The sequence below is a fragment of the Crassostrea angulata genome, chromosome 1, assembly GCF_025612915.1.
Source record: "Crassostrea angulata isolate pt1a10 chromosome 1, ASM2561291v2, whole genome shotgun sequence".
NCBI classification, from domain to species: Eukaryota; Metazoa; Mollusca; class Bivalvia; order Ostreida; family Ostreidae; genus Magallana; species Magallana angulata.
The window spans coordinates 55,022,043-55,166,221 of NC_069111.1; the positions used below are offsets into that span (position 1 = coordinate 55,022,043).

At 35.5% G+C, this 144,179-nt stretch overlaps 8 protein-coding genes across 27 annotated transcripts; 3 read left to right on the plus strand and 5 right to left on the minus strand.

Annotated features, from left to right (window-relative positions):
* Window positions 1–508: 508 nt before the first annotated feature.
* LOC128166766 (protein FAM167A-like) lies at window positions 509–11,513 on the minus strand. 6 transcript variants are annotated; one of them, XM_052832157.1, is made up of 3 exons: window positions 11,365–11,513; window positions 4,678–5,248; window positions 509–1,302 (listed from the first exon to the last, which is right to left on the minus strand). In XM_052832157.1, exons 2-3 carry the CDS (start codon window positions 5,035–5,037, stop codon window positions 1,048–1,050), a joined length of 615 nt encoding a protein of 204 aa, XP_052688117.1. In that variant the 5' UTR covers window positions 5,038–5,248; window positions 11,365–11,513; the 3' UTR covers window positions 509–1,047. The 6 variants fall into 6 exon arrangements, with proteins under 6 accessions (XP_052688117.1, XP_052688109.1, XP_052688126.1 ...); XM_052832149.1 differs by having other exon boundaries at window positions 11,361–11,494; XM_052832166.1 differs by lacking the exon at window positions 11,365–11,513 and adding an exon at window positions 9,512–9,660.
* Window positions 11,514–18,339: 6,826 nt separating this feature from the next.
* On the minus strand, window positions 18,340–20,712 carry LOC128189780 (uncharacterized). The gene is made up of 3 exons (XM_052861541.1): window positions 20,399–20,712; window positions 19,157–19,300; window positions 18,340–18,925 (listed from the first exon to the last, which is right to left on the minus strand). Exons 1-3 carry the CDS (start codon window positions 20,679–20,681, stop codon window positions 18,747–18,749), a joined length of 606 nt encoding a protein of 201 aa, XP_052717501.1. The 5' UTR covers window positions 20,682–20,712; the 3' UTR covers window positions 18,340–18,746.
* Window positions 20,713–22,059: 1,347 nt separating this feature from the next.
* On the minus strand, window positions 22,060–26,467 carry LOC128163799 (glucose-induced degradation protein 8 homolog). Of its 3 annotated transcripts, none has more exons than XM_052827483.1 (5): window positions 26,405–26,467; window positions 25,976–26,118; window positions 24,390–24,586; window positions 23,807–24,004; window positions 22,060–22,575 (listed from the first exon to the last, which is right to left on the minus strand). In XM_052827483.1, exons 2-5 carry the CDS (start codon window positions 26,112–26,114, stop codon window positions 22,411–22,413), a joined length of 699 nt encoding a protein of 232 aa, XP_052683443.1. In that variant the 5' UTR covers window positions 26,115–26,118; window positions 26,405–26,467; the 3' UTR covers window positions 22,060–22,410. The 3 variants fall into 3 exon arrangements, with proteins under 3 accessions (XP_052683443.1, XP_052683428.1, XP_052683437.1); XM_052827468.1 differs by having other exon boundaries at window positions 26,260–26,454; XM_052827477.1 differs by having other exon boundaries at window positions 26,313–26,451.
* Window positions 26,468–26,524: 57 nt separating this feature from the next.
* On the plus strand, window positions 26,525–73,522 carry LOC128163744 (rho GTPase-activating protein 39-like). Of its 9 annotated transcripts, none has more exons than XM_052827427.1 (16): window positions 26,525–26,796; window positions 37,425–37,526; window positions 49,971–50,109; window positions 52,504–52,533; window positions 52,864–52,950; window positions 57,207–57,290; window positions 60,011–61,391; window positions 63,047–63,336; window positions 64,522–64,680; window positions 67,077–67,147; window positions 67,887–68,036; window positions 68,853–68,988; window positions 69,421–69,534; window positions 70,194–70,351; window positions 70,586–70,847; window positions 71,135–73,522. In XM_052827427.1, exons 1-16 carry the CDS (start codon window positions 26,786–26,788, stop codon window positions 71,327–71,329), a joined length of 3,369 nt encoding a protein of 1,122 aa, XP_052683387.1. In that variant the 5' UTR covers window positions 26,525–26,785; the 3' UTR covers window positions 71,330–73,522. The 9 variants fall into 9 exon arrangements, with proteins under 9 accessions (XP_052683387.1, XP_052683360.1, XP_052683372.1 ...); XM_052827400.1 differs by lacking the exon at window positions 26,525–26,796 and adding an exon at window positions 30,467–32,239; XM_052827407.1 differs by lacking the exon at window positions 26,525–26,796 and adding an exon at window positions 30,493–32,239 and having other exon boundaries at window positions 63,047–63,324.
* A 1,963-nt stretch (window positions 73,523–75,485) lies between these two features.
* Window positions 75,486–82,488, plus strand: LOC128189117 (PHD finger protein 23B-like). 2 transcript variants are annotated; one of them, XM_052860588.1, is made up of 5 exons: window positions 75,486–75,639; window positions 76,005–76,045; window positions 78,706–78,810; window positions 80,045–80,180; window positions 80,564–82,488. In XM_052860588.1, exons 1-5 carry the CDS (start codon window positions 75,618–75,620, stop codon window positions 80,782–80,784), a joined length of 525 nt encoding a protein of 174 aa, XP_052716548.1. In that variant the 5' UTR covers window positions 75,486–75,617; the 3' UTR covers window positions 80,785–82,488. The 2 variants fall into 2 exon arrangements, with proteins under 2 accessions (XP_052716548.1, XP_052716558.1); XM_052860598.1 differs by lacking the exons at window positions 75,486–75,639; window positions 76,005–76,045 and adding an exon at window positions 77,804–78,164.
* A 1,359-nt stretch (window positions 82,489–83,847) lies between these two features.
* Window positions 83,848–89,839, minus strand: LOC128183738 (protein AATF-like). 2 transcript variants are annotated; one of them, XM_052852894.1, is made up of 14 exons: window positions 89,588–89,839; window positions 89,058–89,219; window positions 88,499–88,736; window positions 87,980–88,152; window positions 87,789–87,869; window positions 87,459–87,596; window positions 87,207–87,309; window positions 86,818–86,997; window positions 86,567–86,675; window positions 86,311–86,418; window positions 85,854–85,987; window positions 85,426–85,506; window positions 84,200–84,271; window positions 83,848–84,097 (listed from the first exon to the last, which is right to left on the minus strand). In XM_052852894.1, the coding sequence occupies exons 1-14, from the start codon at window positions 89,664–89,666 to the stop codon at window positions 84,016–84,018; spliced, it is 1,740 nt and encodes a 579-aa protein (XP_052708854.1). In that variant the 5' UTR covers window positions 89,667–89,839; the 3' UTR covers window positions 83,848–84,015. The 2 variants fall into 2 exon arrangements, with proteins under 2 accessions (XP_052708854.1, XP_052708848.1); XM_052852888.1 differs by having other exon boundaries at window positions 85,854–85,990.
* A 76-nt stretch (window positions 89,840–89,915) lies between these two features.
* On the plus strand, window positions 89,916–107,756 carry LOC128183726 (N-acetylglucosamine-1-phosphotransferase subunits alpha/beta-like). 3 transcript variants are annotated; one of them, XM_052852866.1, is made up of 27 exons: window positions 89,916–90,055; window positions 91,867–91,952; window positions 92,637–92,756; window positions 93,387–93,404; window positions 93,843–94,042; window positions 94,367–94,434; window positions 94,667–94,798; window positions 94,903–94,977; window positions 95,061–95,132; window positions 95,467–95,646; window positions 95,802–96,096; window positions 96,744–96,815; window positions 97,038–97,093; window positions 97,458–97,572; window positions 97,693–97,904; window positions 97,999–98,129; window positions 98,282–98,409; window positions 98,600–98,859; window positions 99,034–99,230; window positions 99,743–99,895; window positions 100,268–100,334; window positions 100,591–100,698; window positions 100,986–101,071; window positions 102,694–102,792; window positions 104,947–105,001; window positions 105,398–105,601; window positions 105,935–107,756. In XM_052852866.1, exons 1-27 carry the CDS (start codon window positions 89,930–89,932, stop codon window positions 106,031–106,033), a joined length of 3,414 nt encoding a protein of 1,137 aa, XP_052708826.1. In that variant the 5' UTR covers window positions 89,916–89,929; the 3' UTR covers window positions 106,034–107,756. The 3 variants fall into 3 exon arrangements, 2 of the variants coding, with proteins under 2 accessions (XP_052708826.1, XP_052708833.1); XM_052852873.1 differs by lacking the exon at window positions 93,387–93,404; XR_008243650.1 differs by lacking the exons at window positions 105,398–105,601; window positions 105,935–107,756 and having other exon boundaries at window positions 100,931–101,071.
* A 4,722-nt stretch (window positions 107,757–112,478) lies between these two features.
* Window positions 112,479–122,210, minus strand: LOC128191480 (uncharacterized). The gene is made up of 3 exons (XM_052863578.1): window positions 121,889–122,210; window positions 113,859–114,016; window positions 112,479–112,737 (listed from the first exon to the last, which is right to left on the minus strand). Exons 1-3 carry the CDS (start codon window positions 122,005–122,007, stop codon window positions 112,697–112,699), a joined length of 318 nt encoding a protein of 105 aa, XP_052719538.1. The 5' UTR covers window positions 122,008–122,210; the 3' UTR covers window positions 112,479–112,696.
* Between the last annotated feature and the right edge of the window lie 21,969 nt (window positions 122,211–144,179).

A 144,179-nucleotide genomic window follows, 5' to 3' on the forward strand; every position in this document is an offset into this window, starting at 1 on the left:
AAGACCCTTGACATTACAATTTAATGCAAATAACACAATTTTGTATCTCATGTACATGTGTATTTTAATGGTTTGAGAGAATAAACAAATTGAAATTGAGAAGCATTTACTTTTATTATGTAATATGTATTGATCATGCATCATACACCATTAAAATATAAGCACTTTAATCTAGCTTTTTGTGTTTTGTTAATTTCATATTCTGTAGCTTGGAATTAATCAAAATAATCATAGAAACCAAAGAAAATTGGAAAAAAATGAAATATGACCCATATGATGTATAATTAAAATTTCAAACGTGATTCATATAATTACAAAATTTTTACAATGCAAAGTTTAAGTTAAGTCAGCTTATATAATTATCTCAATTTATGATGAAAATATATAGACAAACCATGATATTTGTACCCTAATTAAGGGCATTAATTATAGGGGAATATGTAACAATTCATTTTTAAAAATTAACATTTTCATCTGAATTAATTAAATTAAATAAAGTACGGGACAGAAGCTCAATTTATATGTATTCTTCTGTAGGCTAACAAATAAATATTATTTCTCCTACTTTCATCTGAAAACAGACTATAGCTTACCTGTAATTAAATTCTTTTGTTCTCCACCTGCACCCCATTCCCACTTAGACAACACATATACCTGTATTTTACCTGTATTTCTTCAAAATGTTGGCTAAGTGGGAAGACACCTAGATATTGGGTAAAAAGAACATAACAAAATATAAAAATAATATCGTATAACGTTTTTCAAAGAGATCTGATAGGTTCAAGGTCATACCATGACGGAAATGTCAAGGTCAACTTTTCGTCTCCGATGTCTGAAAGGACTCAGTATAGACTACGGACTGCAAAACGAGAGGTTCTACCAAAAAGGTTGACGCAGAGTAAAAGACCTAACGGGATCCATTCGTAATGAGAATGGGACCAATTGAAAAGGACGTTTATGTTTACTCGACATATGTTCATTTCCAACCGTGATTCGATGAAGACGGAAAACACAGCACTATTGAAAGATAAATTATAAAAGGACCGGTTATAGAATAGAGAATCTCCTTGTGTTGAGGTTCATTTTGGTGACCCCTATTTGTTTGAGTTGGTGGGGCTGAACACTGTCTAGAGGCGTGTCACAGATGTCCTGTAGCTCGTGCATTTCCTCAAGGTCACATTGAGCCTCCTCCAGCATCTCCTTGTGTTCGTCACAGCTCCACTGGAGCCTCAGCGCGTTCATCTCCTGACGTAATGAAAGCAGCTTCCTGGCTATATCCTGGTCCTGCGTGCGCATCGCTAGCTGAAAAGACAAGGACAAGCCGTTAAAACGAAATAGATTGTCGAAAATAAAAGAATTTAATGTAGAGGCACGTAGCATCGTTTTTGAAAGTGGAGGGGGGGGGGGGGGGCAGGCTCATCCAAAAAAAAAATCTTGAAAATCTTGACAAGCAAAAAAAAAAAAAGGAAAAAGGGGAGGGGGGGGGGGGTACTTTACAAAATACTGAAAATTCTAATCTGTGGGGGGAGGGTTATTTCCTTATTTTCAATTTTTTTACATGGTCCCGTAAAAGTGGGGGGGGGGGGGGGTGTAACCAGCTGCATGTTAATTCAGTTTTTTGTATGTAAATAAAAAAAAAAACCTTTGCTGCGTAAAAAAGGCCCCTCTGCGCCCCCCCCCCCCCCCCCCCCCCCCCGTGCTTCAATGTATACGATACAATATCTATCAAAATCTGTGAAATACAAACACACTTGCGGAGTAATTAATTATTCTGGTCACAGCACCAAATACGTACCAAACAGCTCTAGAAAAATGTTGTTTAACACCCAAATAGGTGGAAAGATCAGCCAATCATAAAAAACAAACCCTCATCGGATCAGTGAATAAAATGATGCTATTTGATTAACCAAACATAACCAGTCTTTGGAATCATGAATTATTAAATGCTTGTTTGTTACATATACTTTGTACTGATGATAAGAGTTGTTATCATCCTAGTTATAAAGCAGTTATCTTCTTTCCCTTATAGTATCAGTGATATGACTAGTGATCTAGTTTCTTTTACTTTTTTTGGACAATATAAAAAATAATTGAAAGGACATTCTGCAAATTTAAATTGAGCGTAAAAAAGATTGGGATTAAATGACAAATAAGAATTCCAAGGCTAAAACTCTATCGACCCTTCCTGAATGGAATTCCTTCTCTACGTACAGATAACCATTTATCAAAATTCTGTTCATGCCAAAACTCTTGAATTTTGGAGACGACTTCTTGGGACAAAAAACTTCGAAAGTTTACAAAAAGGACACTAATGCATCATCCCTGTCGTGGAATTTGATATTATGCCATCTGAATGCTGCAAATAGTAACCGGGTTTTCTTTTATTCCTGACGGTAAACAAATTCCTGCGATCCCTCGCGAGTCGGTGAATGTATTCACTGGGAATCAGGACGCAGAGAGAAGATAGCAGTCACCGCGCACTCTTAAGTGTTTATTTTATTGAATATAAAAATATAGCGAAAAATAACCTGTTTATTCGTGTTTTCAAATACCATATACATAATTTTACACATCGTTTAAACGGAATGGGACGTATAAATCGCCGGGGGAGATGCGAATACACAAGTCTCGGAGCGCATAGGTCGCCGCCCTTGGTATTGACAAAGGTAAATCTATAATTTACATTTCACACAAAGAAATAAATGTAATGTACAGTGAACACTTATAAATACGGAATAAACCTGAGGTCAAAATTGACGGGCGCACTTAAATCAGCAGCCTTGATCAGTCAGCTGTCGGAGGGATGACATTGGACCGGGGACAACGCCCATCGCCTGAATGCTTACCACCACATGTCCATATACTGTAGTACTGGTAGATCAACTAATACAACGGACAGCGGCATGACTTGATTGTATTTGGAGATGTTAATTTGTAATTTAAATGTGTAAACTGTTAATTGCAAACGAACACTGTTTAAATTGAATTAATCAAGAATGTGCATACACCTTAGGGAGGGGGTGAATTGAATGATTCTAGACGGGGCGCACGGCAGAACAGGGATATGTAAAGTAAAGGGGCGGACAGTCTAAATTTCCATAAGTTGAGTGTCACTACCGTTTACGATATAAAGATACAGTCAGGTTAAAAGCTTGAAACATAACAGAAATAAGTTTCTGTTGGCCTAGCCAAATAGGAAAGATTCCAACAGGAGGAACTCTTACAGACTCTTTGAATGATTGATAGCGCTTTTATCTGTCGATACAAAGTATTCAATCAACTTCCAGGTGAGAAAATGGGCGAGGTAATTCGAAGTCAAGGAAAACGATAGCAGTAAGGATAAACAGTCAAAAAAAGAGGGGGGGGGTGTGATTGAAGCCGGGAACCAGGACATGTCTGGTGCAAAATGGAGAAAGTGAGACAAGAACTTTTCCTCAGAATTATGCAATATCCATAAATTCCGATAATGCCTGTTTTATGAGTTGTTATTATTATAGGGATAAAATAATAGCCATTATCTGTTTTTGTCTGACAAATTCAGCGATCACTTATCGATGTGCTAAGAAATAAATGTACAAGAAAGCAAGAAAGATAAAAATATACTGGATGAAGTGGCAACAAATTTGAAATTATTGGAGTCTCTTCAGACGTTAACAAACCTCGTCTGCATCGTTGCAGCATCAAGAATTTAAAGCTCCCCGAGGTAGGAAAAAATTGATTTTCTTGATGCTGTTGGTTTGGAATTTGTATTGAGAGACATCTGCATCTTTTGATCGTAATCAGCAAAATTACAGATATAAATTAAAAAATAACACTATGGTCACTCATAAAAGACTCAAATTAAAAATATATACATATATGAATGGTGAATTGTTTTTTTCCCCTCGTAATTTCATAAAAAAGAGTACAAACTTTGCAGGAATAAACTGTATACTGACACTCTGTTCATAATGTAATGGAATTATTACATTGTTCATATAAAAAAATAGATGTCAAATAAAGGAAAACTGGGTACAAACTATATACTGATAACTTTTCTTAAAAGTTTTTTTTTAATATAACGGTACACAGAATAGGAAGTGCATGGCATATATAAATTGTAAAAAATAAAGTTAGCTGGAAAATGCTCACAACGAGTTGATGAATAAGTTTTAAACTTCCGTAACTTTAGAAATTGTGAATAATTTTGGTTTTTTATTTTAGCTTTTATATGCCCTATCATTTTGACCTGAACATGATTTCCCCTTAATTTGCTTTCTTCTTTGTTCAATATACGACAACAGGTAACTATATTGATGGTTATAAATGACACTCTTCACACCCAGTTCTGGGTTCCCCACACTCACACCGACCAAAAGTCCGATTCCAACACGAAACCAAATATTAACATGTCGACATTCCTCAAAACTCAAATACAACATATAAGATTAAAATTCTCAAAACTCCATGCACTAAATATCAAGGGAACAGAGGAACTCGCGATCTGATAAACTAAACTCAAAAATTGAATCAAGGGGTGGGTAAGGTCTGTGTTGGGGTGAGGGGGTCAGTTCGGGGCGGTTTGGGGACCTACTGTAGTAATTAGAATTACAATACATGTAAGAAACAAACTTTTGTCCACTTCGATCTGAATTCATTTGCATTCAAAAAGCAGGGACGAGATTGCCTTGTACTTACAAGTTCCTGCTTAATCCAAGCCAGAGCACCATCAATATTGTCTATTCGCTTATCGAGAGTTAGTTCGTTCCCATTAACAGAGTCTTCTCCCCTTACACTCGGCAGTCTTGCCTTAATTCCTCTCCCTGAGTCCACTATGCACTCGTTTCTCCACGTGACGTAACTTGGCCGTCGCGTGCTAAGATTTAATTTGGCAGTCTTTTCTTTAAGGAGATTTAGATGAGAATACACATTATCATTTTCATCTAAAAGTTTTCGTGGGGTCTCCGTTTCCTTTTCTGGAGTCACATATATTTCCGGAAGTGCGTTTTCCTCTATAACAGCCAAAGTGGGCCGTCGAGCCTCCTTAATTTTTGACATCGTTGTGAGCGCTTATAGTCAACGCATTTCACTTTAATTTCAAAACTAGAAAAACAATGATATCTCATACAGGAAAATCTCTCCAAAGCACACTGCTATGCCGAATGGTTATTTCACTCGCTGGTGAACATAGCGTCTGAAGAGAGCGATACCAACAGATACTGGCGGGCGTTACGTGCTCCACGTCAGAGTCGCATCACCAAATTGGCACCTGTAAAAACAAGTACAAAAAACTACAGATAAACGATGAAAATACTCAACAAAATATGGCTAAATTAGCATTTAGATTTCAAATCAGATGTTTATCGCAAGCATCGGACATAATGGAAATATATCCTAATATTACCATATCCGGTCACTCACTCGACGGACTTTTTATCAAACGGAACGCACCGGAACTCCCCAAGCCTTTCACTGCGATCCAAGATTCAATTATCTGCCTTAAAATCTAATCTACCAGAATACCAAAGTAATATACAGCTGTCTACAAAGGTTTGTTTAATGTTCGGTTGTTGGGTATAATTTAGTTCGGTGACAAGGTGTTTCCTTTTTTTTTTTCTCTGGTGACTTTTTAAATGAAATAATGAAACAACTTTGCATAAAAAACGGTATTAGTTCAATAGAAAAATTCTATGAAGTTATGCGATGCCAGGGGATTTTCCTTGCAATTTATTTTCAATCCATGCAACGTTTAAAGATATTAATGTATGGCGGAGTTAATTTAAAATGCTTAAAGTCTAATTGATTGCTTCATTCGACCCCACAACACAAAGAGAACGAAGTAGACCAATGCCTGACTCGCCAGATCGGACACACACCACCGTTCTCTACTCTGTTTGATGAAATCAATTCCAAGGGATTGTCATTTATAACTCATTTTTGAGAAGAATAATGTTCAACATTTATAGAGAAGATTAGAAGGTATGGGCATAGATCATTTATTCTAATCCGGCTATGTATAGATGATGTCACATTTTTTGCTCCTTTTAAAGAAGATACATTGTGGTGTAAGTACACAAAGCGGGCATAATAAGTACATGTACCCCAGGGACGAGAAGTTCTGATATTTTATACGTGTTTCATTAGAGAGAGAGAGAGAGAGAGAGAGAGAGAGAGAGAGAGAGATATTCAGCGAACGCATCCACCACAGTGTCTTGTTACTGTCCTTTTTTTAATTGTCAATCGAATGTTCACAATCTTTATGAAATTGAAAAATGTAAAAGGATTTTTTCATCACGTTATCGAGTGGACATGCACAGTACTTGCGTAGAAAGGTCTATAAATAGCTCAAGTAGAAGTAGACACCCGGTGTCGGGAACTTTGCCGCACCACATATCCTGTCCTTGTTTGTCAACATCTCTTCACTACTCTACTTGGTACATATTTTATTATTTATAAAAAAGACCAACATTTTCATAATTCCATTTATTTTGTTTTACATTAAAAGCCTCGGGAGTTTGAAGGTTTGATAAAAAAAAGTTTAAACTTGTTCTCGATGTTAAATCACGATACAAATTAAAATAGAGATTGGAAATGTATAGACAGTTCTTGTTTACCCGTGACTGTCATCAATATAAATTTAACTTACCCATACAGTCCGCAAAATCATCCAACGATATGAACATAAAATAAATATGTTACTGAAAACCTGACAAATCCACACATTTTCATAAACATGTCAGCAATGTTTACGGAAAATCATATTGAGCTAAATAGAACAGACACACGGACAAACTCCCTCCAACGCCATCCTTGTATGGTAGATATGCGACGGTGACAGACACTGGCCCGATACCTGATGACGTCACAATCGATCTGTGTGTCAAGCATTTAGTGCGAGCCCACGACCTAGAGTAGAGCGTTTACTCAGATAGGCCCCGGAGATCAAGTAGCTCTTCTGTCTGATGCAAGCGGTTTACGACGCTACTCAGACAGCGTTTGATTTTAACATGCTGGTGCATTCGGAGAATAAAAAATACTAATGTCAGTTTATAGATGTATTAGTTTCTCGCAAGGTGTCGGCTTTTTGTGATAATAGAGCGACGAGGAAGAATAAAAGCATGGAAATCACGACGAGGCGTTGCTACGTAACACCATTAAAAAGCTGTGCAATAAAACATACATTGTGGTTAAAGGATTTTTTTCTTCTAAACTCTGACTTTGCGATTTTTCTGTCTCCCACAAATTACTTGTAATGATCACAAATAAAAATTGATGCACAATATGAATTGTAAACTATTGAATGAAAGGCTTTTTTAAAGTTAATTTAGGAATACCTGTAATATATTAGACCAAGAAGTAATATAAATACGTCGAAAATTACATGCATTTATAAACTTTTATGCGTCATACAATGTAAACACTTTGTCTTATATACAGTTTATATGCAGATACAGTAAGAGATAAATATATACTTTACCGACAGAATAAATTCTCCAGTCACCCGTATTGATCTAACCTACCAGAAAATAGTTCTTAATATGAATGTCAAGTCCTGGACAAATTAGTAGAGCCCAAAAATTAAGTGGTTTTAACACCTGCTCCACAAATACCAGGTACTTCAGGGGTATTAGCCATATCTGTATCCATTGTGGCCATGTTTAATATTAAAAATATTAAATTCGTTCAAGAGGTTCCGACTTGGGTGGATTACATAACACGAGAGTATTCCTGGCCGGGTCACAAGTAGATGCTAAGCGTATTAATACAGATTTAAACAACGTATTTCGCATAAAACCCATTTAATCATAAAGTAACCCCACACATGACTTTTATAATCAGATTAAGAAGGAATAAAATAAGAAGGACCAAAATAAGATATAAGACCTTCTCCATGATATTATATCAGTATCTGTAGAACTGTAGCTCATCACTTGAGAATTAGACAATTAAATCAATATGCATGTGAAGTACAGTTTCTCGAATTAACACAGTCAGTTTGTCGTGTTGACCAAGTCATGATACAAGATAACAAAAATAGCCGCTCGCCAAACTGAACACAATTACTAAACGGATATTAACTAGTATACTCTTCAAATCAGAGAAGCTCGTCGTTTCTTGATGTTTTTAGCAGTTCTTTGATTTCTAGCTTTTTGATGGTTTTATTTTATTTAACCAATGTGCTTTAACTGGATGTATATTTGCAGGATCTGTAGTGTATCATATTTCTACGGTAATTGTGTAATCATACATGTAAACGAGCGATCGTGTTTGAAGTGATATTCTTGCTGACGACGGAAGAATTTTGTTTAGTACCTTAAATTTTACCTTGTTGTTCTGTTTTGTCAAAAAACAATAAAAGGTATTGAGACCAAACAATCAAACACATCAGTCAACCAGGAAAAACATGGACTGATCAAACCAATTTTATCAACATCTATCACCTGAACACACGCGAGGCCCCCTATCAGACCAGGTGTGCACGGCAAATCTAAAACCCTTAAACAATGACAACCTTCCACAAACAGGGTAGATTTATGACAGCATATTGATTATAAATTGTCTTCTATTACGTAAGGATCTACACCACGAACAGAATACTCTCCTGTTGAAGGAGGTACTTTTATTCTCGAGCCTCTCCTGGGCTATTGTAACGGGGGAGACAAGTGGCTGTATCCTGGATATGACTACACAACAACCCCTTTAACATCCGATTTACTGCGAGTAAAACAAAATTACTTACATATTATTTAAAATCTCACGAAATAGCTGTCAACGATCTAACGAGGAGGATTAAATCAAGGGAGACAACTCCCCATCAATCTTTTTAATAACTGAGATTAATATTTACACAATCTTTTTATCATTGCTGAGAATAAGATATATTGACTTATCTTTTCAGATTTTGCGTAACCTGTCTATTTGTTCTGTCCTTAAGAAGGATGTGAGAAAAAAGTCAGTTGAACGGAGGATAAAATGATGCCATCAAAGCAGGGTTTGAATTGTTTCTAGTTTCTAAATGTTGCGACAGGAATGAACGAATTGAAGAATGAGAATGAATGAATTGTAGCTTGAAACTACCGGTACTTTATTTTTACGAAACAGCTGATAGTTTACGTTTTAAAATCCATTTATTGGCCGACTTCTTTTATTTTGAGATAATGGCTAGACAAAAGATTCGAGCCTTCGACCTTTGACTCGCGAAGAAAACGCTCGTTCACACAAAAATGGATTTCTACGACACAGGCACCAAATCGACATTGCTTCAATCTAAATACCCCATGTTTCTTTATTCATGAATATTCGCAACTTTTAATCAACAGTCAGATCAGGCCCCCTGTTTGTACATGTATGTACATACATATTCACTTGTACGTATTAACAAGTATACCAGTGTACTTCCTCGACAGTTAAAATATAGAAATAGTTCAAACTTTATTAATAAGATGTAAAAAGGGTTACATATTTTGGTAAAACCTTGTAAAATCCCTTTTTAATGATGATTTTTGACGCAAATCGATAGAATTAAGGTTACCTTCAGAGGACGGAGTTGAGATGATGACTAGGGTTACAGTAATAATAATGAGCCTTGTCCACACCTTTACATCCCAGTGTAACGCAATCCTACCCACCAACAGACTTCTTTATATCCGACATATCCGTTGTCTTTTTGTTTTTGGTGAGTGGGGGTTAAATAAAGTTCAAACTAAAATTGTGTAGATAGTTATAAACAATAAAGTGTCGTGTTGCCTTTATGTTGTTTGTATAAACTTGTTAAGTCTGAAAATCAATCCAGTGAAATCTTTGCGGTTTTTGTTTTGAAATGTGTCGAAATAAAAGAATCACAGAGACATTGTATTAATCTAATCTGTCACCTTGTTTATTACATTTGTCTGAGAGGAAAACAGGAAATAAAATATGATATCCATATCGGACTTAGTCTTTGATGAGTATCAATGTTTAAATCCCTAGAGGCATTGAGTCTTATACACGGTTCAATTAATTATAAACATTCAATATACATGCATGTCTAGAGGCATATCGGTGAAGATACTATGGACTAAAACATACCATTAAGTGGTTTATAATTGTCGATCTAAACGATAAATAGTAATCACATTTCAATTTGAAATTTCTATTTTAACAGCATGCATTAAGCACAACAATTTTTAATCTCTCTCTCTCTCTCTCTCTCTCTCTCTCTCTCTCTCTCTCTCTCTCTCTCTCTCTCTCTCTCTCTCTTCAGCAGAGGTTTCTGGGTCAAGTGACCAAGAGAGGACAAATATTTTCCTCAGACGGATAACAATACACCTCTATTGTCGCTCGAGATCTTCACTTGGTCCAACGCCAGTTTATTAGCCTTAATTACAATTTGATCAGACGTAAAACTTCGGTGTAGGACATAAAAAAGAATAAATATTTTGCATTTTATCCCTGAAATAACGAAAAAAGTAGATCTGAGTTATGCTCATAAATCACGGGATCGAATGAATCAACAAATGTATTCGAAATCATTTAATGTAGTTTCAATGAGAACTTCTTTTAAAACTGAAAATATATATATGCCCTCTATGCTACCAATTTTGTAGCAAATATGAAATAATTTTTTCTTCTTATTACAAATGATGAGGAGTGCCAATGAAAATTACAATAATAACTTTTGCATATCAATCATTATTTTCCAAGTACCCAGAGATTTAATAATGGTAAATTAAGTGGGTTACGACGTCTTTTACGTGTAAACTTCAATATATATCATGATAAGAACTCCCATCAGTTCACAAGAATCCTTAATTGATGACAAGTACGAAGTTTGTAATACCGGGGGAACAGAATAAGCATGACTAATCAGGGGATTATATTCAGTTCCTCGAATAAAGCCGCCAATCTGAGAGCCATGACACGTGTACTTCTCTCGTGTGAGACAATTTAATCTGGTGCACGACACAGGATTACTGTCTGACCGATGAGCGGTCTCCTCTTGGACCTCTTCACTCCAACAGATCACGACAAATGAATCGTAAACGTGCAATGAATACAGTCTTCTACGCTGACTGACACGACAAATGTAGGGACCGTACCCCCCCCCCCCCCCCTGCATCCCTCTACGGACTTGGCAATGCATGGCTACTTGCTAGGGTCATGCGTCACCTGATGAACAGTTTGTGTAAATTATCTCATTAACAAAACTAAGTGTCAATTGTTTGAAATAAAGAATCAATGTCTTATGAATATAAAATGGATAATAAAACTTTGATTCAAGAAAGGACTATTCGGATGAAAAAAAAAGGGGGGGGTATAAAATACATTTGTTGTTTACTTTAAAAGGTAGGTTGAATTTTTTATAAACATTTTAATAACTTATTTTATAAAGAATAGTTTACCCACTGTACAGAGGTCCTTTCTTGCTCTGCAGCAGCCCTACATATTCCCTCCTCAGTGTCCGCTGGATCCTGTTCCCTCCTCAGTGTCCGCGGGATCTTGTTCCCTCCTCAGTGTCCGCGGGATCCTGTTCCCTCCTCAGTGTCCGCGGGATCCTGTTCCCTCCTCAGTGTCCGTGGGCCCGGTTCCCTCCTCAGTGTCCGCGGGATTCGGCGGTACGCGCACCTGCCCCGTGTCCTCAGTACAATGGCGGGTCGTACAGGTGAGTCGGCCTCGTTAAGTTGTTGATCCTGTGACTGACCAGGAGCTTATGTGGAGGGGGTGACATAACCCTCCCCATCTAATCAATATGACATATTCACGGTTCCACCACCTCACAGCTGGACGCATTCAATTCCCTCATAATCACCCTCCGTACAATTTGGTCCGGACAATACAGTCGTTAAGTGCGATAGTCGGAGGGATGTATTAGAGATGGTTTGGTCAGGAGAAAACAAACATCTCCCTCATTACAGCCCAGTCATCTGGACCAGTCTGACACTGGCTTGATAATGGGGACGTCTTTCTATGACACGTTTTCATTTTGAAATACTCCGAGTATTTGAGTACCTTTCCTGTTTTGCTTACATCTATACGACATGATTACTTTCAACTCATTTATGTGTAAATAACATGATTCACAGATAGTTTTTTAAAAAGTGGAATTAAATGTAACCCGACAGAACTAATTAAAACCTTCCGTCGCTGGATAAAATGAATTGTATCTGACCCCGGGGGTCAATACAGAGAGGGTCCCTTTCTTCCATTTCATGGGTAAAAATATGTCATGCATCACATTTTCTGTTCAGGAAGAAAGTAGTGTACATGTATTAAAGTAATGACCCAACAACCCCCTTTCCCCCATTTACGCTTTTAAGAAACTGAGGTCCTCCCTCTCTTATCTCCGATATTTGGATAAGTATGACCCCCCCCCCCATTCCCACACACACACACATATGCTTTGTATTCTGGAATGAAAAGAAGGATAACTCCGATTAAGACACTGTATATCCACGTTCAATCACATATTCTTAAACATTTTTTATGATAATCCTTAAAAATAAATGTTAAACGTGGTCATATCTAAAAACCATATACTTCTTTCTGCGACAAACCCTACGCGTGTATACTGATATATTTACATTTACTAAGTATTTTCTCCTCTACATGTATATTTTAAGAAAACCCATTATGATTCATAACTTTACTCACAGGACTGAAAACTTCATGATCCAGTTCTAACTAGTTTATCGATCGGTTGAAACCTTCAGCCACCTAAGAAAAATCACGAACTCAAACCGCAGGTCAAATTTTCATACATAGAAGAATATCTAACGTACCGATATACCTTACAATAGTTTAGTAACTTTTACTTACTTTTACGATTAAATGGACTTGGACACGATTTGACTTATAATTTTCAAATTTTATTTTTTCCATTTTCAATGTTTATACTGATAAATATAGAAGTTTATAATGCTATGTCAAAATTTGAAAGTAAAAAATCAAGTCATAAGCAAGATACAGAGTTCATAATTCTTTGTTTTGTAAACAAAGCTCGAATATTGTCATTTTTACATATATGTTGTGTTGGTGTATAAGTTTCAATCAAATTTATCTTTCTTTTAATGATAAAAGTATTTATGAAGATATTGAATTAGTTTAAATTGTTTTTACATGTCATTTTGTCTAAGAAATGGTAATTCTATACATTACATTTTTGTAAACAACTATAAGACTCGAGCTTTGTTTACATAACAATCAATTCTTACCTCTGCATGTATCTGGCTTGTAACTTGACTTTAACATTTAATATGTTGGTCAATCATTTAAAATACACCAGTAAACTATTTTATACCGGTGCGTCTTTTTACCCCAATGAACCCCAATGATACCCCAATGAACCCCAATGATACCCAAATGAACCCCAATGATACCCCAATGAACCCCAATGTTACCCCAATGATACCCAAATACACCTAATGATACCCCTATGATACCAAATGATATCCTAATGAAAATTTGCAGAACTTGCGCCGGGTGACTGGTCCAAGGCACATTGAACAGCTAACTAGGGATGATCTAATCATGCCGTAGACAGAAAACTTTTCACATCAATAAACTCTATCCTTATTTAGATTTTTGTGAAATTTCAAGGGCTTATCTTTGTTCCTAAACGAATAAGAGAAAATGTCTCAATAATTACTGAAAAACTCTCGTATATGGGTCCGCACATATATAAAGCACTAAAAATTGCTAGCGACACGAAAAATTGAAATTGTGAAAATTCGCGTTGTTAGCCATTTTCAGTGCTGTATATATTCAATTTACTGGCTTAGTATCTATAGATATCATTAGACCCGACACGTTAAAGGTGCATTGTGTTATTAATATTGGGGATGTTTTGTATAATTTAATAAATGTATACAATGTACTTTGATAATAATAGTCATTTGATAATAACTAGACGTACTGCGAGCAAGCTCACAAATGAAAATATTAAAACTGAAGTCTTTCTCTAATGGAAAAGAATCGATATGTCTCTTTTTCTTAAAGTTATGTTGAACTAGCACCAATGACCAAAGCTCCCATCAGGACATAATTACAGGTCACAAACAATCTTTGAGTCAAATTTTAGCTTAAAAAATTCTAATCATTTCCCATTACAAGATATGGCCCAATCGGTGAAAAAACGGCACGTAGTTGAAATTTCATTTGTGTAACATGTTGTTACATAAAATTTATTAAGTGTATCAATTATGAACATACTTAGTATCATTTGGGTATTTCAAAGTTCATTGGGGTATCATTGGGGTTCATTGGGGTATCATTGGGGTATCATTGGGGTTCATTGGGGTATCATTGGGGTTCATTGGGGTAAAAAGACGCACCCATTTTATACATAAAAAATAAAAATATTTTTTTTTTATCTCAAACCGTGTCCAAGTCCCTTTAATCTATTAATTTGTTGACGATGTAAATCGAATCGAAGAAAAAATCATGCGCAAACCCAGCTTACAATAAGACTGACAAATATATTGAACAATGCTTCAAAATAATTAATTGTACACTAATTTTTATTAGTCCAATTTTACAATAATCATGCAACGTTCTACAAAAATTTAATTATTTTACAAAAACATTCACAATTTAACTTACAACATTCCAAGCAACTTCATCCTTCAATGATTCTTACACTTCATATCAAAATGATTCTGAAAGTTTATTTTTCAATGAATCTTACATTTCATCTTACAATGAATTTAACTTTACATTTTATATTACAATGATCCCTACACTTTATTGCGTGGACCCTGAGGTCCACGCAGAAAATATATAAGCGAGGTTAAACCGGATGCAATGGGGAAAATTCAGCCTGCGCATGAGCTAGCTTGGTTCCTGTGCGTAATGGGTAGCTCAGGGAACCAGGCTAACACGTTTATCTGAATCGGGATCGGAATTACGTGCCATATGCACATATAAGTTCAAAGGCGCTGTAATTGTAAAGTTGTCGGTAAACAGTACAGAAACAAAGTATTCCTTTTAAAGAAATGATTGGCATGTGATATGAACTACCAGTATTATGAAATAAGTTAATGTTATGCCGAAACTACAACATGCATCAAATACAGTGAGGTTGCCTTTAACGAATCGTCTCCGTTAACGAATCACTTTCAGATAAACAATTCTGTATTTTTATATTAAAGGTTCAATACTTAACTTAACATATCCTGTCATGTAGAGTTATTCTTGTTTTAATAATTTATCATGAAATTAGAAAATTTTATCTCGTTTTATGTCGTAATTTCTAAACAAACATGAACAAGCTTTTTGAAGACGCAGACAAAAAGCATGCGTGCAGCTGACTACTTTCACTTTTCGGTTGAGCTCTGATGTGAACGGCTCATTGTATGTAAGCATATTTGGTACAGATGTTTAATAAAATTATCTGTCTACAAGCACTGAAAGCGTCAAACCTTTCCTTAATCAGAGAATAATTATATTAGATATAATGTTTTGGGTAGTCAGGGTTCCAATAACGAATCACCGAGATGCGGGGATCATTGAAGGATTATGTCCAAATTAATTGATACCGCTACGATTATTTGCACATCTGCTGCAATAAAAAAAACCCAGAAACAACAATAAAAGATTTTAAAAACACATCTCATTCCCATTTTCTAGAACATTTTTCCATTCGATTATGATTTCAACCATATTTTGTTTTCCCCAATTCCCTGTATTAATACGGATATTTATTGATTTAAAAACCCATGCCTTACAAATTAAAGCTATTCGTATTCGATGTCACTTAGTAGTTTATTTCCTAAAAATATTATTTTCCTTGAACATGGATCCAGTTTGCAGATTCACTATACTTTTTATTTTTGTTTTAAAAATATTTCATAAGTACAAACGGTCGCTGTTTCCATACATGTACAGGTCATGGAAAATATTTATTTTCCTTGAACACACATCCAGTTAGCACATTCAGTCATTCACTATACAATTCTAGATTTGTTTTAAAATATTTTATAGTACAAATGATCGCCGATTCAAAACGTCTGTCTTCCCGGTATTTGTTCTTCCATTTCTATCGGTGGAGGTTTCTTCGTTTTTTATTGCTGTATGTCAATACTGGGTCCTGTTTTTGTTTTTTTGTTTTTTGGGGTTTTTTTGGTTGCTTAATTATACAATCCCTAAACACATTTCTAGGCAATTTTGTGTATTTTGATTTGTTTACTTTAAAATCGCCCTTGGATATGCTTCTAGATCTTTTAAAACCTTTTTTATAATTAGTTACCGTGTGTATATATTCAAACTTCAACCTTTCTAACGTACGTGCTAAAAAATCTTTAAAAAATTCGGAATGGCTCAATTTTTTTGAATAAATAAAAAAAAAAAAAATGCAGAAATTTAAATTCATTTTTTTCTTCTTCTTTTTTTTTTTTTTTTAATTTTTTATTCGACGAGTTATTTTCCTCACGATATTCTTCAAGTCTCTATATGTTTATTTATTTATTTTTTAAGTGTCGTTGCGCCGCATTAAAAATTTATGATGTAGTACATTTATGTTATAAAACCCCAATCTGATACAATCAATGTCGACACATAATTTCAATGCAAATAACTTAAACCCGTTGCGATACAAACTTCATCATTCTGTGAGTTCTATGAACTGAATAACGTCACTTGTCTATGCCATTTTGTGCAAACCCTCGTACATGTTGTGTTTCGGTTTTTTCTCGATCCATTTACATGCCGTTGTATATTTCTTTGTAATTTCATGAAAAGATGTTCATATACACGTATCTCATAAAATTAACAATATTGATAACTTACAATGACTTAAAACTAAATGATCAAAGTTTACAAATCATGCAGTCATTTTTTTACCATTGAATTCATTGTTATTTTTTCATGAATTGTCGGTTTCAATAGAATGAACACTTAACTCAAAATGAAAAAAATATTAGCCTTTCCATGTTTCTTATCCATGCTTTAAAGCATATTAAAACTTCAAAAAAAAATTTCGACACTGTCCCTAACAAAAAATAATCACGTGATTCGGTAATGGAGAAAATGATCCGCTAAAGGAGAAAACATCGTTCATCAAAATACAGCGATAATTTTTGTTTAATCATTGGTTGTTGGGAAAGAAATATATGATGTTATGAGTCAAGTATGGTACAATAAAACAATGTTGTATTATGAATTTAACTCGGGCTTGGTTACGTACTATCAACGCGAATTTACTTAGTGATTCGTTAAAGGCGACCTCACTGTAGCATAATTTGCAATGTTTTGTTGTTTTCCGAATACACATGTAACTTAACGTAGTCGAGGCTAGAGAACTTCCCGATTAATTTTTTTAAGCATTTAATTATGTCACTATAAAAGTTTGAATCTCAAGAAAAATGCATCAAAATATGAAATTCTTAATTTACACAAAGCTGTCACTGCATAGTTAACAAAGTAGTGCGAATCGTAATGTGTGCGCAAATAGTAGAATTCACCGAATGCCTGATACTATACATGCAAACTTCATTCATAGATAGATCAAAATTTTTTAGAAGTATGAATCCTTTAAATTCTGAGATAAAAAGTCAGGGCTATTCATACATGTATACGTAATACAATGTTAAAAGCAGAGGGCTAGAGTCAGTGGAATCTCTGATAATCTACAGGCTTTCACGTTTTCGTTGGAAACACATGCAAATGGTCCACGTATTGTAGTCCTTTTTTTAAGGACAGCAACTTGTCTTAAAATAATCCTTACAATCAATACACTTTATCATACAACAATTCTTACACTTCAGCGTAAACCAATCTATACTATCACCTTATAAAAATCTCAACACTTTATTTTACAATAATCCTTACACATCATCGTACTACAATTCTTACACTTCATATCATAACAATCCTTACCCTTGATCTTACATTTCATCTTAAAACAATTCTTACACTTCATCTTAAAATAATTTTTACACATTCGCTTACATGCATGTGATCTATGAATTTCATCTTATGATGATACTAACACATCATCCAACAATAATTATGTCATAGTGCCGAATAAGTTCATTTGCTTGAAGCTCAATAGCGCTATGGGGAAAACTACTACGTCTTGTTGTTATTAAACACAACATGAAAGCCGTCAAGCTTACACCGTCGCAATAACACATAGTACAACACACCGTAACGCTAACGCAATTTATAACAGCTCTGTCTCGCGTATCATAATGTACAATACGCCATCGTCCTAATGCAACTTCGCAGGCTTACACAACACTTTTTGTCGCGCTGCTACACAACACGCTATCGCGCTGTAACATCAAAGGCAATCGCGCTAACACGCACATCGAAATAGTGATAGCGCGACGGTACATTGTGTGGAGTTAATCGCAATAGAGCAATAGTGCGACGGCATGTAGTGTAAGCGTGACGGCAAGTTATGTGACGGAACATTTTTCTGAACGCGCTGTTGGGGTTAAATTTTGCAATGCATTTTCTTTAGGAGCATATAAATTCATGGTGAAAGTTTAATTCTCGATCGGTGACTTTTACATTTTTAGGTGTAAATAGTAATATATGAATTTCGTCATACAGGAATCAAAAGGTTCAGATCTTAGGACTACTATAAATCAAATCTAGACTATAGGACGAGTCCAAAGTCGTAAGCGACGTAAGACAAACGACGTCATTCCAAGATCTGCCCCATGCTAATGAATCTTTGTCATACAATGTATTGATTGAGTGACCCTCAACTCCGGAGTTAGTCTTACTGATATCCTCCAGTTGAAACACTTAATCAATTAAACGCCATGCTGGTACACAGATGTAGGTCAATCTACTACTGATGAGGGCGCTGATCTCCTCCTGATTACAGTCCATGTCAAGGTCAGAAACACGCCCACGTATACCACCCCTGCCGCCGCGGAAAGTCCGAACGCCCAGGACAGCCTCCAGTTCTCATCCGGAACCTCCAATCCAAAGACGGTCACTCCAATAATGACGAAAGAAGCTGCCGGGATTGTAACATACTAGTATATACATGTATAACGTGTTGTTCATTTGTGACAAATTTAAGGAACATTTATACTCGTTGTTATATATATTGATTCAATCGTTCCCAACATTAAACTTTCTTAATTTTAAGTTGAAGTAGACCTTTTTCTCTCTATCCATCTTTTCTTTAGTATGTCAGTCTCTCTCTCTCTCTCTCTCTCTCTCTCTCTCTCTCTCTCTCTCTCACCTGTCCCGAGGGCTGACAATATGGACAGTACGGACGTCCTACATTTGTCCTCGACCTTGAGAATGGCGGCCAGCACCAGACAGGGTGTGGCTACGGTTCCCAGCACCCCGAGGACCCCAAGGATCTGGACAGAGATAATCTGGACTGAAAAAAAACCGAGGTAACGACAGTCAAACTGAAAGCCTCTGTAAATTATTAATACAGGTACAAAACGTCGACGATACCAGTTTATATGTGATTCATTATTTGTTAAGCATCGTTTTTCATGGATTTCGCTTTTGGGTTAAGCCACGAAATCAAATGATTAACATATAAAAAAAAAGATGTATTGGTAAAACTATTATCCAAAAATATAAATCTATGCACGAACATTGATACCTGCGAAGGTTGAAGAAACTACAGATTGTTAAATTTAGAAAAATGCTTCTGTTTTTAAATTTTTAGGTGTTGCAATAAATAACTTTACTTTAGAATGCGATAAATAGCGCTCCTTTACAAGTTCGAATGTATTCAATATAGCCTAAGCCCTCTAAATATCCATACAATTAGTTCTAAAAAAAAATAATCACAGTTTTTGCGAATTCCGTGTATATACAGTTAGGTTCAATATTTTTAATTATCACGCAATCCCAAACTTGAATTTTCGGTGTAAAGAAATTATGTTTCACAAGTCTCCATAGCAAATACATGTAATTTTGAATGCTGCAGTCGTTAACTTAATTGTGTGCTTCATGGAATATTTAGATCTTATGTGGTATTTAATTGTACTGAAAATTTAACTGCAGCTGCCTAGCGTTATTCAAAAAGGGGGATCCAATGTGTCCGATCTCCCTATCACTTTTCATTGACCCCCCCCCCCCCACCCCTTCCTCATCGAGTACCAACGCCTCTCTATCTACATGTACCCCACTACGTATGTAATGATACTTATGCCTAGACTCATAAGTACTGTACATGGGCGAGACTGGCTGTGTTTTTGATCCGATGATCAAGGGTCATTTCACTGCTACCCTTTACACGCGTCTGTGAATTTTGACCTCAGTCTAACCCCATGAACAACACACTGAAAAACAAGACCCAAGATAGCTATCCATGCATCGCTCAAGGAAAGATTATATCGCTGTATTCAAAACAATACGGTGAATGTTAAGTCACCTAATCTTACTCTGTTATTAAAAATTGTTTATCACCTTAATTGAAAATAAAAAAAAAGAATGTCTTTAATGTCATTACGTAACTTACCGTTAAGGGAGAACTGACAGATGGGCACGTGCTCCCCTGGTCTGCCGATATCCTCACACGACTTCCAGAGTCCGAAGTTACTCCGCTTCGTCTGAAGCTCCGTGGAATCGCACCAGTGAGGCATCGAGACCCCAATAATCTGTAGCAGGAAGCCCAGGGCCATCCCCCCTATCGACAACCTTGTGCTCCAGGATGCGTTTTTACACATGGTCAGGGATTCATGAACAGGTGCTCGGCGCGGCGCCGCGAAAGGATGAGAAGACCACGCATTTCTGACCGACATATAGTTAGTATGATCGATGAAGACAATGAATAGTCCATTAACCCACTGACGTTATTGAGAGAGAGAGAGAGAGAGAGAGAGAGAGAGAGAGAGAGAGAAAGAGAGAGAGAGAGAGAGAATTTTGATTTTCCGACTTTATTCTATAGTCATTGTCTCAATTTTGACCGAAAAGCAGTGAATTGACAAGAAATCACTAAAGCTGTAAATATGAATAAAACTCTTGTTTTGTTTGCACTTTATAATAATTGATATTAACGAATTGCACGCACGAAATGCATGTCCAATCTACACGTTTTCCAGTGAGAGTTTCGAAAACGCATCAAGTGTGGTTAAAATTTGGTGTTATGTATGGTGTTAATTAAGTTAATTAATGAACCAAAACTTGATAAATACGTTCTTTTGAACAATTATTTTTTTTTTCGGAAAATTTATTATTTAAAAATATCAATATAAATTTTTATGCCGATAAATTGCATTTTACAAATGTTTTTTTTTATCTACAAGATTGATCCGATTATGCTTTTTAGACAAAATTGAAAATTATATATATTTTTACGAAAATAACGTCATGGTCCAACACTTTTATTTCTTGAGATCTTGATGGAAATCGTAAATATATTTCACTTGATTACATGATAATGTGCTTTACAATGTATAATAGTTATATTTTCTGAAAAGATTGATCATAAGTTTGGATGGAATTTTGTTTTTCAAGAATCTAAAACATGTTGGATTTGTTCCACATTTGCTGATCCAGTATGAATTGTCCGACTGCTTTTGGGAGGTAGATATTTATTTTAAGAATTTCAATGATTCGATTCATCGTATTTAAACACGCTTAATTTTATATCAAATGAAATAGTGACCAGGCATAAAATTGACAAGACCACTGGCGTACGTGTATTTAGCTAGCCTACAAAAAGAAGTACCGGTATATCATATTAGAGAGAGAGAGAGAGAGAGAGAGATATTTGGAATGCACTACAAAATGCTGAATAAATTCAAGATTTGACAAATACATAGATTAGGACAGATAAATATAAGGAATTGAGTTTCAGACACCACCTACAAGTAAACATTGTAGCTAGCCTGGTTAATGTTTCACGTATGAAGGGAGTGGGCATTGCAGAGGCAAAAGATACCAGTACACAACCTATGTCAGAGTTTTATTGTTAACATTTACATTTTTTCTGAATCTTATTTTAATAATTCTTATAAAAGAGAGAAGAATTATGTATATCAATATATTTTTCATATGATGTGAGTATGTAAATAGTTACTGTGTATCAGCATGTTACATTGCAGGAACAGCAAAGTCTTCCATATATATGAAGCCTGAACGTCACCCTGTCAGGCCGTTGAGAACTCTCGAGACATGTTTTAATTTGTACTTTTTAATAAGTTAAAGTTAAACAAACAATTTTATGACATCGTAGCAAACTGTACAAGAACAAAATTGCACATATTTACAAAAACTTTTTACAATTTTAAAAAATTATGAATAACATGAGTAACCAAGATGGAAATGAACAATATAGACACATGTTTTACATGTATTGACAGCGTTTTAATTTTCATTATTCACATTATTTAACTAATGGAGATGCAATGTTTATTTAAATATTGGTGTACACACATCCTCATCACCCAGTGACACCCCCACCCCCTGATTTCTGTCTGATCCACCCCTCGCTACTTGGAATCATCCAGTTACACCCCTCCCCCCTCACTACTTGGAATCATCTAGTGACCCCGTGGCTAGGTCAGTCATCCTGGGGTACTTGACTTTCTTTTTGTCCAGCTCTTCCTGTGACCACAGTAACAGCTTCAGGAGATTGGCAAGCTTTGGAGTGGAATCATTTTCCTGGATGGCTGCATTCAGCTCACTAGCCACCTGTCAACAGGAAAATGGAAATGCACTTTTATACATGAATATAGTTGATTCCTAATTAAATACAAGGAGTTAATATCCATGTAAAATCAAGACAAACAACCCTAACAGATATCAAAATCTCACTTTTATATTTCTGGCAGTTGTGACTTGTGAACTAGATAATATTATTGATTTTTTTTTTTGTGCTTACAATTTTAGATTCTCATGATTTAAATATAAATGAATGGAACTGCAGAATTAAGTACTCACATAAAATAATGCATATATAATAGTATAAAATAGTACATTCTCAAAATCTCCCTGTATCATTATATAAGATGAATGAAAGTTTTGAAATCAAATAGGTCTCAGTATGTCTATCAAAATTGTAGCAAGAATCGTTCATCTTATATGTACATGAAAATAATATTCTTCCTCATCATACATCACATTTTATCACACATCACATGTATAAAAGTATATCAAATAACAGTTTTAAAATCAACTTGGTCTCCTGTCAATAAAATTTGGGTACAAAAAATGAATGTGTTGCGTGTGTGTTTGTGATGGAATTTATGAACTACATGTATGAACATAATTGTAGCTTTCAATGTCTTGATGGTAACCCACTGAAAGAGCAGTAACTCCTGTCTATTCAAATAATTAAATTCTGTATACTTTGGTCATTTCAATTTTCATTTTCTTTGGATGTATGGACCCGGTTATTAAAAAGGATATTTAGTTTTTGTGTTTTTAATGATCAAGATCTAAGCATCACTTTGCCGGCTACACAATGCTTGAAAAAAATTGTTTCTTCAATGAAAACTATGGTTTCATTTTCATTCATTATGTTGGAATATTTTAAGAAAAATACTTATCAGTGTTTCTAAATCAAGACGACTTTTATCATTGAATCATATGATGATTTACATCACATCTCATGTGATTCCTCAGTATAGTTGATTTGGTAAAATGGTTCTCAACAAGAATTTTGTAGTTTTGTTCAAGGAAGCATAAATTCATTGATAAAGGCTTTATGGTTACCCTTTAATTTTGCCATCAATTTTTGTGAATTTTTGGATTTTCCCAACAATGAAATCTATAGTCCATAAAAATTGATGTTCAACGAATAAGGAGGAAACAGAAGGGATAAGACAAATAAAGTATAAATGTATTTTACAGTCACAAATAATGCTTAGTATTTAAGGGGCAAATCACACTTTGTGAAAACCTTCAAGTTTTGTCTTAATACCTTTTGTCTTTGTGAAGGATGCAGAAGCTCCCCAAAGGGAGATAATTCTGGACTTTCAAATGCCAACAGTGCCAGTGTACGCTCAAGCTCTGACAAAATCTCAGGGTTCTCTTCTCCTCGCTCAGCCAGCTGAGTCTGAGCAAACTCGAGTGCTGCCTCTACATTTTTCTCTCTTATTAGCTCAATTAGCTGTTGTTGCTGGAAAAAAAATAAATGAACATCTATTTATAGTATTTTCTACTCTTTCACTCTTGATATCCTTTTCATAAATTATGAATTCAGAATATTTATAGAAAATCAATCTAATTTTTCTTTGAGAATGTAAATTCTGGATAATCTTAATGAATCTTCAGATAGTGTAACTTTTATGGTTGTCCATCAAACAATGACTTATTCAACATTCCAAAAAGAATCCATATACATATATCTGTTTGTACAAGAATTGAATAAACCATGTACAGGTATTTTGAATTCTGAGATAAAGAGTGAAATACAAATCATTACTTCAAAATAACACATTAAAAACACACCATCATATTCCTCCTTGCAGCCATAACCCTGCTTAATCTAAGCTCAACATTACCTGTAACCTAAAATACAGGTATCTGTCATTGTCCAGTAGCTCTGGTTGAATGCTGTTGACCAATGAAATAGCATCTTGTATACGTCCCTCCTGTATTGCCTCGCGGATTTTGATTCGCTCGTCCAGCTGTTCTAGGTCTACCATTGGCTGTACCCCTGATTCTTTTTGGAACTTGTCAGCAGCTTCCTTAAAACCCTCTGCAAAATAAAACAAAAATTACAATGGTAGGTACTTTAGCTTTGAAATTTCATCTAACACATATTTTTATGAAAAACCAAACACGGGTTTCTTGAAAAATCTGATTTGATGTAATCATGCAACTGCATATTTAACACCCAAGCTTATTGTTAAACTATAGAAAACGTACTTTACAACTAGTGTAAATAAATACATGTACAGTAAGCAAAATGTTAGTATCTCTTAGCAAAATATGATGGTAGTGATGGGAAATCGGAAAATTTTCATAATCGATTATCGGAAATAATCGAAAGTGTATAATCGATTAAATAATCGAAAGTTTTAAAATTATGTTTAATTGAATAAAACAATTCTCTGAACAAAAAATTACGTCTTGCATTGTATATACAGTAGGCCTAATATACATGTACTTGTTTCAGTTGTTTGAAACTATCAAATATTTATTAAAATAAATCAAATATGTTAATAAAATTTGAATATTATTATGCACATACAATCTTATTTACTGCACCTGGTTACAATAAAAGAAAACTGGGAAATAAAAAAAAAATGTTGTACCATTTATAGTAACTAGGAGGTTGAAACAACTTCAAACAATAAACATAAACAATTAAAAATATTACAAATTAACTTGAAATTCTGAGTTCAAATCCCATTTCAAAAACAATTTTAACTGTTTTTAAGTTCACAACTGACCGAGTCCCATGACATACAACTTCAGTGTTATAAATGAATAAAGGTTTTTATTCAAGAAAATGAGAAGTCAACATTTGCAAAATGTAATCTTCTTTTTTAATTAATTATTTCCCCTGCTATACTAATTGGATCTTGATTTGCGGCATTTGCCTCGTCCGTGAGGCTTGTACATGGCGCTGCCATTTTGTTTAAACCTATTTTCGTTTTGATCTTTGAAAGAAAGTCAAGTCGTACAAAGAATTTTCGTAAATTACGTTTTTTTAATTTTTTTTTAAAATAATCGATTATGAAAATCTTAATCGATCATCGACATCGGGAGACATTTAGCGACCGACTTTCGATTGTCGGCGATAATCGGCCCATCACTGTATGATGGGACTTAATTTTTTCATGTTTGGGAAATCTGATATTATCAGATTGGGCACCAACGCCTATTTGGTGGTTTGACTCCAATTTGGAGGGAAATGCCTAAAGGAACTTTTTTAAATGGTATAACTATTTCACCTACCAAATGGAACTAATTTTTTTGTTAATCTTGGATGCTGTTTCTCTGAAGAAAAAGCTAATTATGTTTACTACCGGCCACTGGGACAAGCACTCTGACAGGTTTGCTTCATAACAAAACAATTCGTTAAAAAAAAATCTTTGTCAATTTTTCCAACCAGGGTGGTGCCCACAACGATTATTTATACCTGTGACCAGATAATTCATGACGAGTTTGTTCATGTCTGCCCGGGTTGGATGAACTTGTTGGAGTCTGTCATTCCATTCCTCCATAGACACCTCCTCCTGTCTCTCCATACTCGACCCAAAATTCATTTTTGGAAACATGGAACTGAAAGATTTTCAAAACATTTTACAATGCTTCAACCCAAGACATCAAATATCATAGTTATATTATGTAAGTGTATGGTTACGATTTTATTTCACATTAGTAATTAGGTAAGTACACTGTATAATAAAAACGTTCTCTTACACAAAATTGATAGTCCACTGACTTAAGAAGAGCCTGATCAAAAGTCTTTTTACCCAGTAACCTCGAATCAGACAATGGCAGGAAGAAAAAGGTCAAAATTCGATCACATTTTCGAAAGAACTCGATAATAAGGAAGCTTAGGTACCGTTATGTTAGAAAATTCAGATATCATGCCGACATTCAACAAAAGAAAAGTTGTAAACAGGAAGTCCTAGAATTGATAAAGGAAGTAGCGACTGCGCTTGCGTACGAAATGGGCATAATCAACCAAAGAATTCATCAATTAAAACCCGATAATGGTGTATGGATTTCTAGAATGAATTTTCCAAGATCTTGTTGAGAGCATGAGTGTAAAATTTGTCGCATGCATAAACAATTTGCTGTGTTAAATTAGCGTAACAACGCCGGGGATGCCAAGATGGCGGCTTCTGAATCATTGAATGCAGGAGAAACGTCCACTTGAGCGAAATGACACTGTTTTATGCGTGTATAACAACTTTATCATTCATCACACATCGTTAGGAAAATGGCAGAAAGGTAAACAACTTGTTATTGTTCTCATATGTGGAAACTTTGTTGTTCTTGTAAATATAATTAGATGCATATTTGCGATAGCTCACGCCACAATGAAATGTCAAAACCTGTTTTTTGATTGCACAATTTAGAATGAAGGTATATAACTTCGTCGCTACATACGTTTGATTGAGGGCAAACAATGCACTTTTCATGGGTGTCCCATCTGTCTCTGACCAGTGTAATTGATTTTTCATGCTTCATTGACCTACGAGTTGTGTATTGAGGGGACCCAGTGATCGGGTTCAGATGCTGATTGATCAGAAGAGGAAAATCATTATTCTGCCGTTTTCATTTTTCAACTCAAAAGTGCCATTAATAGATTTAAAGTTTTTGTTTTGATGGAAAATGACAAATCTTTATTAGGGTAAAGTATTGATTTCAATATTTGCAAGAAAATAATTTTTTAAACTTTTAACGTTATGTATCAAACAAATACAAATACAAATATACAAATATTTTTATTGGCACAAACACAATTACAATAATTGGCAAAGGCCCAATGAATATATAAGAACATCATTGTATGTTTACAATAATTGCATGTATAGTATATATATTTTTACTGATCTATATAGATCAGTTTAACATTTCCTTAGACTAATTGACATCTGTGTTCAAAGCAGTCATTAATGAATTTAACAGTAATTTTTAATATAGTATCTATTTCACTATTTAAACATATTACATGTAAAATGTATCAAACATGTTCAAAAGTTTAGAAATGGAATTGTGTATATATAATGTTGGTAAACTACCAGGTTCCTGTTTGAATATTATAGAATTTTGAAATTTATATTTAGTTTATTACTTTTACACAGTCAAGTCATAAAGGAATTATTTAACTTTCATCATCATAAAAGAATTTGTAATATTGCATTGTACATTAAAATGACTGTTAAATTTATGTAATATACTTTTAAAGTCATAACAAAACATCAGGGCATAAAGATTATCAATTACCGTACATAATACTCCTTGTTTTTCTCTTATCTATTAGATTACCCTTCAAATGTCTTTAAATTCTAAAATTCTAAATAGTTTATAGTGAAAGAAAGATGGTTTAAATATGTTACAGAATCTTTGAAAAAAGAATGTATCTCAATAGAGTTTGTGACATTGAAATGAAGTCATGCTTTGTTTTAAAGTGATGTCCACACAAATCCATCCATATACCAATCATTGTGATTAAGTATATTACATGTATTATGCTGACACTATAAACTGGACCCTTTGACATTTTACTGGAGAGTGGTCACACAGGAGTCCGAATTAGAAAGTCGTCATATTAATGATTTGAGAAAGAAAATTAGTGGATTTGGTATTTTAATGTAAAAGGATATTGCTTACAGCAGAATTGATTTTGGAAATTTTATGAATATTGCTCATTAATACATATAATGTTTGTCCGGCTGTAAGTAGGTCAGGGTGATCCATTACAGAGAAATTGTGCTGCTGGTACACACTAGCCCCTGCCTGGAGGGGGCATGCACTGGGCAGCCAGGACTGACCATCACTCTTAATCCTGCATAAGTCACCTCAGTCCACAAACTGTCAGGGGCAGGGAGTCTCTCTGTCCAGGCTATGTTATGGTTTCATTCCTTTGGTAATGTTTATGTACAATACACAAGTAAACACATCTACATAATTGCTGTAGCTGTCAAATTTTGTAATTGTGTGGTTTTTGGAAGTAATAACTGATGTATTGCACTAAGATTAGATCTAAGTCCTGGTATAGCTGCAGGTGCTTGCTGTATGTTATCACCTTCCTTATCATAAGTAAGATGTACCTGTACAACCATACATCTTGGAGTGTACTAGTTATGCATGGAACAGTTGCTATGCAGCTAAACATTGTTTCTGTCACGACCAGGTGATTGTTACATCTGTAGAAATCAGGGCATCATTAGTTCCAAGAAAAAGCAGTCTGTCTTAATGTTTAGGTACACAATCAGTTACAAAGTCATAGATTCTAAAGTACAGAGCGACCTGACTCTAGTGGCAGTGAGTCTTGTCTGGGTCTAGCACGCTTACAAAGCAGCCGTTCCGCGTGTATGGTAATTTAATGGTTTTCTGTCGTGGTGTGCAGTTTGACAGATGACCAGGATTTGTTTGTTGTGTGACTGCAGACTTTCTCTTTATTATTCCACATACAACACTTACCAGATAGTGCAGCCTTCACCGTGGAGAGAGACCGGTGCGGCCTTCACCACAGAGAGAACCGGTGCAGCCTTTACCACAGAGAGATTCAGCCTTCATCACAGAGAGTGAACCAGTTCAGCCTTCACACAGCCTTTCTGTGTATGATGCAGTAGAGCTGTTAAATTCCTCCCATTCTTGTTCTAATTAGCCTTGATGTGATGTGATGCTAACAGCTTAGGTGAATTGATACAAACTTACTCAGAGCTGTCTACCACAGCAGAATCTGCTCTTCTGTCAAAAGAGAAATAACTCCTTAAAAAAAAGACTCCCACACTGATAGGGATTTTTTATGATTCCCACAAGTCAAGTCTTAATTATCAAATTAACAAGATGACAATAAATTCTTTGCTTTTTGAAGATAAAAATAATGTGACTTGTATCCTTGCATTTTAAATATTAGATATTCAGGTCTGTAAGTGAAATATACATTTTACAGCTAAGGAACAAAAGGGAACAGATATCATAAAGAGCTCAGTTTGTGTTTGTTGTTGCTATAAAGCTGTGATGTATTCTGATACACTTTGGTATGCTGTATTACAAGCTGAGCTAACGTGTGAATTGTTTACACTGACTGTACAACTACACAGAAATGATTACGAAGATTGAATAGGCCAGCATATGGTGGGAGATCCTCCCCATCGATAACCAATACCCTGCCAGAATGTGGACAATAACCAATACCCTGCCAGAATGTGGCCATGCACGGGACACAGTTGGTCCTGGTATTGGTTCCACAGCAGTCAGAAATCAATACCCAATATCAACAACAAGGTGACACGTTTCTGAAGGGGCATATCAACATGCTGTAAATGGGAATTTCCATGTTGTTAAAGGTCCTCATTGGGGTTTGATTACTTTGGATTTTATTACATGGATTATATTCTGCTTCTCCTCCCCCCCACCCCCCCAATCCTATGTATATTGTTTATTGGTATGTCTAATATGAATGGAATGTATTTGGACAAAAAGTATGATTCTTTGCCTGGTTTTAATTTGTGGATGAATCATAGTGACTTTTTTTTTTTCAATCACCACCCCTATCAATTAACATGAACAGACCCTTAGAAGTCCATCAATAGGTTCTGAACAATTAGATCAGTGCATTGCCTTATCTGTCCCTGTGATCAGACATTTCCCTCTGTCTTACAATACATGGGACTAGTCCTGTGATGGGATCAGAGTGCCACTGTCATTCACATCAGTCAGGGATTCAGACCATGGCTCCCTGGGATCAGAATGGGACAACTCTTTCTTTGCCTGAACAAGGAGTGCACCATCATTGGCAGGTTCTAGATAAATATCAGTGTTTGCTCCTAGTGATTTCTGTACAGATACCAGTAATTGGCCCAATTACAGTTTAAAAAAAAACTACCTGCACATCAAAATCAAGAGAGTAAGACAGATTGAGTAACTGGGTGGCATGTTAAAAGGAGCAGGGAATATAATTGAAAAATTTGACAGGCACGCTTGTTTCCGCTTTTATTAGGATTGGAAGCAATGCATCTTTGGTTGGGTGAGCATGGGGAAGATTTCATTATCCACACTACCAGTCTTTGTAGTTTGTTCTGGCTGCATCCAGGAGTCTTGATTTAGGCTTATTAAATATCAGGTTTGCATTATAATCAGATCTAGGGTTCGTTTTGATGTGAAAACGCAACACCTTGTTAAGCGAGATCTTTATAACCAGGAGTTTAAAGCCCAGCATACCTATGTATATCAGATCAGGATAATGAAAATTGATCAGGAATTACAGCCATTTTATTGACGTAAAAAAATATAGGGCTCTGTGTCATAGTGTCCAAGGTGGTCAGATAGCCAGGGTATATATAGGTACAGCTTGTTGTTTACCAGGAGTCAACACTCCCACCCATGATGTGAACGTGGACACTACTGAAGCCAGAATAAATTCATTCATTGTTCACAGCATGAAGATATTGTATCTCCAGGAGTCATGTCTGCCTGATGATCTAGATGCCAGTTCAGAAGATGAGGCGTGACACTGAGTTCTAATCATAAAGTGAGTGTCTATCTGTGAAGTTAAATATTAAGTCAGGCTTACTGATTTACCAAGGAATTTACATGCATTGATTTGAACGAGGATAAAAGTGTAGTTACCATTTGACAATCCAATGTCTGGTACCAAATTATTTGCCAAAGGGAAAGAGATAGCATAAAGTTTGCGGTAAATTTGAGAAATCAAACAGAATTGACACTTTGAAGTGATTGGAGAAGCAACCCCAGTACTTGCAGCTGATTAGCTTTTTGTGGCTTAATGAATAATGAAGGCTGGACAATGCTATGTGGTGTTAATTGGAGGCTGGAATCAGCATGTGGATTTAGTGAAGGAGTGAGAGAGGATGCACCATTGATTATTCGGTGGTCGGCAGATGCAAGGGATCAGCGTTCACCTCCGACTTTATTCTTGACTCGGTCTGATTCAAACTTCACTAAAAGACAGGAAACGGAGAAAAATGAAACCGACAGCTTTATCTGGCTCCTATTCTCCCAGGATTCACTTCATGGAATATTATGAAACACGTACAGAAGTATTTGTACTGTGATTCAAACTGGAAGTGACAGGAATTGTCGTATCTAGGAAATGGGCAGATTTTGTGCAATTTCTCCTGTGAACAATCCGCATCAGTGCTTGTGAACACAGAGGAATATTTATGTTATTCTTGGTTTGATTGGGTTTTATTTTCAAGCAACAAAATCTTAGGATGATTTGAATATTATGTAATTCGGAATAATGGAGTGGACTCTGTTATAGAGAGCCGTCATTGGTTCTGACAAGACAGAAGATGCATTTATAAAAGACTGTCAGAAACTGTTGATTCTGTGTATCTGTCTGGCCTTCGACCAGGAAAAAGCGTTTTGTATCATGCGCAGAAACTCTATATTTCATACTTAAACCTTTTCTAATTTCTGTCGCTAGTCCTCGATTAGGCTCAATTATATCGTGGATAGAATTGTACTGAATTATATCGTGTATAGAATTCCCCAGTGCTGTGGGTCCAGGAAACTGATACAGTGTGATCCTCTTCATTTTTAATTATTTAAAAATGTACAGCTACAATGCACAGAGTGGACCCATGTTTGCACCAAAAATGGATTTACAGGGGAACTATGTTCCTTGTCACTGCCACCGGCGACATCGTCATTATTGTCGTCCCAACGGGATGTTCTCCCGCTACAAGACCGAGGGGTAGGTACCGTTATCATGTCAACAATCCGATCCATAGCAAGTCTGAGAGCCCACAGTAAAAAAATTGTAATCTACCTAATTTTGATGTCATGATCAAACTCTTTGAGGATAAAATGGCATGATCGTAGTCCAATCCTGATGTGTGTTGATTTTACTTAGAATTATTGTGTAATAATGTTAATGTTTAGGATGTAGGAAATTGATTGACTGACTGGTTGTGGAATAAAATTCAAACTATTCAGAGAAAACTGCTGATATTTTTCAGTAGTGGGAGTAGTAGTTTATGATTGAACTAAGAGAAACAAGTGGAATAATCAGGCAGTAGATAAAAAGCTCAGTTCTCCTAATAGTTATATGATTGTCTGACATCATAACATTTCATATTAGTCTGATACGGTGGGTCATATTTCGTAGACTGACTGCCATATAATCAATAGAATTGTCGGCCTTTACCAAGTCTAATCCCAGTCTACTTGCAACCTGATAATCAAATGCCCATCCCTTCTCTTGGACAGTCTTGTATACAAATTTCGATTCTTAGAAAAAAATAAGGAAGGAGTGGAAACAACCAACAGGGAAATTTAGAAAACCTCTTATTTTATTTTTATAACGTAGATCCAATAAACTGAACGTATTTAGCCAATTAAGACATTTGTCTCTAATTCAGACTTCCTGGCTGGCCCAGGTACATACCAGCATTTCATTTCAAATAATTATAAACCCATCATGGGTTTTGTGTACATATACATGTACAGTGTAATTTCTTGCTCTGTATTTTGTTTTTGATATATTACAGTAACTGGAAAAGCAGGAAAATGTCTGAAATGAAAAGTAAACTCATTCACAATTAAGTATTTAAGTTGATTTATGAATGTGTTTGATGTTAAGTGTGTGAATTTATTGATTGCTTTTGATAATTCGGCCGGTCACCTATAGTCACCTGTGTTACTGGACACAAAAATTTCCAGGCATTTTAATTCCTTTGGATTCAAGTCGGGGGAATATTTGGAGGGAAGGATTAAGTATGTGGTTGAATCAACATTTATTTGTGTGTTCGGACTTCGGTGTTTAATAAAGCCCAGTGACAGATCCGACCTGTAAACCAAATAATCTGTTTAACATTGGCCTGTGTTCCATTCAACTAATGCCCATCTTTCCTGTGTGGCTTTAAAAGTCGCCAGCCTTTCTGACTTGTCAAGGGTTTAACAGAATGACTGAGTGAGGTTTGGGGTGGTTTTTGGAGGTTTAGGTGTTTGTCTTGCAGTGTATTGGTAACCATAGAGCTGTAGATGAGGGCGGGGATATTTGTGAGATTTGGGTGTCTATCTATTGGTACCTTTCAGAGCTCTAGATGAGGGCGGGGATATTTGTGAGATTTGGGTGTCTATCTATTGGTACCTTTCAAAGCTGTAGATGAGGGCGGGGATATTTGTGAGGTTTGGGTGTCTATCTATTGGTACCTTTCAGAGCTGTAGATGAGGGCGGGGATATTTGTGAGGTTTGGGTGTCTATCTATTGGTACCTTTCAGAGCTGTAGATGAGGGCGGGGATATTTGTGAGGTTTGGGTGTCTATCTATTCGTACCTTTTAGAGCTGTAGATGAGGGCGGGGATATTTGTGAGGTTTGGGTGTCTATCTATTGGTACCTTTCAGAGCTGTAGATGAGGGTGGGGATATTTGTGAGGTTTGGGTGTCTATCTATTGGTACCTTTTAGAGCTGTAGATGAGGGTGGGGATATTTGTGAGGTTTGGGTGTCTATCTATTGGTACCTTTCAGAGCTGTAGATGAGGGTGGGGATATTTGTGAGGTTTGGGTGTCTATCTATTGGTACCTTTCAGAGCTGTAGATGAGGGCGGGGATATTTGTGAGGTTTGGGTGTCTTTCTATTGGTACCTTTTAGAGCTGTAGATGAGGGCGGGGATATTTGTGAGGTTTGGGTGTCTATCTATTGGTACCTTTTAGGGGCTGGGATATTTGTAAGGTTTGGGTGTTTGTTTATTTCGTACCTTAGGCTTTAGATGAGGGCCAACCATCTGTTGTGTGGTACAGAGATATTAATTACTGACTGATCTGGTCATTGCTTCATTGCTCTCACTATATACATACAAAGGTTTCCTGTTAATGGGATGCATACTAGTCATGAATACAATGTACAGATAATGGATGCTTAATACAAAACTGTGATATTGGGAAATTAATGTAATTGTTCAATTCAGGCGGATGTCTTCTGAAGTTCTGGTTCAAAAGATGAATTGGGGGAGGGGAGATTCTGAAACTCTGCCCCTATTGGAAGCTATCAGATTGAGGCAGAGGTGGGGGTCAGTGGGGGGGGGGGGTATCCTAAAACTTTGTCCCTTCAGATGGATGGTGTACTTGCATATTATTAGACATGGACGTTAGAATTTCCTGAGGTTGTGTTAGAAATAGCTGTAAATCTTCATAGGGAAAGCAATCTGGGTCACATTTAGATTTATGTTATAATGCCTGCCATATCCGATACAGGCTTGGATTAATGAATTCTTAATCACAAACTAAGTTAGTGTTGTTATATAATGTTCCATCAGTTATGTGGCATGTATATAAAGGGTAATTTAGCTCATTTGTTTTCATCTAAAACTGATCAGTTTCCAAAGAGGATTTTGTTTCCTTGTTTAATTGAAATAAACTCTATGCCTATGAAATCATAAATGTTAAAATGTTTTAGATTTCCAAATAGTATTCAATTATAAAAATGAGTAAATTAAAAAATGAGTAATAAAAGCCTGTGTGGTTTAAAAGCTCTGGTATTGATGTACAGATAACAGCCACTGATGTGACAGATCTGGCCACCTGCGCATGTAGTGGAGCATTGGGTCTCTCGGGTAATTCTAAACACCCTCTGAAGAGGGCTCTCAATGGCCACTTGAAATGTAGACATTCTTTGGTGGGCTCAAGTTTGTTCTGGTCCTGAGGAGGCCTGGAGTATTCAGGGGATCACATGACACAACAAGTTGTTGATATCATAGCGGAGGCCACGGCTGGTACTACACTTGATGTGTTTGTTTCTGAATTGTGTTTTGCTTAAAACGTGAACTGTTTATGACTCACAGACAGAAAAGTGGCTTGTGTCAAAGACAGGATATACTTTGTAATTATATAAAAACAAAGTATAAACACTTTAGTCTTGTTCCTTGAAAGGTCAGCAAATTAGAATGAATGGAAAAGTGAAGTGATCTGCATACCGGAAACACTTCAAAGAGAATTCATAATTCCACAGGTCCTCTGATGATTGAACAGTGATAAAATAAGCCACACATGCATTGATTACATTGTCACCGATATAAGGCGATACACTCTGCATGGTGAGGTAGTATGGGGAGATCTATTGTTTGTTCTATGTCTGGACCCTGACACCAGGAGAAGGGAGTTTGTTTCTGTAACAGGACCTGACTGTTGGTGTATTGATTGTGGCTTCCAAGAGGTGGGGAGAATGTAGGATTTGTATTTACTCCCATATCGACAGGTGTCTTAGATTACAAGGATGAAATCTGACTTTTTGTGTGAAATGTTAAGCAGGAGGATTTAATAATGATTTTCCGATTGGTAACAATGTTGTTCATGCTGAGTGGTAAAAAGGAAAGTAAAAGTTGGCTTGTCGCCAGGGACTTCCTGAGGTTGAAGTGTGCCCGATTTCCCCTCCGTAAAATGTGACGGAACCTCGACTCTAAAACGATGGAGTTGGAACAACCACATCGGCTTTACTTCAACAGGACTTACGGGTAAACAACTTTAAGGGAAGGGAGGTTAGTCTTGAGGGGTAGTGTAGATAGAATGGGATAAAGCCTTTGGTATAGTTGAAATAGGTTGGGGGGGATTTCTCACACCAAATTCTGTGATTTAAAGGCTATTAATAGATAGGACAGGTTTTTTGAGTTGGAGGTTAAAATAATTGGTGTTGGTGGAGAGGTTCACCTGGGCAGGTAGACACAGGTTTAAAGGTAAAAGATTAGAGCTGATCGGAGCGACCTTTTGAGCGGGGGCCTATCTGTCATTTTCTGTCTGTGTAATTATGAGCTCTCTCTTGTCTAGGAATGTGTGTATTCATTGCCAAAACATTAGTACATATGTCTTCATTGGAAGACATGCCATGTGTCCGGTGATTATAGACTAATCTGTGAGTCCCATTCCAGCAATTACTTTGTCCTTTTGTCAGAAGATGGTTCTCTTATAGAGCCAGAATGATAAGTTATTGAGTATAACTTCTGTATACCGGTACATACAGCTCAATAACCCTATGGACAGGCTATAAACAGCTGATCTAGCAGTATGCTAATATCATTGAATCATCAAAATTGTCTGACAGGCAGGGTTTAAGTGCTGAAAACTCTGTTATAGGCCCACTGCTATGATATGAGTCATGATTTTAGTGAAAATTCTTTGAGAATTTTAATTTTTATTGAATCCCAGGGGGTAGTATATGGAGTACACTAATCATACTGGGACTTGTTATTGTGCGCTGTTTTTAATGTTTAAGTGATTAAACAGTGGCACATGATCAGTCATAACAATATTCAGCATTGATTGAGACATCTACACTTGACTATTTACATGTACAGTATTGTGACGGTACAGATAAATTCACACAGTTCTTTTGATCTATGTGCAGAGAAATTCACTCAGTTGTCCACTTACTAAAACTTATCTCTTGCAGTAATGAATGATATTTGGGCTCTGTAGAAAATATTAGTCAGACTATTGCTGATAAATGTTCTTTAGATATTGATTATTGATTATTTGTTAGCTCTTTGTTCAGCAGATTTTTAAAAAAATCAGTTAATGTCCCAATGATATCTGTAGATGTTAAAATGTACTACATCTGTTTCTAGAAAATCTAATATTTTTAGGTGTGGATATTGATTGTCTGACATCTTTATTATTAGATGTTTTATAACTTAATTTTCTAGATTTTGTGGCTGTTGATCATTTTACATCTGATATTTGTAACCATAACATACATTTAGTATTGATAATCTGATACTATTACTAGTGTATTGTAGATGTAATACATTGGTTGTTTGATATCTGATAATTTTAGATATCATGGATATTAAGGATCTTATATCTCTGTTTTGTAGATAAAGTAATCTTTTTTATTAGATATCTGATATTTTTAGATATTAATTGTGTGATATCTGTGTTTTGTAGATGGGAGTGGGTGGAGATTATCGAGCCCCGCAGCAAGGAGCACATGTATGCCAACCTGACCACCGGGGAGTGTGTATGGGACCCTCCCCCTGGGGTCAAAATGTAAGTAATACTTAGGTCTTACTGCATAACCCTTAAACTTATGCAAAGGTCTGTCCAGATTGTCAGTTGCTGATGCTCTCACCTGTGTATTACCTGGGTGTTTGATATTAAGTCAACATAAAACTGTTGGCCATGCCTCTGTTTACAGTATGTGTAATGGGATAATGATGGTCAACTGAGGTTTAGTTTACTGGTAGTCAGTCAGTCTGCCTTCTGGGGGTTGTCTGTTCAGTAACTGTGAATTATCTTCCCCTGTATTACCCTATTGAGTGACTTATCTCCCCCTGTGTTACCCCATTGTCAGTTTGTCTGTTCAGGAGCTGTACAGTTACCCCATTGTTATGTAGACTCAGACACTCTGATGAAGATAAATGCAGTGCTTCTACTGACAATGTTTTCCCAGGACGGAGTTCCCACATGTAGAACTACACATAGTGCAGGCTCCTGTTATTTTGTTTGTGTAACGACTGCCAGAATGTGGTGAGGAATCTGATAATTATTCCAGCTTTGTATAGTACTCCTCTCCATGAGCTGCCTGTTACCGGTGTGTATTGTCTCACTAACTGTACACAATCCCAGGAGTCTTGTGTCAAGTACATCTACTTCTCTGTGTTCCTATGCTATCCATGGTAGACCACAGCCCTGGTAGATATGTACACAGCCACACAAACAAGGAATTTACTTGCTACCCCTCCCCTTTAATCAATCCTGATAACGTAGTTTATGATCTCCAGAAAAAAAACCCCCAAACTTGTTTGTATAATTCTCTTTCTATTAAATGTCAATGTTGAATGATCTTTTGTATGGACTTTGATACAAGGAATACTGTGGCTTGTCCATCATTTCTGCAGGAGATGCAGTCTATTTTTACAGCATGTGGTAAATATTGTAAAGCCCCTGGACTAAATACAGGTTTTATATGTGCTGTACCTATAGACATTGAATTGATCCTGAATATGGGATCCTACTCATTAAGATTTAAAGTAGCTTTAATTAATAGCTATAGTTTCACTGTTTGATGTAACATTGTTACTACTGATGTAACATTGTTACTACCTGTAGTACTGCTCCTTCTGACCTTTCCTTATAAGCAGAATTCCCACTTGTTCTTTGGCCACTCAGTAAATAAATATTTGATAATGAACACCTAAATAAAATAGATCCCTGACCCAGGAAAAGAACCTATAAATAAAAGACATTGTCTTCTTTTAGAATTTCCCTGTCTGTAATCATACATCGTCAGTCAGTCTTTTAGTGTGGGCTCAGTGTCTATACACAGATATTATGTAGGTAGGTCTGTCTGTGTAGGCTGTGAGGTTCACAATGTAACAGTTTCTAAATATTCATAAATTACATGTAAAGTCTATCTGTAGTACTGTGCTGTTCAGTTTTTGGTTCTTCTTTGGCCTTTGGGCCAAGAACTGAAACCAAGGGAAAACAGTTTGAATTTGGATTTGTCTGTTCTTATTCATTCATATTTTCTAAAATTTTAGATGATCACTGTTAATATTAATTTGTGTTGTTATACAGATAGAAGATGTAAGTTCACAGAGTTTTTCAGGTTAGTTACTGGCAATTTAACTTAGCTTACCCGGATTACATTAACAATATCTGCCAGGTGCTGATACTAACCCTACCATCTCCATAAAACATGACTTATCACACGATGGAGACCTCTGACCGATCTCATCCATTTACAAGGCATTATGGTTACTGATTGAATTTGTTCATGTAGACCCACCAAATTCTCATGATCAATGTGTAGATAATTGAAATACATATTCTGAAATCATTTTAATTTGCTACCAGGGTTATATGGAACTAGCTTATAATTAATACATGTAAATTTTGTGTGCTTTATTTTGGTTGAAATTTATTAATTACACCATTTTAGATATCACATATAATAAGAATTTGAGGTGTACTGTTTTCCAGTGTAGTTCATGTTTCCACTACAGATTTTAGTGATGCTGTCTTTTGACATGATTTATGCTTAGTTTTTCCTCTGCTATAAATCGGATGATTTTGATATTGATCCTAAAATAGGGCTTGAGATGCACACTTCAGAAAGAGCTTGCTCTTAAATCAGAATTAAACTAAAAGTGCTAGAAGTGGGTTAGATCAGCTTCAAATCCAAGGTTGGAATTGCTGTAACTTTGATTTAAGAAATAGATTTAGCACCATAAAAATGAAAGAACCAGGACCTTTTATAGCTTCAATATTAGCCTCACATCTCCTACCAAGGCTTTTCTTGACTTTTACATTCTGTCTATCTGTCTTCATTAATTAACAATATGCTTAATTAGCTATCTCCAGTGTTGAAAGGTTTGAGTGAATGGAAATCCCAGTAGTGAACTGTTGTGTAGGGATGCTTAGTTCGTTATCTTTGTTTACCTTGTCAGTGTTTTCTGTTTGATTTAAATGAATGTAAACAAACCCTGTAGATGGTTTCATTCAAATTAGCTGATAGAGTCAGGAGAGAGCTATGCTTGGAAAAGCACCTGCTGAATGAATTTCTTGCTGTACAGTCTATCTGCTCTTGTTGAGTCAAAACAAGAGATGGAGTTATCCCTCTTTGAGTCTGCTAAGGAAGTGCCTATATTATAATTGGTCTCTGGGCTTGCTGACACCACCATTCCTCTCCAGTCCTCAGCTGTTTTGATTTGCATAGGTTGTTCAATAGTTTCAGAACAGAATATTAATCCATGAATATAGTTTACAAAGTTAAATTAGATTTAATTATCATGGGGAAATTTTTCTGTAGATTTTTTAAAATTTTATATTACATTGTAGTAAGTATTTTAAGGTAAGAATAAATGAAATACTTCCATTACTTAATAAGCAGCTAAGTCTTTTTTGCAAGCCATGGTTTTATATGCTCAGTATTACCCTGATAAGTATTAGTACATGTATTTGTATGGTTACATAATATAATAAATAGAGTTTTAAAAAATTACAAAAATATTATATCAGCATTCATTTCCTTTAAGGATTGTCATTCCTCAATGTGTAATGACATTAAATTTTCTGAAAATTTAATTTGCTAATAGTGGACACAGCAAGTTGCCAAGGAAATGTAGTTATTAGATACTATGTATGCTTTTTGTCCTGTGTCAAGAACTGTCAAAATTTGAGTCCCTCTTACAACACCTTTGAGTAGATATGATCTAATTTCATGGGGGAGGTCGGCAAAGGTCATATAGCTCCCACATCTACAGCAGCTGTTCCCTATATATAAAAAACAAGGAGGCCAGAGGCAGAGGTTAATCTCATCAACTCCTGGAGATGCCACCAAAAACACATCAACTCATGTTTGATTGGCAAAAAATAGATACCGGATATTGTGTGTATGTTGTGATGGAGTTCTGAAGGTCTTCAGCCAGAGAATACAGACTTTAATAGTGTGGTATTACAAAAGTAATAATTCTCTTGAAGTACAGATTCACAAGTCATAAAGTAATATGATCTCAGTTATCTGCAGCAGTACTTAACAGTAGAAACTACATCCTTCCAATTTGTGTGGAGCAGGCTTGCAATTGAAGTGAAGAGCCATGACCCTGAGGCTAGTTTTGGCTTGGCTTTAGGATATCAGGTTAACTTCTCAACAGTTTGCTGGAATATGATATAGTGAAAGAAAGCGGTGTAAAAATCTGTACAAATAAACAGCCCTGGGGGTAAGTCCTCCCTCCGATTGTCTCTGAACAGAGGAAGGGAAAAGTTTTCTAATTCTTTCACCATCAAAGAAAAACATTGGCATCAAAGACTGCCTACAATAACCAGCTGTCAGAGAGAATCGCCTGAAATGTCTGACACTTCACAAACCTCCGCCGGAAGTTCATTCAGTGGGAGAAGAAGCCAAACCACTCTCAATCTCTGGAATCATTGGAAGACGCTGGAGTAGGTCTGTTATAGGAAAAAGGATTGTCAAGCTGTGTCAGGAATGAGAATGGTCTTCACACACAGACCCTCTAGATCCCAGGGGCTGGGGCACCTCTACTGGAGGCTGTAAGTAAATGGCTCACTCTCATTCTCTCTGTAAACTTTCTCCATTCAGTTTTCTTGTATTTATACTTGGTTAAACAATGTCACGATGTTAGATATCTGATGTGATAACGTTAATAAATCTCAAGAGATTATCCTCTTTCTACCATTGACAGTATATTGCTTTGATGGGAGTGCTATGCTTGATGGAGTTTTGAATTTTACTGACGTTCAAGTTGTTGATTTTTCCTGGCTTGATGAAGACATCATTGATCAAGATTCTGACACTAGTTGTCGGAATCTCAAGAGTTATTTTACATTTGCTGACAAACAAAATTAAGATTACTTGGATGAATTTCATGAGGTATTGGTTAAAAACGTAAAAATTCTTATTTTTGGAAAATCTACAAGTTGTAAGTAAATGTAGATTTATAGCTGTTCACAGACAGCTACAGATGACTGGCTATAAACCACGGAAGATGAAAATCTAAGCAGTGAAAGCACAGATAAGAGGAACCGTGCAAGATTATGAATTCCAAGTCGGAGGGGGGCTTTGAAATGTAGTGATAAGCCACTTGTTTGATCTGTTAGGCTTTCTCTGTCCATCTTTTATCAGAGTGATAGAAATCCTGTTTCTACAACTGGAGGGTAAGAAGGGGAGTATTTTTTATTCCCTTCTATCAATCCCTGAGTGTTGTAATAATTTTGAAAGCAAGATGTATTTTGTGGGATGGGTGAGTGGTGTATAGAGGAAGATTTGGACATGACGCTGTAGTCAATATTGGCTCATGCAAAAAAGCCAGTCTGTTCTTTAACGATACCAGTCTGCAGAAATTGGCTGGCTTATAATAAAGAAAAATGATGGTTTGGTAAACATTGCATCTCAAAAGTGCAACATGCTTCCCGACAGCTCCAGAAGATGGCAGTTTCAGGCGATGTAATGGGCTTTGGGAATTCTCCAGGTTTCATTGATTGTGAGCTGCATTTGCTGATGTTTCTTCATGCTGGAAGGCTCTGAAAAAGAATTAAAAAAACCTTGAAAATAAAAAGGAAATTTAACTTGCATGCATGCACAACCCAGTAAGTTTTTAAATGATAATGAAATGTTAGAAATGTTTAAGTGCAATGTTTCAGAAATTTTGTATGCAGAAATGGATGAAAATTACCAAAAGAGATTAAATGGGTGCAGTCTTTGCCATCAAAAGAGCACACCCTGTGAGATGAATGGGGGACTGGGTGCACTGATAGATTGTGTGTCTTAATGGATCACACATACCATGTACAGCAATGCTCTCATGTGTCCTGATGGTTCATAGGTAGCAAAGCTCTGATGATAAGAAAGTATGGCATCACATCACCCAAGCAGTCAAATTATCATTCTGAAGGGGAAAAATTAATTTCTCTGTGTAGTTTCTAAGATAAGGGAATTCTGGGAAACTTGGTGAACATATGCTGAATTAGTGATTAATATCATCAGTAATTAATGTCATTAATTAATGGTGAATTGTTAAGACAGTGATCAGACTGACGGTGTGATTCTGGCTTTTGATGCTGCACAAACACAGATAGAGCAGAGAGAGCAGCACGTCTCACAAATTAGCCTGACATCAGCAGTCACAGGAATGTCTTTCATTATAGCTGATGTCGAGCTGCTTGTCTGTGGGTTTTTATAAAAAAATCTAGACACATTTAACAATTTGTTTTGAGGAGAATTCAGCTATGTACTCTGTATTGCTGTTGGTGTGATGAACATTTGTGTACAGAGTGTACACCAGTCTTCCTCTGATACTGACTCACAAGATGAATAATAATACTAGAGGTAGTGTACATACTGTGTACCAGAATTTTATAATTTTGCACAAATATGTTGTTGACTGTTCCTGGAAGAGGCTGTTATTGCTAAAATGTTGTAAATTTTTGGCTGGGCTTGAAGTTTTCGAAATACAGATGTATTCCTCCAAAGAAAGGAGTGTTGTTGCCAAGAAGTTTTGGGGTGAATGATTCCTGTTCTCTATGAGATGCAGACCTGGCAAATTATAGCAACATGTGGCCCATATACCATTTCATAATTGGGTCAAATGTTGAAATAATTAAATTGACCAGCTAGTTGGAAATAATTAAATTTCAGCACCATGTAGGTAATTCAGCCCATGACTTACACCAATGAGTTGGTTACCATATGTCCATTGTATCCTACCTCAGTAATGCCCTATCCTTTTATCGCCCTCCTTTTATGATGCTTTATTCCCTGTTTTACTAAAATATGAAATATGGAGTTTGAACTCCAGTGGATGCTGATGATGTAGGTATTGTTGACTTTAGGTGAGTGGTTAAGTAGGTCAGGTCGTTACCGTGGTGATGACAAAGTGATGAGGAATGGGAAGCTGTTTGGTAATTAGCCAATCACCATTAAACTTGGTATGGATGGCGAGTGTTGATTGGGAGCCACACACAGTGACTGGGGCTTTGATGTTTCATTGAGTGTTTACCTGAACAAGATCTGCTGCAATAGGCTTACCTTATCTTACATGTGTGAACTTCTTAATTGTTCTCAGGTGAAAGGTGTGAATACACTACGTAGGTGAATGCAGAGAGGTGTGAATACAGAGAGGGGTCAAGTATGCCAGATGTAGAGGAAAATAAAATTCAAACGATTAGAGCCACTTCTTTTGCATTAAAGTTACTGTAATTTAAAAGTTCTCTGATACAATTTATTATGGGAACTTCGTTTTAGGATGATTTTGTTGGAAACTATTACTGGTAGTTGATTTTTTAAATGCCAGAAATGATGTTATATAATTTCCAGCAGACTTGGGTGATATGTAGATTGTTAAATTTTGCAAAGGTGTAAAATAAAGAGATGAGTCACTGTTAGCTGCCTGGAGCCTGCAGTGTATGTAAATCAGGAATATATATACCTACTACTGGCACTTTGTGAGCCCTGCCAGCAGATCTAGTCAAATAGTGACTCCCCCAGCAATTATTACTGCAGTTTTGATTAACATCAAATGCATAATTAAGTTTCAGGGGTTCTCTTGAATGCATGTAGAGGCTCATTAGTCAAAAGAAATAGAGTATTGGGACATTTACAGCAAAGATCTTTCTCATAAATTTACATTTAGATTGAATTTTTTCTATCTGCAAGCATTTTAGGTTTTAAAGTTTACCAAACACCTATATCATTAAAAAAAAAAAACAATCATAAAAAAGAGTTTTTATGGATAATATTTTTAGACAATATCAGAATATTTTTGGTTCTTGAATGAAATTTTTACAGCACTGGATGATAAATCTATATAAATGCAGCATCTCTATTGTCAGTTTTTTGTTCCTGATTTCAAACACTTTTTAAAATCAGGTCATAGCCCATAGGAAGCTTCCCACAGATTGTTTATCATGTAGGAGCCCCCCCCCCCCCCCTCCCCTTAGTCCCTCTCCCATTCCTTCATTTCTATTCCTGTGATAACAATTGTCAGTTTTCTGTTCCTTGTTTCAAACACATTTCAAATTTAGGCCATAGAAAGATTCCCAAAGACCCCAGTAGGGAGCTTATCATGTAGGAGCCCCCATTCCTTCATCCTCCAGCTTCATTTTGTTTTATTGCACAGGTTTGATGTCGGTCTCTCCTTACCATGTAGTGCAACTTGCAGACATTAATAACATATTATGTAGCGATCTGAGATAGGTTTGTGAAGTTTTATCAAAGTTCTAGAATGGCCTCCCTGTTGTGTTCGATGATGGTGAAACAGTGCAGGATATTCTGAGGATGTAAACAAGTAGGTGTCATCACCCACGGCTAGTCCTGTAGGCTGTAGGTCAGGCACAAAGAACCTCCAAGTTCTGAGTAAGGTGTAATTTTGATTTCAATGAACAGAGAGATCTACACATTGTGTTCCAAAAAACAGATGTCATTGTGAATGAATTCCCTCTCAGTAACACATTGCTTGGTTCCTTGGCAGGATATAGGGCCACATTTCCTGTTTCAATATTATTTGTTTTACATGATGGTGAAATGTTTCAACTTAAAAATCCTATGGTAAGGAGTCTGAGGGATTAGTATACCAGATAGGGGTTCCAATTAATTGGGGTTTGAGTCTTTGCATAAATTAGCGGGCTGCGTTTGATTGGATGTACTGTGTTCAGTGTGAGTCGTTGGATGCGAGCAGCATTGGGGTGATAATGTGATATCACACACATGCCAATACACAGCATCCCTGACTGGCAGAGGCGTACTGCCGTTAATGATCCGTCAGACTAACAGGACTTCAGCGGGACACCATCTCCCCACTTCCCGCCGAATTCTCCATGAATTATAAATCCCGGATCTCTTCCTTATTAAGTTCCAAGTCGTGAGAAAAGATATATTGACAGGTTTTAACACATTTGAAGGCTGGCATTGGTTCATTTTATCTCAGACTATGCTTCAACGAATTTGAGGTAGGAGATGAGTGTCGGAGCTGACTTGATTTGATCTTTGGGTGTGCTGGGATTATTTTGATTTTCGGGTGTCGTGGGATTTTTTTAATTTTTGGGATTCCCTCAGTCAGTGTCCAACATGTCCCACCGTGAGATGTACGTGTACACGTACAGCTCTCAGTCGTTTGAGTTCCACTCGCACCATTCCTGTCAGGTGGACTATGTCTACAGGTAAGTGGACTGAAGCTTGAGCAGGCTTTGTCGTAATCAGAGGAAGCTTAATATGTAGTGTACTAATACTTTACTTTCTGATAATGGGCCAAAATCTCATTGAAATATCAAACACAAATCATGTATTCAGAGGACTTCTTGCTTATTTTGAATTATTGATGGATTTTTTATGATTTTAGCAGTAAACATGCAAGAATGCTGATTATTATTTGTTATCTCTAGACATTTATAGCTTCGGAAATTTTTTCTGTACAAAACTATCACAAATGCTTGCTTTTATCAAGAAATGAAAACTTCATGATAAAATTCATGAAATGATTCTGTGAAAATCAGTTTGAGTCATTGATTTTGGGGGGGGGGGGGGGCTCATGGGTGAAGGGGATAAAATGTGATATACAGGATTCGTTATGATTGGATGAAAAAGGAATGCTGTAAACATGGATATTTCAGCATGTTCATTATGCAAGTTAAAAAATGTTGACTGTGTTATTTCTTTGATACACGTATTAATGTGTATATCTTACAAATGATGCATTAAAAAGTCAGTTCATGGAGGGAATGTTAACAAGAATATTTTCTCCCCACTTAATGTGAATTACTTCCACATTGAAATTTCTGCATTTACAGTACACTTTTATTACTCTTTTAGGGTTGATGTAGAAAGATAAAAGGTTCATGTTGCATTTAGCAATACCATGAACTTATTCTGTAATATGAAGGAGAAATTCTTGCTGAAGCATTCAAATATTATAAATAAAGCATGGGCATAACAAAGGGGGTTATATTTAAGTGTTTTCTTGTACCGGTACCAGGAATGTGGTGGTTCTATGCTGAGTCGGATAGTACACTGATGACCTTTGGTCTCCAGGTAGAATGTTGCACATCCATTAAACCTGCCAAAAAAGACGACCTACAGCCATTAGGGCAATGTTTTCTGTAGAATATTAAGGTTTACTAATGAAGAACTCAACAGGACACTGTGGGGATGGGATTTTTTGTCAACGTACAAGGCGATTGTTCAGCATCACTGTCTTTTGCCTCTGATTGCCAATGGCATTTGTCTGCCCATCACAGGAACTTAATGACCACTCATTGCTCGTGCTCCTCTGTGTCTTCTATTTTAGTACTCCTAAATGCAGCAAAACTTTGAAACTTAACTTTGAATCAAGTAAAGGTGTAAAAGTATTAATTAGTGAGATCCAAAAGTAGAATTACCTGGTATAGTTAGATTCCAATAGGAAACTTTTCAGAATGACAGTATTCTCTACAAACTTTGTATGTCAGCTGTGTAGGGGATTCCCACAGGGAGTTATTGTGTGAGTCAGACAGCAGAATGAGAGTACCCCACCCCTAGAAGGTTGGGTGTGGTGTAAACTCAGACTCTCTGGGGAGTCTCTGCGTTAGGTGGGCTGTGTGTGAAGCTGTTACTGCTGTATAGAACACTGATAACGAGACTCTCTCTGATCATGAAATCAGGAGAATCTGTCAGAATATCATGGAACTCCCAACTCAAGGTCTGGAGGGGCATTCAAATTATTAGCTGCAAAAGTTGTTCAAGATGATATGATGCATTATTCCAATTGATAATTTATATTTTAAAAAGGGCATCTGGGGAGAGGGGTCATGATGGTAAATATTTGTTGTCATCTGATTATTTTCATTAGGTCAAATGTCAAACTAATAGATAAAGCTGTGTGCTTTGTGTTTGATATGTTTAAAAGTCTATATTTATATGTTTAATATGTTTAAAAGTATTTATTAATATTTATAAATATATATATATTTAAAGTCTATATGCTGACAGCTACCTTTCGTAATGCATAGAAAAGTATATTAAGCGTTGGTCATTAGAGTAATTAGATTTTTTTTTAGGATAGACAAATGTATGAAATTCTTTCAATCCCCATCCCCTTACAAAGCTACGCTGTTTATGCTTTCATATATATCGATATAAGTATAAAATACACCCCCTATCTCTTTCTCGACTAGATTCTTCACAGAATAGTAAAGGGATGAGATACCTCTGTCACAGAATAGTAAAGGGATGAGATACCTCTGTCACAGAATAGTAAAGGGATGAGATACCTCTGTAAAGGGATGAGATACCTCTGTCACAGAATAGTAAAGGGATGAGATACCTCTGTCACAGAATAGTAAAGGGATGAGATACCTCTGTCACAGAATAGTAAAGGGATGAGATACCTCTGTCACAGAATAGTAAAGGGATGAGATACCTCTGTCACAGAATAGTAAAGGGATGAGATACCTCTGTCACAGAATAGTAAAGGGATGAGATACCTCTGTCACAGAATAGTAAAGGGATGAGATACCTCTGTCACAGAATAGTAAAGGGATGAGATACCTCTGTCACAGAATAGTAAAGGGATGAGATACCTCTGTCACAGAATAGTAAAGGGATGAGATACCTCTGTCACAGAATAGTAAAGGGATGAGATACCTCTGTAGTAAAGGGATGAGATACCTCTGTCACAGAATAGTAAAGGGATGCGATACCTCTGTAAAGGGATGAGATACCTCTGTCACAGAATAGTAAAGGGATGAGATACCTCTGTCACAGAATAGTAAAGGGATGAGATACCTCTGTCACAGAATAGTAAAGGGATGAGATACCTCTGTCACAGAATAGTAAAGGGATGAGATACCTCTGTAAAGGGATGAGATACCTCTGTCACAGAATAGTAAAGGGATGAGATACCTCTGTCACAGAATAGTAAAGGGATGAGATACCTCTGTAGTAAAGGGATGAGATACCTCTGTCACAGAATAGTAAAGGGATGAGATACCTCTGTCACAGAATAGTAAAGGGATGAGATACCTCTGTCACAGAATAGTAAAGGGATGAGATACCTCTGTCACAGAATAGTAAAGGGATGAGATACCTCTGCCCCCCTCCTCCTTTCACCACATCATCTTTTAATAAACTGAAATAAAACTGTCAATGAGGATTGAGATAAGGAGCAGGATCCTTTATATCCAGGTTGATAACTTCAGGGTTGTACTTCTCAATGGTGTCTTTGTACAACATGTAGATCAGTGGGGACTGTTTTGTGGGTTTGAGATGCAGCAGGCTTCTTCTCTCTATCAACAGAGCTGTGGTTAGCATTACTCATATCTGAGGCCTATCACCATCAGTATAAACCAGGGTATTGTGGTGTAAAAATCAAATGCAGTAACATCCCATCTGTTTCAGATGTAGTCCCTCTCTGTTCAGAAGCTTGTGATAATCAAAACACATCATTAAAACAGTCACTCCTCAGTCGCTGTGTCTACCGACTAAGTGCCTGGTATTATTTTAATCACTTTGCTTGATGGCTAGATTTATTGCTTAATTCCGTATGTATTTAATGTTTCTACAAATTGAGGCGTATGTGATCCAGATGCAATGGGCTTCCGGATAAGTTTTCAATATCTTGATCTTGAATGATATGTATTATTGCAACAAAACATAATACCAACCATGTGCTTGAAGATTAAAAACATGACTGGCAGACTTAGATGAGATTGATCAGTAAATTGTCGAGAATTTGTATAATTTATTTATTTTTAGTGATTGTGTGACTATGCACTACAATGGTGCCATATTGTAAAATACTATTCCTTATATACTGATTGTCAGACTTACATAGAACTTCTTCACAAATTCATGAAATTTATGTTTTGCAGAGAAAATTGTTCACTTCAATAAATTGTTGCTTTTTTGAAGGCTTGTACTGTGCTTTGTTGCCATTTTCAAAACAATTATGATTGAAATGAAGAAAAAAACATTAGTGATAATTAGATGTTTTCTGTGAACAGAAAGAAAACAGACAACAACCAGTGGTGGGAGCTGTTTGACCCCAACACCAGCCGCTTCTATTACTACAACGCCACCAGTCAGAAAACCGTCTGGCACCGCCCGCAAAACTGTGATATCATCCCCCTTGCCAAGCTACAGGTAAACTTCTCAATACTATTGTAATATTGTACGAGGTCAACTTACTGTAACAGGGTACATCTTAAGTTTGTCAAATGACTTCATTGTTACTTTTGTTGTAAAATCTTAACCCACCGGTTACTTTTTTAAGACTTTATAACAGGTAACTACCAGTACTGTACTAGTAAAGGGCACATTACTAAACTACCTGTGCAGTTTGTGTATTGTTCTACTTACTGATAACTTAAAGTATTCTGTTAGTGAAGGGCACAGTGCTAATGTATCCTGTAGGATACACTTGTGGCCTAATAGTGTATTGTTTGACAAATTTGTAACTTACCAGTTCTGTGTTAATGTAATACAGATTGGTAACTTACAAGTATTCTGTGTTATGTAATACAGATTGGTAATATACTAGCTCTGTGTTAATGTAGTACAGATTGGTAACTTACCAGTTCTGTGTTAATGTGGTACAGATTGGTAACTTACTAGTTCTGTGTTGATGTAGTACAGATTGGTAACTAACTTACCAGTTCTGTGTTAATGTGGTACAGATTGGTAACTTACCAGTTCTGTGTTATATAATACACATTGGTAACTTACCAGTTCTGTGTTAATGTGGTACAGATTGGTAACTTACTAGTTCTGTGTTGATGTAGTACAGATTGGTAACTAACTTACCAGTTCTGTGTTAATGTAGTACAGATTGGTAACTTACAAGTTTAGTGTTAATGTAGTACAGATTGGTAACTTACCAGTTTTGTGTTAATGTAGTACAGATTGTAACTTACCAGTTCTGTGTTAATGTAGTACAGATTGGTAACTTACCAGTTCTGTGTTAATGTAGTACAGATTGGTAACTTACCAGTTCTGTGTTAATGTAGTACAGATTGGTAACTTACCAGTTTTGTGTTAATGTAGTACAGATTGGTAACTTACCAGTTTTGTGTTAATGTAGTACAGATTGGTAACTTACCAGTTTAGTGCTAATGTAGTACAGATTGTAACTTACCAGTTCTGTATTGATGTAGTACAGATTGGTAACTTACCAGTTCTGTGTTAAGGATTGAGGATTGTCTTTGCCACATACCTACACACAAACATTAAACAATTTCAAAAAATGAATAATGATTATTGTCTTCATAACTTATAAGAAATGGGACAAAAAAAATGGGACAGTTTGAAAAATCTCAGGAAGAAAACAAAGTTTTTGTAGCCATATGAATAACAATGGATGTTTCTCACTTCAAGATTTCCTGATTACACATACTATTTTAAGTTCTTTCATTATTAATCATGTTAAGTTCTCACAGTAAATAAAGGCTATATATACATAGTCCACACAGTAGCCAAGTCTTCCTTCAAGATCCCAGTGACACAGTACCACTGTAATGGTCCTTGCTCTACTTGAAGTCCCTGACTGTCTCACATTCCAAACCATACTGCAGCGCTTACTGCTGGCTGACTCACACCATTCCTATCTCAAACATTTCATGAAGCGTGGACAATGACCGTCCATTATACTCTGTATGGACCTTGAGTTTCCTCACTTCCTGTTCTTTAGTACGGTTTGAATGGGGGACCCATTTTCCCACACCTAAAGATATTGTAAGGTTTGGGTCAGAGTTCAGTGTGTGTTAGATATCAGGCCAACAGTCTGTGGGGGTATTTGATATAGGGCTCAGTCTGGGGTCTGTTGGATTTCCTCAGACGAGGGCTGTTAGAATACGGGAGCAGAAGCAGAGGAACTAGTGTGAATCTGAGAGAAGTCTGTACCACTGCCAACTTAAATGACATTTGAAGAATGTGGATAAATGTAACAGAAGTCATGAAAGCAGAATCATGCTTCATTGAGTAAAGACATTCGGGGTGACCTTGTCAGATGTTAAAACCCTCAGTATATCAGAGACTCCATTCACACACAGGGAGTGGGTTCTCAGTATTGTACAGCTCATGTGTTGTGAATGAAACCCTTTAGTGAAAGACAAAATGACGAAACGGCACAGAAATTCGTTTTGGAGGAAAAACATTGATATGTTTTCTGCCTTAAAGTGTTTAAAATCAGAGGGCTCAAAAGTAAGTACCCATAATTGTGGAAACACTTGTTTCTATTCAGGCTTTAAGACAGTTGTCTTTGTAGCACTTCCTTATTTTGCTAGGTACTAGAACATCATATTGATGTTATCATATTGACCCTGATTGCAGATCTATGACCGGTACTTATATAATGTGTAATTGGTACTGGAACATCTTATTGATTGCAGATCTATGACCGGTACTTATATAATGTGTAATTGGTACTGGAACATCTTATTGTTTGCTGATCTGTGACTGGTACTTTAAGTCTTATATCATGTGTTATGTTACATGACTTATGTAGATATTTGTCATGGTCCTCATTCACATCCCTTGCAGGAGAGAATTTATAAAGAGATCTTGGAGCAGGTAATTGTGTACAATGTATGGTAGTACAGTACTAACGAAGCCCTATATATCATACTCTCTGGAGATCGGGATTTACCTAGCTCAGCTAGAGACTATTATTATCTATTATACCCCAGAGGAACATTGTAAAAACCCTCCATATGCTTTATATTCATTTAATCAGATTTACTGCTTTCCATTCTCCTTAACAATTGAAGCAGCTTAGATGACTATGAAGTGCATGTTTTGTTTCTGTCGGGTTCTTTATTTATTGGAGTTGTCTTTCTTTAGCTATCTGTGTGTTTTTCTGGGTTTAAAGAAGTTATCTCTCTTGTTCTCTTGATTTTTCAGACCCTGAAACAAAACACAGAAGTTCGAGATGGCAGCGATGGTTCGTCCAAACGAGAAATCTCTACACAGACACCCGTACCCCAAACAGTAAGTGACATACCGGTAGATAAAAACCACTGGATAACATCGCCAATTAGATTTCATAAATATTTTATATTCATTCTAAGTCGAATCATTTTGATTTAAAGAGGTTGACATTTTGATTGCTGGCAGAGGAGATGAGTTTAAGTAGAAGTCCTTTCCTCCCTTTCCCATCCCTCTTCCCTCCCTCTCCCCATTTTTTTAGCAGCAGTAAAGTTAAAAAGATAAGCAGAGACAACTAATACAAGCTGCAGATAACTTATCAAACATCCTAGACCACCACACATATTTCATCAGGTGGACCAAGTCCCTTTTGTTTACAGGAGATGAGTGGTGTACTGGCAGGAAGCAAGACTTCCTACCTAACGCCGACAGGAGGATACAGGAGGATGCCGTCTTGTTTTTTAGCTGAACAAAGTATGCTTTGTTCCCGGTGTGAGGTAAGGGGACACTTGAGACTGCCAATGCTCTGTATAACCCTGATAAACCTCCCAAGGTCGTGACCTCACGTCAGATTACAATTTAGTCCATGCATCTATAACAGTAAGAAGATTTGGTGGATGGTTTGCGTACGAAGATTCAATGGATAGTTTGGATACGAAGATTTGGTGGATAGTTTGGGTACGAAGATTTGGTGGATAGTTTGGGTACGAAGATTTGGTGGATAGTTTGGGTATGAAGATTTGGTGGATAGTTTGGGTACAAACATTTGGTCGATAGTTTGGGTATGAAGATTTGATGGATAGTTTGGGTACGAAGATTTGGTGGATAGTTTGGGTACGAAGATTTGATGGATAGTTGGGATATATAGATATGGTGGATAGTTGGAATATAAAGTTTGGGGTATGAAGATTTATTTGAAACTTGGGATATAAAGGTTAGGTGGATAGTTGGAATACAAAGATTTGGCAAATAATTGGAATACCAAGATTTGGAGGATAGTTGGGATACGAAGATTTGGTGGATGGTGGGATACAAAAATTTGTTGGATAGTAGGGGTACAAAGATTTGGTGGATAGTTTTAGTACAAAAATTGGGTTGATAGTTGGGGTACAAAGATTTGGTGGATAGTTGGCATGTATCGGAGTAGAAAAACCTAAAAGTTAGATAATTCAACTTTTAGGAGATCTGAGGGAGAGGAAATCACATGGCCGTCTAATTCAGTATTCTCTGTGACAGAGCTTTGGTATTTATTGACTTGAGTGATGTCGCAGAATATAGGGATTATTGCTTTTAAATTGGTAAAATGGGGATGGTTCTTGAATGACTGAGGGAAAGAAATTCAAATCACCATGGTAATTGTTGTTTTTATGTTGTCAAATATTTGCAGCAGTAAATTGGCATATATACTGTCTACAGTAAAAAACAAAACAAGGCTAGCTTTTCTAACAGTTTTTATGTGAGCTATAATGAACCATATGAAAAAAATTTCTCTACCAAATAAGTTCCATGTACGCCCCTGAAAGTTTTGCAATGTAAGTGCAAGTAAATGCAAAAGATCAAGATTTATAAATCAGTAGCATTTTATGGTACCAGTTAATAATATTTGGACCTTGATGTACATTTTATAATTTTGGTTGTCTCATTAATTTTTTGAGATTTTTTACCATGCGAGATGCCAATAAAATGGTACATGCAGGCTTTTGATTTCTAGAAATAGCTTGTGTGGGATAAAACTAATTAATTTGTGCTTAGAAGATTCTTTTTTCCAAAGATTGTCGGTAAAAAGATTATGGAAGCATTTTTAATTGAATTTGTCTGCCATGGTAACATATTATCACTAGAATTACATCTATTCAAAAAATTCTATAGTTGTTTCATTTTCACCATTATTCCTATGCTAGATAAGATCTCTCAGTAAAATTTAAACAGAGGAGTGTGATAAAACCAGAAAGCTTCAGCTTTTTTATTCAGAGAAACAAAGATGAACTTGGAAGTCAGACTTGACACCCTTTATGGTGGTGCACTATTGGGCTACTGGCATTCCTCGAGTCTCTGAGCCTTATTGTGAGGGGTCTTTTATCAATACACACGCATGCACACCGGAGCTGATTATGTGTAGATAATAGGTAGATTGATGGCATATGGCATGTGATGACTAAATTATTGGTATGCATAAACATGGAAGTCTAGTGATTGTAATGTATAAATGATGAATATACAGACAGGCGGCGTAGTGGTAGAGAGTCAGTGACAGAAGATTCACTTCGAACAGATTCACAAAGAAAAACGGAAACATTATTTTTATTAGTTTGGAGTTACTAAGTTAATTAGTGGAATGATGATTGACTAATTACTTCCAGCTAAACAATTGCTTGCTTTTTCCTGATGGTGATATTGGTTGTGTACTATTGTATTGAGTGATCAGGTGCTCAGGAAACTTCAGCCGATGTGGATATTGTATTGAGCCGATGAAGTCATGTGTTCATATTTGTTATGTGTTTTAAATGATTGTTTGTCATGACTGGTAACATATTGTTCCAAGTCTGTTGTAACTTCTCAAATATCAGCCCAGTTGAAAAGAAGTACACAGTGGAAGTCTGAATTTTCCATTGATTCAGCCATTATTAAAGTTGGTACAAAGGTAGCTTGAATTGATGTATTGATGGTTGGTGTGCTGCGTTATGCAATGAGTGTGTGATCTGTCTGCTGAGTGGACTGGGAAAATCTCCAGCAGGAGACTGCATCCATTAGGGACAAGTTAGCTGCCTGGGGAGACCTACTGGTAGGTCAAAGAGAGGAGTGTTGCATTGTGGATCTATCACTGAGTGATTGATACGCCCAGGAGAGTTATCTGTAGGGGATTCCCTGACATTGAGAACAAACAGAACCATCTACAGTATTCCACCTGATGAGTGCACTGAAAAAAAAGTAAAAAAAACGAAAATAGTTAAAGGAATTTGAGTGTTCAGTTGCCGTGAAGACAGTTTAAAAGTCTACATGTGCAGATGGTGGTGATTTGTCGGTTGTTAATTTGCCATAAGTATCCATGTCGACTTATAATGCTCATGTTGCTGACCGCCCAAGAATGCACTTATTGTCGAAGGTCAAAGTAGTTCAAAGTAGTTGATTGGTGGACTTTGTTATGGTAATTTTAAACTGGTGGCTTCTGTCGTCTGAGATGAACAGGAAGATAGTTTATAGAAATCCCTGCGTCTGTTTAGCAGAATCACCTGTCTGTATTATGTAATGCCGGAATCCTGCATAGATCATCTTCAAGCGATTTTAATGTGTTGTTCTCTCTGCCCTAATCTACATTCCAAGTTCATTGAGTTGTGTACAAAGAAATATTTTATGGGATGAATACACTTGTTATTTTGTAACTGGAACTATGAGCTTGTGGGAGCAAGTTGAATTGTCTGTGATCAAAATGGAGTTAATACGTTTTATTTGATACAAAAGCTAAAGGAAATACATGACGATGTAGGCCTACATGTAATGATATTTGTGAGAGGATGTTTAAACAATTTCCTGATTTTATCCGTTTTAGGCTTGGTGTAAGTGTTTTAGTAAGTCTGTGTCAGAGGGTGAAAGTCGTTACAATCATCTGTTGTTACTGAGGTAATATTATTACAAGAGACACGAGCTCTCCATAGTAAGTAGTGAATTTCTTACTCTTTATTAAGTGACCTTAGGAGTGCTATTAACCGACCATGTGGTTTTCTCTCTCAGTCCACGATCCATGATATTCTCTGAATTGACACCAATCTTCCAGAGGTTATACCCCTTTCAGGAGAAAGTGAGGGAAACGAGTGACATTTGTTAACTTTGTCAGCTCCATAAACACAGCGTAGTACTGTGTCAGCCCAGTGCCAAGACAGAGGGGGAGAAAGATTGCGACCTTAGTTCAGGACACAAAGAGGAATTTTTACAGGAGGGAGAATAGCTCTTCATCACCAGACAGTTGGGAGAAACTGGACATTGCTCAGTCATACGTGTGTCTGGGGCTGTTGACTCTTTAGGGAATCTAACATATGCTGACATAGACATGGCACCACTGGGGAATTCTTACTAGAGAAGTTCATTATTGGACTCCATTGTTGTGTTAGATTAAGTATGGATTTTAGAAGTGACCTGTGGTAGCAGCGTTTGGATAGAGAGGACGGTACAGGGACTTTTCCCATGGCATGGACCTGACTTCCTGTGGGATGGGAGGCTATGGGACGTTCTACTACACCTCCTCTGCTACTCTGGAAGTGTCCCTCATCGTACTTGTCACATTTGTTTCGCTGATTTATCTATTTTTTGTCTATTTCAAAAAGCGGAGGGACCACACGAAACATGTGAGAACCGGGTCACTGAAATCTACACATACCACCCAGACCAGTCCCAGTGTCAGCAGGAAAGTAAGTACATTAGTACCACTCAGTGGAAATGTTACGCAATATGCATGATATAAGAGATGTTAGATTTTTCAAGATAATTTTCCAATAAGCACAGCATTCCTACAGCAATTAACCAATTTACCAGCAGTTTGTGTAAATCATTGGTTCTACAGATTTTTCACATATTTTTTGCTGCGTTATGTTAAGATAATGTAAACAATTAATAAACACTTATCTGATGGCTGTAAACAAAGAATGAAACAAGGGATGGGGTATAACAGTGGCCACAGAAACACTCAAGTGAATAGCAAGAGCCAAGTGCAGCCCATTTACTGGAGAGGGTTTGTTAACCTTTGTGGAATTCACTTTGTGGATCTGCCAAACTTGTATATCTTAAAGTACACAAACAAATGAAATAATGGAACATGACAAAGTGAAGTATCAGATAGTACCAGCTACTCACTTTTGACTGTAATGACATTTTTCAGATGAAATGGTCTTTATTTGGCTATAACAGGGATCTTTGGTCCTCCAGAAAATGGAACCCACAGTTGGTCTTTATATTGGGGCCTTTCTGGAGTTTCTATTGTAGAGTTTTCCCATATGGAACCGATGGCTGAGCAGGTGCTTGATTTTCCTGGGGGAGGGGTCAGGTTACTGACAGTCTGTATCAGAGACATGTAGGGGTCACTGAGGGGTCATCAAGGGAAGTAACTGTTGATATACTGAGTTATCTATGGCAATCAATGATTATCTCTGATGAAGTCCCTATGATCTGTATTCTCATACACAGAAAACATCTTTGATGTAAGGCACAGACAGCCCCAGTCAATACATTGAACAGGAAACCACAGCAAAAACATTGCAGCTAGCAGGATTATTAATTAACATAATAACTTAATGCTCTCAAGATAGGGTTTGAATCAGATGCTTAATAGATTTTTTTCTGTAGTTATAAAAGAAATATAATTGGAGATGTTGGATTTTTTTACTCTTGGCTGAGGTTGGTTAGGGCTCATTGCTCTGGATTTGTTGTGACTCTTCCATCACAGTCATCCATTTTGTGAGACAATCCGTCAGGCGGTGACTGAGGGTGTACAGAGAGTGAGCTCCCCTGCTACATTCCAGCCTGTGTGATTGTAATCACTTATGTCGAGGCCTCATCTACTCCTGTGTTTTATTGCCGTTACAAAAAGCTCATGCTTGTCACGGCTTCCCCATCTGTCTTCACTTTGTGACGGTAAAAAGCCAGCATTATTTGGGAATTAGGTATTGATTTCTGATCGAGAAGCATGGACGTCTCCTAACTAACCATCTTCCAGTGTTCTGAAGGAATTTGAAATTGAATCGCATTCCTATGGACCACGGCTGGGGGTATAGATCACCTTGTTGTATTGGAAGGCTGATGGTGTTTTATGGGGACAGGACTTGCATGTTTATGTAGAGGGTTACAGTCAGAAAACCCTGCTGGATGTCTATAGACATGCTGTTTCAGATCTCCAATTTCTTCAGCAGGGTAAGACAATTTCTGTGAGTTGTGCATGGATTCTGTTTGAATGTTGGATTTGTAGCAGCATAGTGGTCTTACAAAGTGATTACTGGGATATTAAGCTGCTGGAAGGCTTGGCTTTCATTAAGTAGGCTGCAAACTTGTGTTCAGCAAAGAATCAAATCAAGAGTTAAATTTAGAAGTACTTTCTTTCAACATCCTTTCTGCATTTGAGTAAAAAAAGAAAAGCAAGAAAGACATGACTACTACACATTCCAAACCCTGTAACCATGGCAATGAAGCCTCTGAACCATTGAATGTGTGGGGAGATGGAATGATTTTTATTGTTAATGTGACATGGAAAGTCCTAGTTCTTTTGTCTGTGAAATGTTTAGCCTGTCACTGCCAGGAATTGGACCCCTGACTCCGTTGGTCAAGCGTTAGAGAGTCTGACTGTAAGCTAAGAGGGATCAAGGCAAGAAGTTCAATGGTATTGGAATCTTATTTGTTATTCTCTCATGCTCGGAAGGTCATTGCCTGAAATGTGTTTTGAAGTGCAGAACATAGCATTAATGATATAGGATATTCTTTCTAGAAAATATTGATATTTTTTTAATGGCTGATAGATCAAGAAATGTTGGATGTTTGTTTATTCTGGAAATTGATTTACCAGGCAAAATAGATAAATTATATGTTGATTTCAAAAGGCAGCATGAGTAATCCAACAGTATTTAATATTGTTATAACTTGTCTAAGATCGAAGATCGCTTGTAATATTATTTATGGACATTTTTTCCTTGTCTTTTTATTTATTTCCTGACTTTGAGTTATATAACAGGGAGACCTTTTATTGTTGACAATTAGGTCAGTTTAACAGGTGAATGAATGACAATTCAAGGTCATATATAAAGATTAATTAGGTATCATGGCAATGAAAAGATTAAATCTCCTTCAATTATAGCGGTATTTAAAAAATGGTGTTAAAAAAGGTATCTTGTTTCATTCTTGTTCACAGCAATACAACCAATGTTCTCTAGATAGCAGACTTATGATTATTATTCAAATATCGGTACTTTATAATCATTTATTGTTATTGCTGCTCTATTTTTGTGGACACTTGAGTCAAGAAATAACAAATTTAAAGAATCTGTAAAGAATTAGCAATCCACAAAATTTGGCCCAACTATTGAGATGATTCCACAGTGAATAACTTGAGTTTAATAGATTGACATTGCTGTTTCTGTGATTTCAGCATCGCTTCAACAGACAGGATTCCGCCTCCTCACAGAGTAGTTCTAGTCATCAGGAGAGTTTCCGGGAGCGTAATGGAGACCGTGTACGTCGCCGTGGCAGCCAGTCATCTCAGTCGACGCAGGCCGGGTATTCCTCCTCTAGTCCACCAGTGTCCGCCGTGATCCGTCGTGACTCATCTCTCGAGATGTCACCTCGAGTCACGGACTCGCCCCGGCTTCAGAGAACTCACTCTATGCAGAGGCCCCCCACAGACACTGCTAGTGGTGCGGGGTCTCGCTCAAACAGTTACAGATTCACGGACTACCGGGCTCGAGATGACTCGTACATGCCTCATGATTTATCTCCATACCACCCCGCGCGGCGACAGGCAAGTTTCTCATCAGAGAGGGAGTACGCCAGTCGATCCGACTCGTATGGATCAACCTCCAGTCGGCAGGACATGTTCACCCCCCCACCACTGGGGTTTGGTGGTGGCAGTCAAGATATGTACAGTTCTGATATTAATGAACGAATATACAGTTCAAGCATGTCCTCTGGCCCTGACCCTGAGTGTATACCATTTAGTCAAGACATTGCTCATCAGCAAGGAAGTGTTAGTCCCTCATTATTATCACAAAAACCCCGATCTTTTCCCCGAACTAATCCAGCCTATGTTGGCGTGCCAAAAAGAAATGGAAGTACCGCATATAAGAGAATAAATGTAGAGCAACAAGCTGTGAACTATGACCCCACCTATGCTGAACCTAAATCATACTCTGCTGCTGGGATACAAGTGGCGCCCAAGGACTATACAGAGAACTATTACTACCCCCACGAACCATCAGACAGCGATACCTCGCATTCTTCTATCCGCGTGGTCCGTCACGAGCGGGCGGACAGCCAAGCTTCTCACTCGTCTAGAAATCGTGAATCAGACTCTCATTCTTCCCAGGGTTCCTTTAAGCAGCCCTCCGCTGATGTCCACGCTTCCAACAGTTCATTACGCATGCAACCAATGAAGGTTGACCCTTCAACATCGTTTCATGAGAGTGTGTCGTCGCGAGGATCAGAGCGAAGCTTACAAGAGCTGAGAGAGAGTGTGCATGACAGATCTAGTGCTCTGATTTCTCAACAGTTGGTTACTAGTCAGATCCACGACCCTGTGTCAGATGATTCCGAACCGGATTACGCTAATGTGCCTCCCTCCAAGAATTATTCCCCTTCTCATTCGGATGCTCATATATACCGTGAGGTTTTGAAAGACAGACAAAACATCCCTGATTATCCAGATCTGAAAAATGGAGAATCTCCGGCTGTGATGAGACCTCACCTGGACCAACATGTAAACCGAGGGTACCGGTCACTGCCAGTGATAGAGAACTCACACTTCCCGCCCGACGGTAAGTCTTCGCTACAGATTCAGTTATATTATGCTTTTGTATCACTGGGATTTGTAGTTTGTTCTCGTATGTAACCAGTTTTTAATACTGATTTAAATTTTTGTTTTGTTTAAACTATACTTGATATTCCTTCATTAAGTTTGAAAAGTCAAGGTTAAATTTAGGGTCAAGGTAGTTTAAGCTGAGTAAAACCCAGGTAGAACTCAGTGTGACTGAAAGACACAATCAGGTAAATTACGGGGCCTAGTGGTAATAATTACCTCATTAATGTGTATCACATCTTATAGAAAGCAGCTTCTTGTTCAATCATATGGATCAAATCTTTAAAAAGCTCACTCCCATCCTTTTATTAATAGTCAACTTCCCCAACCTACTGATGCATGTAACGTGTACAGGAAAAAGAATATTGTTGTGAGGCAGATTTAAAATGGTGTTAATTGAAACCTTAGTAAACATGGATATAGGCAAGAAAGATAAGAGAAATCTCTATTAAACTGGCTATTTCCTGCTAGCTACCTCTTCTATTTGATTATGCAGAAGTTTTCGAGATAGATAAAAACAAACAACCTAAGGTTGAATTTGATGGGAAATAAAGCTGTGAGGAGACCTTCATCAAAATAGCAACAAGTTGGCTATATCCCCCAAAGCTTTATGTGAGCATACAGCTTGTTGCCAGAGGTAGAAACTAGGAGTAGTACCTAGTCATGGATTTAATCTGTGCCTCTATTGTATTTTAAATTGGGAAATTTTCCTTGTTGGAAGAATGCAGTGTTTTAGTGGAGTGTATGTTTACGCAATAAATTGATGTCAGAAAGGAACTGAGTGACAAGCTAGCTTCCTGCTGGATCGAGCAGCAGGTTTGAGATTAATAAGAAAAACAGATCACGAGTGGTCACTGGTGTAGTGCAGAGGCATTATAGTGTACAGGGGCAGCTATCAGCACTCAATGTTAGGACCCCCGGGAGGGGGCGGGTCCGTCGGAATGACACCCCTGTTCAATGAAGAGTTACTGCTTTTGGATAGTGCTCTGTTATGTAGGTACTTGAAAATTTTCCGCTACTTATTCAGTCACATAAATGTTTTCTATGACCTGGTGAAACAGCATCTATATGTTTTATATGACCAGGTGAAACAGCATCTATGTATTTTTAAGCTAAGAAAAGATTTGTTTGATATGTGTGTTGTCTAGTGTTGCTTGTTGAAGATTCTTTTATACAATATATGGTTCATGTGGTCCATTCTTACCCATTTTATCTTGTGAACGAAAGTTTATTTAACTAGTAGATCTTGGCTTGAAAAATGTAACCCTTCCAATGTAAGATGAATGATAGAACTAATTTACTGGACACATTAATGAAAAAAATTGTAGGAATTTGAATTCGGTTGTAATCAAATTTGAATCTCTTTTCAGAGCTCTAAAGATAAACATTGTCATATTTTCAAGAATTTTATTCATTAAAGAGGGAAGCAATTTGGTTATTTTTGTATCCATTGGCTTATTATATTAAGCCCATAGACAAATTTTTGTAATCTTTTTTGTCTATATCCTGTAAATTTGATTTTATATATCTGATTTAAGCTCGCCAAATCCAGACACAAATTAAACACTAAACCTATTGAAGAGCTTTCTAACATTGTCTTTCTCTATTTTTTAGTTGAGCTCAACCAAAGTTTTGATGAAGATGAAATCAACAGTAGTTTCTTTAATTCCCCACTCCATGATCGAATCCTTAACGAGTCATATGAATCCCACCATGCATCTCTCAAGAGGAAGAAGCCGGAAAAAAATGACTCGGTCATTGGAAGTCCGGTCATCGAGAAGAGTCACTCCATGACCGTTGACCTACAGCAGCGGCCAGCATCCATGGTCGTACCAACCCAGTCCGAGGCCAACGTCTCCCTCAGTCCCAGTATAGGCTCATTGAACAGACAGGTAAACAGACAGGTAACTTAACAACGTCTCCCTCTCAGTCCCAGTATAGGCTCACTGAACAGACAGGTAAACAGACAGGTAACTTAACAACGTCTCCCTCTCAGTCCCAGTATAGGCTTATTGAATAGACAGGTAACATAAAAATGTCCCCCTCAGTCCCTTTATAGGCTCACTAACAGACAGGTAAATAGACAGGTAACATAACAACGTCTCCTTCAGTCCAAGTATAGGCTAACTAAGCTGACAGGTAACTTAACATCTCCCTCAGTCCCAGTATAGGCTCACTGAACAGACAGGTAAGCTGACAGGTAACTTAACATCTCCCTCAGTCTCAGTATAAGCTCACTGAACAGACAGGTAAATAGTCAGGTAACTTAACATCTCCCTCAGTCCCAATATAGGCTCATTGAACAGACAGGTAACATGACAATGTCTCCCTCAGTCAAAGTATAGACTGACAAACAGCCAGGTAACATAACAATGTCTCCCTCAGTCAAAGTATAGACTGACAAACAGACAGGTAACATAACAATGTCTCCCTCAGTCAAAGTATAGACTGACAAACAGACAGGTAACATGACAATGTCTCCCTCAGTCCCAGTATAAGCTAAACAAATAACTATATTCCATTTTTTTGCCTTTGATTTTAGAAGATTAAAATTTTTGTACTGTGACTTGTAGGTTAATAGAGAATTGCAAAATATATGCAAAAAGATTTAGAGACGCCCAAATGTCATTGTTGATATTGTGTATTGATATCATTTATTATCACTGAAATGAATGAGTGATGGGCTACCTTAACAGACATCAGACGGGGAAGTTATATACATCTTACACTTAGATAGCACATATGTTAGGTGATCAATATGATTGATAGATGGATCAAGAACTATGCAGAGAAATCTACTCTATATAATGGTAGTAAGAGAAAGAAATGATGAGTAAGATATTAAAAAATATGAGTGAATCTTGGTAACATTCAACACCCATCATTATTTACAACCCACGCATGTGGAATATGTATAGAAGTGTGACAGCCGATACTCTAAACCTGTTATTGTATCATACTTTCACCTGTAGAAAACAAACCAAAACTACAGGTAATTTAGATAGTTTCGAGTTTAAAAGCCTTGTTGATAAAGTTATGCCATTTGATTTGCTTTCACATGTTTCCTAATACAGTTGCTATTTTTGTAGAATCGGGCGGGTACAGCGCCCCCTATCAGGTCTGCCAGTCCGCTGTCACAGAAACAGAAACTTCCGTCGGACTCTGACATTGAGAACTACATGAATCGCCACAAAAAAGGACTCTTTGGGAAAAAAATCTCATTCGAGCACATGCTCATTTGGTCAAAGGTAAGAAATGTTCAAACCAAACTGTGGAGAAGTGTTCAGTTGATCTAGGTTCTATGACACATTTATTCTTATGTACAACATGGTCCTAATTTTGGAGTGTGTAGGCCTGTCCCCTTTTCTACAGACAGCATACTTGTGTATGTGTTTTTGAACTCTAGGTACATGATACTCATATATACAGGTTCAAGTAGACTCAAAGAGGCGTTTAAGGAGGCTGGATGCCAATCAGTGGTCAACAAACTATCCATCAGATATGCACTAAAATGTACATATATTTTGTTTATTAACTATATATATAAGTAAAGAAAATATCCAAATATTTTACGTTAAAATTTGAGTATTTTCCTATATATTTATTAAAAGCTCTCCTATTAGAGGAGACTAATATAGTCTAAGAATGGCCACAACCATCCAGCTCTCTTAATCTGTAGGTTTTTGGGGTAATCTGTTGATGTCCTTGTCACAATGGATGTCAGGAGTAGTCACAGAGAGAAATCCACCGTCAGCATTGATCAGAGCTAGTGTTTGTTGAGTAATGGAAGATCAATGGCTCAGGTTGGAGTCGTGGGATTCAAATGAGTAATTCACAGGCCGATTGTTTCAGCAAGTGATTAGTGTGGACCGCTATTGATTCTATGTGGCCGAATTGTAACAATCTCGTAATCACGGGACGTCTTGTTACCTGGAGTGTAGTTATCCCAGCGATGACACATGGTTTCACTCCAACGAGCCGGGAGTCATCTCGAGATGCAGACTCCATTAATGGAGTAGATGATGATAGAACAAGGCTCAGAGAGTTAACTATTTTTTTTATTGAATGCACTGACGGATATGGCTAAGTGTTTTTGCTGATGGTACAGCAAACTCTGAGTTCATTGAGGCACATTGATGTGGATTTTGAGCTGAGCTAATTAAGTGATTTATTTGTGAAGTTGTTTAATGAGTGTGAGATAAATTACCTGAGTGTGAGCACTAGACACTGGGGCTGCAGTGTTTGTGTCAGGACTGAGATGACACGACTCAATTCCTTCCTGATCGACGGGAAATGCCCTATGATTTGTGTGTGTAAAAACTCTATCCTAGCCGATTTCCCTTTCGGAGTTTGTTTTTGCTCTTCCGCCTTACGGACTGCGAATGTGAATTGTTGAGCTTTGATGATGCCAGGAAAGGCTGGATCATGACGAGTAACTTTCTGGCCTCCCTATGTCAGTGTTTTATATACGAGAAGGAGGAGGATTATATAGAGCTGGTAGAATTCGAACCCAAGGAAGAGACGTACATCTCTGTAAGTTCACTAAGTTGTCAGGTCCTAGTGAAAGACCACTGTTTATTCTACGTATGTAAAGAATTGGGGGAGGAGAGCTGTAGATTGGTTCACTCAACCAGTATTGTGAAATCTATTCAGTTAAGTTTCATTTGTTAGATTTGATTCCAACTGAATTCCACAGAAGGGATGTGTAGGTTTGAAAAATGCATACATGCCTACACATTTCCTCTGCATTTTTCTGATTAGATGATAAAAAATCCCCAAATAAGACATCACATTTATTTTTAAAATTAAGGTTATTATTAGATTTATCAAGTGACCATGATTAAGTGTGTGTAAGATAAATTCCCTTGTACATATTTGAAGTGCTTTATATACACATATCGTAATGTTATTCTGTGTGGTGTGTCATTAGTCAAGTTTCCTGATGCATTTGTTACCATGCATTGACAGGCCACTCTAAGTATGCTGTATATCTAAGTAATTTATGCATGTTTTAAGTATATGCATTTTTGAGAACAGTTTATCTTAATGAGTGAAACTTATGTAAGGGGAAGTGTGATCAAGGATTTTACTTGTTGGAGTGAAAGGACCCTTCGTGTGTTTCTGAAGAACATTGAGCTTGAATCATTCAAACTCTGATTCACCCGGTGAACTGGGTTTTTGAAATTAACAAGAAAGTGGAAAATTTATGCAAAGTGGTTTATATATATATTTATGCATATAATATGCATACTTTATCGTGATTTTGCGATTATGGGCATGTGTCTCAACAAAGTTTTGGTACGTAGAATTTATTGACAGTCAAAACTGTGGTCGAATTTTAATAAAATTGAGAACTGTGTATCAAAAGTAGGTAAGAATCCGTCTGTCAAGTTACATGTACTGAGAACTGGGTTAGTTTAACATTTTTCTGTACTTTCCTGGTTTATGTTTCGGATGATAAGATATTTCCTGGAATATTTTAATTGTACCGGGGTTTCTGTGAATTCTGGTCATCATGTTTAGTTTTAACTGATGCTGATTTAATTTTTTGACTTGGCTTATCTGTGTGTATTTTGTGAAGTGTTATGTGCCTCTTGATTGCCATAATCAACTGCAGCTGCTAAAATCTGCTGTGTTTTTGTAGGACCCCATACAGAAGCCAATCTTGAGAACAGATGACAAAGCCGTGAAAAAAGAAGCTTGTGAAGTGTTCAAACATATCCTTATCTTCCCAGGGTCAGCACTGGCCTGTACAGCAGTCAATGATTACTTATCCATAATGTGATGTAGTAATTAAGAGCTGAATTTACACATTTTACACCTATAGTAACATAACGCACCTTTGTGTAAAATGAAAGTTTATTAACAGCCTTGAAAGAGAGAGAGTCTAGCTCAGGATCCTGTCTGGTGGTAACAACATATAACACCGACAAGTGGTGGTTACCTGTGTTACGTAACCAGCTGTCCCACATGTAACCACATGTAACTACTAGCTGCTCCTATATGTAATCACACGTAACATTTGTCTGTCAAGGCCTTCGTCAGTTTAAATTATTGCTGTCAAGTAATTAATGTTGATATTGTGTAGAAAATAATTTTGTTTAAATGGACTTTGTTATAGTTTTAAAAATAAGTTCACAAGGGGGACTAATTATTGAATAATGTAATGTAATATAATTACTTTTATAAAACCGAGCTTAAGTTAAGCTATGATATAGTTCATTTATAACAACATATTTTTTATAGACTGATAACCAAATATGTACTGCTATACTACTACATGTACTACTACCACTACTATTGTTACCACTTCTATTAGTAAATATATAAAACTATGTTATAGGTGGAATAGTTGTCATTGGGTACTATGATAGCACTTTACTAACATAGTTCTAAGTAAGACACCTGCATTAGAGGTGTATATACATGTTACAAAGATTTCCTTAACCTGTTCACTGATCCAAATCTACATGGGTGACCGTAAGGGCCGCCTGACCCAGATGCAGGCCGCCCAGGAGATCATCAGCAAGGGGTGGAGCATCACCAACCTCAGGGATGAAATCTACATGCAACTGTGCAAACAGACCACGGAAAACAGAAAGGGGTAGGTGTTGATGGCTGTTGAAAATAAGCTCTGTGTCACATGTCTGAGGTGAATTCTATTCAGTCTGTATCTATTTTACTGGTATGTAATAGGCACTATCAAAATTTTAGCACCAATATGTCTCATTGTATCTTATTTTGAAGATTATGGGTTAATTTTTTTTCATGTTATTTGGGTACATGCAAGTACATTCTATGGAGATTAATGTTAAAGTTTGAAAAATCAATGAAATTTTTCATGTTATGAAGAAACAAAAATGGAAAAAGATCTGTTTTGGGTTTTTTTTGAGAAAGCAGTCTCAATTTAGTACGAGTTCTAGAATAGTTTTGTTAAATCAATAACTTTAGAAACCTCACTGACTGTGATATACTGGTACATGTATACTTGGGGTTAGGCTCAAATCCAGGTAGCACATCCTCTGTCTTAAGTAGGGCCCTGATGTTATATCATTGAAATATCTAATAAGTCTAATTCATTCAATTTCGGCCATGTTTAAAGATGAATCTCAGCCAGTTCTCAAAAGCTTAGTGGTTAGAGCCCAGACATAGTTGACCAGAGGCCCTGGCATCGAGTCCCGGTTGAGACTTGTATTTTCACCAGTTACACCACTCCTCCTCCTCAGTAGGAGGAACTTTGACTTGTGTTAATCTCTTTGCCGAAGCCATGATGTGTGTTGCTGCGGTGAAGTCCTGTGGTCCTTTGCAGTGTTTGTAACTGACCATGTCTCTGTTTTCCTCCACCAGGGACAGCCTACAGAAGGGCTGGGTTCTTTGCAGTGTTTGTAACTGACCATGTCTCTTTGTTTTTCTCCCCCAGGGACAGCCTACAGAAGGGCTGGGAGATGATCGCTATCTGTCTCTACTTCTTCCCTCCTTCCACAAAGTTCAGCGGTTACCTGGAGGGGATCATCGCCAAACACCAGGATGAGACCAACAACATCATACCCACCGAGGTAACCACTGATTGTTTGTGCATGTACATACCCACATAGTACTTACTGAGGTAACAACTGATCACTTCATATTGTTTGTGCAAGTAACAGTAGTCTTTGTGCCAAACTTATCTAAATACTGTAGATTCCTAAATAAACAACAGGAATGAATATCTGTGTAAAATCATGAGAAGCTCTCATTGTTGATTTAAAATCTCTCTATTATTTTCTGACAGATGTGAATTATGTGAAATCGTAATAAATGATTGCCGTTTACGATTTGATATTCTTGCAAATTGATATTTGCACAATTTGATATGAAACAGCTGACAAATGTTGTCCAGCCTAAAATGAATGACAAATTCTGAATCAGTAACATTTTACTTTTCTAAATAACTTAAAATATTACATCATGAGAACCTGATTAAGAAGTTATTGATGATTGCATTGTAGACACCATTAAGTCATTTTGCCGTTCAATGCCAGAAAAGACTGGATAAAATCATGGCCAGCGGTCCAAAGAAAGGCCAACGTAAACCCAACATGGATGAGATCGAGCAGGCAAAAGTACGTACAGGCCGGCATTTCCTGTGTTTGTGTTATGTCGTAATCTCCGAGGTAGAGGGAAAGCTATGTAATCACTTCCATTTATAGTCAGCGGCAGGAAGCTATATGTATGATTATAGAAATCTGTGATATAGAGGCTTAGTAAACATAGCAAATGTTGAACTTTTCTGTAGGTTCATAAGTAATATGTATACTAGTAATTATAGGAATCTAGGAATATACAGGTAGTAAACATAACAAATATTGAACTTTTCTGCAGGTGCATTTGTACTATGTATGATTTTAGAAATCTGTAACCTTAGAATAAGTTAACACAGCAAATATTCTACAGGTACATAAATAATAATGTTCATCAAAGAAAACTTGACTGAAAATGATTCAAGGCTTGGTTTCAGTTACCAGATTTTTATGTCTTAACATGCACTTGTATTATTCGAAAAAGTTTCCTTTCATTATCACATATGATTAGATTTTTGATGGATAGGATGAAAATTATTATTAGTAATTTAAAAAAGCAGACATTTATCTCACTAAAGACAAATGTTTGTATTAAGCTGTCTAACTCTTAGATGTTTACCCTGAATTGACTCTTGATATTTGTGTGCACTTGTTGTACAATAACAACATGTTGTCTGACGGTTTCTGTATCTGTGTTGTAGAAATCGGTCTTTTCTCCCTCCATGTTTGGAAGCTCGCTCGATGACGTCATGCTGCTACAAAAGGACAAATTCCCTGACCGCAAATTGCCATGGATACAGACCACACTGTCAGAGGAAGTTCTGCGGTATAACGGAGCACAGACAGAGGGAATATTCAGGTGCGTAATTCCTAAATATTCATTGAAAACCCGGATAAATGATTATTTTTACAAATATTTTATGAATACTTAGACCACCATAGTCAATATTCAACACCTTGAATATTCATTCTGCACACTGAAATGAGGAAATATTAGTTGGCTCTCAATAAGGAAGTAACATGCTATTAAAAATTGGGGTTAATGTGTGTTTATGTGTTGACTGACTGATTGATTGGCTGCTTTAATTGACAGGGTGCCCGGTGATATAGATGAGGTCAACGCCCTAAAGCTAAAGTGTGACCAGTGGTCCCTCCCCCCTGACTGCGTGGACCCCCACATCCCCGCCTCCTTACTGAAGCTCTGGTACCGTGAACTCTATGAGCCCCTTATCCCCGCGGAGTTCTATGAACTGTGTATTCAGCATTATCAGAATCCGGAGGCGGCCATTGAAGTCGTCAGTAAACTCCCAGATATCAACCGTCTTGTCTTGGCTTATCTCATTCGATTTCTGCAGGTAAGTTGTTGGCCTCACCTCATTCAGGACAGTTATATTAATTCAGTGAAAGATAATTTGTTGTTTTAAGTTTTTTTCTTTCTTTTATAATGATGTATGTTGTTGCTTAATACCTAAAGATCAATGTTGCTTTCACATAAAATCTTGTTTGAATCTTATATTCATGTAAAATGTGTTGTGTACCTCCTTCTTGTTTGATGAAGGATGGTGTTGTTAAATACCACAAAATTTTATATAACTTTCTCTGTGAAAATAGTAAGAATTCTGTTTTAATGTTTTTCTTTCAGGTTTTTGCTGCAGAGGAGAATTCCAAGGTAACCAAGATGGATGTGAATAACCTGGCCATGGTGATGGCACCCAATTGTTTGCGATGCGAGTGTATCGACCCCCATACGATATTCGAGAACACGCGGAAAGAAATGGGGTTCATACGGACACTGATTCAAAATCTAGACACAAGTTTCATGGAAGGGATAGTCTGATGGAAATCTTACTTATAGAACTACTTAATTAGTCTGTAACTAGATTAGGATATATAATCAATTGTAAATATGTAAATTGTACATTTTAAAATATATAATATTCACACAATTGTTTTGTGTACAAATGATCATGCACTTGGAAGAATCTATGGGATGCTTGGTGTATCTGATGTGAGATTTAATGAGATCTGTTTTGTTGTAATTACATGTAATAGCTCCACTTTGAATATGATGTAAGAATTCTATCTTTTATAACTGTTTAAGTATCAAATGGACTTGAAACGCTTAGCACCTGCAAGATGCCTGTGTGTACACAAGTACCTGTGTACATCATATTCAACATAAGAATGCTGTATGAATCAGAATGTAGCTGTGTTGTTAAGAGTTGTTTACTTTTGGGTATTCGGGGGAGGCATCATTACCTGCTTTGCAGTGCTGAGCTTTTCTTTGTCTCTGTACAATCACTATCTCTGGTGTTAGAGGTTTTAAAGTGTTGATTTTTTCTGAAAAGTGCAATAATTTTTCGGAGTACACAGTCTGGGTGATAAGACGTTACAGTCCGATTGAATGTTACATGTATATTCCAAGTTCACGAACCAGCAATCTTATGCACCCCTTTGTACATATATGTACATAGTCTACGCTGTAATAAATGGCCTATATGATACATATGTCTACCTATCTGCCCTGTATGATCTGTTATCATTGTCTGTGTGTATGTCTGTGTTTGTTGATTTGCATTGAAGACATCATCTATAGATTTTGCATTCCAACACAGTGTGCATCAGTAGCTCCAACAATTTGAGTATTACACAGTTACATGTGGTAATATTACAGTTACATGGAATAATGTTACAGTTACATGTAGTCAAGTAGATGAAGCTAATGTTGATGTAGACATTGCTTGAAAATGGAGTAATTTTGTCAACAGTGTGGGATATTCTATTGTTCTATGAAGTCATGCTTCATCCATGTCATTCATTTGAACTTGACCTGAATGTATGTCACATTTTATTGTGATTCTTGTTTTTGCTAAATTTCAGTGTGTATTGTAAAAAGGAACCAATTCTTGTTTTTATATTGAACAAAAATATCAGTCATAAGGGTGACTATGGCTTTGCCTTTGTTTTGTATGGAACCACTCACAGAACAAACTCTTTTTTTACTGGTTGATTGAGATCACAGAGTTAACAATGTGTCCACACAAGTTCATTTATTGATGAAAGCTGGGCTTTTTTTTTAAGCTCTCTGTGCTGACCTCCTTTTTAAATGTGCAATATAGAACTGGCTTATTCATTGGTTTATTTACTGCAGGGATTTAATTCTGTGTTATTTTCTATTCCTTTAATTTTTTTCTTGTTTGCCACATTGATCAAACCTCTAGATGGTGCTCATTAAATTTATGATCTGAAGATCTAAGAAAGATAACTCCGAGACTGCCATTTTGAAAACAGAGAAGAATAACCAAGGTGTGTTGTTAGGTGCTTTCATTAAATGTGAACATTTTTGGTCATCACCCATCAATGAATTCCTTTTTCAAGTATCTAGATGATAACTTAATATATATTCATATCAACATGCCTGTAGTTTTGTTACAGTTAAAAATTGTGTGATAATCTTTACAGGAAATATACAATTGATCATGATGAAATTTTGACTCTTTATTTTTTTCTGTATCTTACATAATTTGGTAACTTTATTGAGAAAAACTTTAAAATATTATCTATGCAGAAAGTCCTAATAAATGTAAATCAAATTCCGGTACAGTAGCTTCATAACTGTTAGAAAAGCTACAACACTATGCTAGAATTTTTTTATGTCAAAAACCTATAAAATTTTAGTAAGAGGTGTCTTCTTTTGCTGCTGTTAATTTTTTTTAAATGAAATTATTTATCATATTGCTGTTTTTAAGTCGTACAGTGGGATGGCTGTGAGTTGATATAAAGTGCTAACACAAGTAAACCCGCTGAGCTGCTTGTGGACAAATTCAGGGCTGGTTGTTCAGTGACGGTCACCCAGGGAAGCATGAGTTTAGGGGGCAGGGAGACGTGTGCCACTCTCTGCTCAGTTATTGAATGTTTTGTAGTGTGTGTATGTGTGTCAGAATTGTTATTCATCAAATTGGAAGCTTTATTTATAAATTTTATTATTAAGTATTGAAATCAAGCATACAATAAATTGAAAAAATACGAACTTATTGTGTTCTTCTTGATATGATGTACAAAACTGGTCAAATTTTGGATTGACCTGAATGAAAATACATGTATGTATAATTTAAAGCAGATTATTCTTAGATTTACATGACATTATTACAAAATTTGATGAATTTGATAACATTGTTTAAGCAGGCTGCTTGATCAAATAGTAAAATCCAATTCAGTAACCCTGCCCCCCATTATTCTTAAGGAAATCAGCAGCTGCAGTTTGCTTTAAGGTGGTATGGGACACCTCAATATTGTGATGTACTTCCTATCATAAACATTAAAATCAATTATAATTTCAAATATTTTTCATTTCCCTAATCAGTTAACAGCGCAGTGGGTTAGAGCATTAACTCTGGATCTGTAAGTCTTGAGTTTGAATCCCTTGGACTTTTATAATTTTTACCTTTCAAAAAAATTTTAGAGTTAAATTTTTGATTAGATTTTGTAAAATTTGAAAATTCTAAACCAGTGAAAGTTATTTGATTATAATGTACTTTAATCCGCATTAATACTGAAAATTGTTCCATAACACCTTAATACATGTACAACTAACATCAAAGAGACATGCCTTGCTGAATGACAGGGACAAATGTGGAGAAAGTTCAAAGTTTAAGATCAAATTCTCTGCAGAATACTTATTGATATAAATGGGATAATTTTAACTTTCACCTTATACATATAAGTAACTCGTATGGGTTAAGTATGTTTTCTGGGATGATTGTATTATGCACAAACCAAAAGAGAAAGGATTTTATTATATAACTTTGGAGGAAATGTTCCACCTATAAGAGTAGACTCATCGTTTAGAGTTTTTACAAATTAACATTGTATACACTGCATGATATTTCACAGTGATTGGATATCCAAGGTTGCAAAAATGTCAATCCTTGACGAAGCTGTACTATCAAATGGCCATTATTTCAGAGAGAACGACTAAATACTCTCTCCTTATTCCATAATGCTGTACCTCTGACTGTGGTGTTTGACAAAGCTCATGTTTGGAAAGCGTAAAAATTTACTTGATCATACAAAAATCACTGGTAAAACAATTGTTTTTAGTCCTTGATAAATTTCTAACAAAAAGGTAGCAAATTTGAGACATTTAAGTATTACATGTAATTATTTATTTATTTGATATACAAATTATATGTTAAATTTTACTTTTTAAATTGGGCAATGGGCTTACAAATGATTCTTCTCCTTAAATGTCTCATCTAATTAGTACATGTATTTCTTTTTTATAAGAGAATACGCTGGTGCATATATACTTGTACCAGTATAAGATAAAAAAAAGAAACAATATAATGCTCAGCATGATCTATAAACTCATTCTTTTAGTGTGACAGAAACAGCTTTAATTACAAAACATTTGGTCAAGTGGTGGATATAAGGTACACATCAAACGCTGGGAAAACTGAGTATTCTTTGCCAGTGCTTTTACTTGTGTGCCAATTACCCCGTAATGACAAACTAGACTGGAATTTATAGTAACATACCCCTCACAATGAATGCCCGGGTAGTAACATATGTACATGTAAAATGCAATTATTTTATAATAATTAAAAGAAATTGTCCTTTTCAATTCCCATATTTCGATAAACGCTGAGAGAGAGAGAGAGAGAGAGAGAGAGAGAGAGAGAGAGAGAGAGAGAGGTAGAGAGGTGTTCCTTTAACTAAACATTAATGAATTCAAGTATGTCTTATTTATACATTTTTATATATATTTTATATCTTATTAAATTGATTTGTGGTATTTTCATTGCATAACAATTAAGAACTTTAGTAGAAAATAAATAAAATTCTTCTATATAATCTATATGTAAATTATTTTCGCGTCAACCTATTCATTGCTTTTGATGGGCAATAGTTTAGGACACTGAGATCCGCGCACTGAGATCTTTAACGGTAAAGTAACGTCACAAATATGCAAATTAGAGAGTTCGTGACCTGCAAGCCGGGGCAAGTGGGACGAAGCGTTGGATCACATTTCTAACGAAGTTGTTCCGTTTAATGTCGGCGAGCGTCAGAGATTTTGATTTCACTGTGGATTACAGGAATTCCATACCATAAAAACTGGCATTAATATGACAGAAGAAGTCTTCAAAGGTAATTCTATCATATTTACGCAAATTTTTATTGTTTCATAGACTTTCTGAAGCGTATGCAGCAAATATTCTGAAGAGGGGTTTGTGTCTTCATTCACACAATAGACCGCCATTACAGTTTGAGTATTGGAAAAATTGTGTTTTCGTCAATATTTGAGGTGTATTACTGAATGAAGTTCTTTCTTTTGATACTATGTGTTTTCAGATTTGTTGGGAAAACAATCAAATCAGAAATTTTCTGTCACTTTGTTGTCGACAAGTGAAAAGATTTTTTGGATCTGTCATCCCATCTCTTGTTGATTTTTAGTGTATTATTGGATATTTTTCGTTAAAACTTACTTATTTTGGACATTATTTGTGTTTCAGCACCGAAAAAGAGGAAAATCATGGGAAAGGTCGACTACGAGGTAAGGGAACAGTAATTTTCTTTGATAATATGTCGATTTTGACGCTCGTCAAGATGGCGGCCATTTCATTTTGGTCAGCCATTTTCGTGAAGTTGGGCAATCATACTGCTACATTTCAGGTAAATAGGAATCAGGATAAGATAAAAAATGCCAACATACTAGGTTTTTTAATGGAATATATTTTTCATCCAGTTTGTATTAAGACCACAACACTTCAGACCCCCCTTTTCTCTTACCAGCTTCAAATCTGTTGTTTATACTGTACATATAAGGATTTTAAAACACTGCTTCCCTCTCGATGAACAAAGTTAAATTCATTGAAATGCTTGAACGAAAAATTTATTCATAAACATTTTCATAGACATGGCAAACCTTAATGATAATGCACAATTATGTCAATATTGTCCTTGCACTGTTCGATGACACTGTTGTTTTAGCATGCTTAATACTATAGAAAGGATAGAAATTCCCTCACAGACTCTATATACCAATATAGCATTAATGTATATTTATTGTTTAATTTATTAGAGTAAATAGGAAACATACATCACCCTCCAGTGAAAAATTAAATTTTGCTCACTATCAACATGATGAAAATACAAAAATGTTTTTGACTCTTATGAAATGAAGCTATGAAGTTCTTGTCCGTGTTTGAAGCTTGGGGTGGCACGTCTAGGGGTGAGGAATGCTAAATAGAGACTTGTATATCAGTTTTGAAAAGCTTGCATGCAAAATATTTTGTCAATTAAATTTAGGTTTGTTGATGTGGGCAATGCATTAGAGATGTGGGTAGCATTAGAGACTTTATGATCAGATCTGTGAATACGTACATTTATCAATGTATGGATGCTACAAAAGACTTTGATAGCTGTAACCAGGGTTTTGGTTTTGTTTGTTGCATACACTCTAATATAATGCAAGTAGTTGTAATAAGTTATACTACAGTTTCTAGGAATCTATGATGTTAAATGTGAGTATTTGTGATGTATAGGTTTATTATTACCCAGTACCTAAACTCATCAAGTATGCAGGTTTTTTTTAACTTTTTACATACAATTGATAATCAGAAGAAATGATGCAGTTTTCTGGATATTTTAGAATTTTATTGTGAAGGGTTTGTACCCATTGAAGTGTAAGGTTATACCCCGTTGCCTCCCAGAGAGCACTGTAAACAAGTTTTGGCAAAAGGTCAAGGTTCCTGGTTGCATCTTTAGTTTACACATAAAATGTAAGAAATTTTTTTAAAGAAACATTTAGATTATGGAAATGATTAATTCATGTATTATAACATAAGATGAAAAATGTATTGACTGGAAATATGATATCCAGAAAACTACCCTTGAAATTTGACGTAAACATTGTGTAAATAGTATTTTGTGGTCAATCAAGTATACATATAGAATATCTATTCTTTGTGGTGGAACAGTGATTTGATGAAAATATATAAAATTGAAAGTGAGACAGTCAGAAATCAGTTGTTAAATGTCTACATAATATCGTAATATTAATTCCAATGTTAGAGCTTGACTGCAACTCTAATTATTTATGAAAATAAATAATGTTTTTTAAAACCTGCAAAATTCAAAAAATCATGTTAATAAATAGTGCAAGTAAATGAGCTAGCCATTCCAATAAATCTAGTCCCTAAATTATTACATCAGAAAGAGGAAGAAAAATTATCACTTTTGAGATGACCCTTGTTATTTGTGTATTCCTCACAGCAATGACCTGCTAGTTTCTCTCTGTTATATGGAACAGGAAAGAGTAACAGCTCAAACCCTTAGTGATTCCCTCAGCTACTGACCATTGGGGCCAAAACTGTCACCCAGGTACTAGCCATCTTTCAACTGGTTCGCTAGAAAACTGCGCAGAAATTATCATTCGGCCATATTTTCTTTCTTGTTGGAATGGCGGCAAAAGCAGATAATGAGGAGGTTCATGAATATTCATGAGATCCGTGGGTAGAACTTTGACCTATGATACTACATGAATGGCATTGAGTTCATTTTAAAAGGCTTGTGTACAGATCAGTATTAGAAGCTGTGGAGAGCAGTATCATTGTTTGTTTCTCAAAACGGAATAAAATGTGTCAGAAAACATGCGAATAGTTTCACTGAAGGTAGGATAAAGATTTCTTTTCATGAAAATAAAAAGGAATATTTTCCATATTTTTCTCCTATTTTTATTGATTTTTTGCTGTAATGATAGTATATCAAGATTATGACTCATGTGTATAATTACGAGAAATTTCTATGTGCTTGTCTGCACCTAAATTGCTGGTTATTTAGTGTTAGCTCTAATTCTCTAATTAAATCCATGTTGTCACAGGTAGGGGATACAGGTACATCACACCATTCGCTTGTCCCGACATGTGATGCCTGTTACACCAGTAGTGACCCCATAATACTCATCCCCTGAAGCAGAACGGACTCCTACCGCTCCCCTCTACAAGTAAACAAGTCTGATAGCTTGGGTTGCCCTCTGATAACTCTTTTTAAAAATTTTGTGTGTTTACCAGTGAACTGATACCAGCCCGAGGGTGCCTGAACTATGTCTGGGTGGTTGTAGTGTGGACACCTCTGGTGGCAGAAGTACAATTGATAATAATGACAGCTTTCTGCAGAAATTTGATAAAAGATTTCTCTTTGTTTTTATTTTAGCATCAAGGAAGTTTACCTCCAAGGCGCAAGAAAACCAAGGAGGATTTTTTCATGTTTTGTACGATGATCATGGAGTACACTCAATACGAGACCCAGCGCAGTGAGGTACGATTCATTATTTGCTATCAGACTGCTCTGGCCATTTTAGTTCTCTAGTACACCTTCAAGGGATTAGTCGGAAGAAAGGGGGGGGGGGGTGGAAAGGGTTGGAGGAAGTATAGGGATGTGTGTCATGCTTTATCTAAAGGACTTCTCACAATAAACCAGGAAAAAGATAACAGCAAAGATTGCTCCCATTTCTTTAGTACAAAACATAGCCAAAATGGAGGGGGTCCCAGAGATTACAGAGTGTTAGATGTTGTGTATTTGATATTACTGTCAGTAGGATATGCACTGATGATTCCAATTTAATTATATGCCTGGTTACTGAAGCAAGATGACTAGCTTAGTCTCACCTAGCATTGATTACTTGTCGTTTACCGTGAGCTAACATTGATGGCCACGATGCATTCAGATATCAGTAATCACTAGAAAGAGGCTTTATCCTGTTGAGAATCAACACCAAAATCCTGTTCATGTAGATAAACTAAAAATCAATCTCCAGTCTTTAAATTCTCCCAAAACACATCACAAGTGAAAGAGAAAATTACCACACAGACTGAGGGCACCCATCTTGAACCAATGGAAATCAATAGTATACGCAGATAATTTTTTTTCTTGTGCTGTCAGTTGGGATCGACTATTGATTCGTGTGTAGACCGACAAGTGTCTGCATGATAAGTAGTTAAACAAGTTGTGTAGTGTCCCGTACCGGTGACCTAATTGTCACTGTAATATTGACTGGTTAAATCTGGGGGCCGGATGTTGAAGATTTGCCAAAAAGTTGGAGATCACCTGTAGTGCGTAGTAGTTGCGTGAGGATTTTAACACACCTTGTATGCTAATTAATAAACAACCTTGAGAAGTCTGTGTAGATCAGAATATTTCATGTCAACAGAAAACCTTTAGGGGGTTGGATTCTGTTTTATCAAAATGATAATTTGTGAGTACATGTAGTAAATGAAAAGTGAGCAAGTATTTGCCAGTTAAATAATTTAAAGCGTGAAATGTGTACAAACACATTTTATTTTTGCAAGTTTTAAACCTATATGACAATTCCATTGAAATGATCCTTTTATTTGTTAAATGACAAGAAAATCATATTGATTTTATCTAATGACATCATGTATTGATTTTAGTTTAAAATACAGTTACTCAGTAAATTTCAGATACTAATATGCAAGATAGGTCTAATTCAGGCAGCAGATGTTTGATATTGAGAACTGTGTATCTTTTACAGGACCTGCGATCCCACAACAACATGAGTCCATTGGACAGCAGCGGCAGCACCGCCGAGAGCTACACCTCGGACACCACGCTGTCTGCCGGCAGCCCCACCCACCAATTCTCCAGTTCTCAGGAACTCAATGACTCAGGTCAGTTATCTTACCTCGATCATAGACCATTAAATGGCCCATTTAAGTCATGTGAAATAAGTGAAAAAAACTGACTCTAGTGACCTCTAAACTACAGTCTATGTAGAACTATTTATTTGTGACTGGAAAAAGCAGTTAAATAGGAGACACTTGGTTAAGCAGTTCTCAGATTGACCAATAATTATCTAGTTAAAAGTTATAGAAAAACAACAGTTTAGTATGTGTTGATGAAATTGACATGTACGTGATAAAAACACATCATATCTAATCAACATGTCAAGATCATTATAAATCAGTTAATTATTTCTAAATTGCTGAATATATTGATAAAAAATCTGACTGAAATTTCTTAGCAAATAACATTTGGTGTTATTATTTTACAGAGGAGGAGTCCGAGTTGATCACTTGTTTCTGTATGAAGCCATATGCGGGACGACCGATGATTGAGTGTTCTGAGTGCGAAACCTGGATTCATTTCTCATGTGCAAAAATCCGCAAGAACAATGTCCCTGAAGTGTACACATGTCAGCTGTGTAGAGACTCCAAATTCACTGCCCGCAAATCAAATCGTGTCAGAACTGAGAATAACAAGTTTACAACGTAGCCGAGTGCCGAGACAACTTTCGAGAAGTGCAAATGGAGTGAGATGTGTGAAAGGAGCATGAGAGAGAGAGAGTGCAAGATGTTGACAATGCTATTTTTATGACAACAAATTAATTTGTGTACAAAGATTTCATCAAATCATTCTGGTTCATTGTCTTTAAGTTGTATATTGATCATAGTTGTGTGACATTTCGAGTACAGATATTAACTACTATTCTGTCAACAAGTATATGTTTTGAAACAGGAAAGGAATTCTTTTAAAGAAAGGGGGGAAAACTTTAGAAAATTGAATGGTTGATAATCATTTTATAATCATGGAAATCGTGGGGGCCAATTTTTCAGAAAATGAATATCTTTGTGCAATTGTTGGACCAAAAAGGCTTAATTATTCATACAATTTAAATTAATTTCAGTTTAATTGATTTTAAGAAATAGTAATTTGGAGTGCTAATCAAATTTTACATTCCTGGTAAGTTGTGAAACTTGTACACTACTAAACTTGGCAAACATTTTGTCTTTATTACTGCCCCGTCTCGGTATACTGCCTCAGAGTATCTACTGGGCATTACTTAAAACCATACTGCATTTGATCGAATTTATTTATTTTGTTAGGAAAAAATTACTGACTGTTTAACGTGTGGTACTAAAACAACAAATGATGTTGATTCTGTTTTGAGGTATCTATTTACAGTAAATCTTTGACTGTCAGATCATTGAGTACATTACATAAACAGTTACATGGCAGCTGCTTCAACGAGGGTCAACAGATCACACATATCTCTCAGTACTGTAGGACAAGCACCTTGCGAGGGGTTCTCTACGAATTGACATAAACTTTCACACAGATTGATGATAGATCATTGGAATTCAGTGTTTATATGTGTCCCAACGATCTCAAGATGTTCATCATGTCACCATCCTGTGCTTTTAATATGCAATGTATTTGTCTGCCTTGACGTAGCCTGTTTACATTTTGTTCATCAGTGAAATTTTTTTTTATTTCATCTTGATGGATTCCAATGAGGTGTAAACATAAACCACCTTTTATCAGCAGTTGAAGAATTTCAATGCCACATTTTATTGAATATAATTTTTTTTTACTTTATAAAAATAATTAAATATTTCAATATAATTTAGCAGCAGTTTGCTGATTATACACCAAAAATTAACTTTTTAATGTGGCAGATAAAAATTGGTTTATAGAGAATACCTTTGGCTGTGAATCCAGTCTCGCCTGTGTTTTAGGCAGGTGAGACCTGACTATTAAATCCATTGTACAGTGCTGAATCACATTTTACCTGGTTTCTGTACACAGGAGCCGGCCTGTTGACATTATATTTTAGAGTTTTATTCTGTCAGATGCAGGATTTGGTCTGTGATGCTCTTTTAAATGGCAAGTCCTTGTCTGTTCTTGTTTTACTGTTTGCAAACTTCATTTGTTCTGTTCAAGTGAAAGGGAAGCTATTCCTTGGTCCTCTAATTCTTTGTAAAAAGCAGAGAAAACCAGATATAGACTCAAGAGATTGAGCCTTTTTAAAGTGATGTTAGCTACCAAGTGAACTATCTCACCAGCTCATGAATAAAGAATTGGTTGTTGTAAATACTCTGTTCATACTTGTAAATATTTTGTCTATAGAAATATTTTCGCAAATCATTTTCACTGTACTTGTTAACGATTCCCTACATATTAAATTGTAAATTGCAATTTGGTTGTTGCTCATTTCTTATTTATTCAAAACAGGATGATGCAAATTCAGTTGGTACAAAATATTGAAGTTCAAATGGATGAAAGAGACAGGCCTCAAAATGGTCTTAATATTAACTGATACTTGGTATAATTAGTGCAAGATGATTTGTATTTAGATCAACAGATATGTTTGCCTTACTTCATAGCAAGGCAAATTGAGACCCACAGATGATCTCATTAGAAATTGACAAGGACTTGGTTTTAAAAATCAAAATGCCCAGTAAAGGTTAATTGCCACGTGTAAAAATACATACCGTATGAGGGGCATGGTCACAATATTGGTAAAAATTTATTTTTTAGTTTTAAATTTTTACATTGCCTTAGCAAGACATTTCTAATAATTGTACTCAAATGACCGACACTCAATTAAAGTGTCGGTCATCGAGTTTTAAGGCCAACCAAAGTTAATTCTACATTTAACGTCAATTCAAGTTAAAGATTTTCATACTACGGTACCGTAATGATTTTTATTCATTTACATAAATGTAAATACAATGAATATTCAAGCTAGTGTTACCTCTTTAATAAACATCTTTTCTGGTATTCTCATTGTATATCTAATATAGTCCATTATGTTCACTAAACATTTGAAATTTGTACAAATTGCAGTATTTTAGTAAACTCGGTCTAGGTCAATATCAAATAAAAATAAAGGTGGGTTTGTTATTTTTTAATTCTCCTAAACCTACTCACGTGGGTTACATAAAACATATAGAATTAACTTTGGACAGGCTACGCAGGATACAGAGCTCATAATTCTTTGTTATGCAAGCATGTTTCTATTACAAAGTAACATTTTGAATGTTGGAAAGAAAATTCACGTTTTAGATCTAACATGAATGGGACAAATGCTAGGAACTGTTTCCCTTTGTTTAAAATGAATAATCAGATAGAAAAAAATCAGCTTGAAAAAGAACTTACATGGTATATTGCTCCAATGTAAACAAAAACATAGCACAAGCAAAAATACAAAACGAAAATTTGCGATCTCTGTATCTTGCCAATATATCTACCACTGACACTCAGACATTGATTTGCATGATTATCAGAAATGCATTACTAGAACATTTAAACAATAATAATTGAAAAAAAAAGTAAAATTTGACCAATATTGTGAATATGCCCCTGTATAGCCAATTAAATTCTGGTAAAATATAGAAATTTTAAGTTGTTTTTCATGCGCAACTTCTTTGATAAATTGTTTTTAAGTTACCAATCTCCTCCACTAGGCAACCTGAAGAGTTCTCTTTCTGCCGTACTTTCATACAATTGAGGAATCTCTCCTTTCATGTAAAATAAAACAGGAATGAATTTCTTCAGTGTTTGACATAATTTTTAATTCAATAAATGTATAAAACATTATTTTCAGCCTTTAGAAAATTAACACAAGAAATGACAGAAAGATAAGGTGGTAATGAAATCGAAGAATCCAATGTTCATCAATTAGTTTCCATGACGAGTCTTCTTCTGTGATTAGAGGAGTCATCATCGTCCAACCATGCTCTCGTCTGAGGAGATGGGAGCTGTAGGGCCCCGCTGACCAAACAACGATTTAAACAGGTCATCCCTGAAAACAGAAATCCTTATCTTGTATTCAAGATCTAAACAAACAATCTGCTAATGTCAATTATTTTATTTCTTTAATCAATAATCTTTAATTAATCTTTACCTGGCTTCATCAGACCAGTTACAGGTTTCTTTAGGAGCCATGAAATTCACCAGTTTAGGATGGACATGGTATCTACAAATATGTATAGAGAAGTCAATTAAAGGGAAATAACCCTTACACAAATAACAAGCTACACTCTCGAGAGTTGCTGTTCTTTCACTCATATCAGTAGTTTGCACCACAGTATTATGTTTAAATTCAGTATTGCTCTTTCTTTTAATTTTCACAGAGAATGTTTAAAAATATGTTACCCCATCTTTAACAAACTGAAGAGAAAGAAGCAGAAAAAGACATTTTGATTTAAAATAATTATTTTCATGCATCTTTAAAAAACAACCTGAACTGAAATTTATAACACTTGAGTCCAAAGACGGTTGAAATTTATAACACTTGAGTCCAAAGACGGTAAAGAAAATTTTTTAAAAGGTGACCTCAACACTCTAATTCTCACTTAAAATAGTTAAAGCATTGACTGTAAACCTACCAATCACCTGATTTTTCTACTATTGACTGTAAACCTAGCAGTCAACTGATTTTTCTACCATTGACTGTAAACCTACCAATCACCTGATTTTTCTACTATTGACTGTAAACCTAGCAGTCAACTGATTTTTCTACACTTAATATAGAGAAAGCATTGACTGTAAACCAAGCAATCACCTGGTTTTTCTAGCATTGACTGTAAACTTAGCAATCACCTGATTTTTCTACCATTGACTGTAAACCTAGCAATCAACTAATTTTTCTACCATTGACTGTAAACCTAGCAATCAACTAATTTTTCTACATTTAATATAGAGAAAGCATTGACTGTAAACTTTTCTACCATAGATTGTAAACCTACCAATCACCTGATTTTTCTACCATTGACTGAAAACCTACCAATTACCTGATTTTTCTACCATTGACTGTAAACCTAGCAGTCAACTGATTTTTCTACACTTAATATAGAGAAAGCCTTGACTGTAAACCAAGCAATCACCTGATTTTTCTAGCATTGACTGTAAATTTAGCAATCAACTGATTTTTCTACCATTGACTGTAAACCTAGCAATCAACTCATTTTTCTACCATTGACTGTAAACCTAGCAATCAACTCATTTTTCTACCATTGACTGTAAACCTAGCAATCAACTAATTTCCTACACTTAATATAGAGAAAGCATAGACTGTAAACCTAGCAATCAACTGATTTTTTTAGCATTGACTGTAAACCTAGCAATCACCTGATTTTTCGCCCCTTGGATGCCTTTGTTTCCACCTTTCTCTTCACTTTGTTGCGGAGTCTCTGAATTTCTAGCCACTGCCTGCAAAAAGAGACATCAAAGAGGAGATAAGTCATAAATAAAGGCAAAATCAATGCACAAAACTCAGAGAATATATTCCAGATCATCAGACACAAAACATCTACATGTAAGATATTCTCTCATTGAAATTTAAAAAAAGACTGAAAAAAATATAAATTTCAGGTTAAAATAGTTTATACAAACCCCCTTTTATCAATTACACAAGCTGAATTAAGCTAACTTCATGTATCTTAATGCACTTGATTTTATAAATTGGAACCCTGAAGTATTAATAAAAAGGTTGAACTAAAACCAGAGTACATCATACCAGAAAAAGAGCTAGCATGTGATTATCACTATGGCCTCACCTGCTAAGTGCAATGGGGTCGTTGATATCCGATGTCTTCCTCTCGATGAGCTCTCTCAGCTGTTGGTGGTAAAAGTCACTGTCGTCAAATATCTCGGGGTCGAAAGTGTGTACCGCGGGCTTCCTCTCTGTCTCCTGCTAAAACACCAAGAATCATTACCCCAACATTTTATTGAAACACTTATCAGTACATGTATACATCAATATATTATCTTCTTGATTAATGAGGGCACTTAAATGGTAAGTATATTGAATTGAAATTGAATTGATTTGTACAAAGGCAAAAAAAGTTGATGTTGGGTTATTAGGCACTGTCCCCTCAGGTCAAGTACTGCTGCATATTAATTTTGCTTTTGTTGTTTTTAAATAAAATATAACATTTGTGTGTGTGGGTGAATGTGTGCAAAAGAGAGAGAGAGAGAGAGAGAGAGAGAGAGAGAGAGAGAGAGAGAGACTACCTCTGCCTCCTGTACAGGGAGTTGAGATTCCTCTGGTTTACCCAGCACTCTGTAACTCGCCCTCTTCATCTGAGTTCTCTTGACCAGTCTGTCCTTATCAGTCAAAATCTAAACACATAAAATTTAAGAAATTTGTCCTCGTCAACTCAGAAAAGTTGGCATCATATTAGCCATATTTAATCTATCAGGTATATTGAAACTCCTTTAACCTCACTCCATTATTACATTGCTACACAAACTGGACTCCATCTCTTACCTGCTCTATCTGTTTCACGGCCGACTGCTCGAATCCACTGAAGGATTTACTGGACAGTTTCCCTCCCAGTAGTCGGGTCTTGTCGTACCACTTCTGCAGTGTGTCATTTCTACAACAAAATAAGTCAAAATCCTCCTCCACTATTTACATGTTTAGAATTCATATTCAACTCGCTGACCACCTGCCAATTTCTTTTTTTTTAATTTATGCAATTTAAGTTAATTGGTTGGGAAATTGAACAGTATCCTGACCTGTAACTATGGAGATCTTTGTGGCGCTTGGCCAGGAATTCTGGGATTTCCTCTGTGGTGAGTTTCCGTTTGACGGCTGTCTTAGTCTCCTTTACGTTTCCTGTCGCTTCATGTGGTTCCTCAGAGTCTGATTCACTCGTTATCTCCTCATCGTCTGGGTCCTCTGATTTCTTTACTGGCCTACAATGCATGTTAAAGATATTTTGATTTTCCTAATCAGTGATTTGACAGTCATATGCTATTTACAGAGTATTTATCATACTTTATAAACAAATGACAGTTAAAAACTGAACCCTATCTTCCTAAAGAGCACAGAATTTTTCTGACTTGTTATTAGTACAATGCATCTTAAAATTTTTATATTCCACCACAAACTTATATTTACTGACTTTTTCTGACCAGACTCAATGTATTGAGTTTCTGAGTTCTGAAGTAGAAGGACCGACTGCAGCTGGATCAATTTCTGAAGAAGATTCTCTAACAAGGACTTCGCTGTAAACAGATCATGTCACATAAATCAATACATTAGCTAATTAATTTTCTTCGCTTTCAAACTCTGGTTTTAATCAAAATATAAATTTGTAGTGTGAAGAGAACTTGTTCACTTAGTTTTAATTCAACACTATTGTATTTTTCCACACCTGAAGCTTTCTTTTCTTTAAAGTTGTCTTCCCCTGATTCTTCAAACTCCTTCCAGGTGTCAGGTTGAGGAAGTTGATTGACAGCTGACAGAATTTTCTGAAACTTGATTCTTCCTTCCAACAAGCTATCCCACAAACCTAAATAACAATTTCATGAGAGTACACACACAGTTTATTAGGCACACATACATTTCAAAACCCCCTTTACCTAGTTAGCATTTATCTTCCTAAAGTCTATAACTTATTTCAAACAAGGTTTTTCCATAAAGTTACTGGATTCTTGTACAATGTAGCGTTTCTACCTACAACCTACAGATTAAGTCCACTGACCTAACTGTTGTCGGGCCGCCTCTCCTTTTTGTATCTCCTCATTCAGCTGAGACTTTGAGAAACTGCTCATTCCCCCTTCATCTGACAAACAAAATCAAATCATATACACATTTTAGTTTACAGAATAGCCATAAACATCATATTACAACATGTATTAGCAATCTGCCGACTATACGGCTAATAACTGTTACCTTCTTCTTCATCTTCAATGTCTTCATCCTCCTCCTCCTCCTCCTCAGACCCCTCTTTATCCTCATCCTCCTCTTCTTCCTCTTCATCTGATTCTTCTTCATCCTCATCACTGCGTTCCTCACCATCTTCCCCTGAGTCATAGTATTTACTGTAGTCTCCATCATCAACAAAACTGTGGGGAAAAGAATCAGAAACACACTGCTATAGGTATACAAAACATCATGCCAGTCAACTGTTGTAGGAAAGAGACAACAGAGCTGAGTGATTTGTACAAATAAAAAGAGGTTGAGAACTTTCACTTTAAATCAAGCCAAGGGGAAAAGATAATATACTTAATAGGATGTCAGCTACAAAATAATCAGAAACACATCCTGTCTGAAATAAAGTAAAGATAAGCGGATACCTAATTTTTACTTTTTTATTTCTAGACTGACTCTTGTAAATGTTTTGAGAGCATACTCAAGCCTGTCATTTAATACATTAGAATAATACTTTATGTGTTACTTGTATGTTATTACCTAAACTTTTGCCCAGGCTGCTGTGTATCTGTGCTTGATTTCATCTTAGCCTTGAACAATCCAAGGGCAGACAACTCCTCCTCCACCTCCTCTGTCGTTTTTATGTCCTCGCTGCCTACTGATTCATCCTCATCATCTTCATCACCCTGCTCCTCCACTACCATCATCTCTTCATCATTCAGAGAACTGTCTTCTTCACCTGACATGCTCCCTGATGACTGCTCGGACTCACTGTTGTCTGTAGAATGAAGTCAATCAATCAATATAAAGCCATTTAAGATGAAAAAAGTATGCAAAGATGATAAAATATAAGACCTCTACCCTTAACATAACATCAACAAATTTGAAGATAAATGAGTCAATTATCTATATAGAGTAAAAACCAGGGGCAAGTTATCTGATTCTTATAAATGTACATCTGATAATAACATTTCTTAAAACTGAATCACATGAATTTGCTGTAAGCTAAACTGATCATGTTTTACAGTACCGGTATATCAAATTATTTCTCTTCCTTTTCCATTTGCAATGATAATGTTTGATTTATTTCTTTATCTACCTGAATCAAGGTCCACCAGCTTAGAGCGGGATATTTTGCGACCAGCATACTTCTTTTCTGTGCTTGCCGATTGTGCTGCCACTCGTTGTCTTAATTTACTGGCTGGCAAGGGAGCAAACTCTTCATTATCTGCAGACTTCTCTGTTAATTTGGCGGCAGTGACTAGGAAAACCAGAAATGATCCTCATTAAGGTAATACATAAAAAATAAAGAGACAAGTGCCTGGGTTTTAAAATTTATATACTTAGTCCTGGTATATACTAGTAGTTCCTAGGCTGTACACAATTGTTATGAATTAAATACTGGTACATTCATTGTTAACAAGGCACTTGCATGTAAAATCTCTGATGACTGTTTTATTTTTTTTTAAATTAATACCAGAAGGGCATATTGTAATTATCACATACATTGTATTTCTGATCAGACATAAATAATTTTATTTGGTTGTTATTTATGTCTCTGTTCTTATTAAACAAATTATAAAACGTGACATATTTTAGCTAGAGTATATTATCGTTCTGACTTTATACCATCGTCTATGTCGTCCTCTGGGTCACAGAACACGGGGGTTGGGGTGGTCAACTTGGCAATCTCCTCCCTCAGTGACATCTTTTACCAATACACAGCATATATTACACTCCACTTTACTAAATATACGTAGATTTCAGGATAATTTCGTATTACATATGATGGCGAGGTAATAAATCAAAAACGTTTATACTTTCTACTAAATCAGTAAATATGAATCACATGTTCTATTAAGTCGACAAACTGAAACTCGCGTGGCATAATTTTGAGTATCCCATAATGCTTTGCAAATCAAAGATGGCAGCTCCCATGAAAAAGTCACTCGAGTGATCACGAGTTTTATTATGCTGAAAAACTTAAGAAAAGTAATACAAAAAAGGGTATACGATGTCTTATCACACAAATATGGAATTTTTATGGTTATTGCGGCCGCTGTCATTCTGATTGTTGCAGCTCTTCATTTTGGAGAGGTGAGAAAGTCTTTGTTTTTAATTTTCCAACGTGGGCGGGGCGTTATATTTAGAAGATTTCCGAATTGAATCGATTTCAAAATTTATTTAACCCTAAAATTCTGCATTTCACACTGTCATATGATAAATGTAATAAATATTAACCTTTTTAAAACCATAATTTCTTGGAGTCTAGCACGATGAACTGTACCATCATCAGTACATGTAGCATGTATATATATATACACCTTGTACATAGGTAAAAAAGATGTATGAACATGTATCCGGACTTCTAAATTCTTTGTGTAAGTGTATAATCACACAAAATGATAGAACATATGCCCCTTGTACATTGATTGTACTATTACAGTCATGGTCCAATTGAATACAATCAGGTATATAATGACTATTAAATCATTTAGGTTTCATCTATAGGGCGGCCTGTAGCCCCATTGATAAGCACTTGCTTCTGTAAGAAAATCTGAACCCTATATGTCTAATGTATAATAATCATATAACTTATAAGTGTCTGCCTACAAACGTCACTATGAGTCAGACATGAAGATCTAGTAGGCGCTTGTGAGAATTTCAATATATTTCGTTTTTCTGCAACGTGCATTGATATAACGTTTTTTCCAATATCTTCTGTAATAATTTTTTTTAAAAATGTTTTTTATAACTGTACAGTAAAACTTGCTCTTGAAGAAATTAAAATTTTTAGTTCCTGACTTTACATTTTAATAGCATGAATAAGAAAAAAACTTGGTTAAAATCTATCTTATATTTCTTAAGATTTTCTTTTATCTAAATTCCTTTTAAGTCAGAATTACTGTATGGGGCATCTGTCTCAATTACCTTCTATTTGTACGAAGGATTGAACTGAATGTGGAATCATGTACCCATTAGTGTAACTGGATGGAATCCCCATGTCTTGATCAATTGATATTACATAAAGACCCATGTTGGCAATGCAGCTGTTTCATTCGTGACACACATTCCAAAACCGATCAAACCTATTTTTAATCAAATGAAAAAGAAAAGAACACACATTTACAGTGAATGAAATATTAACTCATGGTAGCATTTGGTGGCCACAGCTGTTGGTGTTATTAATAAACCAAAGAACCGTTGCTGTGTTTATATATTGTAAATGATAAAGCCCATTTCCTCCTATTGATAGCTACTTGCTATACAGTATGTAATGGAAAATAAATGTAAAGAGAAGTGCATTGGATAAAATTAAGAATAATGAGATGAGAATCCACAGGTGAAAATTTTATGAAAATTTAGTGTATGATCTTTTCAGTTTGGCAGTATTTGATAGTATAATATCTGCTGTTTTTGTATCACTATGAATTACTAAAATAACAAAGAATCATCCCATTTCTGTAATAGGAAATCAGAAACATTGAAGTCTGTAAATGCTAATATAATAATATGATAATAAAAAAAGGTGTCCAAGTAGTGTAGTGGACAATGTCTTTTCATGGCTGCAACCCAAATTTGATCTTTATGATCGACAGTGGTAGTACATGTATATGAAAGGGTATGGTGGTTGCCCACTTGGACACATAGATTTTCTCTGGGCATTTTAGTTTCCTCCCACATTAATGAACCCCTTGTGCTAACATCTATGCCAGTGAGAGATTTTGATGTCAGTTGTAGAACTTGCTAGTCAATTGTTGTATAAAACAAAATTGATTTCTTTTTAAGGAATAAAAAATAGATTTGACAATTTCATTTAAAATTTTTCTCTTTTCGAACAAATGAAATTCAAATTTTAATAATAAAATTTCTTTGTGCATCAATAAGAAATATAATCTCTTTTTCAGACTGTTCTAGAGTGGAGCCATGAAAAATATGCTGCGGTTTTCAACTCCTACAGTGATAACATTGCTGGCAGGTCATATCGCACCAGGTCAGTTGGAAATTTAAACTGCAGATGAATAGTTCACAGGTCATTCTTAAATAACATCAAGGTCATTTGTCACAGGTTATTGGACATTCAGTTTGAGATCATTACCTGGAGTGCTAACCTAGTTTATTAAATGCATAATATATGTTTCATTTCTCACATGCTCTGTTGATTTATTGAGTAATTATCAATGCACAAAATGTTTAGTAACCGGTATAAGCTTTTCATGTAGAAATTAATCATTAAAATCTTTGATAATTTTTAATGAAATTATTGGGTATTTTTGATTTCATGAAGTCAATAGCAAAAAACAATATTTGAATATGTAGCACTGTGTTTAAGTATTTTTTTGTGTAATCATTCATTATTACATGGATTATGTACATATTCCAAAAAGGAAGTCATTCAGATCTTAGACAAACTGGCACAATTCTTTCTTGTAAAAGTGATACTTTGATCTTTCTTGCTGTATGTCCTTATGATTTTCTCTATGTCATCTTGTACAAGTTAGACCCTCTGAGTGTCAATATAATTAGTAACATCATCTGATTGTGACATTATGAACTAGTAAATTACTAGTTCATAATGTCACAATCAGATGATGTTACTAATTATATTGACACTCAGAGGGTCTAAGTGACTCTCTAAGTGACATTATGTACATTTTTGACCCTCTGACCTTGACAGGCTGTGTACACCACTGCCCATTGACGTTGTGTACACCTGGGTAAATGGTACGGACCCTAGACTCCTCAGTGAATTAAGGGCATTCAAAATGGGCATGGAGAAAGAACTGAACATCACCAAGTAAGTAATAGAGATTTGTGGTTTAGTGAAAGGTAAACTGCATTTGATTGAGCAATGTTCATCAGACCAGGGTAAAAAGCCTTCGGTGATAATGATTTTACAAAAAGACTTTTACTGTGATAAACCTGCCTACATGTACCGTTATATTGAGTTTAAGTTGTGGCCCTCCTTTTAGTTTCCTAGATTCTTTATATTCATTATACATGTACCTCCATAAAAAACACTTGATGGATTTGATTAACATTTGGTAATACATGTACTCCCTTCCCCCTTTGCTAAAACCCTGTCTGAAAAGTCAGTATAGATATGTTTATAGAAGATATTTATTTTAAAGATTGGTGATAAGATTGTTCTTAAAAAGTACTACATTATTTGGATTAATGCATGAATAATAAATTAAGAAATATATTTACTGAAAAAACTCTACAGCACCATACAGATATTCCTATTGTGTTTGACCTTCAGGTACATTGTCCTTTCAAGGTTAAACAGGACCTAACCTTAACCCCAATGTCTGTTATAAAACCGTTTTGTTTTTTTTCATGAAGACTCTGGGTTATTTTCTATTTGATTTATTCCTACTTTGTTAACGATACACATACCTTTGTTTCATGGTTTTTTTTAATCTAGGTCTGGTGTTACAGATAAGTATGTGAAAACTATGAGTAAATTAAATTTCTATTGCTAGAGGGTTTTTTGTTGTTGCAAGATGACAATCTGTATCGGTGTTACCATAATCTTGGCTTTCTATATAGGGAAGAACATGTACATAGGTGTTGGAGCATGTAGCATGTAGTAGTTTTGATGTATTTTTTTATGTTGATCATAAAAATACATATACACAGAGCACAGGCACTTGTTTCTGAGAAAAAAATTTACCTATAGTATAATAATAACACGTATTATTATTATACTATAGGGTAAATTTTTTTCTCAGAAACAAGTGCCTGTGATACAGAGTCCAAAAAGGGTCATGCAAAAGAGTTTCCCTTTTATGGAACTTCAAAGCTTTATAGAACAAAATGCCAGAAAGAAATGATCATGATAAATACTGATAAACAACATTAAATGATGGTGTTGTTACAGGGATGAGAAGTGTGTATTCACAAACTGTCTGGCCACGAGCCTGTTGGTTTTGGACCCGGTCATACCCGAGGGAACCACTCTGGAAGATCTGAGCAGAATTAGGTCGGAGTTCTCAGAGGCCACACGGACATTCACTGTCCAATCCAGCACCACCTCCAGCATCAACTACACTGTGGTGGAGTTCCCACACAAACAGCAAGGTCTCTCTCTCTCTCTCTCTCTCTCTCTCTCTCTCTCTCTCTCTCTCTCTCTGTCCTTTGACAGAAGTATGTTGTACATGTGATATTATACCCTGATATCATACTGATGCCCAACACTGTAAATTTTTATTTAATTTGGCTCTGTATTCTATTCAGCATTTTTGGTGGATCATAGCTGCTGCTAATTGAAGCACATCACTAAATGTTATGTGCATTTATGAATGATTATTTTTCTTAGTTTTTAACAGTTTATTCCATTTGTCATTTTCTGGCTAGTCCTCTCTGTTGGGGATCATTTATCATTTATTCTGTTTGTATTTTCAGTTCTCTCCCTGAGAAATCAGACACTTTTCATTGGAAAGCAAAATTTCTCCATGGCCCAGGGATTTTTTGTAAGTTGGTTTGTTAACCTCATAGATTGATCATATTAATCATTATTTTAGAAAATCATTAATTAATAGTGTTAAATTTATGAGTACATGTATCATAGATGTGGTATCAGGAGACTTTGTCTTAAGCTTGTGTGTCTCTACAGAGGTTTTTTTACTCTGTCGCAGACATGGTCATAGGGATTTCATTCTAATGTTTGAGTGTCTTCACAGAGCTTTTTATTTTTTGTCATAGACCAGCGATTGGACGGTACACAGCAGCATCCTCCTATCTGACACAATCATCATGGCTGGGTTCCCCTCCAAATACTCCGAACACGAACTCAAAGAAAAACTGCCAGAAAATACCAGGGAGGGCATTGAGAAGGTGAATATATTCCCTTATTCTGATTGCCAGCAATATCAGTTGATTCTACTATTTCTTAATAGATGCACTCCAGACTTTAGCATGAGACATGCTTTGTTTTGTAGATCACCTATGATACAGAATCTGGGCTGGCTGTTTTATACGTACCAAACAAGAAGGCCTTTGATACTCTAGTTACAGTAAGTTCATTCCCAAATTCTTTAGACATTATTCTTGAAATAAGCTTGATGATAAAACAGAGTCCCTTTGTTTGTATTTCCAGGTCCGGAACATTTCCATTGATGGTAAACAGCCCACGCTGAACGCTGCCAACCTGGTGTGGGACCTCAGGGATGTAAGTGTGCCAAGGTCAAAGGTCAAACCCTGTTAGGTGACCTATACACTATGTAGAATTTATACCTAATGGAAAATAGGTGATCCAAGATATTGTTTATTTTTTATGGGAGCTTTAGTTAAAAAACACTTTAAATACAACATAGCCTGCATATGTACATCACGTTTCCTACTAGTAGTTAAAATGGTTTATACAAAAAGTTGTATTTTCCAAATATAATTCATTTCTGTAAGAGAATATTCCCTGTGAGATGGAGATGTACATCTACTTTTAAATATCTGTATTTTGTACAATGTAGTTTGCATTCATAACAATGTCTGATAAATACTTGTAGTTTAGCCGAGATGAGGATATCTCGAGCAGTAGATTTGAAGACAATGATGAGCTGAGATATTCCTTGAGATCGGTGGAGAAGTTTGCCCCCTGGGTGAGACATGTCTTTATTGTGACCAACGGACAGATTCCTCATTGGTTAGATTTGGAAAACCCCAGGGTTTCTATTGTGACTCATGAGGTATGCATATATATCATTCATTCTTTAAGTTAACACTCTCTGTGATCTTAAACAACAACTTGTATAACAAATTATAATTCATGTATTGTAGCTGAATATATAATCCATTATATGTGAACAAAGAGTACAATATACATTTGATTGTAAATTGACAGGAAATTTTCCCAAACAAGACCCACCTTCCGACTTTCAGTTCTCCGGCCATAGAGGCCAACATCCATCGGATCCCAGGACTGTCCAAGAAGTTCATTTATATGAACGATGACGTTATGTTTGGTAGGGAGGTGTGGCCCGAGGATTTCTACACCCAGGCCACGGGGCAGCGGGTCTACCTGACGTGGCCCGTACCCAGCTGTCAGGAAGGCTGTCCATCCACCTGGATCAATGACGGATACTGTGACAAGGCGTGTAACAACTCGGAGTGCGAGTACGACGGCGGCGACTGTACAGGTGGGCTTTCTACCTGTCAAGTACTGTGGAACCTTTTTCTTTCGTGGGGGTCAATGCTTGGTAGCTAGCCAAATTTTTCCTGGTTAATGGGGACATAATGTCGTTGGTAGAAAGTTGGGGATAATTTTAATAGATATTAAACAAATGCTTGTACATGCATATACAATTGTGGGGATGTAAATTCTTGGGCAAGGGTAACCCACAAAAGCCTGGAACATTGGTCCCCCACGAACAATGATGATTCCACAGTATTCAAATTGTCACTGACTGTATTGTGAGGATTTTTTACATTAACAGATATCTATGAAAAATACTTTCAACTCAGTTTACAAAGTTATAAATATGGGAGCAGAAATACAGTTTTATAATTTTTATTCCATTTAATTCATGAATTTAATAATCTGCTATAGTTAACAGTCAATGAATCTAGTGCATGAAAAAAGACCCTGCCATCACCAACTTTCCTTAAGTCAATACTTGACCTTTAGTCTGAGTTTTGACTTTAAATTTATGCACTTTTCTATGAAGGATATGAGTTAAGGACTGAGTTGAGCAATATGAACATTTTGGTGACAGTGGGTTTGTACAGGTATGTAATTATAATACATGTTCCTGAGTAATAACTGATGTGTTTTTTGTGTGTCCAGGTGAAGCTGCCCAGTCTGGTGGGGGTGGGGCTCAGTGGCCAGGGTATGGGTACAACTCAGAGAGTGAAGTCAGTGAGTATGAGTGGACTGAGTATTTCACCTTTCAAGAAGTTACATATTTAATGACAAAAGCTTTGAAAGTTAAAGTAAGGATTTTGAATTACAAAAATATAGCTCATCTCTTGTTTGACCAGGGTTTTGATGATTTCAGACACTCTCTCTCTCTCTCTCTCTCTCTCTCTCTCTCTCTCTCTCTCATCTAATCATTTAATGAACCCTTGTTTCCTTTGACAGAGTACTGTAACAAAGGCTGTGCCACCTCCTGGCTGGCTGACCGATACTGTGACACTGTGAGTACGACTTACACACCTGTAAACACTATAAATAATGTAATAAACAATGGCTACCCTCTAAAACGTTGCTCATTTACTGTGAACTTTGTCCACTTTTATGGTTACCTGTTCCTGTGTTGTGTACTTAAAATTCAAAATGTGATTTAAAATATTACATAAATATCATACAATATTGTTCAACAGTTCATTATCTTCTCAAATTATCTTAGATTTGTTATAATTGAAATTAATTTGAAATTATCTTTAAGTATCTCAAACTAATAGCCATGCATCAACATATAAGAAAGGGGATGCAACTCTTGAAACATAACTCTCCGACTTTTAGGGATGTGCTATACATGTATTTTTGTTTTATCCTCAGTCTTGCAATGTACACAACTGTGGATATGACGTTGGAGATTGTGGAGTGAATAATTACAGAGATCTGTATGAGATCAAGATATACAGGAACTCTACCTACTATAAAGTCCCACCAGGTGAGTGAATAATCAATATGTGTGAATGTAAGTGGATTTTAAATATATGAACGTATATCCTAAAGCTTGTTTAAAAAAATTCATTACATTCAAATATGGTCAATTTGTAATATTTTCCAGGGGAGACAATTGTCTTTCTAAACCTGACAGACTTGACTGGTTCTGAGGGTTCCATATCATCTGCGACCCACAACAAGTCAGAGGTTGTCCGTCTGGCATCAGTGGCTAACAAGTTCAAGGTCATCACGGTCCTCCTGTACGCCGACCACAACCAAACAGCCGTTTATTTCCAGTTAAAAGGTCACACTGGTAACGACAGTAACTCATTCAACGTACGTACATTTCAGGGTTTGGGTATGTTATTACAACAGTTTTTGGTTTGAGGAGTAGAAGGTGAATTGTTTTAAATATTTCTGTACCCTACAGTACAGCTTCACCCTACTGACAGACACGAAACAGAAGCCATCTAAGCTTTCCCTAAGGGTTAGCAATACCACACAGAGTAATGTGACCACCACAGAGAAACCCTACATCTACGACATCCCAAAACACAAGAGGTTAGTTCCAGCCAAAGACCAAAGAGCTCTGAGTGTGCTCTAGTGTTGACTGTTTTTCATCCATTTCTCAGCATGATCAAGAAATTGCCTGTCGGGATGATTTTACAGAATCATGCCATGTTTTGATAAAATACATTTACTTGTAATTTTAGAGGTCCCCAAAAACCAGCCAAAGTATACAAGTATCCCACAATGCCTCAATCTGTCAACCTTAGTTCAGAGACTTTACCCGAGGAATTCAAGGAAGAATTAAAATCAATTCAACAGCAGTTTGAAAGTGGTATGTTCAAGAGTTCATTCATACAAGTACATTACTTGAATCCAGAACTGTTATAGCCTTTAAAAGGTCAAAAATAGAACTGTTAAGAGACATAGTTTATTTGACTAATGTAGTACTTGTACTATTTATGAAAGTCATAATTTAATTTGAAGTTTTAGTAATATTTTAATAACAAAAAATCTTATTTTAGGGGAATTAACTGAAAAAGGGTTCCACATCAAACAAGCTTCCTTGTGGGACAGGTACCAAAAATACCTCCAAGAAAATCGTCAGGAGGTGTTCCAGGGGCGGAGCCTGCTGTCTGTCATCAGGATGCAGAATCAGCCAATCAGAAAGGAGAACACTCTCAGTCTGGTAGACGTTGACCTTGACAATGTCATCAGGGCAGGGAGTGAGCCAGAGAGGAATCTCCCCTGGGAACGACTTGGCGTATTCAAGAAATTAAAAGAGGTACTAGCAGGTCCATGAAATTCAACTTCAGGTTGTCAAGCATGTACAGTTTATATGTATTCATTGCTTCAAACCGCTTGATTGTCAGAAAAAACTCAAGTGCAAGTCAATCATGCATCTTGAGATATTCCTAAGTGTCATTGATGTACCGGTACATTTATGTGTACTTTTAAGGAAAAAGAAAATCAGCAGACCAAGGAAGAGTACACTATGTCAGAGTTCAGAGGTCGTCAGCTCCTTGACACATTTGGAGACTCCTTGCGCCACGTTAACCGGCTGTATAACAAGGCATTCGGATACACAGCTCGGAAGGTCCCTGGTCACATGCCACACATGGTCGACAAGGACATCATGAATGAACTTCATGAGAGGTGAATGGAGGTTCTCATATGAATTGTTTTGTATTTTTAATACCAAAGTCAAGTCACTGCTATTGACTTTGACTTTATAATGCACTGAATTTTAATTTGTTTAAGTACTAAAGACTTCTGAGGTCTAGATCTTTCAAAGGTTTTGATTCTGTTACCTCACTGCTTTGAAACACAAAGTTGAATCTGATTAAGGATCTCCGATCTTCAGCCCAAAGTATTTTTTTCATCCTGAAAATGTTATTTACCCTGCAAACTTTATAAATGAAATTTGTTGATGGTACCCATGTATTTTATGAAATTATTGCATTTTTGGCCACAATAAATATAATTGAATAAATAATGTATACAAGTTGAGATCAAATTAGAAAAAAAATGTCTCTACTAATAAACATACTGTACTGTTTCAAAGCAGTTAAATATGCCATTACCAATTTAATGCAAAGAATTTACAACAGTTTAACAAACAAGACTGCTACAATAAATATTGGACGTTTGCTTTGAATAATCCTCAGGTTTCCTGCCGAGTTTGAGGTGACTTCATCAAACAAGATACGCAGCAGAAACGACATGCAGTTTGCCTTCTCCTACTTCTACTATTTAATGGGCGTCACTAGGAACAGGACGGCAGAGGAGATATTTGAAGAACTCGACACAGATCACTCGGGGTAAGTGATTAATGATGGAGTACATGTATAATCAGGGTGAGATATGATTCAAATAAACCAAAGCTTTACAGAAACCAAGAAAATGATCAGATCATTGAATAGAAGCGTCTTATAAAAACTTGGTGGGAAAATTGAAGTTTGAGCTCCGCTAATAATGAATGAGAATGTGTTTGGAAATAGATTTAAAAAAAGAAATCCAGAAGACCAAAAAATGATGCTTATGAAAAATGATGCTTATTAAATCTTGTCAGGTTATTGGTGATATATTTAGTGAAAAGTGAATTCTCTTAAATGAAAGTAAGTTTTGAATCATTAAACATGTTTTGTGCACCGATGATTTTTATATTGTACATTGTATTAAATATTTTACAGGGTTCTGTCAGACAGAGAAATCAGGACCCTGGCCACCAGGATGAATGACCTGCCCCTGGATCTACAGGTGAGAGTGCTTCTCTTTATGAGTTGTGAAAGTCATTGACTCGTTATTTAAGGTTTTCCATTTGTCTGTGGATTGTTAATTAATGCTGTGAACTCATTACTTACTCCGTTAGTCTGTTTATCATAAATGCTGTGGTCTAAATATTTGAGTTGTTTCATCTGCATGGATCATTCAATCATTTAATGTACCAGTACCAGGTTTGTACCTCTCTATAAGACAGAGTTGCTCCTCTTGACTCCCTCTGTGCTTTTTTCAGATGTTGACTAATCTTGAAGAGGTGTTCATCAACTGCAGTCTCTCTCCAAATGTCAGTACAGAGGTACCCCGAGGGCAGGAGCCCGAGGACTACTACGACAAGAGAATGGTAGGGAATATATCAACTGCTGAGAAAGAAAATGTACTATTCATTAGAGGAGGTGAATTTGTCCTCTGTATGTTCATAGAATTTGTTCACAAGCAGTAATGAATTTGTCCCCTATATCTTCATTTGAATTTGTTCATAAGCAGTGCTGACTTTGTCCCCCTGTATATTTCTAATTTTTTTTACAAGCAGTAATGAATTTTCACCCTGTATGTTCATCTATTTATACTTACAGCCTCAAGTCACATGGTCTCTATTCACTCAATGTCAAGGTCTATTTATACTTACAGCCTCAAGTCACATGGTCTCTATTCACTCAATGTCAAGGAGTCAAGGACAAAATAAAGAAACATTTTCCTCCAGTCAACAAATACAGGTAAATTGCTTGTTAGTATAATAGATTTGGTTTTTATATGGAAAATTTGAATTCATTTTGCAGTGTTGATATATTAATTAAAAAATGAGTGGGGTAATATTTCTATGTATTACTTTTCAATTGTGGGATTTTAAGACGGATTTTGATTCTTAGAGCTTTAGCTCTTTAAATAACACAACAAAGTCTGTGGGTCAGTGCTATCGGGTAGACCATCAAAATGTCGTGAATGAAGATCCATCATAAAACTTCTTATTTAATTTATGCAAAATTTATGAAGAACAGATTTATTGTTTAAATATGAAGAACAGATAAAGAACCTGAAGTTTTTTTAAAAATTAAGATAAAACAGTGAATAGTCAAAAAATGATCCTGTAGCTTTGAGATCTATCTTTGGTCAGATGATTGACTATATTGTGGTTTTTGGGAGTTGATTTTTAATCAACTCTCCTATGCAGTTACTCTGGCAAACCGAAACTGAGCATTGTTTGGACCTAAGCACAAATTATCATCGCTGACAAGATTCAGTTCTTGAAATAATCGATAAATTCGATGTAATGCATGCTGAAGCATTTTTTAAATGAAACTTATTTATGAATACCTTAAAAATAGTCAGATTTTGAAAAGTACGAACAATTTAGATTTTTTTGCAGTCGTATGTATTCCTACGCCGGAGTTCAATATAGTCTCGTTCAACCATAGGCTGTCTCCGTAAATTTCCGACAAGCAGAGAGTCAGTCTATACATGTATTTAGAGGTCGCGTCATCAAGCTATCACGCGACCTGGTGTTGGCAGAGAGTACCTCTTGCTTTCGGAGATTAACGGAGACAGCTGAGCATCTGGTTGAACGAGACTAGAGTTCATTACTGCATGGATCCATTACAATTTTTGAAATATTTCGATTATCTTAAAGTCCAAGAATTCATATTATAAAAGTGTGCGTAATTCAAGTACAGATTATAAACTACTTGCCAAGCAAAATAACATAAACTACTTGCCAAGCAAAATATCATATCGTTGAATTTAAAATAAATAATGATCAATAAAATCCACTCCCATCAGTACTTCAGTACTTTGATTACCTTTTGTTTATATGTGTTCTCTACCAATCTTCATTTGATATCAAAAGAGAAACAGCCAAAGACATGTTTTAAATCACTACAGTCTGCAAAAACTTTATGTACTAAATTTCATTTTTGTGAGAATGTCAAGATTAACACTTGTCAGTCTAAGACTTTCATTTTTGTGAGAATGTCAAGATTAACACTTGTCAGTCTAAGACAAACTTGTCACCATTTCTACTATTCATACTTACCACAATCACAGTAGTCAGGTTGCAATTTGTAGAAACAATGCTATATATATTTACCTGTCTACGAGATCCTATTTTCTAATTATAAATTATACAGAAGTAATGGAATGTTGATATACTACATGTTATTTTTGTGATATCTATGGCACATTTTTTTCTCTGGATTTTCAACTACATGTATTAAAAAGTTAAAATGATGGAACATCATCAAATTGTACAAATCCATGTCCATTTCAGCATTTAGAATTTGGTTTAAAAACAGATATTTGTCATATTTTATTGTATTTATCGGTAATTTGTTTATCAAAACAGATATATAACAGATGAAGACAGTGAAATAGCATTCAAGATGATTAAAACAAATGGCTCCACAGTGGTGGGACAGCTGGATGATGTACGAAAAAATCCAAAGTAAGTGCCTTAGTTTTGTTAAATAAATTTGCACACAAACCAAAAGTAAGTGTCTCAAGTCTGTTAGATAAATAATTTAAAAACTCGAAATACAAGAGTTGTTATAAAAGTTTGCGGACACTGTAATTCATGGAAAAATTACTTTTTACTTTGAAGGATGACATATGTTTTATCAAATGACTGTCAATTCAAAATAAGTATGCAAAAAATCAGATTATTTAATAATTTTTCATAATATGCAGCGATTTTTACTTAGCATGAATCAGATTTTATTTCATATTTCCACGAGGTTGTGTGGCATCAAACAACTGGAAGGCAAACCTGTCACTCTTTTCTTAAGTAAACACCTATCAGTTCCACACACTTTTTATTTTTTTTAACCCATTTATACCGTGATTTGTTAAGTTTTTGTGTAATGTCTTTTGTGGCATACTGTAGGTTAGAAAATCTCTGTCCACACAGTTTTAGCTTACCGGTAAAATAAGGAAAAAAAGCAAAATCCATAGATGCCAGATCCAGGCTGTATGGAGGGTTTGTTACAGTCCGGTTTGTCATAAAAAATATCAGTCCTTCCACCTTTAAACCTCTAATGCCATTGGTAAACCACTGTCCTTGACACATGTGGACCATTTTTAGCAGCATCTAAGAACATTTTGGTCTCAATCAGAGATTTTCCTACTTGCACACAAACTAAATGGAGATTGTGGAGCTCCAGGCTCTCATTAAAAAGCCTGGTGCTTCAAGGTCTCCATTTAATGTATTTGACTTGATTTTTAAGAGTTGGGCATCAATATTTGGCGATGAAATGGTCAGAAATTTCAACTTCAATTTAATTAAAACTTTCATGACACTTGTAAGTTATTGTTACGTCACCTGAAATATCATAAATTTTTATCCTCTTAGACGGTACATTTACTTGAATAAGAAAAATGTGTACAGAACAAAAAAAATAAAATTAAAAGATGGACATGCTTTGTGAAGCATATCTTATCATAATAATATGCTGTATATTTTTATAGTGCATTTGAAAAAAAATCCAAATATTTACATATTTACTAGATAATACTCCAAGCTTAAATCTGAAAAGTTTTACTGGTATCATGTGAATAGTTGGTTCACAACCAAACTTGTTTGCGAACTTTTCTAACATCCCTCATAGGTATCTTATTTCTTTTGGATAGTTCATGTGAAAACCTAAAGTAAGTACCCTCTGTTGAATAATTGACTTAATTAAGCTCAGATCTAAATCACAAAGGAAGTACCTCAATTCTGTTTATAGACAATTGACTAAGAAATTAAAAAAATCAAAACAAGTGAGACTTAGAGAATAGTTGGCAATTGTTGCTCAGGTGAGCATTGTAGTCAATGGGCCTCAAAAAGTGGCATATATTTTTCCTTTTAATGAGGCCGAGAACAGTTTGCTTGCATTTTGAATGGTTGATGCCATGGCGTTATGGTTTCAACTGTAGATATGCAACGAAATTTGTCAAAAATACCTAGCTTGTTTGAGACGCAAAATTGATATTATATTGTAGAATAAACATAAATGTCTTGAAGTTTAAGCTATATTTGGACACAGGTCAATAATGTGAAAAGGGTTCAGCAAGCCTAGCCCTCTGTCACGTTTTCTTACCTGCCTAGTAAATATAGGTTAATACATGTATTTTAAGACAATGACCATATATTTTATATTTTGACCCTTAATATGTGATGTGATATCTATTTTATTACTAGCGATGTCTAAGTGTTTTTATAATACTATATAGATCATATGTCTGCCTTTGTCAAATAAAAAATAGCCATTAAAATTATCAGACAAATCTTAGAAATTGGGCAAACAAAAAAAAATTTTTAAGACCCCAATTAACTTTGAGATGACCCCCTGAACAAACAATGTGGTAAATGTCTGATTTTTTCATCTTAAGAAAATAATTATATCAGTAAAAATTCATGTAAAAAATTTCATTTGCACCCGGACTCACTAGTGATTTGAATATCCTAAATATGTGGGAATTCCAAAGATATGCTTTACACCAAATCCAATGGGTAATTTCATTAAACATGACAAGAAACTCAGTGATTAGCTTTAAGCTTTTCAGTAAAAACTTTTAATTCATTATATCATTGATGACACTGTGTTATTTAAATTTCCAGGAAATTCATTTGCCTTAATGACAACATTGATCATGAAAGTGAAGATGCAAAAACTGTAAGTATTTCATGCATCCAAAAGCATTTGTTATCACCCAAATGATGGCACTGCTTTCAACTGATGTAGACACTTCTACATTTTTTATAAAAATTTACATATAGAGTTAATCATTATGATAAAGGCGTAATAAGGATGGGTTGCTTGAATTTCATCAATTTGCAACAGTGTTGTCTAAAAAAAATTAGCAATTTTATTTAGATTTGAGATTTGATCTCATGTTGTAATCTTAGTTGTTAATGCAACGAAATTGATTTTAAGTTATACTGACTCTTATATCAGAGAAACAAATTACTGGAATGAAGCATGATTTATTTGTAAAATTGATCTTAATTCATGATAAGTGTGAATTTCGATTGTAAATGCTGTTCATCAAATTGTTTTTTCCTTTTACAGGTAAAAGCCATACTTCACGACTTTTATGAGTCTGTTTTTCCGCTCCACTCTCAGTTTGAGCTTTCTCTAGAATATCGGAATCGTTTTATCCATGTAGATGAGCTGCGAGAGTGGAAGGCGTACAGGGATTGGATGAAGCTTCTGACCCACATCTCTATCATATTACTTGTACTATTAATTGTCTCGTCTTATTTCTCTGATCAAGTAAGTTATTGCAGGAACACCCATTACCCAAACACCAATTGTCTTTGCTTTTTCTGAGAAAAGATATATCTAATACTGCATCGATCAATTTTGTTTATTATGATATTTTCTAAATAAATGATAGTGTAATTTACATCAGTAAAGCATGCTTAATTTATTTAATTACGAAAGACAAATAATTTTAAATCTTATTTAATTAATCGAACTTAATTCATCATACCCGATATATTTTTTTTTTGTATTTCATTTAAAACCTGGAGGATTGACTTTAATTGCAGCAAGTGTGAATTATACTTGATAGCCACATAATCACAACTTTCTGTTTGTTTTTAGATTGAGGCATGCTATAAGAAGTACTGCCGGCGGCGGAGGGGGTCCTCTCCCCCCGAGGACTCCCCGCCCCTCCCCACCCTCCGCATGGTCACGGTTTGACGGTGGCTGCTCTGGCTGATCACGCCAGACATTCTAATGGTGCCCATAGTCCTCCTCATGATAGTGCTCCTCTGTCTGTTTGTGGCAGAAGGTTATTATTTTAGATGAACGAGTGAGCCACTCCCTCTCTCCTGATCTCTGCCCCGATCTCAATTGATACATATCAGGTGACACTGTGTAAATGTCCAACTGCGGTAAAGGTAAAAAATTATTCTGGTTCAGGCATACTAGTAAAGGAATCTAATGATTATCCTTCTCAGTTGTGGTTTATATGCCTAATCAGTTTCATAAAAATCGGATGCATGTAGTTTGAGTCAATTAGTTTGGAGAAGAGGGGGACTTTTATGTTATTGGCACCATTTTTTATGTCTGTGATCGACCAGAGCGAGAAAACAAACCATTATCTTCATTGTCTTATCATTTTTTGAGTCTTATTTGAGATATTAAGTTGAACAAATCTCATTTTGAAATTTTTGTTCTGGGTATTTGTGTGTTTACAAGTTGTGATACTCTTAGATGTAATACATATGCATAAAAAATGTTTTAGCCAAAAGAGACTAATTAGGGCCCATGTAAATTAAATCTGTATCTCTGTTTTATTTGTTTAAATTATCAACAAACAGTGTTGTGGGTTTTCTTTTACATAAAGTTTTTTTTTAATTAAAACAGAAAACTCCCATGTTGAACTTCTGTGACTTAATCATGAAAGCAATATTTTACTTATAAACACTTGTGTGGATTTACAAACTTGCAGTTTTGACCTGTTTTATACACATAGATCAAACATGAAGACAAACCTTTCACCATTTTATGCTAATTCAACTTGACCACAACATAAGCTTGGGTCCTACAGGGTGTGGTCAACTTGCAGTCAGTAATTATCAAACGCATCTTGTTTTAATTTTAATTATTGGCCGTGCAGTACCACTGCTATATTGTTTTTACCTGCTGTGATTTATTACAGGTACATGTAGCCATTGTCATTACCAGTTCTGTTATTCTATGATACAAATCATAGTATTATATTACTACAAAGTGTAATGTTCCTGCCGTTTGTAACACATTCCGCAATGAGTTTTAGTACTTACATGTCAGTACTTTGATTTACATATTTAGAAAGCTATGTTGAAAGGTATTAGCATTTGTTGTCTTATCATGTATAGCTCAAAGTTATACCATCTCTGTAACTATTGTCTCTTCATTGGACATTGTTCAGCAAAAATGGGATTAAATGGATTGAGTTGTGTATGATATATGTATGTATTATAATGTATGAAAATTTAAATGTGACTGTTTTAACAATATTTTATTTGTGTAAGAAATGTGTTAGTTATGTATACATGAACATGAACATTATTGAACATATTTTGAGAGAGATTGTAAATTATTACTATTGCTCAGAGATGTGTCTTCCCCTGAGATAGTCTCTCTGACTTGCTAAGAGTATCTTTCTATTGAATTTAAAACAAGGCTGAAAATTTTAAAATCTGACAGTCGGGTAGATCCTCCAATCTCATTGATAATACTCACATGGAGGCTCTGCCAAGCAGAGAGGTGTCCCGTTTACATCTTGTTTTCCATGTACAATTTACTGGTAAAAGTGCTTATACTGATGGAAGAGCTCAGTATGTTGGGGAAAGTACTGACTAGAAATCCAACTTAGATATGGTGGGGATCAAATATACAAAGTTGTTATTTAAGAAATAAACATCGCTTAAAGTCAGACATGTGTTTTTCTTCTTCTTTTACCAGACCTTTTCATATAAACTGATTTGTTGGAGTTGTGTGTTTTATAAATGACTAAAATCCTGCTGTCTGGAGAGCACCCCTTAGTGAGGATGTTTTGAATTATTTTAGTGCTTGTGTTATCTCTATGCAACTTCTTTAAGGAAATGTGGAATAGAAACTTACTAAATTATAAGATTCTAAGTACATTGTACTATATACTGTGAACTAACCTTTTTTCCGGGATCAAACACATATTGACATCATGCATTTATCAGTCAGTACAATTTAGAGAGATACTAATATTAAATGTCTGATTTCTGTAAGAAATGTTCGTAACGACAAAGTTATTACGGTTCTCGCCAAATTTTCTCGCACGCGAATAAAAGTTGGGTTACAATATTCAATTTTAATATACCCGGTACCCAGAAAGTCATTGAAACGAAACGTAAAATTAGCAATAATTTGTTATTGGCAGAGATATTACACAATATTACATCATAACGGACTGGACAGCATATCAAATGAACTTTTAATATGAATATGTAACCTAACATAATGTCTTCCCGTGCCTACTTTCATATTTATTTTCTTTCATGAATGAACAGTAGGGTCAGAAAATGTGTTTCTAATGAAGATAAAAAGGCAATGCTATTGAACGGTTTGTCTACCTAGAGCTCTCTAATTATCTGGTGGCACAGAGATATTACACAATATTATATCATAACGGACTGGACAGCATATCAAATTAAAGATCAGTTAAAATAATTAACCATGCACTTAACATTTTTATATGAGAAATGTGCTTTGGTTATGCCATTATATTTTCTTCAATTCTATATCTTTATACCCGAATGAACCACCAAACTTTTTTTAAAAATAAAATCATTTTTACAGTTGCATCTGATAATATACACATGTATTAAAAAGGTGTTTTTTTTTCAGATTTAATGACCCCCCCCCCCCCCCCCAAAAAAAAAAAAAAGAAGAATAAAAGATCAAAATCATTTTTGCCTTTTCAAAATCAAAAAAAAAAAAAAAAACAAAAAAAAAACAACTAGCACACCTTAGCCTGCACTCGCACCTGCAGAGAAAAAGAACTTGCTGTAAATTCGTTAATAATAACATGCAAGCATGCATTTAAATCCAGAATCAAAGCACTTATATAAATACGGACATCGTTTGTTGGGTATTTTGAAAAAAATTGACATCGTCGTCCTCATCAAATGAACTTTTAATATGAATATGTAACCTAACACAATGTCTTCCCGTGCCTACTTTCATTTATTTTCTTTCGTGAATGAGTAGGTCAGAAAATGTTTTTCTAATGAAGATAAAAAGGCAATGCTATTGAACGGTTTGTCTACCTAGAGTTCTCTAATTATCTGGTGGCACATACATTTCTAGATAGTGCAATGCACAAACCTTCAATAGTAAAAAAAGGGCTTAATTGGATTCGAACCAAAGACCTTTTTCTTGCAGTTCGCATGTCCAGGCTAAAGGGGGGGGGGGGGGGGTGAGGCACCTCCATATTGAGACGTAGTTTCTTTTAAATTGAAATTAATTATAACCTATCACGGTGTTTCTCTAAGAATGTCGTACAATTTCTTTTACATTTTTCGCTTTTATACGATTTTTAAAAAAAAAAAATGGATTTTATAGTAATTTTTTTTATAGTTTGTAAATTTTAAAACGGGGATATTATTTCTTAATATGATCTATACTTTCATCCATATTGATACTAAGTATCTCAAGGTATCCCGTTTCACCTTAAGGTGGAATGGGACACTTCCATGTTGTGTCGCATTGTTTATCGAAATAAACAATAAAATAAAATGTAATTATATAAGTAGTTTTTCTCTCCAAAATTGTTCACCTAACTCCGTAGCGCAGTGGGTTAGAGGGTTTACTACGAACCTGTAAGTCATGAGTTCGAATCCCACTGAGGGTTTTACAATTTTTACCTTTTCAAATATTTTTAAAAGTTATTTTTTGGTTAAATATTGTAAAATTTGAAAATTCTAAACCGGTGAAAGTTTTTCAATTATATAGTACTTTAATCCACATTAATATCGACAGATGTCCCATACCACCTTAAGCTAACATGTCGTGTAAGCAAATTTATCAATGAGTGCAGTCGTCCATAAAATGTGTACATTGTTTACAACTGTTATGACTTTTAATCGATGCAATTTAATTGCCATTAATATGGTTTTGGTTTTATCATCACTTAAGATTTTTGGAATTTCCAAAACATTTGTGATTTAAAAACTCGCTGACGTCATAGCTGCATTGGAAAAGGAAACATAAGCCATGTATATAAATCCTTACATATATAAAGCTTTGAAATTCGGCCGTTTCTACATGTCAAGCAAATGTACTTCCGGTACCTTGGTAATTTCTGATGACGTTGTTACCTATAGCGGACATGTTAGCGTCACGCTCTGTGGTGGTCTATTTCCGATCTACTGTTGCACAATCTGAATTTTATTAAAATTCAGTCTGTCAGAATTTTTTTTCATTGTTATATGTGTTAAATTTTAGAGACATGGAATAGACTTACCGTTACTATACTCATTTTTTAAAAAGATGTTTCTCAATTTGAAGTTCTGCAGTTGACAGATAAACCCTTGGATATTAATTTTTGTCGCAACTTTACAACATGTGTGTTCAGTTTTCAATTTATGCACCAGTTTTCCTATTATAGAATCTATAATAGGAAAACTGATGCATAATTTGAAAACTGAACACACATTCCATTCAGGCTTATATATAAAATGAATTATTTTTTCTCTTAAATAATCATTTGAATAGGTGCAGATCCAGATAAACTTAGTAAATCTTCAGAAGCTTTGATCACAATGTGAAAACTGTAAATATGCATTGGCAATCAGTTATTTTAGATAAAAAAAATTTAATGGGATTAAAAATTAATTGAATCTTCAATCGCATAAAATTAAAAGGTTGTTGCGCCTAGAATCCTCGCCATTTTAGTCCAAACTAAACATGGTGGCAATCCTTGAGCATTTGATTAAGTTATAGAAGTCTTTTGAAGTGTACCAATATTTGTCTCAGCGTTGTGTGAAAACGTCGTTTTATAGAATTCGATCCCTAAATTGTAATATCAGCTTCTCTATAACCCGGAGAGGGGAAATGATTCATAAGGTCCTTAAAGAGACGCGTGTTTTATCAGGCGCGAAATATCAAAAAAGTCCTTACACGGCTCCTTTTCATTTGATTGATCTTAAACTTTTCATTGAAAGGAGAACCTAAAAGCCGTGTGCTTTGATATAAAAAATGCAAATGTCCCGGAAATGTAACATTAACAATGGAAAGTGTAAATGACTAATGAGGCGGCGCGGGCCCAGGGTGATGTACGACTCCACAGGAGCGTGTTCGGATCGATACTTGTTTGCAGTGATTGAAGAATTTGCTTTCCCCGTTGTTAATTAATCTACTTTCATTCACAGGCACTCGGTCTTAGCGCCATAACCCCTTTCTTGCTTCTTATATTTTGGTACGCTTGTATCATATTGCGGTTTTAATTGATGTTATTGGGCGTTTTATTTTTGTGGATAATATTAAATTTTACACTGTTGAGAATATATTATACCTAATTTCGTATTTTGTCGAAAATGACAGATTACGTCAATGTTCATTATTTGATGAACATTTTGATTTAGTTGATCGGTCTCGACGTCGAAATCTGTGAAAATTGGATTCCGACGAATACTGGTGAAACAGTATATTATATGTTTATTTAATTTAATTTGAGAAATGCTTATTATAAACGAATACATATAGTATTACTTTCTTATAGTTAAAAAACACATGATATTACTAATTATGATTTATATTTATTGGTAAAACTCTGGCAAATAAAAAATAACCACACAAACAAATTAAAAAACGACTACATAGGTTGAGCAAGTAAATTGTTGAGGATTAAATATGTGAATAAATCTAGTAGAAAATATTTTCAGTATTTTTATTGAACAACACGTTTTACTTTTGAATGACTGGATGGCAAATTCAAAATTGTTTTAAAGAGCGTTAGAATAATTTAATTATAATGCTTTTATCAAATTTGAAAACAAAGTTAAGACTGACAAGAAACGCGGAGTTTTGTTTATTTTGTACAATCATGCAAAAGTATCTACTTAAATTTATCTTGTGGCAGCCATTCATGTTTCCCTTTGTTATATGCCAATGCTTCTATTTGTGTAGTGAAATTTGTAAAAAGTACCACGTTCTATTCCTATTAATGGTTAAAATAAATGCACATTAAGGTAGTTCTAAAAGGAGCACATAGCTCAAATCACTAATTTATTTCCAACCTTAGTTTAGGATCGTTCGTTCTTTCACAGAATGAACAAGAAAAAATGGACTAATGGTTTACTTCACAGCTAGATATTCCTGTCTGAGTTCAGCCGAAAGGTGTCACACACTGACCCACATTTGTCAGGCCTTCAAGATTTTAATTAAGTTAATTTTGAGTAATCTGGGATTGACTTCAGAGCATATAAAAGGAGGGTTAACATATATAAACAGCTCATTATACAAACCATATTGTAACCGAACAAACCATATACTAGTATAAAGGAAAGACATGCGCACATCCAATTTCCTGGGAATGGCATATAGATATAAGCATTTATTTTATTTCTGCATGCATTGAGACATGCGTTTCAGCATTAACAGTAAAAATCAACAGTCCAGATAAAGAAAATACTTTATTATGTAGAGAATTTAAAGCTCATTACGCTACAAATAATGGAAGGGACCACTCTGTTCAGTCTGGTTTTCTCAGAATCCCAGACAACTGTTAGCAATAAATATGATTAGTTGGATAGATTTATTCACAGTATCATGCACCATGCTGATTGGTCAATAGATACACTGAGACATAGCTTCCTATTGGTCAGTTTCATGTAAATCCTATTTACGTAGCATTCGTAGAACTGATCTCTTTCTTCGTCCTGCAATGAAAAAAAAAATACATTAAAAGTATGGATTTATAATACTACTCTATCCAGGGACTAATAAGAAAAAATCAATCAGGAGAATTTTTTGAAATACACTGTACATGTAGTAATTTTGATGAAGCAACTGCTGCATAAAAGTACAAAAATTAAAATAACCATCAAGTTAGATTGCAGTGATGAGAACCTTTTATAAAAACATTTAAGAAACTTTCTTGAAAAAGAAACGCCAATCGCTCAAAGTCAAAGACCAAATATGGACAAGAAAACATGACTATATACTGTCTGACGTACTGGCTGTAAAAGGTGATCAAGTTCTAAAAATAACAACACGTTGGTAGCCCTCTATGACGTATTGGGGTACGTCAAATTGATTCGAAGGATTTTTCTACAGTACTTAGAGGTGAAACTTTGAAATACCGCCTCTTTGACCCCTGATACCGACCGCAGGTAGTCTGGGAATGTACAACTAACAAGGATTTATCTCACTATAGAAGAAATTTGTCTTAATTTCCCCGCGTCTCGACTATCAATTTGAGAGCGAAAAAAAAATCTATCACCTTGTTTTCTTTAATTTGGTATTCCTTTGCTTCCAATGCAGAAGAAGGTTAATCAACTGTTTCTTTGAATTAATCGAATTAATCGTTTATGCAGTAAATCTTTGATGCCAGTGCTTGAGAGTCGTCAGACAGTCAAGATATGAAGCAGTGAACTTGTATCAAAACAGTGTTCATAGACTTAATTCATATCATTAGCAAACAGTAGGGTAGATTGAGAAAGTAACACTGATAAACCGGACCATGGTCTTTCTAAGCCAGGAAAATATTCAATTTTGGTTCGGTCGACATTTGTTGGAACTACGTTGTATACTATACTCTGAATAAAAAAATACATTACCAGATGATGTGAATTCGTAAACGACCCTTTTAAACCCCGTAAACTATACGCCTTCACATATTGAAAGTTAAAAGTTCTGTTTAAAGATTTTTTCTGCTTCCCATGTATATCCTACTCTTAATGATAAAGGTACTGTGCAATCTGATCTGGGTTCACTGTCCATGGGTCGGCACAGTATAACCCGCATCTCCCGCCCACTACAGTGTATACAATGTCCGTACCTGGATTACACCTTGGATCCGCCGCGCAGTCGTCAATGATTCTCGCCAGAGCACGGAATAAGGACGCCCTGCCCGCTTTTTCTGCCATATGTGTGTACATACAAGGGAAGCCTGCGCAGTCCCTTTTGATTAAGTCATCGCTATTTTCGGATATTGACCTAAAAATAAAAAGATTAAAAATATATAATCATGTTACTATAAGAAAAATGCGATTAATATCATTCAGTATCTTAACACTGACAGCACTAAGAATAAATAAAAAACGTAAGAAAAAGACAACGGTGAGTGTTTGATTATTTAGTTAAATTTTATTTGACCTACATTATATGGTTAGCGTCATGTCATGATAGAACCCTTATATGTACACGTTTATAGAATATTGCCATGATATTACCACATTGGCCTACTGTGTCTGCATATGAAGTTGATACGGCACAGCTAAACGTGTAATTCTTTTATCAAATCGTATCTAAATTAAACCTTTACAAATAATGTATTTCCTGTTCCGAGTGCTAATCAATCTGTCGGACAAATTGGTTTACCCCTCCAACATCCTCGTTCACAAGTAATGATCAAAAAACGGCAAACCGTTGTAATGTTTATACTAGTAACAGAGCAAACGAGAATGTATTCCTACACGCTCTTGTATAAAAAAAAATGTAACATTAAGGGAGCGTGAGGGAAAAGATAGTTCACACGAGATTCCTGGATTTCCAGCAGCCCACACGTTATGCAATCAGCAAATGGACAAAGGAATAACGAATCTACCAATCACCAATTAAACCCTCTTTTCTTTCCATCTGAACTTGTGAATTCCCACGTCCAAACCATTTAATCTCACTCATCTAATTTACATTACTGAATATCGCTAAATTACAAAATATTTATGGAGACATTTTTGTTTCGTTTTTGTAATTTTAATTCGATTACATATGACCCGTGTTCTCCGATTACTGATTGGCTATTGTACGCGGTGCATTTATTGGCATCGTCCCCCCAAACTCTGCCTAAAACGGACAGGAACGGATTTCACCAAGACCCTTATCAGATTCAACCTTGTAGCAGATGCACGGTGCTGATTTGCAATTTTTGGAAAAAAAACCTTTAATTACAGTTGACCTTGTGCCAACCAAATGTGAGTTTTCGTGACCTTAGACATATCGAAGATCAAGCGGACAATTTTGGAAATAAATTCACTTAGATACAATCATCAGCGAATGAGGAGCGAGCGGCAGAAAGATCGAGGAGTCATTTACGTAATTAGCCCCATTGTATCTGAAATATCACATAAAGATCATGAATGAAAACTGGTGTTGGGTAGGAGTTGCTTTTGTACGATCGTCAAGGTATTAGATAGATAATACACGTATAACAACGCGATTACAATGTCAACATAAAAATACACAAGGTTTTGACGTAAGTTTTTGCGGACAATTACATCCAAGGTGACCCGGAAACAACTGGCATCAAACTAAGTCTTAGAAAGAAATTTCAGGAGTTTGGAGCGTCAAAAAACCGGCACGGAAATGTTAAGGACATCGCGAGACCGAGAACTTTCTATTGTTACATCACTGTGCGCTATACCGGATTTTGCGCTGTCGACATATTAATGACTTTGCTCTTTACTTAGGAGAATATCGTAAAAGGTTTCAAAGACTGTCTCAGGTCAAAGGTATTCACAGCAAGAAGTTTTTTTTTTATATCCAAAGCCTTGTATGGAATTCAAGAACTTGTGGCCTCTTCTATTTTTATGATTTCTAAGTTGGCGTTTTAATTAAAGGAGGATATTTTGCTTTTATTAATAACCGGAACGTCGTCCTCGTATACCTAAAAAACTGAGTCATGAGTTTGCGGGGGAAAGAAACTTTTCAGTTCGTAAGAAAAAACCTTTCTTTACCAGGACGCCTAAATTGGGATTACTCTAATTCTAAAGTACTTATACTAATCCCAGCCTTTAGCTGTAGATCACCTGTATGTAAGCGAACTGCCCAAAGAAAACTTGTAGAAGTCGTAAATACTTTCTGGTTGTCGTAAAAGTTAATTGGGCCGAAACATTTGAGGCATTCTAAAACCATTTGTAATGCAAAAAACCAACCAAGAAATCACTAGGTAGAATTAGGTCAATTACATTCATAGATGTAAGAAAATAAATCAGCGACCCTGTTATTATCTAATATTCTTATCGATCATGTACCGATTTTCATAACTGTTTTCAAATGAGAAGGGTGCAATTCCTTGTTCTGCGCTTCAGTTTGAGGCGACATTTGTATGGGAGGTTAACGACCTTTTGGTACGGATTAAGTCTGATTTAGCATTAGGTGCGAACAAGGTGTAATTTTATTATTTTTTATTTTATTATCACGAGTCACGAATGGAAAAATCTCCAAACCATGCAATTTAATTTTTAAATCGAGAATTTTGTTTTAATCTTTTACAAACTCAATTTGTAGGAATTCAATTTTATCTATCCTGTTTGCAAGATTTATACTAAATAAGGTTCTTCGTTTTCTATTGCACTTCTGATTGTTCTAGTTTCCACGAATCGAGATTTGAACATCTACATATATTTATATACGCTTCCTAGGCTTACAAACTTATTGCAGTTGCTGAAAAAAATCTCTCGTTTCAGCGTTCTTAATTGGTCGGCGTTATATTAGCACAGCGATAGTTTACCAGTACCCAGGGCTTTATTATCATTCAGGACCCAAGTACTTGATGTATCGTCGAAGGTCTTTTCAGGGATCTGTAAATATTTACCGAACACGAATTAATACTACGCCGTATTTCTTCATTCCAATAACGCTTTGGTCGATGTCCTGTTTCTTTAATCGTAAATTGATCACAAGTTAAACGAGAAATGATCTAGTTTTAGCCCCGCTTTGAAAACTATCCTGCCAGTTTGGATAATCATGATTTGATTAAAAAATCAGAGGTTAAAAATCACTGTTGGGGGTGGGGGCGTTTTCGATTTATATCAAACATTGCTGATTCCACGAAAATTTTTCCAAATATTCTCTGTTTATAAAATATTTAACTTTACAAAAATTCTATAAATTGATTCGAGGAAAATGTTATATTTAATAAACGCTACAGAAGAAACAGACATTATAGAGATATGTGAAATTAATTAAATACATTGCATTTAAGACTGTTTACGCAATGCAATCAATCACGAAATGAAACCAAAATGTGTGGACAAAGAACTTATAATTAAAACAGGAGCGGTTTCGTCATAACGCCGACTGATACATGTTATGTGGCATTAGACACCATGCAGTTATATTTACATATATTCACAGAAAAAAGCCATTGTAACGAAGTTTGAAATATTTAAAAGTCCGTATTTTGATAAAGACTTGTAATGGGGCACAACATCCGATGTTTCGTTTAAATATAGTCGCCAATTTTAAGAATATGTGAGCTTGTTTGGTCCTGTGCACGCTATAAATAGCAATTCAATTTCTTAATGAAATAAATGTAGAAAAGAATAGAGTTTTTTTTAATGATCAACACTGTATTTGGTTATCAGATCGATTGCAATTCCTACGCAAAGACCTAGCAAAAATAAAACTTTCTAAATTAGTGAATAAGTGAAAATTCCGTGTTATTAAATCTTTACCAAACTGATATAAAATCTTTTTCTTTTCCAGTTATTGTGGTTCTTTTTTCATTCACACATAAATTAATAGATTACAAAAGTGACAAAATCGATTGTTTTTGGCCTTTTGTTTCAGGAAATTAAGCTAATTACCATGTAGTCCGGTGTTTATATTCTGAGAAGACCAAGAATTGTTTAGAATTCAGAGCCAATCCGTGACATTTCCGCTAATTCTATCCTAGCTAACATGCGATCAGCACCAGTCGTACGAATACTATCGGAATTCAATTAAACATTTTTTCTCTATTTGAAGTATATTATGCTAATCAGCGTAGATTATTATCCAATAAATGTGTTTTGTCCGGATTACGAGTGTTTCCGACTTAGATTCTATTCAGTTTCCGCCAATTAACGTTGGAAACGAGAGCTGGATGGATCGAGCGAGATCGCTGTGAGAACAAAGGTGTCAACGCTTCCTTTGATGAGTGTACACACAAGTTAAATGATAAACTTAAACAATGATTGGTTTCATTCATTAAGCATAGTACGATGATTGCTAGCATGAGAAAGTCTTATAAAGATAACGCCATCGTTCTCATCAAAGGCGGCCATCTTAGTGTTAACGGTAGGTTAATTCCGGGCGACTGGTAATGCTTCACATTTCAAACATTAATTTTGATCCCTGAACGACTATAAATAGAGCTCCATTGTGAGAATTAATTATCACGGGAGAAATTGGTTCACATATAAAGACTGATTTTGGTCTTATTATACCGTAGCATGAACGTGGTAATTTGACCTTTTTCACTGAGTAACACCACGTCTTGAAACCATATTACTTATTCCGTAAGGGGAGAGTAATGTCTGTCACAAAAATTTACATAAAATCTACAAAACGTATTCGTGGAAATAGCTTAGAAAGTCATGCATGTACGATTTTTTTTACTGAAGTGTTTACAATGTAAATTTGAAATCAAAGATATTCCAAAGGAGTGGGGAGCGGAAAAAATGGAAGAGTTAATGAATGAACTGACAGGAAGTAGCACCTTACACTATTTCCGCGTTCTATTTCTTCCGGGTTTAAAGACATCCATCCATCCGAACCTATAGTGCCGATGATACTGCCGTCCGAGTCCCGCGCTGATAATTACCGCGCTAAAGAACATATCCGTGCTTCATTTGCATTAATGGCATTACCATGCTTTCTACTACCTTCTAAAGCCGTGTTTTATTAGAAAAAAACAATGGAGTAACATGCAAACCCGATAAATATCCTCATCGATTCGAATATTATTGTGATTAATTAACTTCCGGTTAATAGTGGCAGCATTGTGATGCAAAGACGGATTGGGCTTTTGATGGTCACCAATATATGTCAATTCTGTACACGTGGAACATGGTCTTAAAGGTTAACATTACTCTGTTAGTTACAACTTGAAGTTCCTAACACTGATGGGGAATCTGTAACAGGGACAAAGAAAAAATAGAAATAGTTTTTGTTTTAGAAATGTTTCATATTCTCAAGTGACCAGTGGCAATTGATTTGTTACACATGTATGTAACAGATAATGTGTCTAAAAATTATACCATGTATCAATACATTTTGTTGATTGAAACCTTTTTAGAATGTTTTCTGGTAAACTAAAAAAGAACAATACCTGGTCCCCACAAAGGTCAGTTCTAAGACCCAGAGGGGGAAGGAACAGTGAGAAATAAAATCAGGGGTGTGCAATTTGAGATATAAGCCCATTATTGTCTTAAGCACAAATCCTTTTGCAGAATGTCTTCATCCCGAGGGGGGAGAATTTATGCATGGAGTGCCTTATTTTTAGAAACAGCACCGACAGAAATATTTAACTTAGTAATCTTCTTCATTGTTTGGCATGTGTCAGATTCTTTGCTTCGTCTAAATGACTCGGCACTCAATGACTTATGTAACAAGACGATGGAATGTCATTGGATTATGGCGAGTCTTCGTAGCGGACCACTGCAGTAGGGCGTGCAAGGAATACACGACCACTTTAACCAAATCATTCCCATGGCCGCTAAGGCCCGCTAACGCTTTGTCCGTATATACAAGGGCAATCCAAGAGCTCTAAAATCTTAAAGTTCATGCCTATAAACAGTCATTTTTTAGTTAATATTCTGTTCTGTTTTATTCAATATTGCGTCAGGCTCCATTAAAAGGGAAAGGGTACCGAGAACTGCTGTGTACTCATTAAAGTATAATTCATGGTTTTGCATTTGTTGTGAAAAAACGTGTTTAATTCTTTAATATGTTTTTAAACTAAAGAATATGTGTTCGCTCAAGTCTGCTACGTTAAAATTTGAGTGTTTGTTGTAATGATCTATTATTTATGATTATTAAAACTTGAAATAATTCAGTGCATGAGAAATATTAGAATATGTAATGTTAAATGTTATCGACATCATCATCAGATTGATGTTCATATGACTTCAGTAAAATGAAAACAAAATATACTTGACGCACTTGCGACATCGTCGGATATGAACAAATTCGATTTTAATTTTATAAAGTTGGGGTAATTTCCGTTAAACACTTTGCCGCGAATCAAAAGCGCGAACTGTCCGTAATATTGGATAGAAAACGACCGGGGGGACCAGACGATCAACTCAATGGAATGTCAAAATCACAAAAACCCATTTCAATTGGTTTGCACGTGATTGAGGCGCCGGAATAGGGCTAATAACCCTATGAATTATATTGTCCTGAACTCAAACGTTTTATCATATATAGGTCGTGAAAGAACAAATACTCCCGGGGTAAGGAATAAATCGAAATTGTATTGTAGGTCTTTTGAGTAAGACACTATACCTCCCTCCCCCGCCCCCCGGAGAATATCAATAAAACCTAACGCTGGTGTTAATTGCATAAACCAGCGCTGGAAATACCATTGAATCTCGTTCCAAGTTCTGTAACCTTTTCTAATCTGATGAGAAATGGGCGCTTAGTATCCAAACCAAGCCCGGACAACTGCCACATGCATCGCCATTTATAGCGATTTCATCAACGAAAAATTAATAAAGACATTTTATATGATTCCTCCATCGACAACATGATTCTCTTTGGATCTGATCAAGATAATAATTATCCGAAAAAATAGCAAAGCTAACTCTTAACGTTACGTAACATTTTGCCAAAATATGACAAAGGCATCTTCGGAGATTATCAATATCATCAATTCATACGGGACTCTACAAGAAAAATAAACCGTCTATGTGGTCTTCCAGACTGAGAGATTCGTTGCCTGGGTGTATTTTGTTACCTACTATAAAGCTGTCTAGGAAACGTGTTGACGGCCCGAACACAAAAGTCAAGAAAGGAAATCTTTATAGTATCCGCCAGACACTCCAGTCCCAAAACGCCTTGGTCCGTCAAAAATAGACCGGCAGATTGCACAGGGGATAGAATGTGCTTCGGATTGATTTTGAAAGAAACATTGATTTAAAAAATACTTTTACCAAAACGTCATTGTCCAGGGGAAAAAAAACACGTTTACAGTTGTAATTTAATAGAAAAGGCTCGTTTGATTTATCGTTAATCACAGAACATTTTGTCTTTTTTTTTATAGAACAACTTGTTCTTTAACCAAATCTGATTAAATTAAATATTTTTCTTTGAAATTAATTGAAGCTTAGATAACAAGTCAAATACTTTTGCTTACAAAAAACATAAAAACATCAAAATGCATTTTTTAAAAGGGAAGTTTCGTACTTTTGTGTGCAAGAAAATCGTCGTTTATTTTACTTTCATGAAATTTGGAAGCTCATCATAATACTGTACACGTAATGAGAAACGATATCAGTAGATTTAATTTCCTTTCACTTTCTTAGATCTAATCGACTCGCTGTTCTGCTGGTTCATATCTTATATATGTTATCTATCCTCTGTCCCCCTACTTCCGGTAGAGTTGACAATTGTCAGTCACCTGACTGACTTCAGCAGCCTTCGTTAGGGCCTAATTAGGGCTTTCTCTCGCTCATTACACGCCATGAAATAGGGATTCCTAAACAACTACCAGTACCTGGCACGTCATTGCTTTATTTTACCAATGGATGTCAATACATCTATAATTAAGATGACGAGGCCGATATACAATGCTATACATACTGAAACAACCAAACAAATTATTCAGAAACTTTAAAAAAAGGTAGGAATGACATGTGAGAGCCGTGTCAAAATGGTTTGTATTTATAGCTTCAAAAAAAAAAAATCAACAGCAAAATAAAATTGACAATTAATAATGCAAAGAGCACATGAAATGACATCGCGTTTTTTTTTTCCTTAAAATTTTTTTTTTTTGATAGAATTCAGTTAAACCCTGTTTATAAGCGAGAACTTACCACCTTGAAATTAACTAATTTTATTTGATAAACTTTAAATAATTTTACCGAATATGAATTGACTTACCATTCTTCGGGTGCTTGAATAACTTCTAACTCATCCAGAGGGAAAGCGACTGTCAAACTGATTATAGTGCATATGAATATTGTTAATAGGAATAAGATGTACGAATAGTTCACAGACATATCCACGAAAATCACAGGCTCCCACGAACAACACTCAAATCTGAAAATAAAACAACTCGGAAAATTTGTTTCTTCTTCTAACTTCTGGTGATAGATTTCAAACGGCTCCTTCTAACGGCATGATAGTAAACAAAGGTACTCAAGTCCAGCAAACAGCGCCACCAACTGTGTTCAACTCGCTGCCAACTGTAGTTTACATACTATATATGCTCCTACATCTATGGGGGTGTGGCAATTTTTTTGTGTGATGAAGAATAAGTTTCTTGATAGTTCGTCGACATGTGACCTTTGACCCGGAAGGTTCTGTACGTCACAATCAAGCATGGCCCTCCCTGTAGATTGATGAAATTCCAGTTTACCTGTTTGCTATTGTATCAGTTCTGCTATCAAAGTCGAGGAGGTGAGAAATATCCCAATGGAACAAACGGAATTATCATAAATAAGTCATGTCCTTCTGTATATCCGAGGTTGGAGTATTGATAGGAAATACGATAGGATACGAGGCGATTTCGTCAGAAGCTCTGCCTTATAATATTCATTACAAAAGATCGGCCGTCTTTGCAGGGATTTGGTTAACTGATTTCAAAAGTGTGCGTGACAATGAGTTTTATTTTTATTAATTTTTTTTACAAAACATTAAGAGAAGCGAGTTGTGTTATGGACCTGCTTTTAGTTTTTATTGACTTGTTCAGGACAAAAAGCGTTGTTCATTCATTGCTTCTGAAGACCAGATTTCAAGATAGAAACTTGTATATATGTACCATATAAAGAAAGAACACCTATATGATAAACTAGTGTTTAGTTTTCAATCAAACACAGAAAAGCCAAGGTTCGCGTTGGTCTTTATCATCAATGGAAAACGTCATTATCCCTAAAACTTACTTCTTTGATAAATGTTTCATCAGAAAGACTCTGATAATTGAATTCTTCACCTAAGTAATAAGTATTCTGATAATGCTTATCTCATTTTAAAATAAACCCGCTTTGAACATAGTATTTCAGTATTATTATAAACAAATTTTAATAAATATACAAATCCGTATGACATATACTTTTACATTTTAAAAATATGTGTAAATGATTAATATCCAAATAATTTTTTTTAAATGTTTTTAAAACTATTTTTGAAAGAGTATTAGTACCCAAAGCTTTCATGTGAATTAGTTATTTCAGGTTGAAGGATCATGTTAAAAATGCAAAAAAAAAAACCAAAAAAACATTAAAAAAAAAACTTAAAAACCCCCAAAAAACCAAACTTGTGACAGAAATCTGGTTTTCTTGCACAAAGTGTAACTTGTTTAAGCAATGATTCTTTATCTGGTTTTAATTCAGAGTATAGTAATATTGTTGTTTCTGTTCAATATTTTGTTTTATCTGCGTTTTGAATTTTTGCGTGATAAATTTTGTTACATTTGAAGGTCTCTATTTTGACCATCTAATGGTTATCCTTTTGAAGGTCTCTATTTTGACCATCTAATGGTTATCCTTTTGAAGGTCTTTATTTTGACCATCTAATGGTTATCCTTTTGAAGGTCTCTATTCTGACCATCTAATGGTTATCCTTTTCGTCGGTTGGAAATCTCCTGGTATGGTTATATCTCGATGAGGACTTGTACCTTTCCTCGGTCAGCAAAAGTTACATTTGAGACGGCTGAATCTTGAGAATAGATATCGGCACCGTCTTAATAGCTCTCTTGAATACTCGGTCTGTGTGCACCATTGATGGATTTAGCTGGCTGAAGGCGACAAACGGAATTAGCGCTGAGATGCACTCCGCTACCATCGCCTTGTTCCGTCCTCAGTACTCCCTCGTATCGATAGTTTGATTGCAGTGGTTATACAAACACATTGGCGAAGACAGAAATCATTTGATACGTTAGGTGTTTTAGAGGTTAAACAAATATTTCCAGAGCATGTCGTTGGCCAATATTTTGCGGAGGGATTTTTCCCCAAAACTCTGTAGTCTTCATAATCACATGGTTAGGTAGTGTTGAATTATAGGAAAAAGGACAAATGTATCATTTTGTAATAAAAGAAGTGAGTATTCAACAAATCAGATCAATTTGTCTAAAAAACCAAGAAGACTTCTGGAGAATATCTGAATAAAGTTAATGATTTGATGGGTACACACCTTAATAGTTTAACAATCAACTTAAAGGACTATTTTTTGCATTCCAAGTATTCAGTAATAAAATAGCAGCCTCCCAATCGACTTATTCTTGTGGTAAACAAAACCGTAAAACCATTGTCTTATCGACGGTGTGTTAATCTTTCAACAGAATGACATCATATAGCTAAGAAAATAACTACATCCTTTTAATATCAATTTCCCATAGGGTTTGAATTTCAAAGTCTTGATTCGCCGATGCACCCACTGTGCAGTTGTTACTTGTTAGTCTTACTGAATGCGTCCGCCAAAGTGTGAAGAAATTGCACATCTCACCGGGGCGGTGTGCAATACTACCTAATTAAATTTTTAACATGAGACCAAACTTGTCCTATTCTCTTGCATTCGACAAAAAGATATTTAAATCATAAATTAATGATGATATTTCACCGCCTTGGCAGTACAACACCTACTAAAGTACAGCAGTTCATCGCGACCACAAACGTGTGACGATGTTGGTTTCTAACATTTCACTGTGTGATTAAAGAAGTAAATAAATAAATAATGAAACTGTGAGAATAAAGGCCCTAAAAATAATTAATTCATCTATACGTTTTTAAAAAATCATTTTAAAATTGTGAAACACAGTACATATAAGTAATATACAACATCAAATGGTTGTTCTGCGATAAGAAATTATAATAATTTAATTTGGAACTTAAAAAAAAATAAAATATATAGGAAAAAGACAAATAATCGAATGCCAAATTATATCATAAATTTACTAAGCGGAAGCTGAGGGTGATCTATAATAGTTTTGCAACTACAGGGTTGACTGACTAACTCTGTCAACAGTTTTATGCGATCTCAGACTTGATAGATATCCGTCAGGACTTAGACGCGCTCCAACAAATATTTGTCCATTGTAATTACTCTGATAAAACTTTTTTCTATGTTTACAATATGACAAATATCACGTAGGGTTAGGAAAAAGTTCGTAATTTTGAAAAAAAAAATCGTGGAATTGCCCATTTTGAGGTGAACAGTGATGTTCGTTTCAAGAGATTCTAATTGCGCAATACCAGTACTAATTTTGCGTTAGAGTTGTCACGAGTACAATAGACGTCGTGTGAATTCTGATAACTATGTATTGTACACCTGTAGAAATACGGATGTCATTTATTGTCTGATTCTAATTGTCCGAATTTTAGAGACATTAACGTAAGTGGCAATGAATGTAATGGTGTGAATAGTTTGTAATTGTGATGTTATGTAATATTATATAAATAGTGCCTGTTAGGGAGGGTAACAGTTGAAATTGACACCCCGAGAAAACCATTGTCAACCGACGCGAAGCGGAGGTTGACAATGGTTTTCGAGGGGTGTCAATTTCAACTGTTATCCTCCCAAACAGGCACTATTTATTTTGTTATACTGAATGTCTTTTTTAAAATTTTTAAGAAAATTTTACTGCTTTTATATAGGAATAACGTGAATTCTACAGCGAACCGTACGCGCATAATTTTCGCGCATGTAACATTTTTTAATGTTACCCGTTGCCAAGTGCGTTGCTAACGCTGAGGGTAATAGTAAATATTATTAACTGCGTCTTAACCAATCAGATTTCAGTATTTAACATGAAAGTATAACAATAAGCTTTGTTCATGAACTGACAGTGTAAATCATACCTGGATACTTACATCAGCATATGGTCCATTCATATGCACGTAAACCTAATGATAGAAACGGAAAAAAAAGCTCAGAATATTTGCAATAATTTGATTTTAATTTGATTACATGGCACTTGTCCCCTAATATTTTACAGCTGGAAAAAATGTACATGATATTCAGTACAACAATGGACAATGGCCAGAAATCAATAAAATTTAGCAATAAAAAGATCAAGAAAACAGAAGCAATAACGTACCAAAATATTCAGAAATTATGTTTTTACGGTTTTATTAATTTAATACATTAATTTAATGTATAATATCGTTCTACATTTTAATTTCCTTAACGACAAATTGTCCCCTGCGAATTGAGACACCGACGTCAAATTTCACGTGCAATTAACTGTTGCCCACGATGCAATACTTTTGAATAATACCAAACCTACAATATCATGAATTGTTATATTGCATTTTAATATACTGTAATAAAGTTGTTCCCCATATGGCAATGACACTGTGATTTGTTTATAAATCGTCATAAAGACGTTGTTGATTTATTTAAATAGTAATTACCTTGGTAACGCTAAAGTCGCTGCATCTGAAAACCAGAAATTGTTGATTAATAGAAATGGTCTGGCAACAAACAACACATGTTGCTGGTACAATTTAAAACCCTTTTCAGGTCTAAATTAAGGCCTAACTTGCACCTATATATTGCTGTTAAAATGAAAACAATTTTCATACCATTGCATTTATTGTTGCGCAAGGATATTCGATCAACAATAACCCTCGTCTGATGATAATTCTCTTGACAAACAACATCAAAATTTCAGTAGTCACGTTCCTGGTGCATTTTTTTTCTTTACTTTGTTTGTTTGTAATTGAAAATTTTGGCGGAATTTTGTGAAACCCCTTAAAGAGATCGCCCGACCTTGAATGACCTTGACTGGCCCGGAATGCCCGGAGCGGACCGTGACACAGAGTGTGGGAGGCTGACAGGAGGATAAGAAGACCACACGATGTTCCCAATCACAGTAATCTTCTCACACATTAAGAAACATGAGGGAGTGCAGAGGAACACATTTTTCGTTGTTTACTAGCATTGTTATATGGGATACATCCGAACCGAGGAATGCCATGGAACGTAAAATCAATGAGCGACCAAGTGCACTTCCAAAGAGAGAGAACGTCTGATTAAATTTCGATATCGTCTACCAATATCCAATCCACAAGCCTGTGTTACAAAACAGATGCAAGTTATGTAAGCTATCAGAGGCAAAACAAGTTGACATAAATCATAAACAAACACATTTTTGATCATGCAGTCTTGTTACATATCACGAAGTTTTAAATCTTCTTAAAGAAAATTCGTCATATTTTTTTAAACCCCCTGCAAAAGTTTTTTTTTTGGGGGGGGGGGGGGGAATCACCTTGCCCGTCCGTCTGTACGTCTGTTCTGTGCAAAATTCGTGTCCGGTCCATATTTTTCTTATGGAGAGACATTGGAAGTTCTTACTTCACATAAAGATTGCTTATGAGCTGAGGGTTTCATTAACCAAAGGTCATTTGGGCAGGGTCACTTGCAGGGAAAGCAAAATTTGTGTTCGGTCCATATCTTTCTTTTGGAGAAGTAATGGAAGTTCCTTCTTCCTGCAAAGATTGCTTATGTCCTGAGTGTGTGTTATGACCCTGACCCAAGGTCATTTGGGCAAGTTCAATGGCAAAGGCCGCAAAATTTTTGTCTGGATTATTTCATTTTATGGAGAAACGTTTTAAGATCTGATTTCACATTAAGATTGCTTATAAGCTGAAGATGTGTCAAGATCATGATCCAAGGTCATTCGGGAAAGTTCAATGTCATTTTAATAAAAAAATGCGTAATTCCTGTCTCTGTCATGTCTTGTATTAATGGAAATAATTTGAGGCTAAAATTTCACTTGCCTGTGTCAGGTCACATAAAATTAAATTTTTAGATTCTCATCCCCGCCCGCCTAAAAAAAAAAAATCGAGCCCGATATACCAAAAATTAAAACATTTCATGGCTGCTTGACCTGTGGGGTGTCGTTTTATTCCAGTCATGTTTGTTATCATAAGGATGCAAATGTTCTCATGCATCAAAAGTTAAGTTGATATAAGACCAAGGCTTCTGTAGAAGAAGAAATAAATGTGAAAAGTTGCATAACAATTTATTTTATTAAACCATATTAAGGTGATTTTATATAACAGAGACGGGTAGTGTAGGCAGCCACGACAAACACAACCCTAGGGTTTACATATATCATATCCAACGACAAACACAACCCTAGGGAATACATATATCATATCTCGACCTTCGGATTCCTACTCGTCATTCAAATGCTTAAAAAAGGAAAAATTATCATAGAAAGAGAAACATGTACTACGTTTTTGCTTTATTATTGCTACAACACTATTAAAGTCGGACTTTAAAAGTTGTGTGTTGTTTAAATTAGTATGCATGCAAAACAAATGCAAAGACAAAAAAAAAAAACCCAAAAACAATAAAAAAAAAACCACACCAAAAACCAACAAAACAAAACAGACTGCAACATATACATGGACGACATCAACATTCCAGAGCTGTAACGGCGGCGACAGGAAAAACTATGCCAAAGTCAACGATTACTTTAAGGAATAAGAAATTATGAGGTGATCAAATACGGTCGGGGGTGATCAAATCCAAGGGTCCTATGATAAATTCGATCATCCCCGACAGTATTTGACCACACCATAATACTCAAAGAATGATTCCATATTATTTATATTTTTTTCTACGATTATATATTCAAATAGTCATGAATGAAATGTATTGGCCTATACATTTCAAAATCGATTTGTAGTGTTATCATAGATCATAGACAAAGACACTGAAAAATGTAAATATAGCTAAATGAATTAAAACAACAACCACGTAATCCCCAATGTAATAATCTAATATACAAAAGCAGCGGAATACATGTAATTTCTAATATTTCATCATCAATAAAAACTGCAATAACAAACGAAGTAACAAAAACAACAACAACGAAGACATCAACATCACAAACAAACAACCTCCCTCACAAATCAGATTGTATAGCATGTGTGAAGAGACGATGTATATGGAAGCTGTGTCAAAAAAGATCTAAACTGGTGGGAAAAAAAAGAAGAACGAATGTTCATTAACATCTTTACCAAAATAATAATTTCCGACCGAAGAAGTGCAACATTTATAATGGTTCCCGCCAAAGAAGTCCTAACCATTAGGCAGGATTTATATACAGTCTACACCTGTACGATTATAATCACCCGTGTACGTCATCTTTTTATGGTTAGTACATTTTCACGAGCTGACGTTAAATTGCAGATATTGTTAAAGTGTGTACTATATGTACTTTCATATATTTTGATCTTAGTTTTTTTTAAAGTTTAAAAAGGGAAAAACTGGATAATATGACAAGAAAAGAACACGATGTAAGAAAAATAATCAAAGATATTCAAATAAAACAAAGGAGAACACTCCGACTGCATATACCAGGTACATGTATGTATATTTTCAGTATTAAACTAAAGTGATTAGAAATCCTAATACATGTACCTATCAAATATAAAAAGTTCCATAACAGAGCAGTCAGACGGGCAGTCGGTCAGTTAAAGTGTTACTTAAACTATGTTAATTTATATTTCATGAATAAAAATAGGAGTATATATATTCCATTAATATACGGTAACCTTTTACCACACTGTGAAAATAAGGGTAAACAATGAGTAGGGAAATTTTTCTTTTTCAAAGATTGGTTTATTAACCTTTATTCTATACCCGTGAACAATTCGATATGTTAATCATACGTGGGCAGTTAAAAAAGTATGGGTAAAAAAGATTTGAGTTGTTTAACTAATGATAATTTAAAGAACCACACTTAAAATTACCCTTGGTTAAACAGATTCGATCTTTTTAATTTTTACTAATCGACTGTTAACTTTTTATCAATTTTATAAGAAAATAGGAAAACAATCATTGGATGTAAACTTGGCCTATATTGAATACAACAAGAATTTCAACAACCAGTTAGATAAGATAGCTTTGTGGTTTTTAGTTTTAGTTTTCCATTTGAGGTCTTCTGATCTTGTTTTTAGATTTTCAGTCATGGTAATTCTGAACAAAATTTTCGAAATAAGCAAAATTCATAAAAGAATCCTAATAAATGTCTATCTTACATATTAACTGACTAATATCAATTAGGTTTAGGGTTCACACAACCAGATCTGAAAATTAAACTAGCTATCCTGGTTCCTACAGTGCATGACCAAATAAGGCATTTTATGTGTTACATATGTACTCAGAATTGTGGACATAACAATTCAAGTATATTTTGCAAACTTTTTAGACACGGATATCAGAAAGGATGACCAATAGAACCGACTTGTTTGTCTTACGTGTGTATGACCCAATCATATCCAGGTTATATCCAGGTATTACGTGTGTACGACCCAATCATATCCAGGTTATATCCAGGTATTACGTGTGTATGACCCAATCATTCTATCCAGGTATAACGTTTCAATGCTTACGTGTGTACGACCCAATCATATCCAGGTTATATCCAGGTATTTCGTTTCAATGCTTACGTGTGTATGACCCAATCATTATATCCAGGTATTACGTGTGTATGACCCAATCATATCCAGGTTATATCCAGGTATTTCTTTTCAATGCTTACGTGTGTATGACCCAATCATTATATCCAGGTATAACGTTTCAATGCTTACCATATTGTCATTTCTGTAGGAATACCCCATGTTAGGCCAAAACGACATGAAAACACATATTTAATTTTTTTTTATTTTAACAACTCACGTTTTCTTTCAGCTAGGGCGTAGATAATGTTAGCTTCTATCAACGTCAAAAGAAAAGCTTGTACGTGGTACTATAAAATATGTATACATAAACATACTATTGAAACTATTTTCTTTAGTATCACTGTTTTATATTTGTATAAAAAAAAACTCATAAAACTTCCTAAACCATTGAAACATACAGCAGTATAGTTACATTATATATTTGATCTTGAACCAAAATCGTGACTAGGGAAAACATATGTGGTTTTTGGCGCGCGATAAGTCGCTTTGGATCCTGCACTTTAACTCACAAGACCGGAAGCCGTCTTTCCTCCCCTCTCTAGTCGGAAAATAAAAACGTTTTCGCGGTTTGTTTCATTCTACTTGCTATGGCCCATATATAGATGTACGGGAAAAAATGCCAAAGAATTTGGTTTGAGACCTGAGATATGGATCGATAAAAATGTGCAAAGGACGTTCCAGATCTTATTGCAACAGAAAAGAATATCAATTGTTTTTCTCCAAAAATCATGCATTACAAGAATTAGTAAAGCAAAGTACAAAAATAAATAAATTTAAAAAAAAGGAAAAAATAACATGCTAATTTGAAAAGTACTTTGATGATTGAAAAATCGTCGTGCGTCTTTGTATTACTTTCTAAAACAGTAGAGATAGGGAGATATTCACATTGCTTAATCGATTGTGTAATATTTTTACCGTCAGACCTTGAAATAGACATAAATTAAGAATTCGCCTACAGTGTATTCAGTGTGAAAAAGTGACTGCGAAGCAGACATAGTACTAACGATTCCCTTTTAGGGATATGAAAAACCCAGCGGTCGGCCATCATGCAGTAAGATTGGCGAGAGGGAAGACATTACACCCACTTGTGGTATACACCGTGACAGAGCCAGGATTACACTGATCCTCTTAATCAGGGTTAATCTTATTCAATTTTTCCGCATGTAAAACTTGGAAGAAATGTCAAATTTCTAACATTAAATCTTTATACATAAAATTAAATGATTTGAGTGTTTGGAGGTTGTGGTGGTGGTCAAATGTATCAAAACTGTTACTTTGTACTTTTATACAATGCTCAAAATACTTATGAATGGTTCATAAGTGTGGGAGAGATTTTTGTTGCTCATGCAAATCTCTACAGGTTTAGCATAAAACATACAAAGTATGGGTTCTTTGATCGTTCTATGTTCTTGATATTAAAACCGCAATAAAAGTTTCTGTCTGGTATTTGACTGCAAATTCTATACTATCGACAAAGCTAACCCCTCTGTTTACACAGTTAGAGCTACTGCTTGATGACATGTAATTAATTTCAATTGTAGACTACAATCACACAGTGTGTAGCCTATCTGATTCATTTTCTCCATCTCTGTCTAATGGTGAGGAATTGTCCCCTGATTAACAGATAAATAAAAGCTCTAATGAATGTTTATTCTTGCACACATCGCTGCTGATTGTTTTTGCTCCAAAAGTAGAAAGGGGTGTGAATTTCTAAAGAGAACTGTCACTGATTTTATGGTAGAGCTGAACGGTAAGCTCAATGGCCAATTAATCTATTGAAGGATTACCAGGAACTTTGACATAATACTGACAGAAGGTTAAGTGTAACTGGTCATTTCAGACAGCCAATTATACTCACAATAGGCCAAAGGAAATTAAACAATAGTGATATTAAGGTGACCAAGAACTCTGATATTCAACTGTTTAATAGTAAAAAAAAATGTGCATCTACATACAGACGTGTAAAATGTGAAGGATTTGATATTACATGATAAATTGTCTTTTATCAGGTGATCATTCATGGAATTAAGTAACTATGGATGTTAAATTGTTGATCGAGACTTCCTTTTGGGACACAATAGGGGTCTTATCCGTGAGCATAAACACATCATCAGGTTAATTAATGGCAGGCATCGGAAGGGTTTGCCATCTGCATACACATCCATTAAACTCCAAACGTTATCGCGAAAGTCATCTCGAACACACGCCAATTGGTGAAACAACCAATTCACTTTATTTTATGGGGCAGTGACGCGAAGGATTTTGTATTTCCGAACACATTCGATATTTATCTTAAGTGAGATACACAACTCCACTTCCCTCTCCCTAAATGTTGTCAAGGTGTGGTAGTTAACTAGGACCATATGATTGAAACGGAAAACTTGATGAATAAAGACAACTGGACCCCGATTAACCCTCTTTTGTACCGAGAACCACAATCGAACGTCGTCAGTAACAGCTGATTTCATTTGTGCGATTGTATTTGAATAAAAACTTCCCAAAACAGGTCAAATTAGGGTACGTAATTAGGCTTCATTAAGTACTGTATTGTGTCTTAATTGTGAGCTACATTGTGTAACAAACGAGTGCGGATGCCCTCACAATGGTGATAACAACAATAGAAACAACGGGATAACCTTGAATCATGACTAGTTAATCCTAATCTTAACACGGTCACCGAGAACACTAAATCTGAACTCACCACAAACACATCCTGGAATTAAGCACTTAATCTGACCTCTGTCCAATACTTCCAGAATTTACATGTGTAAGGCATAAACATGGAACAATTTATCTTAAGTGGGGAAAAAGGTTACAAAACCACTTAAGAAAAAAAAACTTTCCAAGGACAAATATTTTATTGAAGAAAAAACAAAACATTGAAACAATGTCACTACCTTGATTTAATGGTTTTGTATATCGATAGGCCAAGGGTTGATTTATGACACGAGTTTTCCCCTTGAATTACCGATGAAAAAGCAAATATTCAACTGACATAAAAATAGAACTCATTTTTAGAGGGTAGCAAACATGATTAAAATAATTTATAGACGCAAAAGTAAAAATATATTTTTTAATAACGTATGGTTATTCTTTCACCGGTAAGCCTATTAAACTGACAAAGACAACGTTTTATGAACTGACGTGCAAACGAGAGTAAGGATATAGATATTTTTATATTTCCCCATATTTTCCAGCAGAACAGCAGTATCTACCTAGTATGGGTTAATTTTTCTTCGATTTCCCTTATACCAAACATCAGAAAAAGGAAAGGAGTCATATATGCCATCATTAACATTTGGTTACTTAATATTTTATACAATGGCACAATTTTAAAGAAAAAGAAAAGACGTGCGTTTCAAAACAATCTTAGATTAAAACTAAGCATTAGATACTTGAAAAGTTTTATTAATTTTACAATGAATCGGACACAATTTCACCATGCACGAACAGGGTTTTTTGTACATGTTTTTTTGCAAATGAGAAGTGTCCATTCTTTGCGTTTTAACTAAACTTAAATTAAATTAAAAACAATATATTTTTTATATAAAAATATTCAGAAACAATTTTTTCTCCCAACACTAAAAACCCAGCGCTAAGGGATAAGACATTGGCCATTCACACAGAAGCAGAAGTATTCTTGACTGTAAATTACAAGATTTCATTGACATATATCTTTATGTGTAAGTACGATTTATAAATGGAACGAAGTATTTGCACTCCTAATTATTTTTAAAACAAGGGAAAAGGGCATTCTTCTGATCTCTCGATGTTTAATTAACATTGTGAAATACTAGTAGCTCATTACTCCATTGAATTGCTGTGTTGTCTTTGTTTTTAAAAGGATCAAAGATCAGGAGAAGATATGTGACTTTTTAAACAAATTGTATTTACATTCCAATCATAGCAGATATAAAGTTAAAAACAAAAGATAAACCCACATCAACTCAATTGGTACATGTAGAGAGAACAGGTTTCACACAAAAACAAGACGAAGGATACATCTCTTTTATTTCCCCATATCTTATTGTAGAACAACAATGTCAATACCTTCTACAGAAAGATTGTGATTCGATTTTACAGTTTACCAATCATCAGAAACTGGTCAGCTTACAACCTCATCTAATAAAAGGTGATCACAAGTCTTCCCTATCATGGCATCAGTGGGGCGTTGTTACTAGATATCAATACTTATTTGCATTTATTTGACCAAAACCAGCTATTGAATTGACATTTTGACATTCGGGTTCAATGACCAGCAATGCGGATCAAAGTTTACTTATAAGGAGGCGTGGGACATTTCTTGTGAAATAAAGAATAAAATAGAATTAACTTGTACCGTTTTCTTTCACAGCGTTAAAGTCTAGCAGAGTTGCTTTATGGATTTAAGGAGGCTTGATTGTCAACAAATTACCAATCAGATTGGCTTTAAAATCTAATATAGTTTTGGCCAATTATATATATTTATCAATAAATGAAAAGTCTGAATATTTAAGATTAAAATTTTACTTTTTTATTCACATAGAGCTCTTCGTCTAATGCAGATTAATAGAGTCTAAAAATGGCTACGACCATCAGCCCTCTAAAAAGACACGTTGACGCTGAAAACCCAGGTCGAATTTCATATATCATATGGAAAAGACGAACCTTTGAAAAATTACGGTCTTTAAAAGTAAACAAATAAAATTAAAGAGAGGAAAGTAGAATTAAGGGTTGGGCCATAAATATTGAGTTTCCCTTCCGTTTTGAACATAGCTACGCAAGCGCAAGGGGATGTAAATACTACAGCGTGGCATATATATATCATGGGCCTGCGGCCTCTAAGTGAAACCTGATGTCTTCAAGAAATATACATTTATTAAAATACACTCTCTGTGAATGCATATTTCTTAAAACATACATCTAATATCTTCAAATTCAAATTCTTTTCTCAGTGTATCAATCCCACTGTAACTATTTTTAGACAGAAATCGCAATCACGTGACACTCAAATTAATGTCCAAAACAAATCGGTTTGTTTACATGTGTAATTCCCGATGAGTTTTAGAGACTTGTTAACTGATAGGTGATGGTGAAACCTACCGTATGGTACTTTTAAAAAATGTTTCTTCTTATTTTCGTTGTCAAAATCAAAAAGTAAAGCATTTTTGTTATCACCGTGTCACTGTAAGAGCTACTAATCGTCAAGTCGTGAGTTTGAAACCAGCTTAAATGTAAAATTAAATATAAAAATTCTATCTTAAGTATGATATGCTATCTTTCAAAGGAAAACAATTCTCCTTGTCTCCATAAAGACTCTCAAAAGTACACTGTGCGTCTACCTCTACAATAGTTTACAGCAATTCTCCTATTTTAGAAACTGTTAATAGATATTTGTATTTATAAATAATGAATGTCTCTCTTGAGGCTTTTAAAAATATGTCTTTAAACTCAATATATTTATATGGCATCGTATTTGTTACTTACTGTTGAGTGTGGGTGTGCACATCTAATTAACAACTCTTTGTCTCAAAAATTTTCTAATAAATAATTGATGGCCACATTTCATTTTATTCCGCTATGGTTTCAGATGTAAAGTTAAAGAAACTACCTATAGCTGAACACACTATAAATGCAACAAAAATATTTTTCGGAGAAAATTGGTTTACCGAAAAGCTGCCAAAGTTTAAGAGTTTTCCCCTTACATAATTAAATCTTCAGCAGAGTAAGGCATTTTTTTCCTCATTTTAAGCTATGAAGTTCTGATCTATTAGAAGTAAATAAAAGTGAAAATGTCACTATGGGAAAAAAGGGCACAAATCAACAAATAAAAGTCTAGCACAAAATTCGGTTTTGATGAAAAGCGAAATTATATCTATAATTATCCTTTTCTGTCCAACGTATATCGGAACATTCAAGAACAGGAACTGTCTATGTGAGTGTCAATCAAAACTCAGGTAATATGAGCGGACACGTGACAGTCTGGAATCGGACGTTACATGATTTGAACATCCTAAACAGAGCTAAAGGCCCTAACAACAAAAATTGGCCCCACATAATAAAAAATATTTTTCTGATTATATGCTCTTTCCTACAGATAGAGCGGACTTCACCAACTCGCATTAAACGCCCAACCGTATATATTCATATGAGAAAGGGTTAAAACATGGATGCAAACCTAGACTAGAGGATTGACGCCACGGGTCGGGCGTAAGTTAGTGTTATCCCGTGAGTAGGGCTTAGGTGTCATTACGGTAATCAATTTTCATATCAAGTTCATCCCTGTTCACATCATTAAAAACTAAATTTTTTTTTTTACAATTTTTGTAATTCAATCATTTTAGAAACGATACCACAGGAATCGCCAGATCTTAAAAATTACCCCTCCACAATACAGTCATTGTAGTTAAAAAGTACTGTGGAATCATTAGATTTCGTGGTGGCTCAATTTTCGTGGAATTCGTGGGTACCTCTCAACCACGAATTAACATCCTCCACGAATTAATAAATTAGGGTAATAAAGTTATATTTTCTTTGTATGTTTAAGAGAATACACGAAATTACGTCCCCATGGACCTGTAAAATATAAGCAATCTACGAAAATTGGCCCCCACGAAATTTAATGATTCCACAGTAGTTAAAAGAACACCAGGTTATGTTAAATGTATTACAAAATAAAATTTAAGCAATTCATCAAGGTATTATAATCAAGGTTTAATTGTATCAATATCAAATAAATCTAAAGGATACAAAACAAACAAAAAGTGACATCGGCACTGAGAAGTACGAAAAGATGATGGAAATCGAACAAGTAAAAATTTTCCAGATCTAAAACCATTCATGTAACTTAAGATCAGCGGATATTACAAAAGAATATACGTGTGTTTATCTTGCACAACCAGTTAAGAGATAAAAAAAGAATCCTTTGATAAGTCACCATAAAACCAAGGTAGCTTGATTAAAATCTCATTAGTGAATCTGTATCTAGAAACAGAAATGGAGAATTTATGATCGAAATCGTCAGAGGATGCTAAGCAGCATGCATGATGAAGATTGCCAAGAGAGGGGTAGAGCTATCTTACAAAATATTACTAAGAAAAGTGCGCGTGCGGTTTAGAGGGGTGGGCATATGGACCCCCAGAGAGAAGGACTGGGAGGGTCTGCACTCCTGTATGTCAGATTTAATGGCTTCTGTTTGCGACAAAAAAGATTTGTTTTTGTTTGAAATTTATTATCAATAGATTTTATCAAACGAGTTTACCCTCAGGTAAATACAAATTATTTGATTACTTTTAACATTTTTTGTGAAAATAGTATGACTGCGCAGATTAATTATTTTCAGTGCACATTATACTTTACAAAATTCACATACTTTATCGATCTAATCATATCACAACCAAACAGTCGATACGATGTTTTTGTAAATGTTCGCGAATCCAAGTTATTTCATTGGAATTATTTAATGATAATTATCGTTGATGAGGATTAATTAAAAACACAATATATCTAATATCATAACAACAAACTAATTTGTAGAAAGCAGCGCGTGAGGTTTGGTTGGGTACCCACTCTCCAGAGACCCCCTAGATGTAGTCCTCACTCATTAATGTCCGATCGTCATTGATGGCTTGTATTCCGAACTAAATCAAAGTACTGAAGTACTGAAAGCCGGGCTCTTTTGGTAGGTCTTTATGCATATTGCGTAGTAAAGACTGAAAATCTCAATCCTCTCTCTCTCTCTCTCTCTCTTTCTCTCTCTCTCATGCTTTTAATGTCGGCAAAGCATCAGAGAGCGACCAAATTTTGTAAGTGACTATAAACAAAAAATATGTCTGTCTAGTAGAAGGTAAAAAGTTTAACAGTTGCTGCCTTGAATTTTGCAACAAGCATTATATATTCATCCCCGTTTCTTCATCGCGCAGCAAAGTAGTTCATGGAAATTCATGCGCATTGTATGAGTCCAAAATGCATAGTAATGTTTTAAAAGCACGTTAGTAATAAGAAAATTAAAAAAGATAGACAATTCATTCGAAATTAAAAAAAAAGAAACAAAATGCCAACACTTTTGACAAAACGTGGCTCTTTGTGTAACTATTTGGTATAGCGGAAGCTTTACCTTGACGCTGTTTGGTTTTTTGCTTATTTGTGCTATTTATAGTAACATTGGCGATTTGCCTGCCTATAACCAGGACTCTGCTTTCAGCAGAGCCCGGCTAAAAATGACATTTGTGTTTATTTACAATTTTTTAAAAGACAAATCTTAACGTAAAAAGTATTTCATATTGTAAATAATGTGTTATATGCTTCAAACTAAACAAAATATTTGCGCTGTAATTGGCTGAATTCGCTTTTTCCAAAAGTTAAAAAAGTTATGTTACCTGCACCCACTGTTTATGATCAAAAGACTTTAAGAGTATATAAAGTTTTACATTATCAATCGTATCTATAATCCGTTGATGATAAGTGCAAAAAGTTAATCAAAACTATTAAGCATATTTTCAGTGAGTAGGCTGCTAGTATTAGGTATTAGTATTAGTATTAGGTAAATGACCAGGGGCTCGTCACATAAAGCATGCCAAGATTTTGTCTTAAGTAGGGTCTTATACTTAAGTCCTGCTTAAGTATGTCTTATATCGTAACATAAAACAAGTTTAGCAATGTCTCAACTAAGTCATGCTTATTTTGAAAAGTTAAAAAAAAATTTATTTGTCGAATAAAATGTATTGGTAATAGAATCATTATCTTCGTTTAATATCTTGTTTATTTATTGATGCACGTGCATGACATATTTAACATTAGATGGGGGTAGATGTAAATATACAGACACAAAATTCGAGGTGCCATGAGTAAATATACATATGTAACTATCTTTTTTAAAAGCCCAAAGAGATGGATTTTAGGAATATATTCATTCTATTGGTCTTACTCCTTTGTTTTGAGTAGAATTCACTAGTTTAGTCGTTTTCGAAGACTGCCTGTGGCGTAATATCGCGATGCCCTTAGAACTTTATATATATATATATATATATATATATATATATATATATATATATATATATATATATATATATATATATATATATAAAGTTCTAAGGGCATATATATATTGTGAAGACCAAACAAAACCCTCGATGATTTTAAAGACATTTTTTTTATTTTAATATGTCGACTTAATGAAGAAATTATACTCAGAGTATGTAAATTGCCTTATTGGTGAGGTAAGATGTAGAACAAAAGATAAAAATATATCCACTATATAATTATATAAAATTCTAACGGCATTGCGATATTATGCCACAGGCACTCTTCGAGAACGACTTAAAAAAGAGTGAATATTCTTCAAAACAAAGAAGGAACAACAATAGACTGAATATTTTGACCGAGATCCATGGCTTTGAGCCTTTTAAAAAAATTAGGTACACATGTATGAATACTCATGCTACCTTGAATGTTGTGTCTGTACATTTACATCTACCCCATCTAATATTAAAGATGTCATGCACGTGTATATATAAAAATATGATTTTATTACCAATACATTCAAATTCGATATAAGAAATGAAAAATAGGTTTTTACTTTTTAACATAAACATGACTTAGCTAAGACAATGCTAAGTTTGCTTTATGTTACGGTATAAGACATACTTAAACAGGACTTATGTAGATCCTAAGATTCCGTCTAAGTCCTACTTATGACCCCACTTAAGTCAAAATCTTGGCATGCTCTATGTTACGAGCCCCAGCCCACTTGCATACTTTATGGAAAATGTTACACTAACCACTGTTAATATTTATAACTTTTATATTGGTGAATATTAAGATATTGATTCTGTGTAAATATGTGACTAATGCTCTATAAGCAAATGCTGAATTAAAATAATTAACAATAAAATTTCGAAATGTGTGAAAACAATACTTAAGACATACTTTAGTCACCTCTACCGGCCGCCTAAGTTTTGGGATCAATTGTCCTAGCAAAGCACTCTACTGGTTACGGACTTAAGTCTAAGAATGTACGTAAGTCCTACTTAAGCACTGTCTTAGACTTAAGTACCCTTTAGTAAGTAAGTAAATTATTTATTATAGTGACATGTGCATATTATGTACTTTGTGTAATGATACTAATTTTATAACAACTACTTGTACATGAATATTGGGCACCCGGCCCATTGGGCCTATAAGTCACCTTTGTAATATTAACAGTTATAGTTCATCACGCTTTATACAAGGTGTATCAATTATTAACTTATATTTGGGTTATGGTACATATTAAATCACAATGTTACATCAAAGTTTATATCCTTGAATGAATAAATTATCTATAAAGAGTTTGTCTCCGAATTCGGAATGCTTTTACAACGAATTTTGATAATTGTCTAAATTTATGGCTCATTAAATAGGTAAACACGTATTGTCTATCACGATTCAATAGTGCTGGTGATAGCAGCTGTTCGCCAAGGATCTCATTTCGATATTGGTTATAAAACGGGCAGTCTAACACAAAGTGTAGTTCATTTTCAATTTCTTGTTGGGTACAAAGAGTACATAATCGCTCGTTTGGAGGTTCTCCTACATATCACCCTGTCTCGATTCTTAATGGAAGGATCCCTGATCTAAGTTGAGCCATGTGAGATCTTTCCGCTTTGCTCAGATTAAACGATACATAATTTTCTAAGCCAAAATCGTTCTTGAAGGTCTTGTACGTTCGTAATTTTGGTACGTTCTCCAATGAGTCTTTCCATATTTCCGAGTAGAAATTCGTAAGATGCGATTCAACCAAGCCCAAATCAATAGCGCATTTGGTGTCGTAATATTGCCCTATTCCAATCTGGTTCATAATGTGTTTCACTTCACTACACCAGTTATAACGGCATCGTTCATAGTCCAGATTAAAGGCCATCTTTGTTATTCGGTCATCCTCAAAACATATCAGCTTGTTCCAGTATCTCAACATGCAGAACCACCATCGAAATTGACTAGGGAGCCAGCCTACGTCACCGTAAAGGAACACAATTGGAGTAAATCTGTGAACTCCCAGGAAGTATCTTATTGCCCTGTTCTGTATATTGTCTATAGCCTGAAACTTACGGTAGCCCCAAACACCAGCTCCATAGTCTAGGATAGGGGCAACACACGAGGAAAATAGTTTTTCATACGACGTAAAACCAAAATATTTGTTATGATGTATTTTGGCGATGATTTGTCCAAGTGCACGGCCGCCACTCTTAGCTAATAGTTCTGCGTTGCTATTGAAGCAGCTATTGTAATTGAATGTCACTCCTAGGTATTTGTAATGATCCACGGTCTCTAGGGCGTTACTACCGATAGTGAAATTGCAGTTCGATCTTTTAATTTTACCTTTCCTAAAGTGAACGCACTTGGACTTATTCGTATTGATAAGAACTCTCCAGCGTTTGCACCATTGGTGAAGCTTATCTAACATCCGTTGAAGTTCCGCTTCGGATTTCGCTATCATTGCTATGTCGTCTGCATACAGTAAAAGCGACAGCTTCTTTCCCCCTAAATCCACACCAAGACCGAGTTCATTAATGTCTTGAACAAGGTCATTTATAAATATCGAAAACAATGTGGGAGGCAGGTTATCTCCTTGTTTCACTCCAGTGTTACAAGAGAACAAATTGGTAAGCTGGCCATTTAACCGCACACACGATTCTGAGTTTTGGTAAATACTTTTCACAGAGTTGTACACTTTGCCATCAATATCATGTACTAATAATTTGTACAGCATCATTTCTCTGTCAATGAAATCGAAACATTTTCGTAAGTCAATGAAAGCTACGAATAGTGATTTTCAGTTTCGAATAACAGAATTCAACGTGAATAGGTGATCTTCACACGACCTGTTTTTTCGAAAACCGTTTTGCTCATCAGCTAATACTTCATGTGCATCCAAGTGACTTGTAATACGCTGATTGATAAAGGCACTGTAGATTTTGCTGATACTGCAGGAAAGGAGACTAACTCCTCTATAGTTCATAGGAATTCTAGGATCTGTTGATGCATCTTTGAGAATCGGACATATGATTACTTTACGCCAAACTGATGGAACAATACTTGTATCAAGGATCAACTGAAATAGTCGCGTCAACGTTTCTATGACTTTTAGAGATTTTAACACTCCATAAGGTATCTCGTCGTAACCACTTGCAGACTTCGATTTGGTTTTGAAAACTAAACGGTTTATTTCATCAAATAAAATGTTTCTGTTCAGTGTTTCATTTGGCGAATATGTCGAATTGTCTATTCTTGACTCTATTAAGTGTTTATGTGCCCTCACTTGTTCAAAGTGCCCTTGGTCAAAATCATCGCTGTCGCTTCCGTTGTACAAATTTTTAAAATCAGTACGCCATTTGTTTAGCACAACTTTCTCATCATTTATAATCATTCCCGTTTCGTCTACGATTTCAAGTGGTATAACTTTTTTGTTTTTCGGACCGAGATTGCGAATATTTGCCCAGAAATCGTTCGGGTTTTTCGTTCACATGTTTTCTATTTTTACGGCACTTGATCGTCTGTATTCTCGTTCTGTTCGCCTCAATGTCTTGTCAAACAAATCTCGAGCCCGGGTGTATTCGCAACGTAGTTTTGCCCTCATATTGCGATTTCCATCGCATTTAAGGAACTCTTTCTCTTTAGATGACATATTTTCCCATAAGTCCTTCAGATGGTCGTTCCAATAAGGTTTTGTGTGTCTGAAACGCTTTTTTGCCGACTTGGTTTCTAATCTAGGAATAGTGTTGTTCATTTCGTTTATGATAGTAGCACATAATTTATTGTATATATCATCAACGTTGATCTGTGTCTCCCTGCACGCTTCAATTTCTTCAATAATATTTATCAATGCAAGTTTGTTTGTTTCATTGCTCATAAAATCAGCAGGTACACAATTCAGTTTGAAACGGGTTTTCTGTTGTTGTTGTTCAATTTTTCTCTCAGGCGAGCGTGAAAAAATGCTATGACCCGTGACCATAAGCTCACACACAAGAACAGAGTGGTCGAGCAGCCTTGATTTTTCATTGATAAGGGTATAGAGCTTTAGCCTGTCTACAATTGATTGTATCGTCATTACAGCAAATGATTTGATGTTTTTAAACGAGTCTTGAGGAATGCAAATGTAGTCGACCACCGCTTTTCCCTTCCTCGAGATCGACGTAAAATTGTCATCGGTCTTGAATCTGCCGTTCAATACGCAAACCTTTGTTTCATTTAGAAATTCCATAAACTCATGACCGTGTTGGTTGATACATTTATCTAGCGGTTCTCTAAGACACATATCGTCCTCATCGCACAGAGTTTCAGTGAACCCTTTATGTTACGAGCCCCAGTATATCTAGTACATGTCATTAAAAACGATATATAAATTAAAGATAATTTTATTAATTAAGAATTGATTTATTTCCCGACCATTGCCACAAATAGTCAATTTCCAGAAATCGGGAATGGGGGTATTTCTAAATGTACTATCTTCGTTGTCTGTAGCCGTTGTAAACTTTTCTTAATTTTGACTTCTCTTCCAGAACCATTGGACCAATTTCAACAAAATTTATCACCAATCATCATAGGTAAAAGGAATTCAGGATTGTTCATATGAAAGACCAGACCCTCTTTAAAGCCCATGTCACACTGTTACGATTTTGAGCTACGATAGTGTACGAATTCAATAATCGCACTTATTCGGGGTTCATCGTAGAGATAGTCGTACGCTCTTTTCCTTCATCTCAGCAAATCGCCTAACGCGACGATTGTTTTGAGCATGT

Bases quoted from the DNA above. Each gene is read 5' to 3' on its own strand.
- LOC128166766 (XM_052832157.1), bottom strand. From the start codon at position 5,037: ATGTCAAAAATTAAGGAGGCTCGACGGCCCACTTTGGCTGTTATAGAG. The intron at 1,303-4,677 runs GTAAGTACAAGG...TTGTCTTTTCAG, and splicing joins CTTGGATTAAGCAGGAACTT to CTAGCGATGCGCACGCAGGA.
- LOC128189780 (XM_052861541.1), bottom strand. From the start codon at position 20,681: ATGTCGGTCAGAAATGCGTGGTCTTCTCATCCTTTCGCGGCGCCGCGC. The intron at 19,301-20,398 runs GTAAGTTACGTA...GTTTTTTTTCAG, and splicing joins CTGTCAGTTCTCCCTTAACG to TCCAGATTATCTCTGTCCAG. The intron at 18,926-19,156 runs GTGAGAGAGAGA...CAATCCCGGCAG, and splicing joins ATTGTCAGCCCTCGGGACAG to CTTCTTTCGTCATTATTGGA.
- LOC128163799 (XM_052827483.1), bottom strand. From the start codon at position 26,114: ATGTTTCCAAAAATGAATTTTGGGTCGAGTATGGAGAGACAGGAGGAG. The intron at 24,587-25,975 runs GTATAAATAATC...TTTATTTTGCAG, and splicing joins CATGAATTATCTGGTCACAG to AGGGTTTTAAGGAAGCTGCT. The intron at 22,576-23,806 runs GTATTAAGACAA...TCCTGTTGACAG, and splicing joins ATCCTTCACAAAGACAAAAG to GTGGCTAGTGAGCTGAATGC.
- LOC128163744 (XM_052827400.1), top strand. From the start codon at position 32,097: ATGTACAGCTACAATGCACAGAGTGGACCCATGTTTGCACCAAAAATG. The intron at 64,681-67,076 runs GTAAGAAATGTT...GTGTTTTTGTAG, and splicing joins ACATGCTCATTTGGTCAAAG to GACCCCATACAGAAGCCAAT. The intron at 69,535-70,193 runs GTACGTACAGGC...TCTGTGTTGTAG, and splicing joins ATGAGATCGAGCAGGCAAAA to AAATCGGTCTTTTCTCCCTC.
- LOC128189117 (XM_052860588.1), top strand. From the start codon at position 75,618: ATGACAGAAGAAGTCTTCAAAG. The intron at 78,811-80,044 runs GTACGATTCATT...TATCTTTTACAG, and splicing joins ACGAGACCCAGCGCAGTGAG to GACCTGCGATCCCACAACAA. The intron at 80,181-80,563 runs GTCAGTTATCTT...ATTATTTTACAG, and splicing joins TCAGGAACTCAATGACTCAG to AGGAGGAGTCCGAGTTGATC.
- LOC128183738 (XM_052852888.1), bottom strand. From the start codon at position 89,666: ATGTCACTGAGGGAGGAGATTGCCAAGTTGACCACCCCAACCCCCGTG. The intron at 89,220-89,587 runs GTATAAAGTCAG...TGGTTTTCCTAG, and splicing joins AGAGGACGACATAGACGATG to TCACTGCCGCCAAATTAACA. The intron at 87,597-87,788 runs GTCAGTGGACTT...ATTGTTATTTAG, and splicing joins GGCGGCCCGACAACAGTTAG to GTTTGTGGGATAGCTTGTTG.
- LOC128183726 (XM_052852866.1), top strand. From the start codon at position 89,930: ATGCTGAAAAACTTAAGAAAAGTAATACAAAAAAGGGTATACGATGTC. The intron at 94,799-94,902 runs GTGAATATATTC...TTTGTTTTGTAG, and splicing joins CCAGGGAGGGCATTGAGAAG to ATCACCTATGATACAGAATC. The intron at 105,602-105,934 runs GTAAGTTATTGC...GTTTGTTTTTAG, and splicing joins CGTCTTATTTCTCTGATCAA to ATTGAGGCATGCTATAAGAA.
- LOC128191480 (XM_052863578.1), bottom strand. From the start codon at position 122,007: ATGTCTGTGAACTATTCGTACATCTTATTCCTATTAACAATATTCATA. The intron at 114,017-121,888 runs GTAAGTCAATTC...TTTTATTTTTAG, and splicing joins ATTCAAGCACCCGAAGAATG to GTCAATATCCGAAAATAGCG. The intron at 112,738-113,858 runs GTACGGACATTG...TTTTCATTGCAG, and splicing joins GGATCCAAGGTGTAATCCAG to GACGAAGAAAGAGATCAGTT.